The sequence below is a fragment of the Moschus berezovskii genome, chromosome 4 (assembly GCF_049115385.1).
Source record: "Moschus berezovskii isolate FMDL1 chromosome 4, NW_MosBer_1.0, whole genome shotgun sequence".
In the NCBI taxonomy this organism is placed as follows: Eukaryota; Metazoa; Chordata; class Mammalia; order Artiodactyla; family Moschidae; genus Moschus; species Moschus berezovskii.
This window is the reverse complement of record NC_142463.1, coordinates 63000280-63111364: the sequence shown is the minus strand read 5'-3', so window position 1 is coordinate 63111364 and position 111085 is coordinate 63000280. Positions and strand designations below refer to the sequence as shown.

The 111085-nt window shown below is 42.8% G+C and overlaps 1 protein-coding gene across 1 annotated transcript; it reads left to right on the top strand.

The window, feature by feature from the left end:
• The first annotated feature begins 26839 nt into the window (after positions 1 to 26839).
• Positions 26840 to 105881, top strand: LPAR3 (lysophosphatidic acid receptor 3). The gene is made up of 3 exons (XM_055402382.2): positions 26840 to 27183; positions 56040 to 56796; positions 104935 to 105881. Exons 2-3 carry the CDS (start codon positions 56061 to 56063, stop codon positions 105261 to 105263), a joined length of 1065 nt encoding a protein of 354 aa, XP_055258357.1. The 5' UTR covers positions 26840 to 27183; positions 56040 to 56060; the 3' UTR covers positions 105264 to 105881.
• Positions 105882 to 111085: the final 5204 nt, after the last annotated feature.

The following is a 111085-nucleotide window of genomic DNA, read 5'->3' as shown; positions in this document are numbered from 1 at the left end:
TTCCACTTGGAGAGTTCACTGTGAAAGTTAGGAGACTCATTCTTTCTGCCTCTTGGTTTCATTATGGGATCCCAATTCTAAAAGAACATACCTCCATGGCTTGCAGTGACTTCCTCAAAGCCTGATGTAACATTTTTAGGCCTATTTATTGACTTGGGCTGGTAAGAAAAGGTCATGGGTGACTTTCACTTCATTGAACTACTAATTTTTTTAAATGGACTGTTTCTTAACATCTACCTAGTGAAAAATTAAGATCACTTCTCTATCAACTTACTATCTGGTCTTCAAAAGGGATTGCTCACTTTCTTAAAAGCAGTGAAGGAGATAGAGGCAAATTAATAAATATTTATGATAATGACTTGAGATTAAGATCACTTCACGCATAGATTTAGTTCATACCTGAACTATCTTAGTGGTCAACTATTTTAAAGTTACTGGTGAAGAGCAAGATTTTAATTAAGCAGGACTTTCATTACAGGACTCTCCCTCATTGTCTCCCGCTCCTCCCCGTCAAGCCCCTCCCAGGATTTTTCTGGTCCCCGCACTTCCCTCTCCCTGCACCCATACTTTCATCATGTGTCCATACCACGTCTCGACAGCTAAAACCCCAGCTTACCCTGTACTTCGGTGCCTGGGCAAGTTACTTCCAGCTTCTAAGTGATGAAACCTCAACAAACTGTGGGATTGGCCTTTAAGTCAGGTAATTCATGCGAAGCCTGACATTGAACATTAAAACCTGAGCCATTCTTAGTTTTTATTTTCTGCCATGTTTGTATTAATAAGTAGGTACCATGGGCTCATGGGGGAGTGAAGATGTTAAGCCATTTAGTTTGCCAGGGTGCCTGTCCTCCTACTGTCTGAGTCTCCTTGGACAGGTCACACCAGCCTTGGTTTCTTCATCTGTAAAGTGGGGATTGCAGGGATTACAGTTCAGTTGCTCAGTCGTGTCCAACTCTTTGTGACCCCATGAATCACAGCATGCCAGGCGTTCCTGTCCATCACCAAACCCCGGAGTTCACTCAAACTCATGTCCATCAAGTCGGTGATGCCATCCAGCCATCTCATCATCTGTTGTCCCCTTCTCCTCCTGCCCCCAATCCCTCCCAGCATCAGAGTCTTTTCCAATGAGTCAACCCTTTGCATGAGGTGACCAAAGTATTGGAGTTTCAGCTTCAGCATCAGTCCTTCCAGTGAACACTCAGGACTGATCTCCCTTAGAATGGACTGGTTGGATCTCCTTGCAGTCCAAGGGACTCTCAAGAGTCTTCTCCAATACCACAGTTCAAAAGCATCAATTCTTCGGCGATCAGCTTTCTTCACAGTCCAACTCTCACATCCATATATGACCACTGGAAAAACCATAGCATTGACTAGACGGACCTTGGTTGGCAAAGTAATGTCTCTGATTTTTAATATGCTATCTAAGTTGGTCATAATTTTCCTTCGAAGGAGTAAGCGTCTTTTAATTTCATGGCTGCAGGCAGCATCTGCAGTGATTTTGGAGCAAAAAAATAAATAAAATCTGACACTGTTTCCCCATCTATTTCCCATGAAGTGATGGGACCAGATGCCATGCTTTTAGTTTTCTGAATGTTGAGCTTTAAGCCAACTTTTTCACTCTCCTCTTTCACTTTCATCAAGAGGCTTTTTAGTTCCTCTTCACTTTCTACCATAAGGGTGGTGTCATCTGCATATCTGAGGTTATTGATACTTCTCCCGGCAATCTTGATTCCAGCTTGTGCTTATTCCAGCCCAGCATTCCTCATGATGTACTCTGCATATAAGTTAAATAAGCAGGGTGACAGTATGCAACAAATGTAAAGTGAGTAGAACTGGGCATGACTTATAAGTGCTCAGCGAATATTAGATCTTCCAAAAGCTTTTCTTGCGTGGTCTATACATGTACAAATCTATCACCTGGGCAAGCCAGAAGGATCTTTACTTTGAAGAGAGCTCACCACACAGTTTTGGTGAACTTTGTTAGGCCTATAAGTGAGTAGATACCCACATCCATCTTTGTCCTGGAGGCAAAGATCAATTCAGTGTCTAAAGCTCAAGCAGTTGTGGAGGAGCCTGTGGACCTCACGAGCCTAAAGGTCCTGCCCTTGGGGCAAAGCTGTCAGTAGGATGGGTGGATAAAAGTCCCCGAGGTACACAAGTGTCACAAATCCTCAGTCCTTCACCCTGAGACCACCCCCCGGCCCCGCACCCGTCCTCAGCTAGGAGCCCACTGCCTTAACCAAATTTGTCAGAAGGTATGCAGTACACATCAGCTATTGCTGATCTGATGTAACAAATGTGAAAAGGCGAGAAAGGGTCTTCAGGAAAAGGTTTTCCTAAAAGGGTTTTAGGAAGGTTTTCCTTCCTTCAGCCCCTGCTGAAGGCTCACATTGTAACAATCATGGGAGGGGTGCCTGACCCACCCCTCACCCACTCCCAAGGAGGCCTCAGCTCAGCATCTCAGGTTGATGAGAAGCACAGTGACCCAATCTCTTGATTACTAGCCAGACACCCTGTGGTTCCTGAGGGCCTCCCTGTAAAAACAGCCCAGCACTGTCTCTGAGGTTCAGGGTCCCTGAAGTCATTGGGAAAGTATGTTCCCCAAGTGCCTACTATGGTCTTGGCCATGGATTGCTCCAGCCAATATAAAGAACTGTGATGCTTAGAGGTCCGATTCCAGCTATCTGAATCACTCAATGTGTGGTGGCCGCTTTTTCCAGCAACATTGGATAACTAGATTGCATTTTGTTACTCTCTAGTTCCACATTTATTTGCATGTAATTTGAGCAAATTTTATTTTTCTACCCCTGACTTGAAGTTTAAATATCTCAACCACAGTATTCCAGTGGTGTGGAATCTTTCTCTAACAAATATCTAGAATTTCACATATTTGTGGAACATGCAGGAAGTAGCTCTTGTGTGACAGGGTGATTGAGGACTTCAAAGACAAAATCCTGAGCACGGCTTCTGGATCTTAGGCACTCTAGGAAGGACAGTGAACAATGGCAATGAGAACTGGTACTAGACGAGCGCTGAACACTTCTGCCTCCTCCCCTATTTTTTTTTCTATCTGAGAGGTTCCGAGTCCTCAACACAGACAAAAGGCAGCTTCTTGGTTGTGTGATCTGTCATTTTTAGAGGACTTCACACTTGGTTTAATGTTCTTCCCTGATAGTCTTGAAATTCTCTATTTTTTTTTTTTTTTATGTACACCATATTAAAGTCTTTATTGAATTTTTTACAATATTGCTTCTGATTTATGTTTTAGTTTTTTGGCCACGAGCCATGTGGGATCTTAGCCCCCCAATCGGGGATTGAACCTGCACCCCCTGCATTGGATGGCAGTGTCTTAACCACTGAGCCACCGGGGAAGTCCCATTTCAATATTGTTTGAACATGGGGCCTCACAAGTGATGCAGCAAATCCTGCTGATTGGACTGGGTAACTCAGTGGCTAACAGTGATTAAAGCATAGCCTTTTAGGAAAAGGCTAGCATGGCAGTTTTTCTTCAAAACAATAGAAATTTAATGAAAGGAAAGAATAAAGCTGAATGGGAACTATTTTTTAATAGAATTTCAGATGCATCATTTTTTTCAGTCTCTGATTTTGAAAATAAGTGGCTATGGGGTGGCTTCTCATCTCATTTGTTTCACAGATTGAACTTCTGTTGTTGGTGATATTGGCTAATATCGTTTCCATGTCACACTGGCATTTTGGAGCTGCTGGACTTCTCACCTTGCCGCCTTTCTCTGCACACCCCCTTCTCCCCAGCAATGAAGAGTCTCATTTTCCAAATTTCCACTTCATGCTTTTCCCTTGACAGAGAATCGACTTAAGGTGGTTCTTCTAAACTCGAGCATGTTTCCCCCAGTTGCTATAGGACCTCCAACCTGGCTCAACAAAGTCCTCTGGGACCTGCTCCTCCTACTGGACAATCAAGCACTTTCTCCAAGCTCTTTGCAGCCATTTATGGTTACAATGAAAGACGGTCTTTGAATGGGAAGCTGTAGAATTGTTCAGCATGCTATGTATTGGAGAAAATAACATAATAGCACTGGGAAAACTTCAAGATAAACCAAATCTCAAAATAGACACTCAAGTTGTTAGGGAAAATAATACAACTCATGGCTGTTCTACCAGGGTGTTATTTACAGCAAATGAGCCTGCAAACCAATGGGTGAAATGATGGCCAGTGTTTTTCTTGCCATCTCTCTCTGCCAGAGAACCAGGGAGTGAATGAGAAAATAAATGGGCAAACACGAACATTTCCATACCAGCTGACGTAACAAGGACAGCAAAACTCTGATTTTCCAAAGACCCCTAGGATCTATCAGCTGTGGTGGATGGAAGAGACAATTTGTTACCATGATATGTTTCTTAGTTTCTAATGATACATAAATTATCCCATGAGCCATGATACATACGGTTTAGAGAGAATTTTAAATGAAAGCATTTTTTTTCCCTAGCAGCACTAATTGCCTCGCAGCAGTAAGTGACTCATCACCTGCTGCCTGTGGACTGTGGCCATTCCTGTCTCCTGGAGGTTGCGCCAATGTCCCCCAAGAGAAATGTTTGCTTTGACAAAATGAATTTACATCCTCACTTTGGAGCCTGCCAAGCCAGGTCTATGGAAGGAGAGAATTAACAGTGCCTTTCAGACTTATCTTTATGCGTTTGTGTCATCCTGCACGTGTTATTTATGAAACAGGACAGTGTGTGGGGTTGTCCTGATTGTGTTATCTATGAAACAGGACAGCGTGTTGGGTCATAGCTCTTGGCTACCTTTGGAGAAAAGTCAGGGAGCTGATATCAATGTTTAATCTCCAGCTTGGGGGGGTTTGAAAGGTAGACTTAGATAAGAAACTTGGACATTTCCTAATGACAGGTTAAGCAAGGCAAGTTGATAAGCACCATTAATTTGAAGAAACGTAGATAAATAACATGTGTCGATGAAAAACGGTGATGTTATTAGTGACTAGAATTCAATACATGCTTGTTGATTTCGAACACTGTGCTGGGAACTAAGGATGCAAGAATGAATGACATGATCCCTGCCCTCGTGAAGTGTGGTGTCCAGTGGGAGGAAGAATCATGTACCAAGATAATACAAGGTCACCCACAGTACTGAATGACAGTGGAATGGCAGTAGCTCCTGACTGCCTGGAGTGTAATTGGAGGCCTCTTAAGGAGACCTAGACAATGCTCGGACTGAGATTGAATAATATTTTTTATTTGACCGGATGGCCATGATGTGGGGTGGGGGTAGGGCTTTCTGGATAAAAGGAATGGCATGGCAATGGCTTAGACAGCTGAAAGAGAGCCCAGCCAGTTGGGGAAACTATGTTTTTGGGTGGTCAGAATATAGGTCATTGTTGGGGAAAATTTTAGAAGATGAGACTCAAGCAATAACAAAGGAAAGCTTTAGACCGGGGAGCTACATGACCGGAAAACGTAGAACTGGTAGAACTGGGAAGGATGGATTGGGCTGGTGTGAGATGAGCGAGGAAATCAGTTAAAAAGCTGCTACAATCATCCAAATTTTTAAAAAAGTGATGCTGTTATCCTGTAATTAAAACAATCACAATAAGAAGCCTGCTTGAAACTGTCTCTAAGGACTGTACCTCTCTCATATACATGATTTGTCTGCCTGCGTATGTATATTTTTTGCTTTCTTAAAAGATTTCTCTGCTAAATGCTGTGTCATTTCCCTGGGAGTTTATACTTTTAGACTCTGCATTTAGAGGGATGGTCTCTTTTCATAACTGCTATTATTGAGAAATATACTTACTGGGAGGAATGGGTTGAATGCATATATCTATCATATGCTATTTCTCCTTCCCACATATGTAAAAGAAGATTATCTATTAATAAGACTGTGTCTGCATCATCCCTCCCCACCTACTCTACATACACCACACACACATACACTCTGAAGCACCCTGACCTTGACCAGCCACAGTTTATGTCTGTCGAGGTTGTGAGACTTGTGGGTGTGTGACTTCTAACAAAGCCAGCCTGACATCCATAGTCTGAAGCTTATGGGGTTACACACAGATTTAATGAAGTTTCTATCTCCCTGCCCCTTACCCAGGACAACCATGAAGATTTGGGTGTGTGGTCACAAAGGTCAGAGCTGAGTGTGGCACCTGGGAAAGTCACAGGAAAGAGCTAGGAGGTCCTTGGGTCCATGGCTCCTTAGCCTGGGGCAGTTTGTGGAGCGGGCGTGCAGGGCGGTGCAGGGGAGGGGAGCTGATGGAGGGACTCTGAGGAGAAACTGTGGTGCTCACCCCCACTGCCTTGATTTGGAGTGACTCTGTAGTGAATGTGATCACGTTAGAAGAATGTTCTTGGGCCCAGGGAGCCCGAGACTAGGGGGAGTAAGGGGTGGAGGGAGTTGCGGGCAGAGCAGGGAGGGTGGCATGGCTTCCATCTCACAAATGAAGAAAACATAGCGTGTACCTGTGCCCGAGCGCACCATTGCCTTCCAGACCCTGCAGAGAAGGTCAGCAGTTTGTGCTGAGACCAGCCCCAGTCGTGCCTCCTTCACAGTGTAGAACTCACTTCCTGAGGACCAGAGGTGGAAGACTCAACACTTCCTTAATTTGTGGAGTGGATGAGGATGTTGGCGGGGTCAGAAGCCTATCAAGGGTTTCCTCACCTCTCAGAGTTGGAGGTCAGGGGAGCCACCCTGGGTGTTGGAGGCAAGACTCAAAAGCTCTACACTGACCACCCTGAGGGGCACAGTGGGCAGCCTGGCTCGGCCTTTGGGGGTCACCTCTTGGCGTGTTCAGAGTGCCAAATCATGGCCTTAAAGGTGCTGCACGACCAGCAAGACACTGTGGGGCAAGCCACCATGTCTACAACTGCTCCTGCACAGTGAGGCTCCCCAGCCTGAGGCTGATATCTGGGGAAAATGCATTGGTGTTTCCCTCCAGACTACCATGGAGACTGTTTGCTACATCTTTTCTCGAGGAAGTCACGTTTCTGGAACAGTATTTAAGGAACCAGAGTAATGCACCGAGGCAGGGATCGGCGGATCCGTGATCATTCTTCTACTGGACTGTTGGCTCCCTCGCATAAATGGCTCCAAGTCCATCTGGAAAAGCTGACCTCATGGGAAGAGATGACAGGCAGATGAGGGAAGTTTGGAGTGGGGCATGGTTGTGGCTATTGGGTGACGACCTGGCTCACCCTCTTTTCACTTTTCTCTGGGCTTAGGGAGGCACTAACTTTTAGCCCTTATGCAAAATATTGTGTCACAGTTTCTACATTTATCTGATTGAGACAAAAGAGCTGACATGTATTATTCTGCACTAAAAGTAAATCAACTAAATGGGAAAACCCCATAGATACATATTTCTATCCTATGGGCCTTTTCAAAGTGGGACAATTCAAGTGCACAGCAGGCAGCTCAGAGGGTAAGTTATTGAGATAGAAATGAGTATAAGTCAAATAAACTAGTCTCATCAACCAGCATCATTAGGAAGGTGCCTTAAAAAGATAACTATTCAGCACCTTGCAACCGTGTAGCCAAATAAATTCCAGATGGATTAAAGATTTAAGTGTGAAAAATGAAGACTGTAAAAGAACCTGAAAGAAATAGAGATGAATATTGATCTGATTCAAGAAGCAGAGAGGGGCTTTCTGAATTTAAAGCTGCAAATCAATCATACAAGAAAAATCAAGTAGATTTACTACACAAAAAGGAAAATTTGCAGAGAATTAAAAATGTAAACAAAAATTTCAGTGCCCTGGGGGAAAAGAATTGCAACATACTTGGTGAAGAACCATTATAAATTTCTGGAGGGTAAGCCCCAAAGAGAAGGAGTAAATTTTTTGCATTTCTGTATTTCATGGATAAGGAGCTTCCCACGTGGTTCAGTGGTAAAGAATCTGCCTGCCCCTGCAGGAGATACAGAAAATGCAGGTTCAGTCCCTGGGTTGGGAAGATACACTGGATTAGGAAATTGCAACCTACCTCAGTACTCTTGCCTGGGAAAATTCCGTGGACAGAGGACCCTGGCAGGTACAGTCCAGGGGTCACAAAGAATCAGACACAGCTGAGCAACTAAGCATTCCATGTATATAGCAAAGCTCCTGATGAGTAGCAAGCACACAAATAGTATATTTTTGAAAGGCTATATTAGGTTCAATGCCTAGTATGTACACATATTGTTGCTACTCATCCCAGCAAACTTATAGCTTTCATATCAGGATTTCCATTTTACTGAAGAGAAAACTGAGCACAGATCAGGTAACAGAGCCTTGTTTCACATACAAATCTTCTGATCCAAAGCCCTCGCCCACTTCCCTTTCTTCTGCCTACTTTCTAAATAATGCTTACTGAACAGAACTGAATGGCAGAAAAAAATGTTTAACCTCCTTAAAGAGAAATGTGACTTCTATTTTCAAACAACACCCTGTTAAACAACATTCCTCCAACTCACACAATACCAGTGCTTAGTGGAAACTAATCTTTTTTGTAGGGGAGTTGAAATCTCCATGGAAGCTCCCAGTTCTTACACTAAATTGCCAAGTGATTTAAAACAAGTTGTCAAGATGCTTGAAACCTCAGAATCATTATCTGTACTATGAGGATAATAAAGCTGAGAATACAGAGAGGTCAAGGAACTTGTTCAAGGTCACACAACAGTAACCACCAGTGCTAAGACTCGGACTCAGGCAGTCCATCTTTAGAGCTGGCTAGCGCACAAGGTTGATGTAATGTCTAGAAGATAATGGATGTAAGTCAGCTTTGAAAAGGATAAACTGGACACATTGGATGAAAAGAAATAAAAATTAAAGCTATAAACCTGTTTTTTTTCTTGTATGTGTATGTGCAAGAATTGTGAAAATAAGAGCTTGATAGGGACATCTTGGATGCCTGGGTGTGTCCTTTTGGACCGTATATCTATTTTAAAATTTTTTCAACTTAAAATGCACACAGGCAGAGTGATCATCCCCTCCCTCCCACCCTCTTTATGTCAACCAGCATGGGAGTACTGGTTAATGGGTGGAAGACAACATGCCCACACTTAGAAACATACTCAGCTAGCTCTTTAAAAAAAAAGAAAATGAAAATGAAACAGATAATGGCATCCACTGGGGTGGAGTTGCTGGCATGTGCAATACTGAATCACTAGACAGTTGTGATTGAAAAAAGATAGCCACCCTGTAAATCTCGACTCAGCACCTCTTTCATCTCACTGGCCAGAAGCCAGGAGAGTCAGTTTAAAACGTGTTTAATATCACTCATGTACTTTTCATGCCTCGGTGCAGTATTAGATCAATGGCAAATTCAGGGAGGAGATCCAACCAGTCCATCCTAAAGGAAATCAGTCCTGAATATTCACTGGACGGACTGATGCTGAAGCTGAAACTCCAATACTTTGGCCACCTTATGCAAAGAACTGACTCATTGGAAAAGACCCTGAAGCTGGGAAAAGATTGAAGGCGGGAGGAGAAGGGGATGACAGAGGATGAGATGGTTGGATGGCATCACCGACTCAATTGACATGAATTTGAGCAAACTCTGGGGGTTGGTGATGGACAGGGAGACCTGGGTGCTGCCCCCAGTCCAAGGGGTTGCAAAGAGTCAGACACGACTGAGCGACTGAACTGAACTGAACTCAAAGTCAGCAGTCGCACGTGCACCTCACTCAGCGTATATTTTGGAAAGCGCCCTTCATCTTCTCTCTCTCTCTCTCATTTATATAATTTATTTTTCTAAACCATTTGAGAGGTGGTTATATATATTATGCCCTTTTACACCTTAAAACTTCAGCATGTATTTCCTAAGATCAAGAATAGCCTCTTATACACAAGGATATGGGCCTCCCAAGTGGCTCAGTGGGTAAAGAATCTGCCTGCAATGCAGAAGATACAGGAGCTGTGTGTTTGATCCCTGGATTGGGAAGATCCCCTGGAGGAGGGCACGGCAACTCACTCCAGTATTCTTGCCTGGAGAATCCCATGGACAGAGGAACCTGGTGGGTACAGTCCATGGGGTTGCAAAGAGTTGGACACGACTGAAGCGACTGAGCATGTACGCACATGTACATGCAGGCACGTGTACACGATATATTGTACAACACCAGGAATATAGCCAATATTTTGAAAAACTATAAATGGAGTATAACTTTAAAAATCGGGTCACTATGTTGTACACCTGAATCTTATATGTATTGTACATCAACTATGCTTTTGTTGTCCTGTGTTACATATAGCCCCTTAATTTGGATTTGTTGATGTTTCCTCATGATTACATATAGGTTAAATACTTTAGGCAGGAATGCCACAAAGGCATTGCAGTTTCATCCTCAAGGTATCTATCTAGAGCTGCATGATACTGGTGTGCTCTCATGGATGATATCTATTTGGACCAGCCTGTCAAGATGTTGTCCTCTTTCTCCCTTGTCATAGTGGCCATAAAAAAACACAACTCAAATCTCCAGATGTGAGGAGCCTAACTGATGACTGTCCTCTCCGTTGTGCTCAGAATCCATTTGTGTGGAGACCCCACTGACTGCCCTGGCCACTGAGTGAATACAGCAACGATCACAAGGCAGGCCCATTTCTGCTAGATGGGCACCCCTCTGATAGTGTCCCATCAATCTGACTGAATTCCTCCTAGAACTGGGTTGCATCTAAGACTCTCCCACCTGACACTTTATCTTCTCCTCCTTCCTTCATGAGGTCAGACCAGCATTGTCTGACAGCTCTCCCTGCCTCCTCTGGCTCACTCCCATTTTCCCCTCACAGCCTCTCCCCCTCCCTACAAATTCTCTTGCATTTCCCATCTTGTCTTGGCGTCTGCCTCTTGAAGGGTCCAAACTACACAGTAATATGGAAAGAAGTGATTGAAAACAGGTAGTAAGGTGACGATTTGGGACTGGGTTAAGTCATCCCTGATGGGTGAAGAGGATATCATCCTGAGTGGCAGGTGGGGGACACATAGTCTCTGACACAAGGTGGTGGCCAGTTACCAAAGATTTCACTGTTGGTGACCTGGGGATGAGTCCTGGTGGTCATGAATGCCATTGCAGCTGAGATGATTCAGGATCCTTCAGGCATTTAGAAGATTAGGGGAGAAGGATGCTTATGAAGACAGATTGCTTCTAAGTTGACTGACTGTCTGCAAAGGGGTGAGAAAGTAAGGGCTGAGAAAAAGTAGTTAAAGGCCAAGTGTGAATCCGAGGTGTTGGTGGTAGCTTACAAAGAGGACCTGATCTTTTCAAGTGCAAGAGTAGATAGCTGAGGATTGAAGACCCTGTTTAGCAGACTTTCTTACCCTTATTCTAAGAAAGTGGAGGCTCAGAGAGATGGAGTGACTTGCCTTTATCCACCCAGCTCTCAACTTTTTGACAGGTCAGCATACCTTGTCTTTCTGCAGATCCATTTGTGTCAATCCATGGACTTTACAGAAAAAGAATTGGTTTTGGGGGGAACATTGCTGTATCATATGCACCACTGCATATTCCATCTCAGCCCTTCTTCACAATTTTGACTGTCCTTTTTTTTTCGTTTTTGTTTTCGCCAGACTCATGCTCTCCAGCTCAAGAATTTGGGGATACCTAAATAAGAGTGACCGGAGAAGGCAATGGCAAGCCACTCCAGTACTCTTGCCTAGAAAATCCCATGGATGGAGGAGCCTGGTAGGCTGCAGTCTGTGGGGTTGCTAAAGGTCAGACGCGACTGACTGACCTCACTTTCACTTTCACACATTGGAGAAGGAAATGGCAACCCACTCCAGTGTTCTTGCCTGGAGAATCCCAAGGACGGGGGAGCCTGGTGGGCTTCCGTCTATGGGGTCACACAGAGTCGGACATGACTGAAGTGACTTAGCAGCAGCAGTAGCAGCAAATAAGAGTGACATGATGGGTCAGATGTTTTAGTCATGTTCATAAGGGCTACAAAACCAACAACTAAGAATAAACACTTCTTTACACTAAACACTGAAACAAGTTTTCCTTCTCTTTGGTGTATGTATAACTCCAGTGTATGTGTTTCCAGGGAGAGAAAGGTGAATGGTGAGAATTATTTTACTGGGCCGTGATTTACTTACATTTTTGTAACTATATAAATGGGAGTAGTTTTACTCTTAAACATTAGTTAAAGCACAATAAAAAACAGTTGAGATTTTTACAGACATGTTCAAGAAATGGTGGATAAAGCTTTTTAATACTAACAACCCATCCTAGGACCATGGATTTATAATAATATCTTACAGTTCCATAGAACTAAACATTTATAAAGGGTTTTTACATACATTATTTACTTTCATTCTCACAACAATCTGGCACTAGATAGAGCAAGTTTTATTATCACTATTTTATATATGGAGAAATTATGTTCTTTCACAAACCAAAAAACTAAATAAAGTTTATTAAAATGTCCATACATTATAAGAAATGGATCTGAAACCTGGCATGAGAGGAACTCAGTTTCTGAAACTACCTACTGTTCTGCCTGGAAACTTTCATTTCTTTTATAATTTTTAATATTTAATATGTTAATATAATTGCTGATACACTAAAGTCAGTGTCCAGAAACCAGCAGAGAGCCCTCACTTAAATCTATATTTCCTTTTGCTGCTCTTTGCAATCAGGATTTAATAAATAAAACAGTACTAGCACTCAATGTGATTTGCTTTTTTTTTTGACATTGCTGAAAATTGTAAGCAGCTTAAAATCTTTTAGATTGTATGGTTTAATTTAAAAGGAGAGATAGAAGAACCAAACTTAGTAATTCTAGATTTGATTCATCTGGGAGATGGGATTCATTCCGTCGCTCAGTCGTGTCCGACTCTTTGCGACCCCATGGACTGTAGCCTACCAGGCTTCTCCGTCCGTGGGATTCTCCAGGCAAGAATACTGGAGTGGGTTACCGTTTCCTTCTCCAGGGGATCTTCCCGACCCAAGGATTGAACCCGGGTCTCCCGCATTGGAGGCAGATGCTTTAACCTCTGAGCCACCAGGGAAGCCCAAGGGAGATGGGATAGAAAGGGGTTATTATTTTTTTCCAGTAGGAATACTTCTCTAAAGTTTGCACAGAAAGTTAGGGAAAACCTCTTCATAGGCAAAACAGCCCCTGTTTTTTTAAGCAAAGTCTTTTCTTGGAGGATACATATGTGGTGATTCTCTTTATTTGAAATAACACTTCTTGCCTTCAGGTCTCTTGCTGGGTACTGATAGAGTTACACAGTCTTTCTTTCGGTTAATCTTTGCCTACCATATATTTCTTATCATTATGACTTAAATATCTCTCATTCAAATAGCATGTTGCTGGATTTGTTGGCTCATTCAAAGTATCTATATATAAACTGGATAGTTTATTTTGTTTATATTGCTGTTACATATTTGAACATATTTGTACAATCCTAAGGCTATGGTTTTTCCTGTGGTCATGTATGGATGTGAGAGTTGGACTGTGAAGAAAGCTGATTGCCGAAGAATTGATGCTTTTGAACTGTGGTGCTGGAGAAGACTCTTGAGAGTCCCTTGGACTGCAAGGAAATCCAACCAGTCCATTCTAAAGGAGATCAATCCTGGGTGTTCATTGGAAGGACTGATGCTAAAGCTGAAACTCCAATACTTTGGCCACCTCATGCGACGAGTTGACTCACTGGAAAAGAGTCTGATGCTGGGAGGGATTGGGGGTAGGAGGAGACAGGGACGACAGAGAATGAGATGGCTGGATGGCATCACCGACTCGATGGACATGAGTTTGAGTGAACTCCAGGAGTTGGTGACGGACAGGGAGGCCTGGCGTGCTGTGGTTCATGGGGTCGCAAAGAGTCAGACACGACTAAGCGACTGAACTGAATTTTTGTTTTTCATAAATTATGCTCTTTTTTCCTTGTTTTCTTTCCTTCTATTGGATTAATGGAGCTTTCCATTATTCCCTTCTATTCCTTTTCTTTTGGTATTTACTCTTAGCTTTTGAACCTTTTACCTGACTTACAACAGTCTCAAGTTAATCAAAATCTTGATGTGTCTCTTCAATAGTATAAGAACCTTGGATCTTTAGTTTCAGGTCACCTTCATTTTGCATTTACTGTTTGTCTTACATGATTTTCTTGTCTAGTAATTTATTTCCTTTTTCTACCTCCCTCCCCTCATTAATTATTATTTTTACTTATTGTCTGGTACAGACAATGTTTCCATAGTAAAAATGTTCTTTGCAAACTACTTCCTCTTTCTGGGTTTAATTTCCTTCTTCCTTGAGTAGCTCTTTAATTGAGTCTCAATCTTCATTTGAAAAACATTTTTATTTCATCCTCAGTTTTCAATATGTAACTCTTTACCTGGAAATTCAATTAAATGGTAGTGGTATTCCACTGTACTAGTCTCTTGTTATTGAGAACTGTTATCAGTCTAAGTAATCTGTCTTTTCTCAATGGTGGCTTTTAAGATTTACTCATCTTCACTACTTCAGGGTGTCTGTATGTTTGTGTGTGTTTACTTGTTTGAGGAAGCTGTGGTTCTTGAATCAAAAATGTATGTCTTTCTTCACCTGAAAAATACTGAATCATTAGTTTAAAAACAATAGTATTTCTTTCTGCCCATTCTCTCTTATCTGCCTTTCTGATTACAAACCTGTTGAACTTTCTCTTTTTGGTATCTCCTAATCTTTCTTTAGGGGCTTCCCTGGTGGCTCAGAGGTTAAAGCGTCTGCCTCCAATGCGGGAGACCCGGGTTCGATCCCTGGGTAGGGAAGATCCCCTGGAGAAGGAAACGGTAACCCACTCCAGTATTCTTGCCTGGAGAATCCCATGGACAGAGAAGCCTGGTACGCTACAGTCCACGGGGTCACAAAGAGTCGGACACGACTGAGCGACGGAACGGAACGGAATCTTTCTTTAAAGGCTCAGTGGTAAAGAATCCCCCTGCCAATGCAGGAGGGGTGATCCCCTGGAGAAGGAAATGTCAACCTACTCCAGTATTCTTGCCTGGGAAATCCCACGGATAGAGGAGCCTGACGGGCTACAGTCCATGGGGTTGCAGAGTCGGATACAACTTAGTGACTAAACAACAACGGTCTGTCGTTCATACTTTAATCCCTTTTATTTTTTCTGCTACAGTGGTAGCTCAGCTGGTGAAGAATCCACCTGCAATGCACAAGACCCCAGTTCGATTGCTGGGTTGGGAAGATCCCCTGGAGAAGGGACAGTTTACCCACTCCAGTATTCTTGGGCTTCCCAGAGGGCCTTCCCTGATAGCTCTCAGTTGGTCAAGAATCTGCCTGCAATGCAGGAGACCCCGATTTGATTCCTGGGTTGGGAAGATCTGCTGGAGAAGGGATAAGCTACCCACTCCAGTATTCTTGGGCTTCCCTTGTAGCTCAGCTGGTAAAGAATCTGACTACAATGCAGGAGATCTGGGTTGGGAAGATCCCCTGGAAAGGGAAAGGCTACCTACTTCAGTATTCTGGCCTGGAGAATTCTAAGGACTGTATATTCCATGGGGTCACAAAGAGTCACATACGACTGAGCTACTTTCACTTTGGTGGCTCAGATGGTAACGAATCCATCTGCAGTGTGGGAGACCTGGGTTCCACCCCTGCATTGGGAAGATCCCTTAGAGGAGGGCATGGCAACCCACTCCAGTATTCTTGCCTGGAGAATCTCCATGGATGGAGGAGCCTGATGGACCACAGTCCATGGCGTCACAAAGAGTCGGACATGACTGAGCACAGCACAGTATATAATGAATTTCTTTAGAAATATCTTTCAGTTCATTAATTCTCTTTTCAGTGGTTTTAAAATTTTTGTTCAAGTGGTTCATTGAGTTCTTTTTTTTCTATTGCAGGGACTCAGGTTTTCATTCCTAGAAGTTCTTTTTGGTTTTCTTTTTGTACTGATTTATTTTCCTTTTAAAGTGTCTTGCTTTATGTTCAACTTCTTGCATGAGCTGATCTCATAAGATGTAAACAAAATATAAATGTAACATTTCTCTTAATTCCCATTTAAACCTGATGCATGCTGACGCCCTTTCTCTGCCTTTGGGTGAAGTCATACACAAGTCTTATAAATATCCTAGTTATCATTAGATAATTAGGCATCCTGTGATTACTTTTAGACACAAAAATAATGATAAAAAGACAACCCAATTTTAAGATGAGTACAACACTTGAACAGAAATTTTAAGAATATAAATGAATGCTAATAAGCCCATGAAAAGATGATGAAAAGTCACCAGAGAAACATAAATTAAAACTGCCATGAGATGCCACTTCACATACTATAGTGACTAAAATTACGACAAAGAAAACCAAATATTGGCAAAAAGTGACCCAACTGAGAGTCTTACATATTGCCAAAAAGAGTATAAAATGGTACTGTCTTTTTAAAACCTATTTATTAATAGCTATTTCAGTTCAGTTCAGTCGCTCAGTTGTGTCCGACTCTTTGCGACCCCATGAATCACAGCACGCCAGGCCTCCTTGTCCATCACCAACTCCCGGAGTTCACTCAAACTCACATCCATCGAGTCAGTGATGCCATCCAGCCATCTCATTCTCTGTCGTCCACGTCTCCTCCTGCCCCCAACCCTTCCCAGCATCAGAGTCTTTTCCAGTGAGTCAACTTGTCGCATGAGGTGGCCAAAGTATTGGAGTTTCAGCTTTTTAATATGTATTTAAACATACATCTGTTCCATGACTCAGCAATTCTACTTGTGGTTCTTTACGCAAAAGAAATGAGAACATACCTCCATAAAAGTCTTGTACGGCAGTATTCAGAGCAGTCTTATTTACAGTAGCCCCAAATTAGAAATAGCACAAATGTCCATTAACAGGTGAATGGATACATTTTTTTGTATCTATACAGTGGAATGCTACTCAACAACAACAAAAGCAATGAACTGCTGATACAGCAACAACTGGGGTGAATGTCAAAAGTATTAAGCTGAGTGAGAGAAGCCAGATACAGTGTATGATTCTATTTATATGAAGTTCTAGAACAAAGAAAACTAAGACATAGTGATCAAAATCAGAATGTCAGGGATTCACTGGAAAAGGGCCTAAGAGAAGTTCTGCTCTTCTTTTTCTATCTTTTTTAGTTAGACGTTTAGGTCATTTTTGAACTTTTATTTCTTTCTAATATCGGTACGTAAAGCTAAATATTGTTTTGGCTGCAGCCCATAAATTTTGGTATGTAACGTTTCCATTATCATTCAGTTCAAAATATTTTCTAAATCCTCTTGTGATTTCTTCTTTGACCAATAGGCTATTTTCTGTATGTTGCTTAATTTACAGATACTTGGGGATTTTCTAGGTATCTTTTTGTTACTGGCTTCTAATTTATTACCATTTTGTCCAGAGCATGATCTCAGTCCTCTGAGATTCACTGAAATTTGTTTTATGATTTAGAAAATGGTCTAACTGTGATGGTTACATGTGCACTTAAAAATACATGCATTTTGTAGTTGGAGGGTATAATGTTTAATAAATGCCAACTGGGTCAGGTTGGTTGATCAGTCAGTTCAGTTCAGTCACAGTCGTGTCCGACTCTTTGTGACCCCATGAATCGCAGCATGCCAGGCCTCCCTGTCCATCACCAACACCCGAGTTTACCCAAACTCATGTCCATCGAGTTGGTGATGCCATCCAGCCATCTCATTCTCTGTCGTCCCCTTCTCCTCCTGCCCCCAATCCCTCCCAGCATCAGGATCTTTTCCAATGAGCCAACTCTTTGCATGAGGTGGTCAAAGTATTGGAGTTTCAGCTTTAGCATCAGTCCTTCCAATGAACACTCAGGTTGATAGTGTTGTTCAAATCATCTATAATCTAATTTTTTGTCTACCTAGTCTATAATTCGGAGAAGGCAATGGCAAGCCACTCCAGTACTCTTGCCTAGAAAATCCTATGGATGGAGGAGCCTGGTAGGCTGCAGTCCATGGGGTCGCTAAGGGTCAGACACGACCGAGCGACTTCACTTTCACTTTTCACTTTCACACATTGGAGAAGGAAATGGCAACCCACTCCAGTGTTCTTGCCTGGAGAATCCCAGGGACGGGGGAGCCTGGCGGGCTAGAGTCCATGGGGTCACACAGAGTCGGACACGACTGAAGTGACTTAGCAGTCTATAATTGGAGAAGGAAATGGCAACCCACTCCAGTGTTCTTGCCTGGAGAATCCCAGGGACAGGGGAGCCTGGTGGGCTTCCGTCTGTGGGGTTCCGTGCTTCCGTCTGGGGGGCATGACTGAAGTGACTTAGCAGTCTATAATTACAGAGAAACAGATGTTAAAATCTCCAACTATGAGTATGGATATATTTCTCCTTTCAGTTCTGTTAAATTTTATTTCATACATTTTGAAGTTCTATTATTTGATGAATAGATCCTTTTAACATCATGAAATAACCCTGCTTTATTTTTCTGGTAATAATCTCATCTTTAAAAAAATTAGTATACTATCTCTTGCTAATTTTCACTTCAATTTGAGATATGTACATTACTACATTTATAGTTGTAAAGACTGAGTGAGACTGGTCAAGTTTGTATAACTAGTGAACACTAAAAGTAAGGCATACTAAAGTTAGTTGAACATAGTAGAGCATACTAACGTTTTTGAGTCTGACAGCAAGTCTTCAAAGTTATAGCTACTTTAATTAATATACTCTCCTTTGATAAGGTTCTATAAAATGTCTTTTTAAAAATATTTTTGGCTTTCACGATATTTAGCTATTTAATATTTATTCCTACATACATGAATCATTATTCTTATTAATATTCATGCTTCTCTCATTGTTCTTTACCTCCACTGTATTCATTCCCACCACAATACAACATTATCAAAGTAAGCTAAGTCCCAGAAATTAAAAGGAAGCTGAGACCTGAGCGTCTTTTAAAAAATATATTCAATTATAGGAAAATAATTTATTATGACATTTTCTTGTCTGTTAGGAAAAAATATTTATTAATGATTGCAAGCGCAAGTTTAAAATTATGTGATGTGATTATTACAATGTGCTTCTTTCATAAAATCATAGAATCCTATTGTATTTTATATTATTTGTTTTAAAACTTCTCCACATAAAAAAAGAATGAAAATTTCTTTGATCGTCTATTTTGAATGAATCAATCCTCTGTTTTAAATGGACTAAAGGTTAATCACACAAATCACTTCTGAAGTCCATTCATATCTTAGTCTTTTGTGTTATTATTCAAATTATACAAAAACATTAAATATTAACCCAGCCAGTGGCTATGAAATCCAGTTGAAACAATCAGTCCTGGAGATAAGAATGTTAGGGTCATATTACAGCATTCTTTGCAAAACAAGGAAAAATATTTAGTGCATGGAATGCAGAAAATTCTAACAAGATTTATTTACAACTGTTTGCCTTTCCTTTTTCAGGTTTACTAGAATAAATATTTGTGCAGCTGAAAGCGTTGCTGGTAGCAGGTCCTTGATGGCTTCTCAGGGCAAATATGTAGTGGTAGCTTGAGTGTCAGGTTTGGGAATAGAAGCTGGCCTATTACATAAGGTGTTCTCATTGTCTATGCTTGGCTTCAGCTTTGCCTGCCTACACCCTTAGCACCTCACTGTGGCTGAATACATGCAACCTCCATGATGTACTCTTAAAGTTATCTTGGTGTCATTTGTACACATTTCTCAGAATGCAAACTTAGGCAGGCAAACATGTAACTATTTTTCTAAAAGTTTCTACCTGGAACCTCCTATTTCTATCACTGACAGGCAACTTCATCAGTCTTGGTCATTTGAAGTTTATACTTGGGTTTCTGCCCCTCCCATTTTCTCCCTACTGCAGCAAATAAGTCCTGAACAGACTGATTAGTGTCCAAGTGTTGGGGTAGAATGAGCGGGTGATGAACACATGGTGTACCTTCTCTCAAGAGGTAAGTCTTTGGATGCTGGCTCAGTTCCTGGTGTGCCCATGGCCAGGATTTCCCTTCACATACTTCTCCATACAGAACTGACTTCAATGTTGTTCTGTATCAGTCTGGACCCACAAAAAACTCTGACAGTGGGTTCAGTTCCTCCTATGTCTAGCTGTGCCATGTCACCAGTATTGCTGTTCTATTATCACCACAGCGTGGAGCACAGATGCAAGAGTGTTTCTTACCCAAGTCTCAGATAGACAGCAGGGCACAGTATATCTCTACTTGTATTAATGAGGGTAAACTCAGTTATGCTGTGGTGACAAATGCTCCCCAAATCTCAGTGGCTTAAAAAGACAAAGGTTTGTTTCTCATTTGTATGTCACTCCTGGGTCAGGCATGGTACTGCTGGTTCTTGCCCTCTTCACTCCTGGGTCCAGGTTGGTGGAACTGACTCTGTCTGGGACACTGCTGATAAGCAGGAAGAGAGAACAGGGTGAACTTTGTTCTGGCTAGTAGCACAGCTCACACTTTCTTGACCAAAGAAGTCAAATGGATAAGCAGAGAAGTATAATTATTCCCCAGGAAGGGGCAGCTTATGTTTTTAAATAATACAATCTACCACTCTAATCCTGGGTTCACAACCAAAGGGAAGGATCTATGTTTCTCTAATAATTTAGCCTGAGGAATGGTGAGAAGTCAGCACCTTCATGCTCAAGGATATCAGTGTTGCTTTTTCTCTTCTTAAGTTCTCCTCTGCAGTCAAGGAGGACCTTATCCAGTCTTCAGGAAGAAGGGTCTGGTTCTTCATCTGTTTTCTTTTAGTTTATTGTTTATGGGGAAATTTTTTTTATGTTCAGTTTCTTTCAGCATTTAGCCCTTTGAAGATTAAGAGCACCTAATTTTTGCAAATCACAAATCTGAGTCCAAGGGGCATCCTAGTTATTATGGTTTTATAATGTAGTTTCATATCTGCTAAACCAATCTGATTACATGGACCACAGCCTTGTTTAACTCAATGAAACTATGAGCCATTCATGTAGGGCCATCCAAGATGGATAGTTCATGGTGGAGAATTCTGACAAAACGTGGTCCACTGGAGAAGGGAACGGCAAACCACTTCAGTATTCTTGCCTTGAGAACTCCATGAATGGTATGAAAAGGCAAAAGGATAGGACACTGAAAGATGAACTTCCCAAGTCGGTAGGTGCCCAATATGCTACTGGGGATCAGTGGAGAAATAACTCCAGAAAGAATGAAGAGACTGAACCAAAGCAAAAACAACACCCAGTTGTGGATGTGACTGGTGATGGAAGTAAGTCTGATGCTGTAAAGAGCAATATTGCATAGGAACTTGAAATGTTAGGTCCATTAATCAAGGCAAATTGGAAGTGATCAAACAGGAGATGATAGGAGTGAACATCGACATTTTAGGAATCAGTGAACTAAAATGGACTGGAATGGGTGAATTAAACTCAGATGAACATTATATCTACTACTGTGGGTATGAATCCCTTAGAGGAAATGGAATAGCCATCACAGTCAACAAAAGAGTCTGAAAGGCAGTACTTGGATGCAATCTCACAAACGACAGAATGATCTCTGTTCATTTCCAAGGCAAACAATTCAATGCCACAGTAATCCAAGTTTATGCCCCAACCAGTAACGCTGAAGAAGCTGAAGTTGAACAAAGACCTACAAGACCTTTTAGAACTAACACCAAAAAAGATGTCCTTTTCATTATAGGGGACTGGAATACAAAAGTAGGAAGTCAAGAAATACCTGGAGTAACAGGCAAATTTGGCCTTGGAGTACAAAATGAAGCAGGTAAAAGGCTAACAGTTTTGCCAAGAGAACGCACTGGTCATAGCAAACACCCTCTTCCAACAAGACAAGAGAAGACTCTACACACGGACATCACCAGATGGTCAACGCCAAAATCAGATTGATTATATTCTTTGAAGCCGAAGATGGAGAAGCTCTATACAGTCAGCAAAAACGAGACTGGGAGCTGACTGTGGCACAGACCATGAACTCCTTACTGCCAAATTCAGACTTAAATTGAACAGAGTAGGGAAAACCGCTAGACCATTCAGGTATGACCTAAATCAAATCTCTTACAATTATACAGTGGAAGTGACAAATAGATTCCAGGGATTAGACCTGACAGAGTGCCTGAAGAACTATGAATGGAGGTTCGTGACATTGCATAGGAGGCAGGGATCAAGACCATCCCCAAGAAAAAGAAATGCAAAAAGGCAAAATGGTTGTCTGAGGAGGCCTTACAAATAGCTGTGAATAGAAGAGAAGCAAAAGGCAAAGAAGAAAAGGAAAGATATATCCTTATTTGAATGCAGAGTTCCAAAGAATAGCATGGAGAGATAAGAAAGCCTTCCTCAGCAATCAATGCAAAGAAATAGAGGAAAACAATATAATGGGAAAGTCTAGAGATCTCTTCAAGAAAATTAGAGATACCAAGGGAAGATTTCATGCAGAGATGGGCACAATAAAGGACAGAAGTGGTATGGACCTGACAGAAGCAGAAGATATTAAGAAAAGGTGGCAAGAATACACAGAAAAATTTCAAGACCCAGATAATCACAATGGTATGATCACTCACCTAGAGCCAGACATCCTGAAATGAGAAGTCAAGTGGGCCTTAGGAAGCATCACTATGAACAAAGCTAGTGGAGGTGATGGAATTCCATTTGAGCTATTTCAAATCCTAAAAGATGATGCTGTGAAAGTGCTCCACTCAATACACCAGCAATTGGAAAAGTCAGCAGTGACCACAGGACTGGAAAAGGTCAGTTTTCATTCCAATCCCAAAGAAAGGCAATGCCAAAGAATGCTCAAACTACCACACAATTGCACTCATCTCACATGCAAGTAAAGTAATGCTCAAAATTCTCCAAGTCAGGCTTCAACAGTACGTGAACTGTGAACTTCCAGATGTTCAAGTTGGGTTTAGAAAAGGCAGAGGAACCAGAGATCAAATTGCCAATATCTGCTGGATCATCCAAAAAGCAAGAGAGCTCCAGAAAAACATCTACTTCTGCTTTATTGACTATGCCAAAGCCTTTGACTGTGTGGATCACAATAAACTCTGAAAAATTCTGAAAGAGATGGGAATGCCAGACCACCTGACCTGCCTTCTGAGAAATCTATATGCAGGTCAGGAAGCAACAGTTAGAACTGGACATGGAACAACAGACTGGTTCCAAATAGGAAAAGGAGTACGTCAAGGCTGTATATTGTCACCCTGCTTATTTAACTTATATGCAGAGTACATCATGAGAAATGCTGGGCTGGATGAAGCATAAGCTGGAATCAAGATTGCCAGGAGAAATATCAATAACCTCAGATACACAGATAACACCACCCTTATGGGAGAAAGTGAAGAAGAACTAAAGAGCCTCTTGATGAAAGTGAAACAGGAGAGTGAAAAAGTTAGCTTAAAACTCAATATTCAGAAAACTAAGATCATGGCATCTGGTCCCATCACTTCATGGCAAATAGATGGGAAAACAATGGAAACAATGACAGACTTTATTTTGGGGGGTTCTGAAATCACTGCAGATGGTGACTGTAGCCATGAAATTAAAAGACACTTGCTCCTTGGAAGAAAAGTTATGACCAACCTAGACAGCATATTAAAAAGCAGAGATATTACTTTGCCAACAAAGTTTCATCTAATCAAAGCTATGGTTCTTCCAGTAGTCATGTATGGATGTGAGAGTTGGAATATAAAGAAAGCTGAGCACCGAAGAATTGATGCTTTTGGAACTGTGGTGTTGGAGAAGACCCTTGAGAGTCTTTTGGACTGCAAGGAGATCCAACTAGTCCATGCTAAAGGAAATCAGTCCTGAATATTCGTTGGAAGGACTGATGCTGAAGCTGATACTCCAATAATTTGGCCACCTGATGTGGAGAACTGACTCATTGGAAAAGACCCTAATGCTGGGAAAAATTGAAGGCGGGAGGATAAGGGGACGACAGAGGATGAGATGGCTGGATGGTCACCGACTCAATGCACATGAGTTTGAGTAAACTACAGGAGTTGGCGATGGACAAGGAGGCAAGGTGTGCTGCAGTCCATGGGGTTGCAAAGAGTTGGACGTGACTGAGCAACTGAACTGAACTGAAAGCAAGATCCCCATTATGATTTTCAAAACTGGTCACTTGGTACAAGGATAAAAATATGCAGAAGTAAGTAGTGATGGGATCAAAATCTAAGAAGTACTGATATTTTTGAATGATTCACACATGTCATATGAGATGGTTTACTCAATTTAAATGACATTTAAATTAATGTTGATTTTTGATGTTTTGGTATTTCGGACTATTCCTGTGATTTTCATTATGGCTTTCCACTTGAAGTTACATGCAGTTGAGAGAGACTCTACGTGGAAATCACCTTCCTTGTGCCATCTCTCTTTTCTTTTGGTTTCTTTAGAAATGATCTTTTCTTCAGGCTTTCCTCAGGAAAGCCTTTCCTTTCAGGTACCACTGACATCTCACTTTATAGCTGCCATTCCACTTCCTTATACCTTTCACCTGCTTTAAGCATCATAATTTCTAGTTAGGACAGATATGCAAAATTGAATGGTGATTCAGTTCAGATACTTCCCAAAGGTAAGAGAGACAAATCCATGAGCCCCTGCCCTATACTTGGAGGTTTAAGCTGAGCTGGGGGCAGAGGAACAGGAGCCTCTTTTCATAAGTCCTGAGAGGAAGAAGTCCTTCCTGTGTCCCGTTTTGCTTCTCATCATGGCAGCTGGCTGGCCTGGTTTTAGTTTTGTTTGCTTATTTATTTATTTTGCAGCATTTATTCCCTGCCAAATAATTGCTGGCTGACACAAGTTCTCCAAGGTCATAATTGTTCTTCCAGCCATCACTATGTCATTCTATCAAGCCTTGTAGAATCCATCCCCTACACTGGCCTGCCTTTCCCCTCATAGAAACAATGTTATAAATCTTTGGGTCTCCAGGAACATAAACTAGACCAGTTTGTATACAGGAAGCTGATCAGCAAATGTTTGTTGAAAAAGTTTTGAATGATTTTCCAGCCAGTGATCTTTAAGGCAAAGTATATCCTCAGGCTTTGTGTTTACCATTTTTTGCTGTTAATTTTAACTTGGTTTTACTGATTTTAAAAAAAAAAAAATTTTTTTTTTTTGGCAGAGAAGTGAGACACTGTAGGCCCTACAAGGATTTACAGAATCTAATGGATAATCCCTCCAGAAAACTAGAATTTAGAGCCACATTTGTCTCTTTACTTGCCCTTTGCATCCTGTCTCCTTTTTCCTGTTCCCACCTATAGGTCAATAAACTAGCTGTTCTTCCTGCCCCATCCCCTCTGCATATTTTTCTTGCATCACTTCCTTGTCTTCTGCTCAGGTTTATTAAAAACCATCTAGTTAGAATGTCTTTTTCCTTTTGCAACACAGTTCACCATCTTTCCTTCTCCTTTCTCCCTTTTAAGGATTCATACATCAAAGGTAATCACATCTGGCTCTACAAGATCCCTGTTCCACCTTGCATTGCTCCAGTTCAGGGAGTTCCCAAGTTACAACATAATGAGTTGCCAAAATCCCTTTGCTAATAAGTTGTTTCGAACTTGGAACAAATTTCCCAGCAAAAAGAAGGTTCTGAGTGGTGTTTACAGTTCCCAGTCCAGCCTACAAGTTACTCACTCAACACACTACAGAGTTAATGAGTCAAGCATTTGGTAAGTGCTGGTGGTTGAGAATTTTTGTGTTTACCACATTGCCCTTCAGCACTGTTATTTGAGTTGAGCTGTTCACTCCCCAGCCTCATTCTCATATATATCATCTTCAAGAGTTTTGCTTGTTCTGGTAAACATGATCTTTAGCACTAACTGCAAATTGTATCTCTCTATATACAATTCATCTGTGAGACACCACAGTCATCTTCTGCACACCCAGAAGAAGCAACAATATTTTGGGCACATGTTGATGAAAGTATAACTCAATCTCTATGAAAGTTTGAAGCACACTAGGCTGTCATGGCCTACAGGATGAGATCCATTGCATAAAGAATAAAACATTATTATTTTCAGAGGGAGCAGAATTTCTTTAATAGTAAGAGGGAAGTTATCATCCAGATTGTTTCCTGGGATATGATTCCTGCTGCTGCTAAGTCGCTTCAGTCGTGTCCGACTCTGTGCAACCCCATAGACGGCAGCCGACCAGGCTCCGCCGTCCCTGGGATTCTCCAGGCAAGAACCCTGGAGTGGGTTGCCACTTGATTCCTAGTTAGCATATAAAAGGCCCCAATATCAGCACGGAATGATGAATGAAAGAATGGATGAATGAATGGCAAAGGGTTACCGGAAGACATCTCCGCTTCTGACTGGGTTTCCCAAGGCTCTGAAACACGAGGAGGAAGGACCTCACTTTACCGAATTTCCCTCCTGTGTGGTCACCGGGAAAACGCGACTCTCTGCACGTCTGTGCCCTTTTTGTTTTGCAGACTTCAGAGAGAACAAAGTCTTCATGACAAACATTGTTTTACTTTGCACCTTCCTTCTTTACCAAAGGTGGGTCAATGGAGGCTTTATATTTCAGCTTTGAGAAACAGTATCCAAGACTCTTGACCCCAAGAGGCCCAGAATTCTCTTACCAGAACTTTAAATACATTTTGTCCCCTGTTGCAATAAACAGGTGCCCAGAAAAGGCCCCAAGTCAAATGTCTGTGAACACCCTTGGCCTCTGGGGGCTGCCTGCTCTCTTAAAGGGCTTTGGGATTCAAGTTTTAGAGCAAGCGGCCAGCTGCCTCCCACGTGGGCTGTACTTTCCTGAAGCCACTTGAAAGGAATCTTTCCCCGCAGAATGAGGAGAGGTACAGGGGGACAGTGCTTTAATACAGGGCTCCAAGGTATGGCTCTGTAGGGCCTGTGGGTGCTAGGGGTCCTTCAATGAGTGCCATCTCCTCCTGGAGGCCGGTCGCACTCCTGAGGACCAGTCCCAGGCAGAAGGGCATCTGCAGAAGAGCCTCGAGCGCCAATCCGTGCCTCGCCGGTGGGGGGCGCTCTCCCATGGGAACAGTCGGGCCGGGCGGAGCGGGGAGAGGCGGAGCAGGGCGGGACGCGGACCCTCCGCCCCCTGGGCGCCGCCCCTCGCTCTGCCAAACTTTGGGTTCCCAGCGGGGCTCAGCGGCCACCGGAGAGGAGGCGCGCCGCCGCCCGCCCGCCCGCCGCGTCCTCCGCCGCTGCTAGCGCCCGGCCCCCGGTCGCCCGTCGCGCTCGGCCCCGAGGGCATGCGGCAGCAGCAGCGGTCCCGGGTCCCGGGCTCGGCGGCGCGGGCGAGCGTGAGCGGTGAGTGGGGCGCGGGGTTCGGGGAGGGTTCCCGGAGCTGCAGCCGGCCGGGCCGCGTGGGGAGGTCGGGCGCATCTCTGCCGGGCCCGGTCCGCGGCTCTTTTGGGTTGCCTGGCGTCCAGCCCGGACTCCAGACCTACTCCACGTACCTTGGACAGACCTGTTCGGGAGACGTGGAGCACATCTTGCCCTTTCCGCCTTCCTCTTTTTTCCCGCTAGGAGTAAAAAGCCGTCGGGCTGCAGAACCCGCGTTGCGTCCGTCCCTGCTGTGAGCTGGCGGGCTGGGCGCAGGGGAGCGGAGAGCCGGGCGCAGGTTCCGCTCTGCCTTTGCACACACAGGTGCTTCTTTTCTAAACTCGATTTTGCAGCCGTCGATGGTGAACTGAGGTTCTCCCGTAGAGCCCACAGGTATAACATTTTCCAGCCATCAACTCCTCCGGGGCTGGCGGTGTGTTAGTTAGGGAACAGTTCGAACCATGCGAGGTATCCCAAGATTTGGGAAATGGTTATTATGAATTCACTAGTAACTCTGTCAGGGGCTGTGCTTTGAGAGTAAGCGAAGGGCCTGGCGGTCCCCCTCACCACCCGCAGACAGGAGTGCTTTGTTCTGTAGCAGTGTTACTTTATTGCTTTCCTTCAACAAGTTACAACTGCCTAAAATTGCTTAGACATTTCTCAAGCAAGTACTTTGAGGAGTGACTGTGAATATTGGAAACAGTTTAGTTTTATTAAGGGAATCATTAAAACTGCCCCCAAAACATGTAGGTCATTTTAAAACGGTATTTTCCACGAAATGTTACTTATTACTGACACTGTGGTGCATTTAGGCCCCTCACTTCTTTGCTGCCCTGGGTATTACCTGGCCTTGGGATATTATTTTATAAGTTAAGAGCTGCTTTTAGCTTCTCGCGGTTCCTACTTTTGTAAGTCAGAGAATAAAGTAAATGCCAGTCACAGGCGATCCCTCTTCACCAATCGGTTATTATTTCATGCGCTGCGCAGCATGTCATCAATGCATGAACTTTTGTATTGCTAAGGAGAGTTATTGGGTTTTCCAGTGAACTACTTATCAGGGGTTGCTAACCCTGCTTCCAATGAGGAATTGCATCCCATTTTGTGTGTTCTGATCCAGTGAATTTTCCTTTCTTTGAACAGAAGTGATACAGTTAGAAACACACCACCTCTGCTCTATTAACACCATGCTTGTCCAAACAAAGTGGGCTGTTTTAAAAAAGACCAGCAAGCAACCCCTGCCAGTGAGGTTTCTACACTTGTGATAAGCTTCTGGAGGTGTCTCTTGTACCATGCGACTGTATGTACCATGTAGTGATATTCAGTCATCTGGACAGAACATATTTATTGTTGTGTCAGTATAAGTACCAAGTGCATGCATGTGTGTGTATGCATGCTCAGTCATGTCCGACTTTGCAGCTCCATGGACTGTTGCCTGCCAGGTTCCTCTGTCTGTCCATGGGATTCTCCAGGCAAGAATACTGGGGTGGGTTGCCATTCTTCTCCAGGAGTTCCTCCCAACCCAGGGATCAAACCCATGTCTCTTACGTCTCCTGCATTGGCAGGTGGGTTCTTTACCACCAATGCTACCTGGGAAGTCCATATAAGTACCAAGTACCTAGAAAAACAGATTATTTGAACACATTTTTCAGGTTTTCTGTTTTTGTCTTTAGAATTCAAAACTTTGTAGCTTTAACTCTAAGTAACACGTTTCTTTTCTAAATCTTACAAATGCATAAAGAGTAGTTACCAGCCTCTTTATCTTATTAGGTCAGGTCTAGTTAAATATCTAGGTTTCCCTGGTGACTCAGTGGTAGAGTCCATCTGCCAACACAGGAGACTTGGGTTTGACCCCTGGGTCAGGAAGAATCCCTGGAGAAGGAAATGGCAACCCACTCCAGTATTCTTGCCTGGGAAATCCTATGGACAGAGGAGCCTGGCAGGCTACAGTCCATGGGGTCACAAAGAGTTGAACATGACTTAGTGACTAAAGAACAATTTACGTGTCTGGATGATTTACAAGATGTTTAATTGAGCAGATCTACGTGTTTTCTACAAATGAAGACTAAAATGAAAACATTTCAAAATGGGATAATTTTTCATTTATGTTCATCAGAACCTATTTGAAAATCTACATGCTAATCCTCTCTCATTTTTCCAAAATTCATAAACACAGAGGAACCCCTGCACACATAGCACCATAGCCAGTTAGCAATCAAGGCACACACCCTCAAAGTGGCGCACCCATGCCCGAGGCTGGCTGCCTCTCCCCCAGGTTTTCATTTTGGAGCAGAAATCCACCATAATCTAAGCCTAGCGTCTGATTTCTTCGGGCTGTGGCTGGGGGAATCATTGTAACTCGAATGGGAATTACTATAACTCAAATTACCCATTAGCCATTCTCTGTGGAGTATACATTAGTTCAAAATGCTTTCTGTACTGTGATTATACCCAGCAGAGTGGTTAAGTCTGATTGCAAGGTTCTAAACGGCAGAGCCCAGACCCAGGGCGTTATTACTGCGGCGTAAAGAGAAGAGCTGGGCTTTGCAGTCAGACCAGCCTTTGTTCCAGGCCAGGCTTTGTGATTATGAATACTTCCCTTCACCTCTCTAATTTCCTTGTCTGTAAAAATGAAGATTATATCCACCTCCCAAGATGAAAAGAGAAAGCACTTAGTGGGGTCTCCATGTACAGGAAGTACTCCTTAAATGTTGGCTGCCCCCTTTCCCTCCTAGATAAACCCTAAAGTATTGACATTTCTATAAACATGGTGCAAATGTACATTGTACTGGTGAGAGTGCAAAGAGAGATTCCCAAGTGCTGGGTGACTTAGGGATGTTCTTCTCACTTTTCTTACTCATTTTCCTGCTTCCTCGCCATGGCCCTTTTGCTCTTCCGTCCATCATTTCTCCTGAAGGTACTGAGCTGTCCCCTCTCTGACCTTTGTCCCTCATCCTGGATTCTTTGTGTATGTGGAGGAGTCCCCTGGAACTTAGTCCTGCCGTGGCTGGGAAAGGTGGAGGTGAGGGGTGCAGAGATGAGTGAAAGCCCCAAGAGTTTGTGCCCTTATAGTGCTGGAGGCTGTTTGGTGTACAGGGGTCTGGGTTCTAATCCTAGCCACACTTGAGTGAACTCTTATGACCTTGAATAAATTGCATATCATCTTTGAATCAGTTTTCTCATTTGCACAATGGGGATAACAATTCTTTTTCTAGCTACCCGCATTGGTTGTGTTGGGTCCCATTAAATCAGGTATGCAGAAGAGCTTTGTGCCCAGCCGGGGTCACATAAATGTTGGAATTAAAGAGGCAGGGCCTCCAGATGTGGGGCAGACAGGCTGTAGGGGTGGGAGGATCTCCACATGGGTGTTGGATGTGCTGAGTGAACTTGCTGCCTCCTCAAGGAGGAAATCCTGCAAAGACTGAGAGATTGCTCCGTGGGAAATGTGAGAGGAAGAGAAATTTCAGGACCAAGATTACCTAACATTGTGTGATCGAAGGCGCAGGGCAAAGGTCCAAAGAAGTTTTTATTCTGCCTTAGAATTACCTGTGCTGTCTGCTCATCTCAGTTCTTAGTATACAGAAACAGAGTTAACTAACCAGCCAGTGAGTCAGAGCAGAGTGGTACTGGCGATCATCAGACATTAAATTGGGGTGCCTATCCTGTCCCTGGGCTTCCCAGGTAGCACTAGTGGTGAAGGACTGGCTGGCCAGTGAAGGATACAGAAGAGATGTGGGTTGATCCCTGGGTCAGGAAGATTGTCTGGAGCGGGGCATGGCAACCCACTCCAGTGTTCTTGCCTGGAGAATCCCATGGACAGAGGAACCTAGCGGGCTATAGTCCATGGGGTCGCAGAGTTGGACACTACTGAAGCAACTTAACACGCATGCACGAGCCGTCCTCACTGGCCTGTGCCTACTTGGTAACTTGAGTCTCTAAGGCTTACTCTGCAAAGCACTAAACTGACTCAAGGCCTTCCCCCTCCTACCCTGAAGAATTAAGCTTGTTATTTAATTCAGCCTGAAAGGTGTGTGTTGCTCTCTGTCTGACTTGCCTGGTGAGCCAGGAGAACAGAGCCCAGTGAAAGGAAAGTCTCACCTCCTGGATTGTACCCCCTCTTCCCTCTCCAGGCTGATGTCTTCATCCTTATTGCTCTTCATCTCCTGGCCTGGCCTCTGTGGCCCTGACCCCTAGCCTCTTGTCCCATCTGCCTACTGCCTTGAACTCCTCGCTTGCCTGTTCCCCTCCCTGCTCCCATGGACCTTGCCTCCCATCCTCAGATGTGAATTATTCATACAGCCAAGTCTGGGCCAGACTGAGTGTCACTCTGGAAAGCAACCTGCCCCACCCCTTCCTAATGATGTTAGTCAGCCCCTGAAATTACTCATCAGACTATCCTGTGTCTTTGTTGTTCCTAGATGTTTGGCTGGAGGACCTACTGGCCCTGGTTGATTCCAGCCTTGTACAGCCTGCTCTGGTATCATCAGGGTGGCTTGGCAGGTGGCAGGGGTGGGTTGGAGGGCATTTTATCTCCTCCATAAGTGCCACTAGTTTGCCCAAAGGCTCTCCAAACAAATATGCAATCTGAATAAAAGCAGTGTGCTTGCTTTGTAAATGCACCTTTAAGGCAAGTCCCTTGGTCTCCCCTTTGAGTCATGCTGCCTCCAAACCCCTCCTTTTCAGAAAGGCTTGAGCTGTCCCCAGATGGACTCAGAGCGTATAAATCAAGGGTGGGCAGTAGAGTCCGTCACAGGCGTTCACTTCCCAAAGAGAGCTAGAATCCAATGTCAAGGCTCAGAGCCCTTGAGAGTAACTAGTTATTGAAGATCAAAGCAAGGCATCGGGTATAGAACATCCCTGAATGATTTGCCTCCTGCCCTGGTTGATTTCTAATAGGTTGATCCTTTGAATGGGAGCCCTTTCCCTGAACTAAACTGTCGCATGGGTCTGGCAAGGAGAAAATAAGTATAATCTTTTTCTATATCCCCTTGGCATTAGGATTAGTCAGGGTTCTCAAAAGAATGGAACCAATGGGATAGCTATTTATAAGAGGGTGTTTGTTTTAAGAATTGACTTAGGGTCACGGAGGCTGAGAAGTCACACAGTCTTGCCATCTGCAAGCTGAAGAACCAGCAAAGCAGGTAGTGTAATTCAGTCTGAGTCTGAAGGCCTGGGAATAGGAGCTCTGATGTCTGAGGACAGGAGGAGATGTTATCCCAGCTCAGACAACAGGGAATATTGGCTCTTCTGCCTCCTTTTTGCTCTATGCATTGTCTCGGCAGACTGGATGATACTCAACCATGTTGCTTGAGGATCATCTTCTTTACTCAGTCGACAGATCCAGATGCTAATCTCTTCTAGAACCACCCTCACGGCACACTTGGATAATGACTTACCAGCTACCTGGGCATCCCTTAACCCAGTCCAGTTGCACATAACATTCATCTTTGCACCACCAAAGCAGGAAGTTGCCATTGTTACAACAGTACCATCCAGTCCACAAAGCCTATCCGTGTTTCATCAAGAGTCCCCCAGATGTCTCTTTTTTTCCTGCCTGATCTGGGATTCGTGTTAAGTTTGTCACGCTGTTTTCTAGCATAGTGCCCTTTCCTAAAGCCCTCGCAGTTATATGGGTCTTGCATACAGTAGATGACTCTCAGCCTGGGTCTGGCAGTCGTTTCTTCAGAACCAGACTTGAGCATATATTCTTGGCAGGATACTCTGCTCTTCTCAGCACATCACATCAGAAGGTACACAATGTCAGCCTATCCACCACTGGAATTTTGGCCCTAATCACCTGATTATGTTGGTGTCTGCCACATCTCCCCACCTTCAATTCACCATTTTTCCCTTTAAAACGTATTGGTGTTTGTGGAGAGGTGTTCTGAGGTTATGCTAATAGCCTGTTGCTCTTTAAACTTCTACCTAAAGCCTTATTGGGATTCCCTGATAGCTCAGTTGGTAAAGAATCCACGTGCAATGCAGGAGACCCTGGTTCGATCCCTGGGTTGGGAAGATCCACTGGAGAAGGAATAGGCTACCCACTCCAGTATTCTTGGGCTTCCCTTGTGGCTCAGCTGGTAAAGAATCAGCCTGCAATGTGGGAGACCTGGGTTCAATCCCTGGATTGGGAAGATCCACTGGAGAAGGGAAAGGCTACCTACTGCAGTATTCTGGCTTGGAGAATTCCATGGACTGTATAGTCCATGGGGTCAACGAACAGTCAGACATGACTTTTTATTCCCTGCTGACTTCTGCCTGAATCAGCTACCTCTCTGAAGGTTGCCAAATGGTGATTCTTTAGTTCCATCACTCCCTTCACATTTGTTAGTTGGCATTCTATTATAAGGAAGAACTTTCTTTCTCCTTCATGCCTTTATTCATTATATTAGGACGTATTCGTGTATTCCTTTTGAATACAATTTGTCGAGATCTCTTACTATCATTATTTATTTTGATGCTCAAATTGTTCTCAGTTTGACTAGTTGAGAGTCCTTCTGAACTGGCTCCTTTGTCCTTTTGTCATCCTTATCATTCACTGAGCATTTTAAAGTTTTCTGTCACCACAAGATATCCCAGGCTTATCTTGTACTTTCCCTGACCTGGTTAGTCATCCCTTTTGGCAGAGAATGGTATTTAGAAAACAAGATATGGAAGGTTGGTGTGCCCGTTGTTACTGGGGTATTGCTGCTTTAGATCTCTCAGAGGACAAAAGTAGGAAATATATGTATATATACATATACATTTATATATTGTCTACATAAGGCCATATGTTATAAAATCATGAGTTCATACTAAAGCCTCCAATTCTAATCCAACACCCAAGGATCCTTCTAGTCTTACCTGTTTATATATTTCTATATATCATCTCTGGCAGTTAAAAACTTGACTCCCATTACCTTCAGTATTTTTACTTATTTGTTCAAAGTAGCTCATCTCTCAGCCACAAAGGCCATCCTGCTTCCCCTGCGTCCACCTCTCTCCCCACTGCTGCCTGTCTTTGACTGCCAGCCCTGTTAGCTCAGGCATGTGTGCAGCTTTATTATCAGCCTTCAATCCCTCCAGCTCACTATGTGGTTCCCCAACTATAGCCCATTCTTCCTTGCAACTCCCCAGATTCCCTTTCATCATACTGCATTCTCAGCCACCTGCTGGCCCCTCAGTTCTGGGGAGGGAAGAAAAGAGAAGGCAGAGGAAGAGAGAAGATGGGAATGATAGAAAGCAAAAAGAGAAATAGTATATACGTTTTTAAAAGTTTTTCTATGGGTTGATACTAGGTCATCACTAGCCTTTCTTAGTTAAGTTCTAGTCTAACTTCTGTAGTCAGATAGTTGATGCCTGTGGCCTCGTTCAGCTGGTAGACTCTGTTGAGTTGATGGGGAAGGTAAAATGTGTTAGGAGAAATTGTTTCTTAAATTATATCATTCAGCATGATAGAAGTAAACTGGGTTGCTTGCTCTTCTGAGTATTCTCTGAAGCAGGCAAACTAACTAATCATTGCTATTTTCTATCTTGTATTTAGAGTTTTAGCCAGTCATTTTCATTTGATTATGGATTTTCCCCATAAACTCTTGTCAAAACTTCTTTTTATTGACATTTACCACAATCATATTACTCCTAGAATCACTACATGTTTGCAAAAGGCATTGGTGTCATTATGGAGAACAAATCTGTATATTTTATTTCTTGTGGGGTTAGGGGATTAACTACTGAAAAAAAAAGGGGCTCCAGTGGTCAGTGTGGTGAAAAGAGCCCTGGGCTTGAAGGATGAGAGCTGGTCAGAGTGAATCAGTGTCTCCTAGTTTTAGTTTTCTCCTCTGTGAGATGGAGAAAGCTATACTGCCCATCTCACCATGGGATCAACTGGAAAAGAGACATGAATTCACCTCAAAAACTGTTCATTGGTCTTTTGATGAATATATTTTGATGGGTTGCTCCAAGATCCAGGTAGAGTATTCTAGAGGAAGTGTAGTAAAATTATTAGAAGATTAAACATCGGGTTTAATTCCATCGGGTGAAGATTAAACACCCGACTGGCTAAACTCCATTTATACTTTTTCTCTGGGGCTGCATGTTTCCAACGGGTAGTGAGAAATACCAGTTAGTGGCCCTGGACAGGGTGGTAGAGGGGAGACGTCTTGAGTTGCAATGCCAGTGACCCACCCAGCCTGAGGGAGGGATTTGCTCCTTTGATCTTCCCTCCCTGGTAGTCTCTCTTGGGAGCCCCTGCCCCCACCTGTTGGGAACAGACTTGCCCTGTTGCTTTACTGGACTTGTCTGACTCCTCTGGCCCTGGAAGTGGATTGAGAACGTTACACTGGCTGTTTCATTCCCTTTGTCCCAATAACCCAGTAGCCTGACAAGTTAGTCTTGTCTCACTTTCATAACAGAGAAAATTGAGGCTCAAAGAGGTTAAGTAACTGTCCTCATGTGTGCGTGCTCAGTCGTGTCCAACTCTCTGTGACCCCATGGAATGCAGCTCACCAGGCTCCTCGGTCCATGGAATTTCCCAGGCAAGAATACTGGAGTGGGTTGCCATTCCTTCTGCAGGGGATCTTCCTGACCCAGGGGTGGAAACCCAGGTCTAGCACCACCTGGGAAGCCCAACGTCCTTCGGCTCCACTGATAATAACAATACAACCTCAGTGTCAGAGACTATTCTGAATGCCTCATTAAATCTCCCAGTAGTCTTAGGAAGAGTGTACTGTTGTTATTCCCATTTTACAGATGATAAAATTAGGGCACAGAGAGGTTAAACCTGGTAAGCAAGGCTTTGGGTTTATCTGTTGGCTCAGTGGTAAAGAATCTGCCCACCAGTGCAGGAGACACAGGTTGGATCCCTGGTCCAGGAAGATCCCCTGGAAGGAAATGGCAACCCACTCCAGTATTCTTGCCTGGGAAATCCCATGGACAGAGGAGCCTGTCAGGCTATAGTCCGTGGGGTCACAAAGGGTCTGATACAGCTGAGCAACTAAACAACAACAACAAAAGCAAGGCTTTACACTCAGGCCAGTTATCATCAGAGGCCATGCTCATTTTGGTCTTTTGAGATCCAGTTTCCCCACCATTTGTTGAAGAGACTGTCTTTTCTCCATTGCATATTCTTGACACCCTTGCCAAAGATCAGTTGATCATATATACATGAATTTATCCCTAGGCTCTCTATTCTGTTCCAATGTCTATGTGTGTCGGTCACTCAATCGTGTCCGACTTTGTGACCCCATGGACTGTAGCACACCAGGATCCTCTGTGCATGGAATTCTCCAGGCAAGAATACTGCAGTGGGTAGCCACTGCTTTCTCTAGGGGATCTTCCTGACCAAAGGATCAAACCCAGGTCTCCCACATTGCAGGCAAATTTTTTACCATCTGAGCCACCAGTGAAGCCTCCATTTCCTATATGTCTGTCTTTATGCCATACTTTTTCTGATCACAATAACTTTGTATTGCTTTGTAGTATGTTATGTTTTGAAACTAGGAAATATGAGGCCTCCAGATTTGTTCTTTCTCAAGATTGTATTTACTATTTGGAATCCTTTGTGTTTTCACATGAATTGTAAGAATTTTTTCTATTTCTATATAAAAAAAGTGCCACTGAGATTTTGATAGCAATTGCTCTGAATTTGTTGTGTAGGCATCTTAACAATCAGTTCATTTAAGTTCAGTTCAGTTGCTCAGTTGTGTCCAGCTCTTTCCGATCCTGTGGACCTTAGCATGCCATGCCTCCCTGTCCATCACCAACTCCTGGAGTTTACTCAAACTCATGTCCATTGAGTCAGTGATGCCATACAACTATCTCATCCTCTGTCATCCCCTTCTCCTCCTGCCTTCAATATTTCCCAGCATCAGTCTTTTCCAATGAGTCGACTCTTTGCATCAGGTGGCCAAAGTATTGGAGCTTCAGCTTTAGCATCAGTCCTTCCAATGAATATTCAGGACTGATTTCCTTTAGGATGGACTGGTTGGATCTCCTTGCAGTCCAGGGGACTCTCAAGAGCCTTCTCCAACACCACAGTTCAAAAGCATCAATTCTTCGGCACTCAGCTTTCTCTGTAGTCCAACTCTCACATCCATACATGACTGCTGGAAAAACCATAGTTTTGACTAGACGGACTTTTGTTGGCAAAATAATGTCTCTGTTTTTTAATATGCCATCTAGGTTGGTCATAACTTTTCTTCCAAGGAGCAAGCGTCTTTTAATTTCATGGCTTCAGTCACCATCTACAGTGATTTTGGAGCCCAAGAAAATAAAGCCTCTCACTGTTTCCATCTTTTTCCCATTTTTTTGCCATGAAGTGATGGGACCAGATGCCATGATCTTAGTTTTCTGAATGTTGAGTTTTAAGCCAGCTTTTTCACTCTCCTCTTTCACTTTCATCAAGAGGCTCTTTAGTTCTTCACTTTGTGCCATAACATCTGAACAATATTAAGTTCTAATCCATGAGCACAGCATGTCTTTCCACTTACTTATGTCTTCTTCAGTTTCTTCCACCATTGTTTTATGGGTTTGAATATACAAATATTTTTCTTCCTTGGTTATATTAATTCTTAAGTATTTTATTCATTATAGTGCTATTGTGAATCAGATTGTTTTCTTAATTTCCTTTTCAGTTTGTTTGTTGTTAGTGTTTAGAAATGCAACTGATTTTTGTATGTTGATTTTGTGTCCTACAACTTTACTGAATTCATCCATTAGTTCTAACAGGTTTTTGTTTTTTTATGTGTGTGGAATCTTTAGGGTTTTCTACATATGAGACCATGTCATCTGCAGACAGATAAGTTTACGCCTTCCTTTCTGATGTGAATACCTTTTCTGTCCTCATCTTGTCTGATTCTGGCAAGAACTTGAGATACTGTGTTGAACAGAAGTGGCCAGAGTGAGTATACTTGCTTTGTCCCTCCTGATCTTAAAGGAAGAACTTTTAGTTTTTCACTGTTGAGTATGATGTTCACTGTCGGGGCCTTGCTCTTTAACCACTCTGCTCACCTGCTTTACTACTAGTACTTGAACCCAGAACCCAAAAACCCATGTTCTTCCACCACACCACGTTGCCTCTCCTCTGCTTCCTCACCCTCTTCTACCTGCCCCTTCCTGCTTCCCTGCTTTGTTTCAAGCAGCAGAAGAGGGAAGTGGCAGTGCCCGAAGCCTTATCACAGCAGTGCTGGGCCCATATTTTCAGGCAGGGGAAGAGTCTTTCCTGGACTGTAGGTGGTTTAGTGGAGGTATAGGATGCCTTTGTTATTGGTCCTTGTTAAATTGAAGTGTTAGAGCATGAACAGTGATTCCAGAATGCCAGTTGTATATTCCATTGAATTTGGGGGAAATTTTGAGTTAGCTGACTTTCTTGGGAAGTATTATCTGCCATTTATTGAGCACACCCTATGTGCTAAGCATCTTGCTAAGCGCTTTATAAACATTGCTTTCATTATCCTTTCAACAATCTATATAGTTGTTGTAGTTATTGTGCTGTAGTTACTGTTAGAGAGGAAGGAAATGCTCTGGCCAGATCAGCGATGTGCCCGGTTAGAGGTGTTGGTGACAGTGATGAGCCTACATCTGACCCAGGGCCAGCTGTCGCCAAAGCTTATGCTGCTTTCTTCCTGCTCCCCAGCCTGCTGTGTGTCACAGCCTGCCATACTTGCCTTGAAAGGGTTTAGATGACCAGAACTCCACAGGTCTGGTCTTCCCTTCTCTAAACCCTGTTTTAAGTACTCATGATAAAATGTCCATTTCATTGCTTATTCTGACCAACAAACATTCATTATACAATGGAGGAACAGAAGCAAGCAGAACACAACAAAATAAAGCTCCCATTCCGAAAAGTGGAAGACACCTAGCAGCCACAGGTGTGTAAAAATGATGAACCACTGCTGGGCAGGAATTATTAAGGTTTCCCTGCATCAGTCCCTGCTTCTGCTCTCTGGGAGAGTCTCCCTAGTGGCCTTGACTTTGACTCTGTCGCCTGGGAAGTTCTTCCTTGTCCATTACCCTCTATGGCCATATCTGAAATGGATGTTGGCAAGTGTGAGCTCCATGCCACGCTGTAGCTTCCATGGCAGTATGGTTCCTTAAAAAGTTTACAGTCTTCTGATCTGTTTGCTTCTTGTCACTTCCATACACCAGTTGCCATATCCAAGTTCTATTCTGGACCAAGTTCTTTAGCGTTCCTTATTTCCCAGCTTCTGTCTGGGCCCATCTCTCTCTCCTTCTCCTTAGTGGTCTCTTCTCTGACTTCCTCTAAAACACAGACTTGGGCAGGAGGGTGCATGCTTACTCTGATTTTTCCTATCAGCCTGACTTCTTTGTTCCAATGCCATGTTTCACTGAGAGGCCTTTGAGAAAGGCTGTGAGCAACGATACTATTTTCTAGTCTTTGCAGTTGTAGAAGCAGTTAACTTTTCTGATCCTCCAAGGCCTCCAGCTTCTAGGTACTGCCCATTTTTCTCCACTTTTGCTTACAAATGATCCTTGCCTGAGCTCATCTCTCTCTGGGAATGCCTTTCGAAAAGCTAGGCCTTCCCAGGCAACTCAGGGGTGAAGAATCTGCCTGCCAATGCAGGAGGCACAGGAGACGCTGGTTTGATCCCTGGGTCAGGAAGAACCTGGAGAAGGGCATGTCAATCCACTCCAGTATTCTTGCCAGGATAATCCCATGGACAGAGGATGCTGGTGATCTGCAGTCCGTAGGGTCACAAAGAGCCAGACGTGACTGAGTGCTCACACACACACACTCACACACACACACACACACTAAAAACTGTGAGGAGCAGCCAGTGCTTGCTCATAGTATGTTTCCTTCCAACACTTGCACCTAGACCTGCAGGCTTCTTTGGCAGAGAGGCTCCCAAATGCAGTGATTTGAAGGTGACAGAAATTTTTCTGTCTCTCTCTTGTTAATAATCCTGAGGTGAGTGGTTTGGATTTGAAGGTCTCCTTTTATTTTGTTTCTCCACCATACACCAGGGTAACATTTCTCAAACTCCCTTTGTTTCAAGATAGATTTCTTTACTGTGCTGAAGACCAGTATTTTGGTTTGGACTCCACAGATCATACATTTGTATTTCATAACAATGTCAAATTGTGACAGACATTTCTAAGTGTTTATTCATAATTTCTGTATTTTTATCTGTTTATTAATGGAAAGTTGTCCCTGGATGACTTTGAGTTGTGCTTCTAGGCCTCTGCCTTGGTCTGAATGTTGAGTGCCGGATCACAGGCCTCTCTGAGCTCCAGCATGCAGGAAGGTGAAAGAGCATGAAGGTGTCCGGGCTGTTCCAGGGCTAACCTGGGAGCTGTGCTCTTCATTAATGCTCACAATCCATTAGCAAGGAGTTAGCCACATGACCACCCTGGCTGTAAGGAGGCTGGGAAATGGAGTGTATTACTCTGTAAGAAAAGGAAGACATGAGCTAACAGTCTGTGCCATAGACCATAAAGCCAAGAATGACAAAAGAAATAATAATGAGAGAAGTCACAGGCAGCAGACGGTCATGGGCAAATGAGTTGGAAGAACTGTCCTGAGTCAGTGTCCTGTCACTCAGAACAGGACCTCTTGGAAGTGGAGTCTGGGGTTCTGCTGGTCCTTTTATGTAGCCTGAGGGCCAGAGGCTGGTAGTGTGTTGAGGTTAACAACGGGGGAGTTCGCGCAAGAAGAGGCCAAGAACCATTCTCAGGAGGAAATCCAGAAATGAGATACACAGATTTGGTGTTAGAATCCACAAGGCTGTATTCAAAGTGCCGGGGCAGAGGTGGATCTGATTGCCTGAGATGCTGCAGTGATCGGGACCAGTGGAGCAGCAGGAAAGGGGTTCTCCTAGTCTATCCTAAATCCAAGCAAAGCCCTGGAAGAGGGAAAAAAAAGATCCTGGCCAGTGTGAGCTGGGAGAAGTCTCTCCAATCCCAAACCTCTCTGCCAGCTTGCAAATTCTATGCTACAAACAACCAGTAAAAGCCAAGACCATCCTTGCTTTAGCCCCTGCGTTAAAACCTGGTGCTTAAGCCTCAAACTTTGTTCCTGTTCCAACAGCTGAACTGAAGGAGGTTTCATCCCATCCTGCACAGATGCTACCCTCATGGTGACTTTCTTGTTTATCTTGGAGGCAGCTTGGGAGCTTAGCATGAGAGAGAGAGGACATGAGCAGTGTCAGGGCTTGAGCTAGTTCTCGAGTCACCATATAGAGGAAATAACTTAAGCAATCATAGCTCTGCTGCAAGAAGGTTTAAATGGAAAAGAAGAGAGATCTGAGAGCCGAGTCTGGGAATATGTACACTCCAAGGCTGATGGAAGAAAGCATGACAGAAATATTGAGGACAGTGGAAGGAGAGCCAGGAAAGAGCAGAGTCACAGAGGCTTGGGAGCGGAGTTTCAAAAACAGAGTGACTCTCTGTCCATACACACAGTGAAACCAAAGAAAAAGAGAGACTGGAAATAAAGGATTTGTTATTGAATTGTCAGTAAAATTGAACATATTTTTATTATGTGCTGATTACAGGCAAGGTTCTGTGTTTGTGCTTCAGAGAACAGGGAGACAGAAGGATACCAGCTCTGCCCAACAGGTTTGGAAGTGAGGTGAAGACAAATAAATATTCAATATGGCATGTTGAATGCCATAGGAGAGGTACCAAGTATTTCATAGCCAAATTTCTTGAAAGAATAGCCTATGCTTTCTTTCTACTTCTATACCACCCAGGCATCATTCAATAAAGTGTGGTCAAGTTCTTGCCTCCTCTACTCCCAACCAGCAAACTAAAACTAACCAACACATGAACTAGACACGTGTTGTCCATGCCCGTGGACATGCCCCTGATGCCCATGTCCATTGGGCATCAGGTGCACAAATGTGAGGAAGAGACTGGTGGCCTTTCAGAAGCTTGCTGTCTGGTAGTGAAGGCTGACACTGAGACAGAGGCTGCTTCTACAGTGCAGTCACAGCGGAGTTCCCTCCAGTGGCTGAAAGAATCTGAATTTAGTAAATAAACAGTCACCTTAGGAGAATGAATGTATATATGTCTGAAAGTTCCAGGTGTATACATGTGTATAGGTTCCAGAGTTAAGGACCGCCTCTGATCTGCCCCAAGTGTGTTTGGATTCATTTTGGAAGAGTAGAGATGAGGAATGCTGGAATAAGATGAGATCAATGATGGAATGACCTGTATGCAGGTCAGGAAGCAACAGTCAGAACTGTACATGAAACAACAGACTGGTTCCAAATAGGAAAAGGAGTATGTCAAAGTTGTATATTGTCACCTTGCTTATTTAACTTATATGCAGAGCACATCATGAGGAACGCTGGGCTGGAAGAAGCACAAGCTGGAATCAAGATTGCTGGGAGAAATATCAATCACCTCAGATATGCAGATGACACCACCCTTATGGCAGAAAGTGAAGAGGAACTCAAAAGCCTCTTGATGAAAGTGAAAGAGGAGAGTGAAAAGGTTGGCTTGAAGCTCAACATTCAGAAAACAAAGATCATGGCATCTGGTCCCATCACTTCATGGGAAATAGATGGAAAAACAGTGGAAACAGTGTCAGACTTTATTTTTTGGGGCTCCAAAATCACTGCGGATGCTGATTGCAGCCATGAAATTAAAAGACGCTTACTCCATGGAAGGAAAGTTATGACCAACCTAGATAGCATATTAAAAAGCAGAGACATTACTTTACCAAGGAAGGTCCATCTAGTCAAGGCTATGGTTTTTCCCGTGGTCATGTATGGATGTGAGAGTTGGACTGTGAAGAAAGCTGATCGCCGAAGAATTGATGCTTTTGAACTGTGGTGCTGGAGAAGAGTCTTGAGAGTCCCTTGGACTGCAAGGAGATCCAACCAGTCCATTCTAAAGGAGATGAATCCTGGGTGTTCATTGGAAGGACTGATGCTTACGCTGAAACTCCAATACTTTGGCCACCTCATGTGACGAGTTGACTCACTGGAAAAGACTCTGATGCTGGGAGGGATTGGGGGTAGGAGGAGACGGGGACGACAGAGAATGAGATGGCTGGATGGCATCACCAACTCAATGGACATGAGTTTGAGTGAACTCCGGAAGTTGGTGATGGACAGGGAGGCCTGGCGTGCTGTGATTCATGGGGTCGCGGAGAGTTGGACACGACTGAGCAACTGAACTGAACTGAACTGATTGATGGAATGGAGATGTGCTGATTCTTGAGCCCCTCCCTCTCCCTCAGTGCCTTAAGCCCCCACGCTCTTTGTCTACTTAGGGACTAAGTCTGGTTCATGTCCGCAGGGCCTAAAAATCATCTGCCATGATAGCATCACCACCATTACAGTATCTCCAGCATTTTAGCCTCTCCACCAGCCTGCAGAGCTTCTGGGAGGGCAGCACTCATCCAGCAGCCCCCGTGACTGGCCCTGCGACAAGAAATACCACTGTGGAGGATGGATCAGTGGTGCCACCAAAAGGCAGCCCTTGTGGCAATGTCTGCCTGGCCTCCTTTCAGGTGGCAGTGCCCCCTTGGATCAGGTTGTCATTACCCTGCCCCCTCTGCCCCACCCTCTTCACAGCACCTTAAGGAAAAGTCTGCTGCTTCTTTCTCTCCACTTCTAGTTTCAGACCTGGCTAACCTGAGGCCCAAGTGAACACCTCAACCCATGTCATTTATTTCCATGGTATAAAAGACCAGGAACTCAGAGCTGGGACTGATGCTGGATTACACTGGAGGACATCCATGAGGTAGACTCCAGCATGCAGGGGTCTGTTGTGCAGTCATCTTTCTTGTATATAACCCCTGATCCAGATGCATGTGTGCTCAGTCGTGTCTGACTGTTTCCAACCCCATGGACTGTAGTCTGCCAGGCTCTTCTGTCCATGGGATTTCCCACGCAAGAATACTGGAGTGGGTTGCCGTTTCCTACTGCAGGGGATCTTCCTAACCCTGGGATTAAACCCATGTATCCTGCATCTCCTGCATTGGCAGGCAGATTCTTTACCCCTGAACCACTAGCGAAGCCTGCATATAACCCCTTCTGCTGCTGCTGCTGCTAAATCACTTCAATCGTGTCCGATTCTGTGTGACCCCGTAGACAGAAGCCCACCAGGCTCCCCCTTCCCTGGGATTCTCCAGGCAAGAACACTGGAGTGGGTTTCCATTTCCTTCTCCAATGTGTGAAAGTGAAAAGTGAAAGTGAAGTTGCTCAGTCGTGTCCGACCCTTAGCGACCCCACGGACTGCAGCCTACCAGACTTCTCTATCCATGGGATTTTCTAGGCAAGAGCACTGGAGTGGCTTGCCATTGCCTTCTCCGCATATAACCCCTAACTGTGGGCAAATCACTCATCGATTGAATCACTTAGTGTGTGTAGGGAAATTTGCTAGGGTTCTGGCGTGTCTAAGGGGACACAGGGAACATCTAAAGAATTGTAATACTGGCCCATGCCTCTGAGAATACTTTTTATTCCTCTTTCCTTCTCTGAGAGTTGCTACATTTATAGCTAGGAAATATTTTGTGTGCTTGATCGTACTAAAAGATTAAAGAAAATCTATAGCATATTAACACCTTTCAAATAACGCTGTTGTATTATAATGTACTTGAAGATGATAGCTGTTTCACTACGTGAGAGTTAATTTGGTATCTGGAGGAGGGGGATGATCACTTGGTAACTGGGAGAGGGCAGAGTTCGTGGAAATCAAGAGATGGTGCAATGACCCAGAGCTGGAAACAGCAAGGAGCTGTTAACACCCCTCAAGCTGAAAGCCAAGGAGAGGGGGAAGGGGAGGCTGCCAGTAAGGAGAGGCTGCCTGCCAGGTACTAACCCGGCCAACTCAGAGCAGTATGCCAGGGAGTGAGCAGGGGAGGTCAGTGTCTCAGCTCTGCCCCACCCCCTCCTCCTCATCTGTCACTGGACCTCTCGGGGTAGGAGCTGGAGGGCAAGGAAGCCAGTTGATGTGGTCCCAACCGGGAAAAGAGCAAGTGGAGAGGGTCAGAGAGGGAGCTGGATGGGCGGATGGTTGAAATCAGGCACAGCATTCTCTTGTCTTTTATATGCACTCCTGTGACCTGATTGCCTTCATACAGGTGTGCTGTTTGACTTCTCGACATGCATAGGGTGCTAGAGGGGGATGGAATGGGGATGGTTGTGAGACTCCTGCTTTAGTGACCAAACAGCGGTGCTGTCCTTTAGAGCTCTGAAGCTTTCACTAAAACAACCGTTTCCCTCTATATCCACATGCTTTCAAAGTGTGATTTTCCTTTCTGTATCAAATGTCAAGATTCAATCAGGCACTAACCTGGGCGGGCATGCTTTCCAGAAGCAAGGAGGAGTCACTGCCAGTCACTGTTCACCTGTTACTGGGAACAGCGGGGGACTATCTGGAACATGACATGTAGAGTAGTAGGAGATTCTTTAACATCCTGCTCTGTGCCAGAGGCAGGTTTAGTCACGAAATGGATCGAGCCAGGGAATGGATGCAGTATGTGGTTATGTTAAGACAAGCAGTTTGGACCAAAATTTTCTCTGTTGTGAATTTTATAACGAAAAGAAATCTGATTTTCTTCTGAGAAGTCATTGGCTGTAAGTAGGAACTTTGAAATTTCTCAAAATATATCTTCACAGAGTGACAAAGTTCTTTGTACAAGAAATATCTCTTTCAGGGATGAATGTCCACATTTTAAATTTTGGCATTCTCTCCCCCTTCAAACATGTGATTACATGATGATCTAAGGATCATTTGCTTCATAATAGAACATACGGAGTTATATGTAAATATTATTCATTTTAAGCATTCTGATTAGCATCTTTACTTTTAAGACAGCCAAAATGTATGTCATCTGTCCAGCCTAATGACTTAGATGAGATTAAAATTGTATACAATTGACAGAATAAACACAGTTAAAGATTTATATTACATTTGGATAAGCTGTCAGAGAGTTTGCTGACCCCATAGAATCCATGTCTCACCTCTTTTATTTGGTTTAGTTCGGTATGTTTTCAAGTTTCCTTTCCTGTTTAACCAAGAGATTTAAGACAGTCCTCAGTCAGTCATCAGTGACATCTGGGGAACAATACGTTTGACTCTAGTTGTTTATTAAACAAGTCCTTGGGTAGAAGCTGTGTGTTTACAGCCTGCACTTTCATAAATCCACCCACCTGATGGAGAGAGAAAGCAGTGATCGAATCAGCTGACATGCAACAGGCGGTCCTCCCTACCTACAGGGCTTAGAAATGAGCCCTGACACAGTAATCTGTTTATTCTGCTGAGCTCTCGCTGCAGTTTTCCCTGTGTGTTGTCACTCTAAGCTGAAGATGGCTTGAGGCACGGAAGTTTCTCATTTCCCAAGCGCACCTGGTTGTGCCTGCTCCTCCTGTGTGTCTGCTGTTTGGGGAGCACTGCTACCAGTAGTCTCTCGGTGACTGCGGGACCTGGATGCTATGTGGAGAACAGGGGGTCGAGATCAGAACAGCTTCATGTGCCTGTTTAGTTCAGTTCAGTTCAGTCGCTCAGTCGTGTCCGACTCTTTGCGACCCCATGAATCACAGGACGCCAGGCCTCCCTGTCCATCACCAACTCCTGGAGTTCATTCAAGCTCATGTCCATCGAGTTGGTGATGCCATCCAGCCATCTCATTCTCTGTCGTCCCCATCTCCTCCCACCCCCAATCCCTCCTAGCATCAGACTCTTTTCCAGTGAGTCAACTCATCACATGAGGTGGCCAAAGTATTGGAGTTTCAGCTTTAGCATCAGTCCTTCCAATGAACACTCAGGATCGATCTCTTTTAGAATGGACTGGTTGGATCTCCTTGCAGTCCAAGGGACTCTCAAGAGTCTTCTCCAGCACCACAGTTCAAAAGCATCAATTCTTCGGCGATCAGCTTTCTTCACAGTCCAACTCTCACATCCATACGTGACCACGGGAAAAACCATAGCCTTGACTAGACGGACCTTGGTTGGCAAAGTAATGTCTCTGCTTTTTAATATGCTATCTAGGCTGGTCATAACTTTCCTTCCAAGGAGTAAGCGTCTTTTAATTTCATGGCTGCAATTAGCATCTGCAGTGATTTTGGAGCCCAAAAAAATAAAGTCTGACACTGTCTCCACTGTTTTTCCATCTATTTCCCATGAAGTGATGGGACCAGATGCCATGATCTTTGTTTTCTGAATGTTGAGCTTCAAGCCAACCTTTTCACTCTCCTCTTTCACTTTCATCAAGAGGCCTTTGAGTTCCTCTTCACTTTCTGCCATAAGGGTAGTGTCATCTGCATATCTGAGGTGATTGATATTTCTCCCTGCAATCTTGATTCCAGCTTGTGCTTCTTCCAGCCCAGCGTTCCTCATGATGTGCTCTGCATATAAGTTAAATAAGCAGGGTGACAATATACAGCCTTGACGTACTCCTTTTCCTATTTGGAACCAGTCTGTTGTTCCATGTCCAGTTCTAACTGTTGCTTCCTGACCTGCATACAGGTTTCTCAAGAGGCAGGTCAGGTGGTCTGGTATTCCCATGTCTTTCAGAATGTTCCGCAGTTGATTGTGGTCCACACAGTTAAAGGCTTTGGCATAGTCAATGAAGCAGAAATAGATGTTTTTCTGGAACTCTCTTGCTTTCTCCATGATCCAGCGGATGTTGGCTATTTGATCTCTGGTTCCTCTGCCTTTTCTAAAACTTGTTTGAACATCTGAAAGTTCACGGTTCACATATTGCTGAAGCCTGGCTTGGAGAATTTTGAGCATGACTTTACTAGCATGTGAGATGAGTGCAATTGTGCGGTAGTTTGAGCATTCTTTGGCATTGCCTTTCTTTGGGATTGGAATGAAGACTGATCTGAGTTTACCATTTGTTCTTAAACAGAGTAATGAAATTTTTTAACAGAATTGAGTTTAATTTGCTTAAGAGAAATGGTCTAGTGTATTCGGAGAGGGTAGCAGATTTGTAGTAGCCCTACACTTAGCAAGCAGGTAGCCCTAATACAAATTTTGAGCTTTACCTGAGAATATCGAGGATCCCAGTCTTCTGTCATGGACGGTATCTGTTTAAGTTGAATCTCCAGTAGATGGTTGCTCCTCTGTGTTATTTTGCTACAGCAAAGAGTAAAATTACTGCTTATGAAGCCTGCAGGCTTTATTTATCTTGAAATTGCTCCAGTATAGTAGAGCTGACATCCTCTCCCCTCTCTTTTTAAAATCTATTTTAAATATTATTTGCTTATAGGACAGTTTCATATTTACAGAAAAATTGACCAGATAGTATAGAGAGTTCCCATGTTATACCCCTGCTCCTATTACTAACATCTCCCATTAATATGGTGCATTTGTTACACTTAATGAACTGATATGGAAACATTATTATTAGCTAAATATTTATTTATTTATTATCAGATATTAATAATATATAATTATAATAATTACATATATTGTGTACAATCATATATGTAATTACGTACTTAATATATTTAAATTTATAAATTATATATTTGTAAATATATAAATATAATGTTTATATTATAATTGTATATACTATATAATAATAAATATAATAATATTCATTCAAATATTCTCACATTTTACATAATATTCCTTTTCTGTTCAAGGATCTGAGATACACATTATATTTAGATGTCATGTCTCCTTAGCTGGAACAGTTTCTCAGATTTTCTTTGTTTTTGATGACTTTGATGATTTTTGAGAATGTCCTCCTGTTGAAATTTGTCTGAGGTTTTTCTCAGATCAGGCTGGGATTATGGGTTTTGTGGGGGTTCCTTGGTAGTTCAGCTGGCAAAGAATCTGCCTGCAAGGCAGGAGTCCCTGGTTCGATTCCTGGGTTGGGAAGATCCCCCAGAGAAGGGGTAAGCTACCCACTCCAGTATTCTTGGGCTTCCTTGGTGGCTTAGATGGTAAAGAATCTGCCTGCAACGTGGGAGACCTGGGTTTGATCCCTGGGTTGGAAAAATCCCCTGGAGAAAGGCATGGCAACCCATTCTAATATTCTGGCCTGGAGAATCCCCATGGTCAGAGGAGCCCGGCAGGCTACAGTCCTTGGGGTCGTAGAGTGGACATGACTGAGTGACTAAGCAGCAGCAGCAGCATGGTTTTCGGAAAGAAGATTACAGAGTAAAGTACCATTCTTAATGTATCTGATCAAGGTTACAGGCTAGCAATGTGACTGGTCACTGTTGTTGCTGACCTTGATTACCTGGCCGAAGTCATGTTTGTCAAGTTTCTGCACTGAAAAGAGGCCCACACCCTGTCTCACTTTCCTCTTTGGAAAGAAGTCACCATGCACAGTCCACATGTAAGGACTGGGAGAGATGTCCCCCTCCTTTAGAGGGGAACATCTACATAATTTATTTGGAATTCTTCTGCATGGGAGATTAATCTCTTCTTTTTCATTTATTATATTTTTCAGTCTTTTATTTCCATCAGTATAATTAATAGATTTTTTTTAATACGTTGGGTGATAGTCCAATCCTGCTTTACTTTGTTGCTCAGTTGGCCTGGCTTTGGCCATTGAGTTGCCTTTTTCTTTGGAAGTTGTGTTCAAAGAGGAGTCATAATTTCTGATGTCCATACAGACCGGGGAGAGGTCTTTACCATGGGACTATCCTTCAGACCACCCTGATTTGTCTGTTCTGGTGAAGATGCTGTTCCAATTTGAAAACACCACTCCTCACACCTCTCAGCTAGCAGGGCTGGGAGCCACGTCTACAGAGGAAAGTGAAAGAGTCCTGAGACCCTAGTTAGAGAGTATGCAGCAGTAGCAGCGGAAAGTAATAATGCTCAGTTTGGGTAAACAGGTAGGGTGCATGTGGGCATATGTGTGCTTCATTTAATTCTTCATTGAACTAGTGTCTGCTGAGTGCCTACTATGTGCTGGGCATTGTTCTACACGCTGGGGACATGCCACAATAGCACAAAGGCCCCAGCTTCCTAAGTGCATGGGGAGACAGACCATAACCTCAAGTAGACATTGTCGGGTGGTGAGAAATGCTGTAAAGAATAATAAAGCAGGGGACAGGGTGACGGTGCAGTTGGCAAGGGGTGGGGTGGGAGTTTGGAGAGGTGCTCTTTTACAAAGTGGCAAGGAAGGGACTCTCTGATGAAGTGATGTTAGGACAGGAATGAGATGGCAGAGTGAGCCCTGAGAATATCTAGGGGAAGAGGCTTCTAAGCAGAGGGGCAGCAGTTTAAGGGCCTTGAAATTCATGGCTGAAATGAACCTCAGGGATTCAAAATATCCCATGCTATCCCAATTTTGCCATTAACATGAATTAGTAAGAAGAATTCAGTGCACAAGTGTGGTTGATTGGCAGGAGTGGTCTCTTTTCTGGTTGTGAGTGTACCAACTAACCTGATCTCCAGCTCCCATCTGGCTGGGGTTTCCAGAGAGGAGAGGAGAGGAGAGGAGAGTTCTACACTTGTGGACCACAGGAAACGAAAATGTGCACAGCACCAACAGATCCTGTTTGGGAGGTGCCCTGTTTCATCCCAAGGGGAAAAAGAAAGTGTTGTTGAAAGCCAACTAAAAGGCCGGCAGCAACTTGTCTCCCAAGATGTAGTTTGAAATAAGCCGCTTGAGTGGTTTTCACATGTCTTAATTTTCATAATTGTTTCCACATTATGGGCTGGCTGGACAGTGTTTTAGAGAATCAAGTTTGGGAGAGTCTAAATGAAAGCTTTGCTCCTGAAGTTTTCATTTGGATTCCACATATAGACTTTCTAAACCATCATTTTCTGAAGTCTTAAATTACTGAAGTTTAAAGTTGTGGTAATACCTCCAGAGTTTAACATCTTTTGTTTCTGGGTCAAAACTATTCAAACCCTCTAAATCTTTAGTATAGGAAAAAAGAAATAAAGAAAGAAAAAGGAAAAAAAGTCCAATTTGAGATTTGGCAGAATTCAAGGTGAACACCATTAGTCTTAAAATTGTATTGTGTGGCCTGCTTACTATGAAATTGGAAAGCGTATTTTCAGAAAAAATTCCTTTTCCTATATTTCTCAGGGCTTTAAAAACAAAATAAAAAACCTAAAGGGTATTTCAGTCAGTTCAGTTCAGTTGCTCAGGGTATTTAGGCTGTCCCAATTTTTTTTTTAATATGCATATAACACAAGACGGTCTTTGAATGTGATTTGATGGGGTCATTCTATTTTGGTAATTCCATGGTTATTGTAAGTATGACTATAGTCCTTGGTCTGTCTGGTATTTCATTTGTCTGTGGAGAGAAAATGTAGTGTTGTAGAGAAGCTTGCAAGCCTGGAAGCACAGCTGCCTCAAGAGAAGCCAAGGTCTTCCACTTACTAGCTGTGTGACCTTAGGTGAGGATACTTCCGTTTCCTCACCTGCACAATGAATCATATAATAGTATCTGCATCACTGTGGTTAGGATTAAATGAGAAGACCTACATAAAATGCTTAGTCCAGCATCAGGCACAGAGTAATCACTCAAATATTAGCAATTAAAAATAGTAATAGTAAAGTCAAGATATTAAGTAACTAACCCAAGAACACATAGTTAATCAGTGAAATTCTCCAGTTGGCATAGTTAGTGGGTGATATATAAGTCATCAAAGGCATTTAACTGAACCTCTTCCTTTTAGTAGGGAAGAGATAGTGTTAAATGGAGATTTATTTGCCCGCTCCAAACATGCTGATGCTATAGATATGAGCATAAAAGGCAAGGTCCCTGGTCTCATAGAGCAGAGAGGTCTAGCAGAAGGGGATGGATAATAAAGACAAAACATGCACAAAAAGTATGTCATAACTGGTAGAGGAGCAAGGCTCTCTGATAGCAGGAACTGAGGGTTACTTTGGATTGGTTAGAGGGGGTATCTGTGGAGGGGATGTTTAGAATTTATAATAGAATCATATTTTGAGGTTTGAGAGAGATCAAGAAATGATAGGTTGATCATTTGTTATAAGCTCACTAAGTTTTTGGTAATTTCCAGCTAAGAGAATATGGTGATCTGTTGTTAACATGTATTGGGGACTGTCAACAAACTTGACAGCTTATGGCAGAGGGGAAAAAAAAATCAGAAGTACTAATTCACAAACTTCCATTATTCATTTCTGGGACTCTGGGGTGATTGTGTTGGGAATGTTTTATAAGAGAGTTAGAGAACCTCTTGATTTGGCCTCTTGATGGGACCTCTTGATTTGGCCAGTTGTCAGCATTATAAGGTTTTGTTGTTTCATGAAGTTTTAAGTGGAAAACCATTTTATTTTCGTTATCACTGGAAAACTCTAAAGTGTGCTGTGCTGATCAGAGTAATAATAATGAACATAAGTGAATCCTTGAGGTTCTTCCTTTGAGGATTAATTTTTATTTTTCAGTGTCATAGTTTTCAAAGAAAGGTATACTAAGTAGAATATGCTCTCCTAAAACAGAATTTGTAAACCAGCATTTAAGAGTCTATTTATTTATTACAAAAAATGTGGACTGTAAAAAAAACTGGAAAGAATTAAAAACTAAAACCCCACAATTCTACCATTTGTCGTTAACTATTTACACTTTGAGTTTTTTCCCTCTTCTTTTTTCTGTCTTTTAAAAGTAGTCAAGATGCACACACACACACATATTTGTGTGTGTTTATATGTGTATGTATATATATAAATATATGTGTATTTACATATATGTGTATACATACACATACTTTATTTTATTAAAGCAATGGCATATGCTTTTCTTCATATTAATGCAGCTTCATAGTAAACATGATTTTCAGTGGGTGCATAATATTCCATCTTGTGGAATCTTTTTCACTAATTCCCTATATTAACTTTTTAATATTCTCATTGTCTACTCCCAAAAGTAAAATTAGAGCCTGGGAGGTAGGAAACTGTGTGGTGGGAGTTCTGGTTAATCATGGTTTTCCTGTGGTTTTCAACTTTGTAAGACAAAACTACTTCTCATTCTCAGGACAGATTTTGCTAAAATGTGTCAATGAATGTGCCATTTTGGTTTTGATTAGGGAAAGTTGAATTTGAAGATTTTTAAAGTTTTTAAGAATCATTGAGGTTTTAGGACATGATGTAATTACAAATTCAACCAAGTTTATGACCACAATAAATGTTAAAAACCCCTTTTAAAGGAAATTAGGAAAAGTTAGCTTTCTGCTAGAATGTTAATTCCTACATCTTTCTGACATTAATCTTGATAAACTGATGAGTTAAAGATAATATAATTTTAGGATTTCCCAAGATGTTCAGTGGTAAAGAATTCACTTGCAATGCAAGAGACTCAGGTTCGATCCCTGAGTTGGGAAGATCCCCTGGAGAAGGAAATGGCAACCTGCGCCAGTATTCTTGCCTGGGAAATCCAATGGACAAGAGGAACCTGGTGGGCTACAATCCATGGGGGTCACAAAAAAGTCAGACATGACTTAGCAACTAAGCAGCAATAAATATAATTTTAAAATCAGAACTGTGTTTCTCTTAGCTATCTAGAACATATAGCAAAATAAAATATTTTTCGTGAAATATTTTTCATTAGTAGAAGGACACATACCAATTGCATACTAAAAAGACACATAATCATTAAAATTTCTCATGTAGTTTTTGGATTTTTTGTCCTGAATTTCAGTCTACTTTCAGTACTGTTGAAAGCTACATTTTCTCTTTGGATATTAAAATTTAATTTTACTAGATTAGGATCTTCCATTCAACTCTCATCTGCTGCTGGTGGGATTGAAATATCTGTCTCGAGGGCAGTTCGACAACATGTACAAGAAACCTTTAAATAAGTTTATATTTGCTACTTCATCAACTGAAATCTATGGATTAATCCTAAGGAGATAATTGGCCAAGTATGTAAAGATTAGTGCATAAGAATTAGTCTTTCTTGTCAAAGTAAAATATTAGAAACAACTTAAATATCCAACAGTTAGGGATTAGTTCAGTAAATTGTGGTATATTAATACTAGAATATTGTGAAAATTATCATATGGACACATAGTTTTAATTTGGGAAAATTATCATGATATAATGTACACATATTGACCTGTTTTATGAAGTTGTCTGATATTGGAAGTTAGTGGTTGGTGAATATCTTCCAAAGGGAACAGTTTTTATTTTGTCTTTAGTAAAAGGCACTTAGACACATTTGTATCTTGAGATCATTCCCATTTGTTTATCTGAAGCATATAACATGATATTTTACCTTTCATTATTTATGGCAGAGACACATATATCTAATTCTGTAAAAATATCATTATACCATTATAAATTAAAATGAAGACTATCTACAATAAATTTCTATTTTGTGCTACTTTAGACTAATATTATCCTGATTCTGGATGTGATATTGGGCTTTGCAAGAGCCTTTAGAATTTAGAAGAGCCTTAAAAGCTGGGGATTTCCACTAAATTTTCACTGTTAGAGCCACTTCATTCCCACCAGTGGACTGCTCAGCACATGTGTCTACCAGGTATCCACTTTTCCGGAAGAAATATTGATGCCTCATTTCTTGAGAGAGAGTCCTGGTCATTCTCTCCAGAAGATAGATTTCCTGGTCTTCAACTCCATTTTCCATTGATTGGACCCTTCATAGAAATGGCTGGATCACTCTGAGGCAAAACACCTGGTCTTCCCAACAAGCACAGACGCATGGGCATCATTTGAGCCCCTGCCCAGCCCCTCCTTGGTCAGAACCCCTCACTTTCAGACTGCAGGAGACCTCATCTTGAGATTAGTATCTTAATTGTCTGCCTGGTACCCCAGTGTGGGGTCTACTTTCAGACATGTGTCAGGACAACTTGTCCTTACTTGGCAAGTGCATTCTCATACCCTCGGACTCCAGATCCTAGTCTTACCAATGAAGGACTGGTCTTCTGCTGCTGCTAAGTCACTTCAGTCGTGTCCGACTCTGTGTGACCCCATAGATGGAAGCCCACCAGGCTCCCCCGTCCCTGGGATTCTCCAGGCAAGAACACTGGAGTGGGTTGCCATTTCCTTCTCCAATGTGTGAAAGTGAAAAGTGAAAGTGAAGTCGCTCAGTCATGTCCGACCCTTAGCGACCCCATGGACTGCAGCCTACCAGGCTCCTCCATCCATGGGATTTTCTAGGCAACAGTACTGGAGTGGCTTGCCATTGCCTTCTCCGGGTCTTCTGCTACCTGCTGTTAAACAGAGCCCAGGGAACGAAACTGACTTGAAGTGATTGAGGTGGATAATCAAATATGCAAATTCACATTGGTGCAGTTTGGCTTAGGAGAGTAAGAAAGAAGCGAACAAGAAGGTAAAAAAGGAGGATTGAGGACAAAGTCACCAGCCCCGTACCACCTGCTTAACCAGTGTTGTCGTAGCTTGAAACTAAAACATGGCAGAGGTGGATCAGAAGTCTTGGGAAAGCCATATGGTCATATGAAGAGTAACTCAACACCTGATATCTTAGCAAGAATGTGCCTGGCATTACCAACTTGCCCTTGATTAATGAACATAACCTATAAATAAGAAATGAGCTGGAAACCACCAGAAGTATTAACATGCTATGCTGTAACTGTTACCAGTATAGAGTGGATTATTGCAAGGTTCAGAATATTTGACCTAGTTTTGCCTCCTGATCATTCATACTTTCAGCCAGCCAGCCAACCAGTCAGTAAATATTGGTCTTGAGACAGCCAGGGCAGATGGGGCTATCATGATGAACAAAATAGATACAGACCCTCCCTCACTGAGCTTGCACCTAACCTGAGAAACAGACAACTGTGACTGATGTGAGATAAACGCTATAATAGGAGGTCAAGGTCCAGGGTCCTGGAGCAAAGGACATTTACACTGAGATCTGAAGGATTAACAGGAGTTGACTAGAATAAGGGGCTTAGCAATGGCAACTGGTGGTTTAGTGATTGATTTTTGCAAAGAGTGATGTTTGTTTCTTCTTTAAATTTCTTTCTAGGGTGTTCAGTTCTTCTCCACAATGAATGAGTGTTACTATGATAAGCGGATGGACTTTTTTTATAATAGGAGCAACACTGACACTGCTGATGAGTGGACAGGAACGAAGCTGTTAATTGTTTTGTGTGTTGGAACATTTTTCTGCCTGTTTATCTTTTTTTCTAATTCTCTAGTCATCGCAGCAGTGATCAAAAACAGAAAGTTTCATTTCCCCTTCTACTACCTGTTGGCTAACCTAGCTGCTGCAGACTTCTTTGCTGGAATTGCCTATGTGTACCTGATGTTTAACACTGGCCCAGTTTCAAAAACTCTGACGGTCAACCGGTGGTTTCTCCGCCAGGGACTTCTGGACGCTAGCTTAACAGCCTCCCTGACCAATTTGTTGGTTATTGCTGTGGAAAGGCACATGTCAATCATGAGGATGCGGGTCCACAGCAACTTGACCAAAAAGAGGGTGACGCTGCTCATCTTGTTCGTCTGGGCCATCGCCATCTTTATGGGGGCTGTCCCCACGCTGGGCTGGAATTGCCTCTGTGACATCTCTGCCTGCTCTTCCCTGGCCCCCATTTATAGCAGGAGTTACCTCATTTTCTGGACTGTGTCCAACCTCATGGCCTTCTTCATTATGGTCGTGGTATACCTGCGGATCTACATGTACGTAAAGAGGAAAACCAACGTCTTGTCTCCACATACGAGTGGGTCCATCAGCCGCCGGAGGACACCTATGAAGCTGATGAAGACGGTGATGACTGTCTTAGGTAAGAGGAACCAAGTCAGCCATTATTCCCCTTCATTCAGCAAGTATTTATTGAGTACCTGCTGTAAAGCAAGGGACTTACTAGGTAGTAGGAATGCAGGAGTGAATGTGAACAGACATAAACCCCCACCTGCCTGGAGCTTATACTCTGATAGGGGAAGACAATGTAAGTACTCTAATGGGATGAACAACATAATTTTATAGTAAATTTCATTATAAATTTTGTAAAATAAGATGTTGAGTCTAATGGGAAAAAATAGAGCAGAGAAGATAAGGAGTGTGCTAAATAGGTATAGTTTGCAATTTTAAAAAAGTGTTGTAAGGAACAGCTTCACCTAGAAGATGACTTTGTAGCTGAGATAGGAAAGTGGTGAGGGAGCAAATCCTGTGGGTATGGGGGGAATGGGTGTTCCAGGCAAAAGATGCAATGAGTTTTGGAGGCTGAACAGCAAGGAGGCCAGTATGGCTGGAGTGGAGTGAGCAAGCAGGGCAATGAGATCAGAGAGCTGAGGGGGTGGGGGTGGGGAAACTCGGATTCAATGGGGCTGTGCGGTTACCGTAAAGGCTTTGGCTTTTCTGAATGAGAGGAGAAGCCATTGGAAGGTTTTGAATGAGGGAGTGACATGATCTCACATTTTAGTGGCATCTCTCCGGCTGCTGTTTTGAGGAAATACTGTAGTGGGGCAAAGGCAAAAGCAGAGAATTTCTTAAGAGGGCATTTCAGTGCCCAAGAGAGATGGTAATGACTAGAACCAAAGAGCAGTCTAGAGGTGACGTGGCTGGTTTCTGAATTTTTTTAGATGATAGCATCAATAGGGTTTGCTGATGGGTAAGGTACAAAGGAAGATGGGAGGGCTAGGGGAAGGTGGAGATGGGGAAGACAGAAGAGGATATTTGGGGAGAAGGTGGGGAGTTTGGCTTTGGTCTGGCTAAGTTTAGAATTTTTTTTAGACATCTCAGGGAGTTATTGAATGAAACTTTCAGGATTTAGGGGTGGACTGGAGATCTGTATTTGAAAGTCACTGGGGGGAAAAGTCATATTTTAAACCAAAAAACTGGATGAGCCCACTGTGAAAGGGAGTATGGATGGAGGAAAGAAGAGGACCTCGGAATGAGCCCCAGGACATTCCAATGTAGGGAAGGGGAAAGGCAGGAACAGCCGGCATAAAACCAAGAAAAGGAGCAGCCAGAAAACCCAGGGGAATACAGTGGCCTGGAAACTATGAAAAAGAGTGTATAGGCAATGTTCATACTCCTGAGAGGTAGAGTCAAACAAGGTCTCACTGGGTTTAGCAGAGTGGTAGTTGTTTGGTGACCTTGATCCAAAGGAAATTAAGAAAAGGACAGAGGAGAACCTTTAAGACGATGGGTTTGAGCAGCTCTCAGGAGTTTTGCTTTCCACTGTGATTCTTGGACCAAGAAGACTCATTTGGGTTAAGAATTTTACCTTTGTTTTGTATTCTCTGTGGCAGGTAGCCAGTTGTGTGCCAATTCCAGTCCTGTGTCCAGGTAACAGGTAGACTTTGTGATGGGTGGACAAACAAAGACTTTTATGGTTTTTCAGGCCTTGACTTCTACGTTAGAGAGGCCATTTCTCACCCTGTGTGGTGGCTGCAGCTGTGGGGACCATTGTTGAGAGAGATTCAGGAGTATAGTCCTTTTAATTCCCCATGTGAAGGAACTATAAAGTGAATTCTTGGGGAGCAATTCATAATGGAAGATGCCGGGGATATGTGGTCTGGAATGGGAACCATCAGGATATCAGTAGGTCCTGAAACTGCTAGTGTGGTTTGGAGGTCAGCAGACACGTACTATGATTGTTAAAATAATTTCAAACAGGATTTATTTTAGATAACAGATATTTATATAGGGTTTAATATGTGTCAAGCATTGTCCTAAGGGTTTTATAAATATTAGCTTATTTAATCCCCTTGGCAACCCTGTGAGGTCAGCTACTGTTATCCCTATATCCGATGAAGAGTGGAGAGTTTAAGCAGTAAGGCCAAGGTCATTCATTGTTAATGGTGGAACCAACACTGATCAGCTGGCCGTTGAAGTCCACATGTTTATTACCACATTCTGTAACTTGTTTTGCTTTATTTGGACTTTTTACTGGCTTCTTCTTTGTTCTGTCTTCAAGTTTGAACACCTCATTCTCCTTGTAGCGCCTTGACAAGAATGTAGACAACAGTAAGAAAAGGTGGAGTTATATTGATCCATTTTTCCACTCTTGAGCTAAAGCTATTGATGTTTTGGTCTTTATTCCTAGTGTCAATAAACTCTACTTTTCCTGCTTGCAAGCAGAACTGTTTGCTTTGCTGTTGTTCAGCTGCTCAGTCGTGTCTGACTCTTTGCAACTCTATGGACTACAGCACGCCAGGCTACCCTCTCCTTTACCATCTCCTGGAGCCTGCTCAAACTCATGTCCATTGAGTCAGTGATGCCACCCAAAAACATCATCATGTGTCATCCCCTTCTCTAGCCAACAATCTTTCCCAGCCTCATGGTCTTTTCCATTGAGTTGGCTCTTCGCATTAGGTGGCCAGAGTATTAGCACTTCAGCTTCAGCATCAGTCCTTCCAATGAATACTCAGGGTTGATTTCCTTTAGAATTGACTGGTTTGATCTCCTTGCTGTCCAAAGAACTCTCAAGAGCCTTCTCCAACACCGCAGTTTGAAAGAATCAATTCTTTGATGCTCAGCCTTCTTTATGGTCCAACACTCACATCCATACAGACAAGAAAAACCATTGCTTTGACTATACAAACCTTTGTCGGTTAACTAATGTCTCTGTTTTTTAATAAACTATCTAAGTTTATCATAGCTTTACTTCCAAGGAGTAAGTGCCTTTTAATTTCATGGCTGCAGTCACTGTCTGCAGTGATTTTGGAGGCCAAGAAAATAAAGTCTGTCACAGTTTCCATTGTTTCCCCATCTATTTGTCATGAAGAGATGAGACCGGATGCTATGGTCTTAGTTTTTTTGAATGTTGAAGTTTAAGCCAGCCTTTTCACTCTCCTCTTTTATCTTCATCAAGAGTCTCTTTCCTCTTCAGTTTCTGCTGTGACGGTGGTGTCATCTGCATATCTGTGGTTATTGTTATTTCTCCTGGAAATCTTGATTCCAGCTTGTGCATCATCCAGTGTGGCATTTCACATGATGTACTCTGCATATAAGTTAAATAAGCAGGGTGATAAGATACAGCCTTGATGTACTCCTTTTCCAGTTTGGAACCAGTCCACTTTTCCATGTCTGTTTCTCACTGTTGCTTCTTCAACTGTGTACAGTTTACTCAGGAGGCATGTAAGGTAGTCTGGTATTCCCATCTCTTTAAGAATTTTCCAGAATTTTTTGTGATCCACACAGTCAAAGGCTTTAGCATAGTCAGTGAAGCAGAAATAGTTTTTCTGGAATTCTCTTGCTTTTTCTGTGATCCAATGGATGTTGGCAATTTGATCTCTGATTCCCCTGCCTTTTCTAAATTCAGCTTGTACATCTGAAAGTTTTCAGTTCATATACTGTTGAAGCTTAGCTTGGAGAATTTTTAGCATGACCTTGTTAACATGTGAAATGAGTGCAATTGGACAGTAGTTTAAGCATTCTTTGGCATTGCCTTTCATTGGGATTGGAATAAAAACTGACCTTTTCCAGTCCTATGGCCACTGCTGAGTTTTCCACATTTGCTGGCATATTGAGCGCAGCATTTAGGATTTGAAAGAGTTCAACTGGAATTCCATCACCTCCACTAGCTTTGTTTGTAGTGATGCCTCCTAAGGCCCACTTGACTTCACACTCCAGGATGTCTGGCTCTAGGTGAGTGATCAAACCATCATGGTTATCTGGGTCATTAAGATCTCTTTTGTATAGTTCTTTTGTGTATTCTTGCCACCTTTTCTTAATATCTTCTGCTTCTGTTAGGTCCATACCGTTTCTGTCCTTTATTGTGCCCATGTTTGCATGAAACATTCCCTTGGTATATCTAATTTTCTTGAAGAGATCTCTACTCATTCCAATTCTATTGTTTTCCTCTGTTTCTTCCATTGTTCACTTAGAAAGTTTTTCTCATCTCTCCCTGCTGTTCCTTGGAACTCTGCATTCAAATGGGTTTATCTTTCCTTTTCTCCTTTGGTTTTCACTTCTTTTCTCTCAGCTATTTGTAAGGTTTCCTCAGACAACCATTTTCCTTTTTTGTTTCTTTTTGGGGGGGATGATTTTGATCACTGCCTTCTGTACAATGTTTGAACCTCTGTCCTTAGTTCTTCAGGCACTCTGTCAATCAGATCTAATCCTTTGAATCTATTTGTCACTTCCACTATATAATCAATGGATTTGATATAGGTCACACCTGAATGGCCTAGTCGTTTTTCCTACTTTTTTCAATTTAAGTCTGGATTTTGCAATGAGGAGTTTATGATCTGAGCCATAGTCAACTCCCAGTCATGTTTTTGCTGACTGTATAGAGCATCTTCATCTTTGGCTTCAAGGAATATGTCAGTCTAATTTCGGTGTTGACCATCTCATGATGTCCATGTGTAGAGCTGTCTCTTGTGTTTTTAGAAGAGGGTGTTTACTATGACCAATGTGTTCTCTTGGCAAAACTCTGTTAGCCTTTGACCTGCTTCATTTTGTACTCCAAGGCCAAACTTCCCTGTCACTCCTGGTATCCCTTGACTTCCTACTTTTGCATTCCAGTCCCCTATGATGAAAAGGACATCTTTTTTTGGTGTTAGAAGATCTTGTAGGTCTTCATAGACCCGTTTGACTTCAGCTTCTGTGGCATTAGTGGGTGGGGTATAGATTTGGATTACTGTGATATTGAAGGTTTGCCTTAGCAATGAACCGAGATCATTCTGTCATTTTTGAGATTGCATCCATGTACTGCACTTTGGACTCTTTTGTTGACCCATGAGGGCTACTCCATTTTTTCTAAGGGATTCTTGCCCATTGTAGTAGGTATAACGGTCATATGATTAAATTCACCCCTTCCCATCCATTTTAGTTCACTGATTCCTAAAATGTTGATGTTTGACCACTTGCTGTCTCCTGTTTGACCACTTCCAATTTACCTTGATTCAGGTAAATTGACCTGGACCTAACTTTTCAGGTTCCTATGCAATATTGTTCTTTACAGCATCGAACTTTACTTTCACCACCAGACACATCCACAATTGGGCTTTATTTCCACTTTGGCTCAGCCTCTTCATTCCTTCCAGAGCTATTTCTCCGCTCTTTCTTCAGTAGCATGTTGGGCATTTGCTTGGTTATGTACTTTCAGAAACTACTTGCCTGATTGAAGAGAAAACTTTTTCAGCATGTTCTATATTTTACACAGCATGAGATGGAAAAGAACTCTGTCATCGTGTTCTGAACTAGAATAAGACTCTTTGTGAGATGGTCATCATGGTCACTAGCTTCAGTGTCATATGTAACTTTGTCTGGAACATATAACAAGTTTTCTTGGAAGGGTTAAAAATAAAGTTGTATAGTTTGGGCAGGTGTGGTGTTGGATAGGGGCCAAACCAGAAGAAACAGTGAAATTTCCAGGCAGGATAGGAGAAGTCATGACATCAAGATGAAACAGCATTGAGGAATTGGTTAACGGCAGGAAAATAGGTTGGTGTGGAGGACCTGGGGAAGTTCCTCAGTGGTGAGACTGGGGCATCTGGTGGAAGACGGGAAGTGTGGGGACAGAGGAAACGAAACTGAAGAGCTCGGTGGTATGAGATTTTTAGGCTTACAGCTCCTGACTTCTTTGGATAACAGGTTTAGGTTTTTAGCCCCACTTCTATGATTTTCTACAGAAATGATGTGAAGCTCACCTTTTCCTGGTTAAATTTCCTTATCAGAGGTTCAATAGGTAACCTTTAAATTCTTTTCAAGTTCTGAAATTCACTAGTCTACCATGACAATAAATAACCAAAGCCTACACAACGTTCATGGATTCACTGAGTATCAAAGCACAAAGTCTCCTTCCATGAGAGCATCTTCTATGGTGTTCCTTAGGAAGGAAGCCCCTCAGTTGCTCTGTCTGATGCATGTAAGAATTCAGTTGCCTAATACAGGTATCTGTCATATGATAGTATATATATTAGAAAAATCAAAGGACTGGCACCTACTACCACTATAGTCACTGGTTCTGAGTATGTTGAAATTAACAGCTTAATACTTGTTTCTTTAATGATTACTTGATTTAAATAAATTCATGATAAAATACTAAATCCTCATGTTTGCTCCTTGATGTGTATTTTGTAGAAAATCTTAATTTAAAATTAAAGTTTCTTGTAAATATAAATTCTTTTAAGTATTAGAAAGTTAATAAATACATATCAACTGTCTGTTAAATAGCATCTAAGAGGTCAAAGGCTGTATGAATTCAGTGAGCTTATCTCATTTCAAAGAAGGAAGAAGGGATAACAGGGCCCATAGAATTTGGGGAAGGCTTCTTAGGGATCTGGAATGGTGGGTGGGATTTGTATTGGCAGGAGGGAAGGAATTCTAAGTAGGAGAAACAGTGTAATCAGAAGTGTGATGGTAGAAACGTCTCAAGCTTGTGCAGTAGCACACGGAATACCCTGTGAAACAAGGCACAAGGGGAAGTGATTATGAATAAAACTTTAGTTGGCTATTCTCTTTGGAAGGAAAAGGGTAGATCCAGATGACCTTTGTGTTTCTTTCCAGGTTTAGGATTTTGGTTGAACACAAAAAGCATACAGAACTGGATGGGGAGCACTCTTTAGGCTTGAGGCAATAGAGGATGGTAGCGACGATGGCAGTATGAATTTTAAGTCTGTGCGTGACTGGAAAGGCATCTAGGCAGTGTGTTCCTATTTCAGCTACCCTGAGGCAGAATGCTGCTCACATCTGGGTTATGATGTGTGATGATCCCTTTACATGAAAGAAGTTGCTTGTTGAATGTTCTCATTGAAAACACATTGGAGACATACGATCCTGCTTTCCACAGGGCACGAAGGCCCTGCCTAAGAGAGACTCCTGTGTTTTGAAATCTCACTGGTCAGCCAGCCAATGGCAACCAAACACACAAAATGCCCTGTGTGGAAACCTCTAACGTATTGTCATCAGCAGCACCCTATGCGAACTGTGCACCCAGGGATGTCTTGTTTCCCAGGAAATGGCCTGGACTTTCTCTTATTTTGCAATATCTGGAAATGCAAAAGAAAAGAAAGATTCAAAGGATTTGTGAACCATTCTTTTGAAATTTTTCATAAGCCTTCCTGTCTCTTAGGATGCTGTTTTCAAGTTGCAAGTGTGACCTACTAGCAAGTAATGAAATCAATTAGGAAATTGTAACTGACACTTTTTTTAATGACATATAGTAGAATAGAAGAGGAAGTATCAGAGTGAATTACATATAGTAGATATAAGAGTATTATTTCATAGTGTGTATGTGTGTGTGTGTGAGAGAGGGAGAGACTGGTTTATGGTATAATTTTTTTTTTTTTTTTACTATGGGTTATGGAGAAGAATGGGCTTCCCAGGTGATGCTAGTGATAAAGAACCCACCTGGCAGTGCATGAGATGCTAGATATGCAGAGACGTGGTTTCAATCCCAGGGTCAGAAAGATCCCCTGGAGGAGGGCATGGTGACCCACTCCAGTTTGTGCCTGGAGAATCCCATGGATAGAGGAGCCTGGTGGCCTACAGTCCATAGGGTCACAAATAGTCAGACACGACTGAAGCAACTTAGCACACAGGCATGCATGCACGCATGGAGAAGAACATTTGAAAAGCCATGGTCATAGGGTCAAGGTTATTTTTTGGCCAATACAGACTGAGGTTTTTAAACATATGAGCAGCATTAAGTTAAGGGACTTTTCAGTTTGTGGTCATTGAAACAAAGAGCTGAAAGTTTTTCTTATTTCTGCCTCCCACCTCTCCATTTAGATCAATGCTGAATCCTCCTTACCTTCTCTCAGTGGGGAGGGAAGGGTGGCAAAGTGGTAGTAAGAGAAGAAGCGGTACCTCGAGTTCTCACGCTAGGAAATGGGTGAAAAGTTAGTGCCATATGGACCTTGCTAGTGTACTATAGTAATCATACACAGCATTTCTGCGACACAGTGTCTTTTTCAGTGTTTTAATTGTTCTTGTTTGGACTTGTGGAAATTCTGTAGGGTAAGTGGGGAAGATACAATTATCCTTGTTCCTGCCACTCCCCTAATTGCTCCCTGTTGCTCTGTTATAAGTCAGTATTGATTTCCTCAGTTGGCATCACTGAGCCTTTGCTCAGACTGGAACACCTTTCTTCTTGTTCTTCCTGGGAAGCTCCTATTCAGTTTGTAAGGCTCAACCCAAGGGCCTCTCTTCTCCGAGTCTTACCCTGCCTAGATACATCTGGCTTCTATCTCCTTTGGGCCACTCTCTGACTTATCTACACCTCAATCAGCCCACTTCATTTGTTTACATGCCTTTAGTTTGAACTAGGGTGTCCACTTTTGGAAGTTGGGACCTGTACCTTGTTTGTCTGCCTTTGCATATCTAACATGTAGCATGCTGTCTAGAATACATGTGCTGAGGTTACAAGAGAAGGAATAAGTGAGGAAACTGAGGTTTAGAGAAGTGGCTTTTCAAAAGCTAGAACTAAAAAGTAGAACCCAGGTTTCTTCACCTGCAGCCTGACCTTCAGCAGGCTCTGACTGTGACTTGCCTATAAGGTAAGCGATGGCAGGGGAGTGGGTGGGTGGGTGTCCCCTGTCATACTGTGGGAGACTGAGGTCTCAGAAGGGCCAGAGACAGTGGTCTCTTGGGAAGAAGAAAACAAATGAATGTTTTTTGAGTGCTTACTCTGAGGTCTGCATCTTACACGCTTTTAGGATTTTATTTCACTTAACCCTCATGAAGACTCTCTGCCAATCTGTTTTATAGATGAGGAAACTCAGATGGACTTAAGTTTCTTGCCCACGGGCCCATACTGGTAAAAATAACAGTAGTTAATACTCGCTGTGTGCTATACATGGTTCTGAGACACATTTTACTTAATTTAATCTTGACAACCCTGTGAGGGAGGTTCTGTTATTATAACCAGGAAGCTAAGGCCCTGAGAGGTTCAGTGTCTTGCCTGAGATTAGTATTAATAACAGAGCTGACATTAAAATCTGAGCAGATTGGCTCTAAGGCCCAGTTTTTCAAGGTTAGTTAGCAGCCTCTGGTAAGTAGTAGGGCTAGAATAGCATTGATGCATGTAATGAATTGGCTTCCCTGGTGGCTCAGATGGTAAGGAATCTGCCTGCAGTGCAGGAGACACAGGTTCAATCCCTGGGTTGGGAAGATCCCCTGGAGAAGAGAACGGCAACCCACTCCAGTATTCTTGCCTGGAAAATCCCATGGAGAGGAGCCTGGCGGGCTACAGTCCATGGGATCACAAAAAGTCGGACACAACTGAGCATCTAACACTGCTAAGGTTTATACTTTGTATCTCCCTTCACTTCTAGTTCAGTTTATCTCAGTAAAGGTCCTTGATATCTGACGTTTACCTTGCTCTTTGTCTTAAAGATTCTACAGCATGGGGGCAGTGATGACACCATCTCCCAGGGAATGACAGCACCACACTCTTCAGACTTGATGTTCTTTAAAGTCAATGGCAAGAGTAGGGGCTTTGAAATAGGGAGGGAACCAGATTTAAAACATGGCTTTGCTGCTTCCAAACTGCGTGACCTTGAGCAATTCACCTGACCTCTCTGTGCCTTAGTTTCCCCATCTGTAAAACAGAGATAATATCAGGGCATGCCAAGGTTTTGAGGATGCAGTGCGACAGTGCACATAAACTGCCTATAGTAGTGCTTGACACATGGAAAGTATTAAACAACTTACATAGTTAAGTACTAAGAAGGGTAAGTTGCTCTGAAGAGCTCTGCCCTGCATTCAAGCCCTTTTATCCCCAGTAATGTTGCAGGTACTGTGGAAATGGGGACTGGAGGCCCACTGTTGGCACCATCATGATGGCAGATTTTGTAACATGGGCAAGTAGCCAGAAAGAAGCTAACTGGGTGTGCTTTGCAGAGGCTGCCTGACAGCAGACACATGACGGCAGTTCAGTTCCTGGAGACCCATGGCCACCACGGCCATGAAAGACTCTGCGCTTGCACCGCTAGTCCCTATAAACCACCTTCTGCCGCCCCGTCAGCCCTAGTAAAATCCTGTCAATGGTGCCTATCTCTAACAAATGATCTTTGCATTAATAATTCATTTTGCTTTTGCATCATTTATGAATCAGACATGCTAAGTGAGACCCTATCAAGTGTTAGCTTAAGAGGAATCCTGTAATATACTACCAACATCTTATGTGTGGATCTGTAAGATATTTCTCATAAGAAACTGTCCTCATCTTCTATTGAATTTTACCAGGATTCCTAGTTAGCCACGTACTATTACCACCTTTACTAGGATTGGGAGATTTGCCCTTTGAAAAGAATTGGGAACACACACAGACATATACACACACACACACATGCACAGAAATCAGAACTCAAGAGAAACTAGCTATGGGTCCCCAGGAAATGTGAAATGTTTCTTTCTAGCTTTTGTGACCTTGTAGTGGCTTCTGCATCATAAAAGCCCGCTTTCAGTGTTTGCTGCCTTGCATGCCTTCATAATCAAATATCTGTTTAAAAAAAAAAAAGTTAAAGCTTTGCCTTAAGAAATGCTGAGTGAAATGATCAGATTTTTGGCACTCAAGAGTTCTCTTGTTGCTGTGCAGTTGTTTCAGAATGACTAATGCTTTTCAGAGTCAAGCCATCCAGGCACCAGTACTCAGTACATTTTGTCCAGGGGTGTTTGTACTTTTGTCTTGGAAACAGCTAATTAAAGGAGCACCTTTGTGGCAGATGGTTCTCCCATGGGCTTGTCACTGCAGCAGGGGCCTTCAGGAGAGGGGCCTGGTTTCCAGGCCTGCTGTAAATGAATGAGGGTAAAAATGCAGTCGTTTCCCAAATGCTGCCCCAGCAACACAGTGTCACAGACCCTTCCCTTCTGAGGGGAAATGTGTAGATTGAGAAAACCTCAGCATCTGGATTTAGCTCTAAATTTTAAAAAAAGCATCATTGTTTGCCACTGTATCCCACCTTTTCAAATTGTCTGCACTTCTTAATACTTCCTCTTATCCTACATTTTTAGGAGTCTGTCTCTCCCCTTCTGCCTCTGCTGTATATATCCTTTGTTTTATCATCTCTGGCTCTTAGTTCTTTTTTTTTTTTCCTGCTTTCATGTTTTAGATACCTTCCTTTGCAAGTCAGTTCAAAAGTCGTTTTTCCAAATCTTTGTCCTTATTTCCGGTGTAATCACGTCTCTGCCCTCTTCCCACTTCTGTTTCTTCCATGTGCCCCTTGAGTTCTGTTCATCTAAATTCATCTAGCTTCTTTCATTTCCCTATCACACTCCCTCCTTCAGAACTGTTTTTTCTGGTTTTTCATCTTTGCAGAAACCTGAAACCTTTCCCTTCAGCTGGAACCATGATTGAATATTTCCTGAGTATAAGGTACAAGAACACTTCTCAAATTCTGCCTCTGCTTTCCCCCCCAACTTTATTAAGGAATAATTGTTAAATAGAATTGTATGTGTGTAGAGTACACAGCATGGCAATTTGATAGATGTATACCTTGTGGAATTGATGACTGAGATCAAGATATGAACACCTTCATCACTTCATATAGTTAACTCTGTTCCCTTTTTTTGTGGTGAGAACAAAAAGATACACGCTCAGAAACTTTCAAGTAAACAGTTGTCAACTCCAGTCATCATACTGTGTATTAGATCCTCAGAACTGACACTTGCTCTAACTGGAAATTTGTGCCCTTTGATCTACATCTCCCATTCCTCCTCCCCTCCCTCTGGCAACCACCATTCTGTTTTCTCTGTGAAGTTGGCCTTTTTATTTTTTAAGAGTTCACATATACATGGTGTGTGCAGCATTTGTTTTTCTCTGTCTGGCTTATTTCATTTAGCAGGGAAGTCTCATTACTCAGTTGCATCCCACTCTCCTGCCAGCACCTAGCCTCCTGAAAGGTTTAGTTCCAGAACTCAGTGATGCCCTCTCTTAGGGCCTTGGCATCTGCCAGAGGAGAATGTGCTTATTTCCTGTCATACCAGCTGAGTAGCTTAACACCTGGAATAGCATGGTATATGTTGATCCATGGTAGAATTTATATCAAATCTGTGTTAACCATGTTTGTACTTTTAAAATTTCCACTGGCTCCAAGTGGGGAAAGGAGGGGAGTGGGATAAATTGGGAGATTGGGATTGACATATATATTTATATACACACACACACTTTTTGTTATGTATTCAGATATTACCTTTTATTTTTGGGGGAATTATAGTTGCTTTCCATATATACACTAATGATACTATGTATAAAATAAATAATTAATAAGAAGCTAGTGTATAGCACAGGGAACTCAGTGCTCTGTGGTGACCTAAATGGGAAAGAAATCCAAAAAGAGGGGATATATGTAAACCTATAGTTAATTCACTTTGCGGTGCAGTAGAAACTAGCACAACTTTGTAAAGCAACTAGATTCCAATAAAAATTAATTTAAAAAATAAAATTTCCACTGGGGACTGCACTCAGTGTGTAACTGAAGCACACATTTTATGGGATGGAATTGGGAACAAAGGGTGTTTGCTGGAATCACAGCCTCTCATAGACCTGGGGGTCAGCATGGAAGCTGGGATAAAGGGACACCAGGCAATGCTGGCGGGGAGGGGACACCACATGGGCAGCCCTCCTCCTGCTCTGATTGTCCCTCTAGTCCAGGTACCCTCTCTCCTTCCCTCTCCACCAGGTTGATACCATAGCTCTGCAGAGTGTGAGAAAGAAAGATCCCATTACCTAGGAAAATCAATATCGGTTAAGAGATTTATTCTGGTTCATCTTGTAAATCATCACTAGTGGGGGCCAGAGCTTTGGGTTTCCTAGTCCCTGCTGCTTCTTGCAGGTCTCACTTCTTGCCTTGGTGAAATACACCTGTCCTTGGGTGCTTGCAGGGCAGTGATGAACAATAAGAGTTGTTTATTTCCATCGAGTCAGAGAGTTTACATAAACAGTAAAACAGATAAAACAGTGGGCCTGTTTTATCCTTTATGTTTTCTTAACAAGAAGAAATTTCTGCTTTTTATACTTCCCCATCATAAATGTCTGTTGAGTACCTTCTTGATTTTAGATGGTATACTAACTGTAAGACATGACTTCTGTTCTGAAGGCTACAAATCTGTGCTGCTCTAATGTTTTATGGTTGTCGGGGCATGGCCATGGTTTGAGACAATGGTTGGGTGGTGTGTGAGATCGATTGTGTGAGTGACTTATAGGGAATCCTACTTACAGGCTTATCTGAGGAAATAAGCTTATTAAAAAAGATAACTAAAGGAACAAAGAAATATACACAAGAGCAAGCAAAGGGTCCAGGCAAAAAGTACTGTGGGTTTGGATGCTCTGTGGAGTCCTCCTTGAAGAGAGAGGGGAGATGAGGGGGTCTGTGTGATGCATGGAGAGGAGAGGGCAAGGCCTTACTGATAGGGGGAAAGGTAGGGTGGGAGGCCGGCATATAGACATCTAGAGAGACATGCCAGGATCAAGAGGGGAGGACAAGGATAGGGCAGGGGGGTCTCTGAACTAAGGGCTTTTCATGGTGATGACAGTTTGGTTTGAGAAGTGACTGGACTAGAGATTGAAAAGTCTTGAATCCTAAGATTGTGTGGACTTTATTGTCAAATGTCTACAGAGACCGAGTAGAACACCTTGGAGTGTGAATTGGGCCTGGGGTGAGAATCAGGCCCCAGGGAGGGGTGGCACCTGTGGCTAACCTGACAGTTCAACTTTTGTTAAAAGCCCCCATGCACGCCAAGGCAAATAGGTCTGTGGCCAGTCTTCAGCCCATAACTAAGCTGCCTCACCTGGCGATGGAGAGCTCCTGTAGGATCTTGGGGGTACTGATGGCTTGAGAAGAAGATGGGAACTGCAAGATGGGCTGGAGAGGGAGAGATCCCTTAGGGGACTGCTGGTATTGGCCCAGGACTCTGTGGGCAGTAGATAGCTCAGATACCAGAGAGAGACAGAGCTAGCTGGCTTGTCCTGGGTGCTGCAGGAAAGCACGTCTGTCTCCAGCAGTCCCAGTCTACACAGGGAGTCAAGAGCAGCCAGGGAGGCCCGGGGGGCTGCAGGGGAGCAGAAGAGAAGCAGGCCAGTGGAGTATGAGCTGGTGGAAATCTGGCAGGAGATGGAGCTGGAATAAGCAGGTGACCAAGGTCGGAGAGACCTGGAGGCAGGAAGCAGGGATCTATCATGGGGACCAGGATTTTGGGGCGGGGGCTGGTGAGAACAAGATTGGACCTACTCAAAGTTTTCCCACTTTCCTTTAGGCTTTGAGCTTTTCCCTTTTCCCCTCCCAGCTGACCTCTCCTTCCTTCTAACCAAGAAGACTTAAGTTACCTGGCATGAATTCCCCTAATTTCTTTCCCTTCACCAGCTTAGCCAACTGGAGAGGCCCCCACCCGTTGCCTTCTGGCTTTTCTGTGACGATGATTTCTCGTCTCCCCGGCGGCCTCATCCTTATTCTTGCTCTCAGGTGGTCTATCTTTGGCCATTAAAAAATATAACCCTTGATCTTAACCTCCCTTTTCTAACTACTGCTTTATCTCCTACCATATATTATAGTTTTCTTAATACCTCAGACCGTGCTACCCTTGCCATTCTACTGAGACTGCACTGATGAAGCCACCATCACCATTTTGTTGCTTAACATTGCATCTGTCTGGATTCCTTTTTCCCAGTCTTCTCTGCCCCAGGCCTTCCTCCATACCACCAGCTGGGGCATCTTCCTAAAAAGCACAGTTAACTCTGTCCATGCTTTTCTCATTCCTCCTACGTGCTAGATAAAACTCAGATTCCTTTGCTGGAATTGCAAGGCTCCTTTCACCTCTCCGTTCCCAGTCTTCTTTCCCAAATGCCTCCTGCCCCCATCCCAGTCCCTGCTTCTGTGTGTCAGGCCTTGCACTGTCACCTTGCAGGAATGCGGGGATGGTTTAATGCTCCTTGTGGTAATTCTTAAAAGGGCAAACTCCTCTCCATCTTTCAAGATCTTTCCCTGTGATATTTTCTGACTCTCAGGCAGAGTTAATTATCCAGTGCTTCTATAGCACACTGTTTATATGCATAAAAGCATTTAGCCCATTTTATTGTAATTCATTTGCAAAATTTCTATATCTCTTACTAGATTGAGAACTTGTCAAGGACAGGAAAAACAAAGAATATCTTCATTCTGCACAGATGTTTTCAAAATGAACTAACAAACGTATTTCCTGGATGGGTCACTGGGAGGCAGCTACGCTAGCCTCTATCCTTGTCCTTGTCATAACCACAGGGATGGTCCTTCTGCCACTCAGGATCCTTCTTACTAACTCTAGGCTATCATAATCTGATTGCTTTCTGGAATGCGGGCCCCCTATGTCCAGCTTTTCACCAGTGGCCTTCTTTTTATGAGCTGGGGAAGTTTTGAAGAGGGTAGAAAGTAAAGCTGGGATGGGAACTGACTTGTGTGAGGAGTGACCCTAATCTCCTTCAAAGGATATTTCTTTGGGAGGCATGGGACTAAAGGTTGAGGGAGCTCCAGAGAATACCTGGAGTTTTATTATGTTGCTTGGGAAGCAGTTATATCAGGGCTGCTGACAGGACCAGCTGCATAATTTGTGGACCTCTTTTAAAAGAAAGCAGGAAAGGGGCAGGATTGAGAGTTTGGAGTTAACAGATGCAGACTATTGTGTACAGACTGGATAAACAACAAGGTCCTACTATATAGCCTCTGTGTGTTTGTGTGTGTGTGTACGCGCACACGTGCACGCGCATGCTCAGTGGCTTAGTCGTGTCTGACTCTCTGCAATCCCATGAACTGTAGCCCAGCAGGCTCCTCTGTCCATGGAATTTTCCAGGCAAGAATACTGGAGCAGGTTGCCATTTCCTACTCCAGGGAATCTTTCTGACCCAGGAATCAAACCCATGTCTCTTGTGTCTCCTGCATTGGCAGGCAGATTCTTTACTACTGTGCCACCTGAGAAGCCCCACTGTATAGCATAGGGAACTATATTCCATATCCTGTGATAAGCCATAATGGAAAAGAACATAAAGAAGAATGTATATATACATATATAAAACTTAATCACTTTGCTATACAGCAGATTTAACACAACACTATACACTGCGAATCAACTATACTTCAATAAAATTTTTTTTCTTTTTTTAAAATTTTTTTTATTGGAGGCTAATTACTTTACAATATTATATTGGTTGGTTTTGCCATACATTGACATGAATCCGCCCCGGGTGTATATGAGTTCCCCCTTCTGAACCCCCCTCCCACCTCCCTCCTCCCTTTATCCTCCCTCTGGGTCATCCCCGCACACCAGCACCGAGCATCCTGTATCATGCATCGACCCTGAACTGGCGATTCGTTTCACATATGATAATATACATGTTTCAATGCCATTCTCCCAAACCATCCCACCCTCACCCTCTCCCACAGAGTCCCAAAGACTGATCTATACATCTGTGTCTCTTTTGCTGTCTCGTGTACAGGGTTATCATTTGCATCTTTCTAAATTCCATATATATGCGTTAGTATACTATATTGGTGTTTTTCTTTCTGGCTTACTTCACTCTGTATAATAGGCTCCAGTTTCATCCACCTCATTAGAACTGATTCAAATGCATTCTTTTTAATGGCTGAGTAATACTCCATTGTGTATATTTACCAAAGCTTTCTTATCCAATAAAATTTTTTTAATTACAGGGGAAAAAAGTACCACCAAAGGTAGTAAGATATAAAGCTCTTTCCTTTCTTCTGCACATCTCCTCTGCTCACACTCATATTCATTGTCCTGTCAAACTTCACTTACAAAAAGTTAAGTTCAAAGATACACTTAGGATTTCAAGCAGAGCTGTAAGCCAAGCACAGGACCCTTGTGTGAGTGACTTGTGACTGCACAGTCTCCACGCCCACAAGGTTGGCCCTGGCTGCTCAGTTTGACCCCTTGGCCTTAAATCACTCAGAACCCAGCTGCTGTGATGCAGGGCCCTTTGAATGACTTAAGTCTCACTGAATTTGTGCCGTCAGTTTTATGAGGACCAGCTATGTGCGTTGTCTCATGATCGGTCTCCTCGACTGCGGGAGGTGTTTTCTTAGAGGCTTCTTCCTTGTCTTCTCCAGGGCCTGTGCCTGTTTCCAGGGTGAGTCTCCTTTATCACCAATTTTGAGTACTGGTGGGAGGTGGTGTGGGGCTATGTGGCTGAGACAGACAGGCTCCATCTCAGAGCTCATGTGTTGCTGGGGTTTCAGAACTGGATTCACCGATGAGTCAGGGAACAGCTTGTTCCTGCTCTGTATCTGCTCTGAGCTGCCTCTCTAGGTTCAGGACAAGGCTTATGAGATAAGGGTTGTATCCAGAACAGTCCCCCTCATGACTGGGTCACCATGAGAACACTGCAGATGGGCCTTGTACAAAAGGTCAGGATTTTGCACGCGACTTGAACAATCCCTCCCTTGGGAGGTCCGTGTTTTCCTCCTGAGGACACATTCCAAGCTTCTCAATCCTGGGGCTGCTCATCACTAGGTCTGTCATTCTGTGGACAACTCTGGGCTGGAAGGCCAAGATCAAGCAGGGCTGGATTCATCTGAGCCCTGTCTCATCGTCCTGTAAATTGATGCCTTCTTGCTGTGTCTTCATATGGCCTTTTTTCTATCCACCACATAGCAGATTTTTGAATGTCATCTTGGAGTGGAGTTCAGTGCTCTCACCAGGTCTGGGGAGTCTAAGGATATCGAGGTCTCACAGCAGGCCTGAGTGGTGCTGGGTGCTCCATTGGATCTCTCTGCAGCTTAGAAGCTAAAGTGGTGTCTCTTTGGTAGCACGGATCTTCAGAAGGACATAGAGGTGGTCCTACAAGAGGGGAATGTTAATTTCTAGGGTGATAACTGAACTCTCTTCATTGACTTGGAGGGGAAATATTGTTCCCCTGCTTTAAGGCAATTCACAGTTCAGGGCCTGGAGGATCTTTAGGTGTCCTGATTCTTCCTTGGGGCCTCTATATAATAAGGGGCCGTATAGACCCTTCTGACACAGGGAGTCTCTCCAAATGTGGTCCCCAGGGGCAAGGCCAAGAACCAGCCCCTGGATTCTGGATTTCTGCCATTTGGTAGAGACATTGGCTGGCCTGGGGGCCCTTCAGGGAAGTCTGGACTTTCTTAAGTTGAGGGCTTTCATGGATTCCCTCAAACTCAGGGATGAGATAACACAGACAACTTCACTCCTGGGTGGGAGAGTCAGGCCTAGGTCTGCCCCCATGGAAAACTGATGCTTGGGTTCAGCTTGGGGGGCCTCAGCGATTGTAGACTGGAGGAGCCGTGGCCTTTGGATCTGGCCAAGAAGAATGGGGATCTCTAAACTGTGGAGTTCTCTGGCACCTGGCTCTGCAGCTTCTCTGCACCCCCCAGGGCTAGGCTCTGGCAATGTGGAATCAGGGCAGCCGTAAGAGGCGTCAGGGCCTCAGGAGAGAGTGCCATCTTGAGTTATTAAGAGACTGGTTTAAATTGGCACTGGTAGGCAGATTCTGGTGGCTCAGACAGTAAAGAATCTGCCTGCAATTCAGGAGACCCAGATTAGATCCCTGGGTTGGGAAGATCCCCTGCAGAAGGGAATGGCAACCCACTCCAGTATTCTTGCTTGGAAAATTCCATGGACAGAGGAGCTTAGCAGGCTATAGTCCATGGGGTTGCAAAGAGTCAGATGTGACTGAGAGACTAACTTAAACTAGGCACTGGTCTTCCAGAGAACACAGCCGAGCCAGGGTTCATTAGCTGGAGGCAGCCTTGGACAATGAAAAAGAGAGTGGACTAGGGTCCAAGGGCTCTATAGGAGATGCCATATTCTCTTAAGGTCCCTTGGAGGCTTACTGGAGGACACTAATGCCTGTCCCACATTTGTCAATCAGGGGCATTGGATGACATGACCCTTCCTATGCTGAGCAAGAAAGATCAGATGCAAAGCTCACTGCACCTGTGGGAGATGAAGTTCTCTAGCAGCTCTGGTCTCCTCTGGAGTTTCCTAGGGAGCTCTCTGGACATTCCCTTGACATGGGAAATGGATGCCTGGAGATCTGGTAGGACAAATGGCTCTCTGGAGTCTGGTGTCCACCTACGTGGAGCTTTTCCCACACATCTAGACCAGGATCCGGTCACAGAGTGATGGCAGGACCCCCTGTGGGGTTAAGGAAGTAGTAGAGATGGGGGCTGGCCACATTCAGGTGCAGAACGCTGTTCCCTTCAAGCTGCCACTGCCGGTCTCTGCTGCAGTTGAAGGCTGGGTCAGCTGAGAGGAGGGGGCCGGGTTGTGGGACCGCTGTGCAGGGAAGGAGCTGGCTCCAGGCAGGCTCACAAATGCCTGTGCCTGCTGTCAGAGGTGGTACTGAAGGAGTGCCACAAACAGATCAATGTAAGTGGTGGGTCCTCATTGACAACAGGGGCCCGAGATTAGTGCCCAGGAGCCTCCAAGGAAGGGCTGGGATCCAGGCAGAAAAGCTGGGACAACAGATGCCACTTCTTGCAACAGCCCAGTGCAGGCAGCCCCCTTGGGAGTGGCAGTTGGAAATGAGGGTCAGGGAAAGCTGGCTGTGGGTACTGGGAACTGGTCATCAACCTGGGCCAGGCTGGGATCAAAAGGGGTGGATGAACTGTCTGCAGGACTGGAAGGTCCCTGAGAGACTGACAGTCTCTGAGAGTCCCAGAGACAGGTCTCTGAGAGTCGAGGAGAAGCCCAGCCTCAGTGGACCTTGAGTATCAGGTTGCCATGGAGACCTTATTAGTGGGGCTGGAATATAAGGCAGACACCAGGGTTAAAGCAGAACTGAGGCTTCCAGCTCCTCAGATTCCTCCCGATCAGAGATGGGCTCTAAGTGGCTCCAAGTGCTTGGTTTGGAGGCTTGAGAAAGGAGGGGCGCAGACAGTTCATTATAGAGTGTGGTTTCAGTGGGGTGTGGTGATGCTTTGTGTCAAGGTCGCCCGGGTGTTTTGCACATGCTCAGAGATCTCCTTCCCCTCCTGCACACGCATACCAGTTTCTACTTCAGCGCTCTGCTGGCACAGCCCTGATGTGCATATTTTGAAAAAACTACCAAGGTGTTCTGAATGCCCTCATTCCATGCATACACGCTGCAGAAGCAAGAGTTCCTGTGATGGCACTGAGAAAAGAAAAGGAAAGATAGAATTAAGACATTAAAATGATAGATGCCTCAGAAGGTGGAGACATATCAGACATGAGGGGAGCAGCCAAAGGATGACTCCAGCTTCCAAATTTTAATTTTGGGTGACTGACAGAACAAAGAAGATGGTGGTTTAGAAATGGAAAAGTTCAGTGAAATAGAATCAAACTCAAATCTTTGATATTCCTAGAAAACATAAAATAGCATTTCATTTAAGGCCTTTGGAAAATACCTGCTTCCCAACTCCAATCTCTAGGAGAATAACCTACAGGCTAGATCCTCACAACTTCCAGGTAGCCCAGATGCTGTATCATTTGCTCTGATAGACCTACCTATTTAATACATTTCTTCTCTTCTGCCTCTCTGTTATAGAGACTTAACACATTTTTCATCAATGTCTTATTCTTTTCGTTATAGGAATAAACTATTTTGGTAGGTTGAAATTAGCCAGTGTGAATTTGTATCAGATCTCATTTGCTCTGACACAAATAATCCCTTGGTGGGTAATGAAAACAATTTAGGGGTATGGTTTGAAGGAGAAAACAATATTACTCAAACTATTGACACCAGGGGACTTCTCGCTGACCTCTCAAGATGCCCTGCAGACTGTGCTTGCAGTATTACTGCACTCTTGAGGAAACATGGAGTGGAAGCTTGCCCCAAAATATTTTAGAGAATGCTTCATGTGGGAAAGTCGTAAAGGCAGAGAAGGGGAGAAGGGACTTCTAAAATTAACCTGATGACAAGGTTGACTCGTTTTGAGAAACATGTCTCCGACACCAGTCTGTCTGAATTGGGCACAGGAGCCCGTTGCTATAGCATCTTGAAGATAAAAATTGCATAGGTTTCTGCATTATTGTGTTTTAAGATTCTCTAATAGGACTGGAACTTTCAAGGAAATGCAAATTAGGCCTAGCATTTCTAGCCTTAATTCTGAGTGTCGGGTGAAGCCCTTTGAGGCAGAGACTGGTTTGTCTTTCTATTGTACTGTGAACTACACACAGGAATTGAATTATCCAAGCAAGGACATCTTTAAGAAGACAACCTTTTCGTACCTTGAAGTATAGATGACACCCCCAAGGAAGAGAGAATAATCATTATTATTTAAAATTAATGTCTGCTGTTTCAGTTATATAACTGGGACATCTTTAAAATGCCTGTTTTAACATAGAGGAAAATTTATCTGGGAAGTTATTTTTAGTCTTTTATGATCAATAAAGGGCTTCCCAGGTGATGCTAGTGGTAAAGAACCCACCTGCTAATGCAGGAAACATAAGAGACATGGGTTCAATCCCTGGGCCGGGAAGATCCCCTGGAGGCGGGCATGGAAACACACTCCGGTATTCTTGCCTGAAGAATCCCATGGACAGAGGAGCCTGGTAGACTACAGTCCATAGTGTCGCAAAGAGTTGGACCCTACTGAAGCGACTGAACACTCACGATGATCAATAAACATGCTATCTCAAATTTGGTTTTTAGATCCGTAGTGCTGGGAAATTGATAGAACTTTGTAATGTTGATTAAAACTTGCTTGAAACTGAAAGAATTGGAACATACCCAACTTATCTGGAAATGTGCCTTCTTATTTGAAGTCATGTCAACAGTGAGAAGTTCCAGGGTTATGGCTACTTGAAACAAATAGGACATGTCATGCCCTCATTTGTACACCCTGCTTGTATATAATGGTAGCTGTGCCCCAATGAACAAAACTTCCTTCATGAACTTCCCAGTGGCTAAAACATCCACCCCTTCACAGATCACAGCCTTATGGTGGCAAAGGGTCTTGCATAACTCAGTGATGCTATTAATATGAGCCATGCTGTGCAGGGCCACCCAGGATGGACAGGTTATAGTGGAGAGTTCAAACCAGTCAATCGTAAAGGGAGTCAACCTTGAATATTCATTGGAAGGACTGATGCTGAAGCTGAAGCTCCAGTACTTTGGCCACCTGATGTGAAGAGCTGACTCATTGGAAAAGACCCTGATGCTGGGAAAGATCAAGGGCAGAGGAGAAGGGGGTAACAGAGGATGAGATGGTTGGATGGCATCACCGACTCAATGGACATGAATTTGAGCAAACTCCTGGAGATGGTGAAGGACAGGGAAGCCTGGTGTGCTGCAGTGTGTACAGTTGCAGTCAGACACGACTTTAACAACTAAGCAATGACGACAGAGTATCCCTTTCTGCACTTTGGTGGAATTCAGTTCAGTTCAGTTCAGTTCAGTCGCTCAGTCGTGTCCGACTCTCCACGACCCCATGAATCACAGCACTCCAGGCCTCCCTGTCCATCACCAACTCCCGGAGTTCACTCAAACTCATGTCCACAGAGTCGGTGATGCCATCCAGCCATCTCATTCTCCGTCGTCCCCTTCTCCTCCCGCCCCCAACCTTTCCCAGCATCAGAGTCTTTTCCAGTGAGTCAACTTGTCGCATGAGGTGGCCAAAGTATTGCAGTTTCAGCTTTAGCATCAGTCCCTCCAATGAACATCCAGGATTGATCTTCTTTAGAATGGACTGGTTGGATCTCCTTGCAGTATAAGGGACTCTCAAGAGTCTTCTCCAACACCACAGTTCAAAAGCATCAATTCTTCGGCGATCAGCCTTCTTCACAGTCCAACTCTCACATCCATACATGACCACGGGAAAAACCATTGCCTTGACTAGACGGACCTTGGTTGGCAAAGTAATGTCTCTGCTTTTTAATATACTATCAAGGTTGGTCATAACTTTCCTTCCAAGGAGCAAGCGTCTTTTAATTTCATGGCTGCAATCAGCATCTGCAGTGATTTTGGCCCCTCTTTTTTCTAAGTCTCAGTTTTCCTCTCAGTAAATGCATGTTTGTCTTATCAAAGCGTACATTTTTCTCTTCTTAAGTAAAATCCTGAATATTTATTCTGAAGTTTTCCTAAACTGTTCTGGTTTTAAGTGCATTTATTTGAGCATAATTAAACCAAAGAGTCAGACACGACTGAGCAACTGAACTGAACTGAACTGAAAAAGATTAATTGGCCTTGGTAAAGATGGACCAACACGCTTTGCAGGAAAAGAAATGTACAGGTGTTTTTTTTTTTTTTTTTTTTGCTACAGTCAAATTTTGTTTTACAGTTCCTAAGGTGCTTATTACTGCTCCTGACTATACCCAATCCCTTACATCTTAGAGGATTTCATAGTTTCCTGAGTCTGTTCACCTCCCTTTTCTCTGGGTAATGTATGGAATGAAATGGGAGTTTAACGTCAAAGCATTTGATTCTAGTTCTGCTATCTAAGAGAGAAATTTAATTTCTCTCTGCCCAAATTCCCTCACCTGTAAAAATCATAACACACATCCTTTCTAGAGTCTATTCTTAGGAATAAATGAAATACAATTATAACAAGAAACTTAAGCAATATACATAATGGCTTCTTGGAATTTAAAGTGTTTTTAAAAGTCATCCCATGAATTTGATTTAGCTACCCAATAACCCTGAGCAGTAGACAGGACAAGAATTCCTGGCCTCATTTTATGAGTCAGGAATAAATAAAACCTAGAGTTGATAGAATTTGTTAATCTGAATGTCACGACGAGAGCCCAAAATGTAGATAATTTTATAAATATTAAAGTTCTCTGGCTCCAGAAGTTAAATGATGTTTAAAACCTTTATTGTTGTTTATTATTATGAACATGGCATTTGCTTGTTGCTAAAAATGTACACGTGACAGAAATGTATTATTTAGAAAGTGGAAGTCCCCCTCAGCCCTCTCTTCAGAGCCATCAGCACCACTGTTCACAGTTTCATGTGTCATCTTGGAGACATTTTCCCTGCAAATAAAATGTGTGATACACACACATAGTGATGACTTTTGAACAGAGAGGTAGTCTTAATACTCGTAATAGTTCTCTAGCTTGCTTTGTTCCCTTGACCATAATATCTTGGATTTTTTGTCATGTCAGTATCAACATATATATCTAATTTTCTTCAGTGACTGCATATGATTATATTGTATTCCACACTGAATTATTGATATTGTATGGATTATTTGGGCTTCCTAGGTGGCTCAGTGGTAAAGTATCCACCTGCCAATACAGGAGATGCAGGAGACGTGCGTTTGAAACCTGGCTTGGGAAGATCCCCTGGAGGAGGAAATGGCAATCCACTCCAATATTCTTGCTTGGAGAATCCCATGGACAGAGGAGCCTGGAGGGCTACAGTCCATCGGATTACACAGAGTTGGACACAACTGAGCATGCATACACCAATGCGTTACTTCTGATTTTTCGCCATCATCAATAACGCTGCCGTGAGCATCCTTGTATATACATCTCCGGGGATTTGTGGGACTATTTTGGGTACTATATTATTTGAGAATTAGTAGATCAAGAAAATGCCTGTCTAAAATTTTGCTAGGTATTTCTAAACTGTCCTCCAGCTGATTTTTTCAAACCCCTTTCCTACAAGTGTGCAGTATTCTTTCTGCTCATGCTTTCCATCAATACCAGGTTTATATAATTCACATACCTTTAAATGAAGTGTTTCTGCTTTAGCACGAGATGTGCAAAAGGGTGAGAGCTATCCATCTCCCGACTCCTGTCAGCAAACCAAGGGCAAAAAGCATAGAGGAGTAAATCAGAGCTGACAGGGAGTTAGAAATGAGAGATCTGGCTCTGTTCCTATTCATTCATTCTTTCTTAGCATTCACTGAGGGCCCATATGGGCCAGGCCCAACTTCGGCCCCAGGAATAGAGTAATACAAAGGAAAAGTCCCTGCCTTCGTGAGCTTACATTCTAGTGGGCGTGAACCTTAAATAAATTATAATATCATCTCAAGTAGTGTGATGTTCTTTGATGGAAACATAAAGCAGAGGAAGAGATAAAGTGTGTGGCAGGGCAGAGGCGGGAGGAGAGGGGGTGGTCCTGGAATTTTCTCTGCAGACTTGATGCCTGAGTAGAACCCCAGATGCAGTGAGGGCAGAGCCCAGTGCTGTTCAGAGAGGGTCCCCCCAGAGCTGGCAGGAGCAAGAGCAAAAGCCTGAGAAAGGAGCAGTTTGGCGGGTTCCAAAAGTACCCCCAAGGCGTCACTGACTTTTGATGTGTCTGAAGAGTATAATGGGGCTACTTCCTTTCTTTATAGAAGGCCGAATGCAGGTGAGTGAACTTGGAAATGAATTAAGTGGTGCTCTTAGGGTAAACCAGGACTTTTAACCACTGAACTCCCTCAGCTAGCCCCAGCCAGGGTCCAGCAGAGGTGGCGTTCCCACCTTGGTTCTCTCACTGGCAGTAGAACCCCCTGCAGAGAAACGTGAAAGTGTAAAACCATACCCAGCACCCCTCCAGCCTGCAGCTTAGACCAGCATACTCTTGTGACGGACATGGCCTTCCCCTGCTTCTTTGCTTCATAAGAATGCAGTTCTTTATTGAAGCGTTTTAAAAACCACCAGAGAGAAGTCACAATTGAAAACCAAGTTTGTTTGGAAGGTGCCCACAGAAAGCAGCTTCCACTCTCCAGATCTGGGAAGTTACTCCTGTGTCCAAAGATGGAGCACCTGTCCCCTTATCTCTGACTTGGGGACTCAGGCAGAGGCTGAGGGCAGTAGCCAGGAGATTGAAGGGTAGCTGAGTGGAGCTTGAAAGAGGACGCACTGAAAGCAAAAAGGCAGCTTTAAATGTGAGGATGAAGGTAGGAGTTAGAATTTTCTGTGGAAAATTCCATAGAGCCTCCATAGGCATTGAACTTCTGGCTCATCCCAGAAACACCCAGACAAACACCCCAGGCCTGAGTTCCTTTTAATGATGTGAAGAGTGAGACAGGAGTTTACTTTCTCTTCAGCGCTTGGTCCCCTCCTTGTAGAGCTCATCTTTTAAGGAAAGGATGAAATTGCCTGACTATAAGGATTATAGAGGCCAAAGCATTGCGTACTGCGTGGTTTATGCTGCTTGCACACCAGCTCCTTCATGTCCCAACATGTGGCGAGTCATTTTTTTTTTTTTCTCCAAGAGTCTTATGTAAGAAGGCTCAAACAAGAAAAACCTCCCTGTGAACCAAACAGTACCCCTGGAAGACTTTGATACTCATGCCAAGTGTGATATTGAACTTGAAATTCAAACATAGGACTGTTATTATCTTTTGTTTCTGAAAGGAGCTCTTAAGTCTACCCCCTTTACCTACATAAGGAAGAAATGTACCTACTTAGAAGTGCTTTAACAGATGATTTTTTTTAGGTGACAAGTTTATAAGAGTGCTATGAATAAACCGATGGATGAGGCTCAAAATCTGTACACTCTGCATTTTATCAAAATGAAAACTAATCTATTTAAGTGCACCTCTTTAATACACCTCTTCAAATCTCTGACTTATAAAGCTAAGGGAAATGGAAGGAAAATAATTTCTAAAAGCTTATTTACATCATTAAAGCCACTTGTGTGGCAATACATTATGTTCTATGCCAGCCCTTCCCTCCAGACTCTTTGGGAACTTTTTGGCTTTTGACCAGTGAATGACTTTACTTCTTTTTGTCTGAGACTAAAATTATAGCAGATGATTGATCTGATTGCAGTGGTTATGACACATCTGGAAGAAACTGTATATTTCAGTTTCTGAAATATATGGAAATCTATGCTTACATTTAGAGTTCCATTCACTTATTAACTATACTCTTAATTGCAAAAACAGGACCAACCACATCTGTCAGCTTAAGTGAAAAAGTTGAAAAGCCAAGAGTGTATAGATCACCAGACCTAAGGAGTGGCCTGGAAGCAGGGCATGGAAAGTCCTGTGTTCTCCAAGAAATTCTATTCCCTTTTCATCTGAGTTTCTCCTATGTGCTTATTTTCTTCTTATCTCCCTCTGCAAACTGCTTTTTATTAGCTTGCCAGGCTTCTCTGTCCATGGAATTTTCCAGGCATGAATACTGGAGTAGGTAGCCATTTCCTTCTCCAGGGGATCTTCTCAACCCAGGGATTGAACTGGGGTCTCTCACGTTGCAGGCAGATTCTTTACCATCTGAGCCACCATGAAAGGGAAGCCCTTTTATTTTCCAGCTACTTTTATCTAGATTGTGCAAAATGTGCAGCCAGTAGCTCCTGTGTGTGTGTATCAAGGTCTCTCTCTCCCATTTACATATTCTCTGGGATGAGTCTTACCTGGCCCAGCCTGAAATCAGACCAAACCTTAGAACATTCACATGTGGCCAGAAGCTGGGGTCTGAGGATGGGATTCGGACTGGTCCAGTGTGGGTTAGGTGTTTCAGAGGAACCAGTTTTGGTTAGGAGCAGTATCAGGTGTGCCAGGAGCCTTACCTGTGTAACCACGTGGAGTGTCTGTATGTGTGAGGGAGAGAGACAGACAGAGAGACAGAAGGATAAGGGATGTGGTACTTGACTTCTACAAAGCTAAGACACAGAGAGATTAATTGAGGGGGATGCAATCGCCCGAGAAGAGGGAATCTTTGACCTGTAGGTGTCCGTTTTAACCTCCAAACATGATGCCCTACACACTGCATAATTTACAAGTACAGTGGTGGGTATTGACAAATGACAGAGGAGCCCCTGAGAATTTCCTAGGATCTCACGGGGGGCCTCATCTACTTATCTTTCCCACTAAAGAACAAATTCCACTTCAGAGAAATCTAAAAACTCTCCAGATTTTTAGTTGGGGTTTTGTTGTTTTAAAATTTTTTATTAAATTCATGAATAAAACAAATATTATTTGTCATAAGGGACCGTTAGTTGTCCTTCCAAACTTCTCAAGCAAATAAAGAATTTCATGATTATGCTACAGTTTAAGGAGGATTTAATCTCCATCACAGAAATGGGAAATGGAGTTTCAGGAATTCATTTTTGACCTGGGATCCAGAAAAGAATAGACAGCCACAGCACCTCAATGAATACTGTTTTATTTTCTTTGCCAAGCATTGCCAAAGAATGGATCATTGTTGAAAACTGAAGGATAATGTTTATAGTAAAAGTTCTGGTCGCTGTTTCTTCACAGGGAAATTCCTGTGAGCATTTAAATGGGTCACAGACGAGAGGACCGAGGCTTTGGACTGCTTGGCAGAGGTTCTACTCTGAATGAAACTTTCCTATATTTCTATGTCTCTTTTGGTGAAAACCAGCCATTGTTTTCAGCAAATAGGGTCTCCATTCCAGTATTCTCTAAACAGAGAGTGTTCCTAACAAGGGATGCAATACTCAGTGACTCCACAAAATCCTGGCAGTGTCTGTTTGTTCGGTTATATCCTTTCTAAATTATTGCTTTAATAAGGCATCTGCTGTGTTTTTTAGAGCACACAACTAAATCCCTGTCAAGGTCTGAGGATGCAAGTTTTTTCACTGTCAGTGAATAAATTGTTCAGGGAATTTTTCGCCATAAATTTTTCCCCATCGAATGGAACTTCTTTGGTCCTAACACTTCTCACAAATCTGAGCTTGTCCTATTAGTTAGTCTTAGGAAACATTTCTTGATAGCTCTCTTATTTAATTTGGTCTTTATATAGGGCTTCTCAGGTGATGCATTGGTAAAGAATATGCCTGCCAATGCAGGAGATGCTAAAGACATGGGTTCATTCCCTGGGTTGGGAAGATCCCACTGGCAACCCACTCCAGTATTCTAACATGGAGAATCCACCTAGAAAAGCCGAATGACAGAGGATCCTGATGGGCTACAGTCCTTGGGGTTGCAAAGGGTTGAACAATACTAAACACAGCACAGGAGCATGTGGGAGTTTATTCTTTATGTGAGAAAGGGGTGTGCTCTGAAACTTCCAGGCCTTTTCCTCTTTAGAGTTGGTTAGAGCTGACTCATTCATCTGCTGTTTTTGTTAGTTTGTTGTTTTAGTTGTTCTTTAAAAAAATCTGCTGACAGGATAATTTGTAAGGAATCCATCCTTAAGCTGTTTCTTTGATGCTTTGTAACAAGTATTTGGGCAATGGTGTTTAATTCTAGGACCAGCAGATGTTTGAGGATTGTCACTTTATCTTAGTTTCTCTTGCCTGTAAAATTGAACTAATGATATTCATTCCATTTTACAAGTGCTTTTAATTTCTTTGTTAATGGAAATGCTAATAATAGCAAACACTTCTATAGTCCTTATTTGTGCCAGGAATTCATCTAAGCATGCACAGATAGCAACTTATTTAGCTCTTACATGAAATATGTATTATAATTATCCCCATTCTAGGCAGAGAGGTAAATTCCTCATGGTTACACAGTCATGGGAAGATCTGAGATCTGCATGCAGAAAGCTCCTAGAATGTGCTGTGTGCCATCTGTTGCTTCAGTCGTGCCTGACTCTTTGTGACTCCATGGACTGTAGCCCACCAGGCTCCTCTGTCCATGGGATTCATCAGGCAAGAATACTGGAATGGGTTGCCATGCCCTCCTCCAGGGGATCTTCCCAACCCAGGGATCAAACCCTCGTCTCTTAAGTCTCCTGCATTGGCAGGCAGATTCTTTACCACTAGCACCACCTGGGAAGCCCAAGAATGTGCTGCTAACCTTTATACCATTTGCCACCCTTTCAACTGTATTGCCAAGCATTGCTGTCACTGCCATCAGTTATTAATTTACAGACATTTATTGAGCTTCATCTCAGAGATCACCAAAAATCAGACATGTATTTTCCCTTCAGGACTGCACTCTGTGCAGAAGATCGGGAAAATAGATAACTGTAAGTTTTATGATAAACGCAGGAGCCTCTGGGAGGACTTTAGAAGTGGCACATAATCCAGTTTTGAGAGATCATGTGAGCTCATCTATAAAAGAGGAACATGATAATTCCTTCATAGAGAGTTGATGAGGGGATTCAGTGACTGGATACATAAGTGGTTCTGTGATAAGGTTGCTAGAAGAGTAGCTAAGAGAATGCTGTAGACAGTACGTAATGGGGATGTCAGGAAGACCTTTGATAATTGGACATTGTATTCTGATCATCAAGAGGAACTGTGAGCAGGGTTATAGACTAGTCAGGAGATTCACCAGTAACTGAACATTTCACCTGAGCCTTGGTGATTAGGTACAGGCTTGATGTCAACCTAGCAAGGATCTCAGGACTGCCAGAGGACTCAGTGCTTGGTCTGTATTTCCCCAGCAAAGTAGCAACGACTTAGCTGAGCATCTTTAAACCTGGAGAGCAGGGTCAGCAGCAAGATTGGCTAACGCATCATGTCTAACTCAGTGCTGAGCAGTGATCTGGATACTTTATGTATGATCAGTCATGTAGCCCTTACAGCAACCCCAGGAGGTGGGCATCCTTGTTATCTCCATGTTACAGGTCAGGTATAACTGAGGTATAGGTAGGTTAAACAGGTTAAATAAAAACAGCCCAGTTCAGTTAAGTTCAGTCCAGTCGCTCAGTCGTGTCCAGCTCTTTGCGACCCCATGAATCACAGCACGCCAGGCCTCCCTGTCCATCACCAACTCCCGGAGTTCACTCAAACTCATGTCCATCGAGTCGGTGATGCCATCCAGCCATCTCATTCTCTGTCGTCCCCTTCTCCTCCCACCCCCAATCCCTCCCAGCATCAGAGTCTTTTCCAGTGAGTCAACTCGTCGCATGAGGTGGCCAAAGTATTGCAGTTTCAGCTTTAGCATCAGTCCTTCCAATGAACACTCAGGATTGATCTCCTTTAGAATGGACTGGTTGGATCTCCTTGCAGTCCAATGGACTCTCAAGAGTCTTCTCCAGCACCACAGTTCAAACGCATCAATTCTTCGGCGATCAGCTTTCTTCACAGTCCAACTCTCACATCCATACATGACCACGAGAGAAACCATAGCCTTGACTAGATGGACCTTTGTTGGCAAAGTAATGTCTCTGCTTTTTAATGTGCTATCTAGGTTGGTCATAACTTTCCTTCCAAGGAGTAAGCGTCTTTTAATTTCCTGGCTGCAATCAGCATCTGCAGTGATTTTGGAGCCCAAAAAAATAAAGTCTGACACTGTTTCCACTGTTTCCCCATCTATTTCCCATGAAGTGATGGGACCAGATGCCATGATCTTCGTTTTCTGAATGTTGAGCTTCAAGCCAACCTTTTCACTCTCCTCTTTCACTTTCATCAAGAGGCCTTTGAGTTCCTCTTCACTTTCTGCCATAAGGGTGGTGTCATCTGCATATCTGAGATTATTGATATTTCTCCCGGCAATCTTGATTCCAGCTTGTGCTTCTTCCAGCCCAGCATTCCTCATGATGTACTCTGCATATAAGTTAAATAAGCAGGGTGACAATATACAGCCTTGACGTACTCCTTTTCCTATTTGGAACCAGTCTGTTGTTCCATGTCCAGTTCTAACTGTTGCTTCCTGACCTGCATACAGGTTTCTCAAGAGGCAGGTCAGGTGGTCTGGTATTCCCATCTCTTTCAGAATGTTCCACAGTTTATTGTGATCCATACAGTCAAAAGCTTTGGCATAGTCAATGAAGCAGAAATAGATGTTTTTCTGGAACTCTCTTGCTTTCTCCATGATCCAGCGGATGTTGGCAATTTGATCTCTGATTCCTCTGCCTTTTCTAAAACCTGCTTGAAAGGGTACCCCAAAGCAAGTGTAGATTAGGGGTTTGAACCCAGTAGTTTGGCCTAGTAGACAGGCTATTATAATTCCATGCCATGTTGCTCCTCTGACCAATGCTGTTGTGTTAATAGGTTTTTCAAATATCAAATCACAAAAGTCTTTTCCTGGAGAAAGAATAAGAGATGCTGATCATGATGATGACTTTGTGCTCCATGCTGTACTGAAGAAACCTAAGTCTGTTCTCACAACTGGGCCTCACCAACCCCACAAGGGCAATTTTATCGTCTGTTTTGCAGATGAGAAAACAAGGTTTAGCAAGTTTAAGAAAATTACTCAAGTTTACCTAACTAGTAAATCCTTCAGTATATGAATATCGTTAGGTAAAAAGATCAAATTAGTCATTGCACCCAGTAATAAACACACATTTGTTTCAGGAAAATGTTGGGTCGGCCAAAAAAGTTCATTTGGGTTTTTCCATATCTTCCAGAAAAACCCAAACAAACTTTTGGCCAACCCAATAAAAAGTTATATGTTGAAAGAGGAAGTGTTTAATATTTTCCAGTTGGAGAAGGAAATGGCAACCCACTCCAGTGTTCTTGCCTGGAGAATCCCAGGGACGGGGGAGCCTGGTGGGCTTCTGTCTGTGGGGTCACACAGAGTCGGACACGACTGAAGTGACTTAGCAGCAGCAGCAGCAGTGGGTGGGGACTAAAGGATAAAAAGATAAACTTTCTGTTATTTGAGTATCACGATGTCTTTAGTTCCACAGTTTGAATGGGACAGTATCTCAGACTTTATTTGCCCTTTATTGAACTTAGGGTCTTTAATGTACCCAATATCCTGTACCAGGGTAAATAGTCTCTAGTTCAAAGACAGACTCCTTAAACTTTGAATGACCTTTCTCAGCATCCATATCTATGTGATTTGGATGTTTCTTCTTCCCTGATTAACAATTTACAAATTATTTATTGTTGTTTATATATTTGACTTACTAATCTTATTTGATTACTAGAATAGTAAAGGTAATGTTTTGAACAGAGGGTTCTTTCAAACTATGATGTAATGTGACTTAAGTGTTTCAGTTCAGTTCAGTCACTCAGTCGTGTCCGACTCTTTGCAACCCCATGAATCACAGCATGCCAGGCCTCCCTGTCCATCACCAACTCCCAGAGTTCACTCAAACTCATGTCCATCGAGTCGGTGATGCCATCCAGCCATCTCATTCTCTGTCATCCCCTTCTCCTCCCGCCCCCAATCCTTCTCAGAGTCTTTTCCAGTGAGTCAGCTCGTCACATGAGGTGGCCAAAGTATTGGAGTTTCAGATTCAGCATCAGTCCTTCCAATGAACACCCAGGATTGATCTCCTTTAGAATGGACTGGTTGCATCTCCTTGCAGTCCACAGGACTCTCAAGAGTCTTCTCCAGCACCACAGTTCAAAAGCATCGATTCTTCGGTGATCAGCTTCTTCACAGTCCAACTCTCACATCCATACATGACCACTGGAAAAACCATAGCCTTGACTAGATGGACCTTTGTTGGCAAAATATAGCTTCCCTGGTGGCTCAGACGCTAAAGAATCCACCTGCAACAGGAGAACTGGTTGGGAAGATCCCCTGGAGGAGGGTATGGCAACCCACTCCAGTATTCTTGCCTGGAGAATCCCCATGGACAGAGGAGCATGACAGGCTACAGTCCATGGGGTTGCAAAGAGTTGGACATGACTGAGCAACTAAGCACACAACCCAAATGTGGAAACACATGGGCTGTAAAATAAGCCTCAGACTCCTCTGTTCTAGATTATAATAAATCATCTCAAATGAGAAGAGGAGTCCTTGGCCTCCCAGGTACCTATGATAACATGGTTTATAACATAGGAGAAGAATGCACTGGGAGCTCTACCATTTTGCTGCTATTATTGCACCAAGGGACAGTGCCTCATCTCAAAAGTATTTGGTATATTTGCATATCATGTGTGTGGTCAGTGGGTTAGGAGCAGTTCAGCTTTCCTTTCCCGCTTCCTTGAAAACTGAGTAACTACTAAACATCCAGCCCCCACCCCCGTTAGGTGTCAGGAATCCAAGGTGAATATGGCATCCTCCCTGCCCTTCAGGTGCTCTCAATCCAGCTGGCCAGATGAAGGGGTAATCCACTAACAGTGTCTGATTCGATGATACATATGTGGAGAGCCTATGGAAACATGGGATGGGGATCATTTGACCCAGCCTGGGAGGAGTGTCTGGGGAGAGCTGCACACAGGAGGAAAAAAAGGAACCAGCTTCAAAAGAGTACAAAGAGCCCAAGGCTGTAAAGTTAACACACAGAAGAATGTGAATGAAGCATGGAGCCAAAACTGGTTTCCCTCCTTCCCGCCTCCCTCTGGCCTACCCTCTGTCTGGATTGTGTGTGTGTGTGTTTGTAACTAACTAGAATGCCATCATATTTACTTGGATTGAGGAAATAAAACTACCAAGACGTTTGGATACTCAATACCTGGTAAATCCAGTTACCATCAGAGGCTGCTTTTTGCACAGAATCAGAACAGCCATGAAAAAGGCTGACATTGACCAAGAACTTTCTCCCTTGAAATTGTATATAGTCATTCCAGACATCCCTGGCTCTGATGACATTCTTCTGAGATGTTATTGCCTTTAGTCAGATTTCAGGAAAGGTATTGCAGGTCTGGGGACTATAATATCTCTTTAGGACTTAACTAAAAGGACAACCTCTTTCCTCCTGTTTCCAGGTTCTTACAGAATGTTTTATTGGCATCTCCTTGTACTTCTTGTAGTATCCATTGTTTTCTTCACTCTTATCCGTTACGTGTATTTTATTTATGTCATCCAACCTTAATTTGCTTTCTTCTCCTTTCATCCTCACTGTATAGTTAACTACATACTCCCTCATATTCTTTCTGTCAGGCTTTGGAAGTTTGTTCAGTGCAAACTAAGAACATATTTCCAAATTATGTTTTTTTTTTCTCTTTTTCTGATTACATAGTATGTTCACTAGGGTATTAACCAGATTGTGCTTTACCAGTAATTGTATTTTTCTTAAATATGAACCTGACTGAAAATGGCTTTTATTAAGTTCTTGTAAACCTATACAGTTCACCGTTATCAAACTATGTATTGCAGGAGTCTACAGATTATATTCGAATTGAAGATTCTTCCTTTCCTGTGGGAAGATACCTAAGTGGGATGTAAGCAGATTTGGTCATCAAACTTTAAGACCTTGCTTTGTCCAGCACTTTGTACATTTACCCTGAGCATGAGACTCCCTTGGGACATTGGTTAAACATTCAGATTCTGTCCAATTGGGATGATTTGCAGTTAGTAAATGAGTTAACCAACCAGTCAACAAATAAACAAGATAATTGCAAAGAGTGACACAAGGAAATCCAATGGAATAATATTTGAGGAAATGACTGGGCTGGGTGCTGCTTTATATGGCACAAAGGAAGAGCTCTCCAAAGGGTACACTTGGAGCTGAACTCTGAGAAGGAGCCAGTGAAATCAGGAGCTGGGAAAGAGCTTGTATGTCTCACTTTATTTACCTGTGTCCTGGGTGGTTAGCACTATTGTTGGCGTCTCTTGTGGCTCAGTGAATTTTTGTTAGATAATGCATACAGTCCTGAGATAGCAGTGCTTATCTCAGATTCTGAACAATGGAATCAAATAAATGCTGTTTAAGTCTGAAGTAAGCCAGAAAGAAGAACATCAATACTGTATATTAACGCATATATATGGAATTTAGAAAAATGGTAACCTGAACCCTGTATAAGAGACTGCAAAAGAGACATAGGCATTTAGAACAGTCTTTGGGACTCTGTGGGAGAGGGTGAAGGTGGAATGATTGGGGAGAATGGAATTGTAGCATGTATATTATCATAAGTGACCAGTCCAGGTTCGACGCATAAATTTTCCTCTGTTCAAAAAAAAAAAAAAAAAAGTCTGCAGGGGTCTCTAAGTCAGGTTTAGAGCATTTAGAACTTGAATGTTTAACAAATGTCCCAAGGGAGTCTCATGCTCAGGGTAAATGTGCAAAGTGCTGGACAAACCCAGGTCTTAAAGTTTGATGACCAAATCTGCTTACATCCCACTTAGGAATCTTCCCACAGAAAAGGAAAAATCTTCAATTTGAATATACTGTGTAGTCTCCTGTGATATGTAATTTGATAATGGTAAACTATATAGGCTTATAGGAACTTAATGTGGGGTTGTTATCACAAGTAGGATACAAGTAAAATTCCTGAAGAAATAGAGAAAATGAAGAAAAGTGGATAAAGGAGAGCATCTGGGATGAATAGGACATGGTTGGGGGTGGGGAGAAAGAGGGTGGCAGTAGAGCAGCTAAGGAGTTGAGGGGGAAAAAAAAACTAGAAAAGAAGACCATCTTTACACCCCTGGCATCACTGTACTGCTGTCCACCAGGGAAGCCCCTAAAGAAAATTAGAAAAGAAGGCCATGTTTGTACCTCTGGCATCACTATACTGATAGTTAATAAGTTGATCAGTAATTATTGCCATCTTCTTGGGATTTGAGCGCATGCTGTGACTCCCATAGCATTGCTTTCTATTTTGCAAAGTAAACTAAAAAAAAACATCTTTGGAAAACAAAGATGGTGTCACATTTTGGTGGTGGTTTAGTCACTAAAGAAAATTATGGTAAATACCAATTCCAGCTAGCTTAGGACTGGTTAGATATGATCAGAAGTAGTGGGTAGAAAATATTTTGACAGAATCTGAATGGCACTCAAATTCATACATCTGCCAAGTTAAAACTATAGATGTTTGTCACTTGGATTTATTTTTACCCATTTGGTCGCAGAAAGCATAACAAATGCAAAATGAGTTATTGGAGAAGCTGGCTATTTAAGAACCAGCAGGGTGTATTTACAGCAGACTCTCTCCACATCGGTGTGTGGAGAAGGCAGCTGTAGGTAAAGTCCAGGATTATCCAATAAAAGAGCCAGAAGGAAATGTCCAGGTCATTCTAGTCCAATTCCTTTAATATACAGAGGAAGAACCTGGGGGGAGAGACATCAATGACCTTTTTCAAAGCATACTCTAGGCCGGGGCCTGGATTTGAATCAAGATCCCTTACTTCTTCATTTAACAAGCTTCTGTTAAGTACCTATTGTGTGTACCATGCATGGCCAAGCACTGGGTATCACAAGCTGAAGAAGATACAAACAGGATCTCCCCTGAGGATGTCATTCTAGCAGGGCAGCCAAAATAGGACAGAGTGTAATAAAGTGTGTGTGTGTGTGCGCGCACACACAGGTGTGAGTGTACAATAGCAACTGAAGCTCTCTACCAGATGTGTTTATAAACTGAGAAAGCACAGCAGGGGAAGCATCTGACCCCATCTGGGCAGTCAGAATGAGCATTTTTGGAGTTTTCTGCGTTAGACACTCTCCGCCCATTATCTCATTAAATCTCACAAAAATCCTGTCCGGTCAGTATCTTTCATGCTCATTCCATAGCTAAGAAGTGCAGAGAGGCTCAGGAAAATGAACTGATGTCCCTGTGGGCATAAACAAGGATTTCAGCTCTGGGACTACCTGATCTTAAGCCCTTTTTACTGTAATAGGGATAAGTAGACTCATCTCAGGAGAAGGAAATGGCAATCCACTCCAGTGTTCTTGCCTGGAGAATCCCAGGGACAAGGGAGCCTGGTGGGCTGCTGTCTATGGGGTCGCACAGAGTCAGACACGACTGAAGCGACTTAGCAGCGGCAGCAGCAGCAGACTCATCTCAAGGGCAAATTCCAGCTGATTGCTAGAGGCTGAGCACTGTGCTGTCAAAGAGTCCAGGCAGTATCTAGGTTCAGAAGCACATGCTGTGATAGGTTAATGATGGTGGCCATTGGGCTTCCCAGATAGCGCTAGTGGTAAAGAACCCACCTGCCAGAAGACATAAGAAATGTGAGTTTGATCCCTGGGTTGTGAAGATCCCCTGGAAGAGGCCATGGAAACCCACTCCAGTGTTCTTTCCTAGAGGATTCCATGGACAGAGGAGCTTGGCGGGCTACAGTCCATAGGGTTGCAAGGAGTCTGGACATGACTGAAGTGACTTAGCACCCATGGGTGTAGAATGGAAAGGGTAGTCCTGAGTCAGGACTTTGTACTTCCTGAGCTATATACTGTGCTGTCACTGTTCCAGGCCCAACTCCGAGTCACATCTTCCAGCTCCTAACATGTCCTGTTCCCTTCCTCTGAGCTCAGGATAGTATTTTGTGCCATTGAGGTGTCTAGAATCTTGTCTCCTAATCAGGTCAGCTCCCTTGTACAGTGTCCCATGTTGTGTGTGTGTGTGTGTGTGTGTGTGTGTATGCACTCAGTCATGGCCAACTCTTTGCGACCCCATGGACTGTAGCCCACCAGGCTCCTTTGTCCATGTAATTTTCCAGGCAAGAATACTGGAGTGGGTTGCCATTTACTCCTCCAGGGAATCTTCTCAAACCAGGGATCAAACTTGTGTCTATTGTATCTCCTGCATTGGCAGTAACTCTTTTCAAAATTTTCAGCCCCATCAAAGATATCCCTTTTGCAATGTCCCACAACCTTGCTGTGTGCTAATGGCAGCTTTTGTGTTATATAAATTATTACATGCCTACAGTTTTATATGTTCATATGTATAGGTGTAATGGCAGGCCTTCCTAATTCAAAGGCGTGACTCCAGCAGAAAGAAGTTCAGATCCTGGGGCAGGCTAGCTGGGTTGTGTCAGGGTTTAAGATTACGCCAGGCAAACAGCTGCTGTCAGTGCACACAGTTGACCTCACACCTTTTCTTAGATGCTGGAGAGCCCTTGTTATAGTAGTTACAGAGGTGCTGAGGTATGCAGGCCCCTGCATATGATGCTTAAAGAGGAATCTGGAGGTGGAGATGGTGTTCTCTTACTGTTGCAGTTTATAATTTCCAGCTGTCTCTCTGAGTTAGACACTAGAATTAGGTTTAGGCTGTGGTTCTAGCTGGTATGCCTCTGCTTTAAATTTCATCTCCTAACCCCTTGGCACCAAAGAATTTCAATTTTCCAAAGCTGGCCACAAATTTGAAACAAGTGTCTAAAACCAGTTGTTAGAGTCAAAAGACCCAGCAGTAGTAACAATCGTGTTAAATGAATCATTTGTGGAATGCTTAACTGCTCATCATCTGTTTGAAGTATCTCAGTGCTTTCTTGTTTTCTGCAGTAAAAATAAGTCAGGTTTACTAAAGGTATATATTTTCATTCCTTTCACATATGTGACAATCTATTTTCTGAATTATTGGAAATCTAAAACACTGTGGGTAAACGAGTATAAATTTGAATACAAACCACATCTGGAGGTGTTACTTTAAAATTATTAAATAAATTCCTTGGTATCATAAGAGCATTTTCACTTGAATATTCCATTAACATGTAACTTACGCATTGTGATACTTCTAACCAAGAACATCTATTGATTCAAATTTTTTTTACTTTTAAAATTCTTTTCAAATAAGAAGAGAGCTCCCTGTGGATGAGGCTCCCAACCTGATTTTTATGTAAAGTTGTAATTTTCTATTTTAGTAAATCAGACAGTCCTGTGGCTTAGTAGGTTAGCATTATTGCTAGTACCCTACTGTTTTTTTCCTGGACTAAAAACAAAGAATAACAGAGTGAACATATCTAAAATATATCCTCTTATTTGATGAAATGAGTAGCCCATGTGCCAAAGTGAAACTATTCTGTGTGAGTGATTTATTGTTATGGATGTTTTATTTGTGTGCCACTCACATGTGAAGGTTTCTTTTTAATTGTATGTGTCAAGTTTTAAACAGATGAAAATAAGGCTAACTAGACAGAATAGAGGAGAAGGCAATGGCACCCCACTCCAGTACTCTTGCCTGGAAAATCCCATGGATGGAGGAGCCCAGTAGGCTGCAGTCCATGGGGTCGCTGAGGGTCGGACACGACAGCGACTTCACTTTCACTTTTCATTTTCACTTGTCACTTTCATGCATTGGAGAAGGAAATGGCAACCCACTCCAGTGTTCTTGCCTGGAGAATCCCAGGGATGGAGGAGCCTGGTAGGCTGCTGTCTATGGGGTCGCACAGAGTCGGACACAACTGAAGTGACTTAGCAGCAGCAGACAGAATAGAAAACTATGAGTACTAAAGAACAGGATTAAGAAAAAAACTTGAGGGAAGTCTGAATCCTCTACATATCTTGTCTGTCACCCAGACCCCAAGAACTATCTTAAATACATTCCAGTGAGGGGCCTTTCTCCCAGATGGACTGGTATTCTTCTTTCCTATAATGTGTATCTCTTCTTTCCTGTAATGCAGCGATAAGGTATTAACCAGAGTATTGTTTGAGATATTTTGAAACCTTCCAAATAAGGTAGGTGGTGGTTGTAGATTATTTCAAGATAATATTGACTAGAGAATTAGAAAGATCTTTGATTTCACTTGCCGCCAATATTTTCAGTTGTAATTTTATTTTCAAAAGTGTTAAACATTCCTTAATTTGATGTTTCTGATTACCTTAAATTGAAGTCATTAGATATCATTTCAGTATTCAATTGAATATTCTAGTATCTGATTCATTATACTTTAGAAAGTTACATGAAACTCATGATACTAGTTTCTTAGTATAGCACTGAAACTAGTTGAATTACTGGAGGAAGGCTCATTTGTAGTCTAATTGGACTGTTAGTGAGTCTCTTATTAAACAGGTACTGAAAGAAAAGAAAACATCATTAAAATAAAAAAATAATTGCAGGAGCTTCCATGGTGATCCAGTGATTAGGAATCCTCCTTCCAGTGCAGGGTATATAGGTTTGATCCCTGGTTGGGGAACTAACGTCTCACATGTCAGCAAGGTAAGCCTGCAAACTGATGAAGACCCAGCGCAGCCATAAAAAAATAAACAAATGCTTCTTATCAACATAACTGACCTGTCATGTGGCACTAGAAGGACATTATATTCATTGTCCAAATGTAATCACCTGGAAGCCATTCACTCTTAGTAGCTGGCACATGGCATGCAGTTGCCTAGTATTTATTAATGAAAGTACAGCTTCAATTCCACACTGCTGATGACTCCCAAGTCAACATTAAAATTGGGAGCACTCATTATTCTGACCCATGTTTCTGGCTGCTTTCTCCTCTTCTATACCTGTAGGAGCCACAGATAGTCCAAGTTCCCAATGCCCAAAACTGAACCACCATCTCTTCCTTCTAAACCTGTCCTTCCTCTCTCTCCTACTTGGTTATCAGGATCACATGCTGCCCAAGCACCCTGGATTCTTTCCTTTCCCTCACTTCCTAGATCTAGTTATTTATACATCAAATCTTACAGGTTTTTCTTCTTACCACCTCCTAACCTGGTTACATCTCTCCATTTCATCACCAATGTTTTTTCAAATCCTTAAACTTTTCACCTGAATTTCAGCTGGTCTTCAGGGGTGTCTCTCTGCCAAATCAGTGGTTCTTTCACTTTACAATACTAAAGCATTTCCCAGGGAGCTGTTTAAAACTGGAAATGCCCAGATCATACCTTCATCAGGTTCTCATTTGGTAGGTATGGGCAGGACCCAGAAATATGAATTTAAGCCAGCAGCCCAGGTGATTCTGATGCGTACCACCATTCCACCACTCAGATACAGCTTTCCTCTAAAATATAAGATTTATGCACACTACTGATTAAAAATATTCAAAGAACTACCATTCTACAGCAGTGGTTTTCAAACTGTGGTCATTGAGGTTCCCAGGGGATCCTCAAGGGTTCCTCAATGTGTGTATGTGTAAGGCATAGTGGTGCGGGGCACATTGTACGGTGAAGGGTAAATTCTCTATGAAGATCCTTATTCAACTACCCCCACCCCATCTTTTTCTTTAGTCACAGCAGCTCTCATTTTGAAGTTTAACAAGAGATTTCCTTTAGGAAGTAACCCTCTACATTTTAAAAAAATAATGAGGTAGATTTCAATTAAAAAAAAAATCAGGACCTCACACTGAGAAATAATGTACATTCTCTATCATGACCCAAAACATACAAATATTTTTCTGTGTAACTGAAACAAGTTTCATGAAACATACCCTTACTATATTTGAAATGTCCTGATGTTTTTCTGTTCTATTTTATTTTTTAGAAAATTGCTGCTTTCAGCCTATTAAATGATTTCACAAGCCACTGATGAGTTTCAACTGAGCCAGAAAAACCTCAGCTCTAACCTTTCTCAATAGGTTTTCTTTATGAACCGTGGAACATAGAAATATTTTCTTAATCCTCCCATGATGGTCTATGACTCATACCATTCTAGGTGCTTGGTAGAGAGGTTAATTCAGTGTTAATACAGTGCATACCTGAGGCATTCAGACTTAATTCTCCTGATGAACTCCTGATTGAAAAATACTTATGGGACGTGATTTACGCAATAAATCCAAACTCTTGAGAACTTCCCACAGGGCGCTTCCAGGTCTTACCCAAGTTCATCTGTCAGACTTCATCTTACTTCCCTAGTCACCTTCCTGGGTTAGAACCATCCAAACCTGTTTGGAATTCCCCAAGTGTATCACGCTATTCCTCACCCCCGCACAGTCATTCTTGACCTTCAGTACTCTGCTCAGCTGAGTGTCATTTCACCTGATACCTTCCTTGACAGTAGTCAGAACCATCCCATCCTGGTTCCCTGCCTTCAGTGCCGGAGGGGCAGGGCATTATACTGCTTGCCTCAGAAATGCTAGCACTTATTCATTACCCGGCCCTGTGGTTGTTAATAACCTTCAATTACATTCAGTGGACATGTCTTCTCTGCTACTTGAGTGTGGGGCTCTATCCTTCATTCTGAGGACACAGACAGATACGAGACACAGCCTGCATGCCTAGTGAGTTTATAATGGGCCTGAGCAATGGGATCTGTGTATTAGAAACTACTGCGGCGTAGCACAGTGCTCAAGAATTTGCATGGAAGACTCAGGCTGGGGTTCACATTCTGACTGTTCTATTCATTGGCTTCTGACTAAACCGTTGAGCCATTCTGAAGTTCAGATTCATCAAGTATGAGACTGAAAATAAGAGCAGCAACCTCACAGGGCCATGAGATTGAAGCAATGGGTGTATATCAAGCTCTAAGCACACTGCCTAGCCCAGAGGTCTTGGGAGATATTGGAGTGTAACTGAGCAGGTGATATGCCCAGTGCCACGTGGATGTTGTAGGTGGGAAGTGTCACAGGAACTGAGAGAAGAGAATGGTCACTGTGGGTTGGACAAATGGGAGAGGTCCAGTGGAGGAGGCAGAATAGGCGCTAAGCTTGGAATGAAAAGTAGACCTTAGATTAGGAGCCAGGAAGGCATTCTTGGCAGGGTGAACCAGAGAGCTAAGGCCAGCGGAAGACGGTGTATGCCTTGCCTGTAGACTAGTTTCCCTGATTGTGTTTATACATTTCATTTATGCATAAGATCTGTTCAAACATTTTTCCAAATAGAAGCTGAAGATATTGATCTAAAGGTGATTTTTTGTTTTAAGGAATTCTGCCCCCTTTCTCTTTTGGCCAAATCTATAAAAAGTCTACAATTTTGCTGACAAGGTCAGCTTGATGAAACCATACTGGTCAGCATTCAGAAGTGATTTGTGAAACTGGTCATGCATTGTAATCACCCCGGAAGCTTTTTCTACAGATTTCCCCATCTGACCACAGAGAGTCGGGCCGTTGGGTCTGATATAGAACCAGAGGATATGCATTTGTAAAAAGCTCCCTTGGGAATTTGATGGACAACCAGCTTTGGGAATTGCTATCTTGGAGAATTTGTCTTAATCAGTTTTTAGCCATACTGTCTGATAATGGTGTCTGGGAAACCAACAAGTCAAATTTCTTTGGATTGCGTGGGGAGTTGAAACTCATAGTTTGTAGATAGCAGTTTTCTACTTGGAAAACAGTTCTGAAGCCACTTAACCCTCTCTCTCTCATTTGGGGAAAATCCCTTCCCTTTGCACATCTCAGGACGATCTGGGCAAAGAAAATACTCAGGCCAAGGGAGGCTCTCTGTCTGCTGGACAACAAATTCCTCTCCAAAATAGCTTTATTTTCTTTAAAAAAAATTTATGTTCAAATTCTGTTTTTTGATACTTTTCCATTTGGTTCAGGGTGACCTTCAAGGTAAGTTGTGCTTCTTTTTATGTAATGACCCTTCAGGTATTTGGGGACAGTTAACATAATCTTGTTTTCCTTTGCCTTTTCTTCTCCAAGAAAAATGTACCTGATTTCTTCCATTTCCCAGATAGATACCTTTAGATCTGCTGCTATTTGTTAATGCCTAATTTAGGGGGAAAAAATCCGGGCTTGACATATGTCTCTTGGTAAGTCTTGCTTATTCCTAGCTGTTTGTTCTGAGCATTGAGTTTAAGTACTCAAAAAACACTCATCCTAGTTTTTTCTTCAAGAATTTATTGGAAATTCGTAAGGGGCTGACTGATATATATTTGCTAGGACACACCATCTGGCCCTCTTTTAAGAACTGGGACAGTTGCCCATTTGTATGTTTCTGACATCTCCCACATTCTTCAAGAATTCTCCAAGAGGACAGATTCCCAAGGCCAGAACCATTCCTGGCATTTTCTTCTCCTTTTAAATATTTTTGGGGGACCTCATATCTGCTGCTGCTGACACACAGTAAAAAAACCCCTAGCAAATGAACTGTTAAGATAAGCTGTGCCTCCACTCTGTGGTGTGTTTAGAAGGAGAGCCTGGCCGCTGGGTGGAGGAGTCACGGAGCTGCGGTTTCCCAGGGTCCCTGCTTGGAGTGTAATCGTCACCTCAGATGGCACCACTGAAGCACCATCTCTGGTTCAGCAGCCCAGTGTGTTTGGGCTGTTCTGTCAGAGCCTTGCCTTTTGTTGTTCTTGGAAATAGTGTAGTATAAAGGTCAGCAGATTTTTTTTTTTTTTTTGCTTTTCATACCCCAATGGCCAGCCTATATTTTTGCTGAAATTCTTTCTCCTTTCCCCTCTCCCCTTCCCCTTCTTTCTTTCCTTCTTCATCTTTCTTCCTTTCTTAGCCAGAAAATCTTTCTGTTAGCAAACCAAAGAATGACGTAGTTGTGACATATGCAGCTTTAGAGTTAGATATGACACTCTAAGAACAGGACTTTAAAGGCCAAAAGTACTCTCTCCCCTTCCCCATCACTTACTTTAGAAATAAGATCCTTTGCACTCACTTCTGAGCCTAGCACGTGAGCAGGAGCACAGGCTCTGGGGCCAGGGTGCCTGAGTTCAAATCCTGGCCCTTCCACTTATCAGCTGCATGGCTTTGAGCAGATTACCAACTTATCCATGGTTCATTTTTCTCAGATTTAAAATGAGGGTACTGTGATTCAGACGGTAAAGAATCCGCCTGCAACGAGGGAGACCTGGATTGGATCCCTGGCTTGGGAAGATGCCCTGGAGGAGGGCATGGCAACCCACTCTCGTATTCTTGTCTGGAGAATCCCCATGGACAGAGGACCCTGGTGGGCTACAGCCCACGTGGTCCCAAGGAGTCGGACACGACTGAGTGACTAAGCACAGCACACAGCACTGTGTGTGTATGTGTGTGTATATATATAAAATAGTACCTATTTCCAAGGGTTGCTATGAGGATTAAATGGTTAATTCATATAAAATGGTTACAACAGTGCCCGGTATATAATCGTTGCCCAAAGAAAAGTTTAAAGTTTGACAAGGGGCTTCTCTGGTTGCTAAGTGGTAAAGAATCTGCCTATCAATGCAGGAGACACAAGCTCAATTGCTGATCCAGGAAGATCCTACACGCTGTGGAGCAACTAAACCCATGTGCCACAACCACTGAGTCTGTGCTCTAGAGCCCAGGAGCCAAAACTGCAGAAGCCCTTTTGTCCTAGAGCCTGTACTGCACAAGAGAAGCCGCCCCAATGAGAAACCCAAGCACCCCAACTAGAGAGTAGCCCCTACTCACTGCAACTAGAATAAAGCCCTCACAGCAACAAACATCTAGCACGGTCAAAAATAAAAAATAAGTAAATATTAAAAAAAACTTTGATATGTATATTTAACTAAGTATGAAGTTTACCAATATTTCCTCCTCCTACCCATTAACACAAAACCCTTGGAAACTCCCTCTGGACTTTCTTTGGAATTCTGCAGTTTCACACAGAAAGGACACGTCAAATCAAAGTTGGTAGCTACACTTTTGATGTCTGCTTTCTTTAGTTCTTCCCTGTTGAGAACACAGTAATCCTGTCTCAGAAACAGCAGAGAGAGCAGAAGTGTTATTGTTCTAGGAAATACAGACTATTGGAGCTAGACAGGGGCTTTTTCAAACTTTCTGACTAATCCCAACAGTCAGAAATATCTTACTTTATGTCCAATGCATGCATAAATGTAGTATATAAAACTGAAACAAAAATTGCATGAAACAGTATTTCCCTTGGTCTGTGTAATATACTTTGAGCTGTTTCATTCCATTGCATTTTATTCTTTCATTAAAAAAAAAAACCTTTTCCAAACTCATTGATTGCATACCCACTAAGGTGCCCTAGCTCACAGATTGAAAAATCCACAACTTGCCACAGATCCTCAATTTACAGTTTCGGAAGATGAAGCTCAGACTGATAACATGGATCTCCCAGAGTTGTATAGTAAGTGAGGAATTTGGACCCAAATCTCTGATCTTTTAACTCCAAGGTCACTTCTTTCTTCATATATGTCAGCCAACCCCCAAATAATGGAGGATGGAGAGAAAAGGGAATCACTGGAGAGGTGTAGTTATGAAATGGGAAGTGAACCCCCCGAGAACTCTGGCACATCTTTTGTCAGATGTCTCTGACAAAGCATCTCATGATAACCACTGCTTAGTGAACCCAGTGCAGTGTTAGACTCCACTTTTCATTACCTCTGACCTTCCCAATTACCTTGTAAGTCAAGATCATTATTGTTATTAAATGAGGGAATGAAGAAGGCTCAGAGAGGTGATTTGACTTATTAGTAGCTCGTAAGGTGAGGAGCTGGGCCTAGCTGTCTGACCCCCAAACTCATGGAGTTTCATGGCCTCGCACTGCCTCTTTATAATTCTTGACTAGACTTGCTTTTCATTATATCTCTCAGAACAAAGATAAAGCACTAAGAGGAATACTGTCCAGGTCTGAATCTAACCAAGAGGAGTAACTAGTTAGTTCACAGACTTGCTTGTTCATTCTCTCTCCCCCATTAGCTCCCAGAGCGCATGGTCCTCACCTCATTCACCTTCTGGCATAGTTCTTGGCACATTGAAAGCTCACAGTGACTATTTGTTGAATGCATAAGTAAGGGCATTAAGAAATGATAAGGACTTTTGGAAAAATAAATCATACCCCAAGATGGAGGCAGGTCCCATATTGGCCAAGTGCGCAGCCTATGAAGGAAGATTGCCTAGGTTCAAAATTCAGTGTCAATTACAAGCTGTTTTCTCATAAGCACGTTACTGAATTTCTCTGTACCTCAGTTTCCTGACGATGATAATGATGTGTGCTTTCATAGTGTGGTTCTATGAGTTAATAAAGGGAAGCATTCATGTGTTAGCTGTCATTGTTATTTGATGTTATGCTGACTAAGTAGGGAAATAATGAACCTGTGTCTCATATCTCAGGAAGAATATATCAGAAAGTTCTGAAGTAAGCTAAATTGGTCAGATGGATAGAGATTCAGAAGAGACCCTCCTTCATGTGCAGTTGGTGCTAAAATTATGCTAAATAAATGTGTTAATAAAAGCACATCTCTCTCTCATCATGAAAGAGAAAGACTTATTTCTGACAAAAATATCTATCTCAACTTAGAGCAGTTAATTAAGCAGATGGCCTGTGAATGTCAAAAAGAATTTCGTGCCTACTCAGCTTAAACGTGATTTTGTTAAGAATATAGTTTTTGAGCAAGTGACTTGATTAAAAGACTAGGAGATACCTATGTATGCGGTGTGTCTTATTTAGGACAGCACTTGGAAAGTCTTGAGTTGAACAGCAGAGCGCAGGGTTCCCCACATACACTATGTGTGTGAGGCTTCCCCCACATAGACTCTATAATTGGGCCTCAATTTTCTCACCTGCAGAATGTGGATAATGACTGCACAACCTTCTAGTGTGATTTGGAGAACACATGGAAATAAGGTCTGTGTTGTGCTCAATATGTAAGAGATAAGTGTAAGCCTCTAATTAAGGTACCTGTAAGCAGATGAGAAGGTGAAATGGCATGTGGTTTATAGTCTGTTTGCTTCTAACAAGCCCAGGTCTCAAATGCTTAGAGGAAGTCTGGAAATTTGCTTTGCAGTTGTCAAGACAAATCCTCAAAGCCCTTTGATGCCACTGATGGAAGACTGGGCGAGAAGAAACCTAAATAATTAACCTGACGTCTGAGTGCCTGTTGCTTCCTCTCTCTCTCTCCCTCCAGGGGCCTTCGTCGTGTGCTGGACGCCCGGCCTGGTGGTTCTGCTGCTCGACGGCCTGAACTGCACGCGGTGCAACGTGCAGCACGTGAAAAGGTGGTTCCTGCTGCTGGCGCTGCTCAACTCCGTCATGAACCCCATCATCTACTCCTACAAGGATGAGGACATGTACAGCACCATGAAGAGGATGCTCTGCTGTTTCTCGCAAGAGAAGAACCCGGAGAGGCGGCCCTCCCGCCTCCCCTCCATGGTCCTCAGCCAGAGCGACACGGGGGGCAGCCAGTATATGGAGGACAACAACCGAGGCCCCGTCTGCAACAAGAGCAGCTCGTAGGCTGCTACGCCCCTCTGCCCACCCCGGCCTCCTAGGGGACAAGAGACGTGCAGAATGGTTACCTGTCTCCAACAATTCCCGCGTACAGTGTTATTTGAGCTCTGAATGAATCATTGGGAAGTTTGTTTTAAAAATTGTTTTACGTCAAGTAAAAGCACGGGCAGAAGAGAGAGGACGCGTCCATTTAGAGAGAATGCACAGAAAAGAGGGACGGCAGCACAATGGATTCCCTCCTGAGGCCCCGTGACCCCCCCGGAGCACCGCCCACCAGGCCGTGCTTTGTGGTCTCTGCTGCCATCTTGTAGGCATTCTCTCTTGTTTTCAAAGGATGTTGTTAAAGGGCTTAGGCCAAAATAAATAAAAACGTTACTTGAGCCACTATATGTAGCTGCTTGGAAAGCATATGAAGTTCTTTCTGCATGCATTTGAAATTTTTAAAAATGCTTCAGCAGTGATATTTTTCTCTTCAAACAAACCATGGCCAGTAGCTAGGTGTTCAATGGAATCTCAAAGTAGCACGTCAATCAGGGCTCCAGATTAATTAACTTGATCTTTAACTGAAAGGACAGTCTGAGGATAAAAGATTTACATTAATAACAAAAAAGGTAAACATTAAAAGCTCTACTTGCAGCGAAAAAAGAGGCCTTGATGTCGTCCTCTCAGTGTGCACGCTTGTGTATGCACACCTGCATATTGACACACTTAAAATTTGTATTGAAAGACATCACAGATAGTGATGGTGAAATAAATTCACTGGCCACCTAGACTTTTCAGTCTAGGACTAATAGTTGTAGAAATGACCTCTTATTCATTTGAAAACAGATCAGCTGGGTGAAAAGTATTTTAGCATGTGGGCTGAGTTCCTTGCATGTAGGATCGAATATGAACTCCAGTTCCAATTCAGTCGCTCAGTCGTGTCTGACTCTTTGTGACCCCCATGAACTGCAGCACGCCAGGCCTCCCTGTCCATCACCAATTCCCGGAGTTCATGCAAACTCATGTCCATTGAGTCAGTGATGCCATCTAACCATCTCATCTTCAGTCGTCCCCTTCTCCTCCTGCCCTCAATCTTTCCCAGCATCAGGATCTTTTCAAATGAATCAGCTCTTCACATCAGGCGGCCAAAGTATTGGAGTTTCAGCTTCAGCATCAGTCCTTCCAATGAATATTCAGGACTGATTTCCTTTAGGATGGACTGGTCGGATTTCCTTGCAGTCCAAGGGACTTTCAAGAGTCTTCTCCAACACCACAGTTCACAAGCATCAATTCTTCAGTGCTCAGAAGTTGAGTCTTTCTATCAAGTTCCCTCCATACCCTGGTAACTTGTCAGATATAGAGTAATTTTCACATCTCATATTTTACCTACAATTATTGATATATTTCCAGTACTTGTTTTACTTATGGACTGCATTTTGATCTGGGTTCTATTTAAAAATCTTCTCCTTCCAAGACCTAAGTAACATGAAAGGCAAGTCAGTAAGAAAAACTTTTTGCACGTAGGCTACTGGCCAGAGTTTTCTATGTAAAGCATGTAGATTATATTCTGATTTTAATATAAGAATAACTTCAAAGCAGATATTATAATATTTATGTAGTTTGCAAAAGAAGTTTACATTTTTTTTTGCTATTGTGATATAACATTTTTGTGCAAGAACTACTTATAATAAAAGGATTTGAGAAATCATGCTTTTAGATATAATGACCTAAAATAAAGAGTAGTATGATTTGAAGTTATAGATTTCACAAACTGTGTAGTAAGTGGATCTATCTGAAGCTTATACCAAAGCTACCTATAAAATAAAAAAGAATCTGTTTTCTCTTGTTGGAAGTGTATTATTACTTTGTGTATCTTCTAAGTAAAAATATAGTTTGTGGTAACTGTAGCTCTCATTTCTATTACAGAAGAAAAATCAGATTTGCTTTGAAGTACATACTCTCAGTGTTTTATGTAAGCATTTTGAATCTATAGCTGGGAAAGGGGTGGAGAATTGAAATTGAAAACCAGTCCCTGAATAGCTACTAAGGGACCTTTAAAGGTTTTATTTTGAGGAAAGCACCATTTTTAGTACCCTTTAGCAGAGTGTCATGTTCAGAATGGTGTCTGGAGGGGATCCAAGTGTGGAAACTCAGGGTGGAAATAGATAGCTTTTGTTTTTATGCACACACATATCTCAGCGCTGGTCCAAGAGTAGAGGAGTCATGTGTATTTGCAGATGTCAAGTGCCAGCCATCTCAGGGCTCACCAGGAACACAGCAAAGCCATCTCTTAGTTGGAAAAATATAAAGAAAGGATGCTCCTATTCAAATTCTAGGACCCCCAAGTTTATCTGCAAGTCATTGAGATGATAGTTCTAAAAATCTGTCCTAACCTTTTCAGACAGACCCTTGACTCAAAGCAGGGGCTACACCCAAGCCAAACAAGATTCATTTTCTCCTTAGATTTGTAGCACTGCCCGAGGTGTTCTGCTAAATATGTATTGATGAGAGAATTTAGTTCTTCATGAAGACTGTCTCTTGGAAAGAAAGAAGTTTTTTGGAAATAAATTTAAATTTCTTGGTGAAAATTTTTTTAAGTGAGTGATAGACTTGTGTAAGCCTCGAACAAAACTCTAATTTCCTTCACAGTCAGCACTTTGATGCTTTTTATAAATATTTGCAATCAAAGTTTGGAAACCTCAATGCCTCTGCTTCACTGACACCCTGAGCCCATGTTTGGATGACCCAGGATCAGGGACTGGGGGAGCTCAGCAGCAGCAGCAGCAGGCAGGAGGCGGGGAGGGTACAAGAGAAGTGTGGGGGGTACAGCTCTTCATCTGCTGGGGCTGCCCCACATAGATGACAAGGCATGCAGTGCCCTGTGTTCCTGGACTAATTGCAGGAGATTAAGAGTATTTTGTTTTTATTAGTTCATTGATCCTCTAATCATTCTGTAAGTGGGAGCGGAGGCAATCAGAATGCTTGGCCCTCTTTTAACTGATTGACTAGGCATAATGCAGGCAAGTCCTGTGATGACAATCATGAAAATTGACTTAGATACAGATTCAAGCCCTGTTAGAACCTGGAGTGAAAATAACCAAAGTGTTATTCTACACAATGGTGCAGCTCACTGCATACTAACAAGAATTTAAAACACACACATATCTGACTTATGGGATGCTTACCAGAGAATTCTATGCCTTTGGTGGGTCGCTAAATGTGAGATTAAATTGGAAACTCCAAGGGCTCCTTTTAACATTGCACATTGTCTTTCAGGCATAGGGGTTGGGGTTAGGATCACTTAAAGGCATGAAGGAGCTTCAGGAAAAGCTGCATTTTGTGAGGAATGTTCCCCTGAACACATCACATAATTTAAGATACTCATCATGTAAGACTAGTTTTCACAGAGGAATAACATTAGGATTGTAGGGATTTTTATTTGGTCTTAATGCTATACTTATTTTCACATCATTTTCTCCAACGTCTTAGAGTGTGCTCTCTCCTAAATTAACAGATGGTCAAGTGTTTAAAGATTCAGAGTATTTTGTCACATTAATTTCTGAGCTAAAGGTTTATGGTGCAATCTCTAGTACAATGATCACTAAAATCACGTGGGGAGATTCCGGTACACGTGAATAAGAGGGCAGGTCACATTATGCTATATATATAATGCCCCACCTCTGCATGTCAATCCACGAACATGGTTTGCAATTTACTGGATTTTGGAATTTACTGTTCTTGCCAGCTTTTTAGAGAGCTGCTATTTTATACAGCAAACTTTATAAAATTTTTTCTAGATTACAAACTTCAAGTTTACATAATTCAAATTTCCATAAACTTCATCTGTATTGTGTTTATTACTGAGATTAACACCTACACATTCTATATTAGTCACAAGATTATATTGAAGAAAAACGAGGATGGTTCCCACCACAAGTCCATGTTACATCTTTGTGCGTATTCAAAAATGCTATCCCTTCTTCAAGACACTTCACTTGCATCTATTGGAAATCATCTGATATATTAATTTTGTTAGAAGTTTACCACTACTTGTCAGACAACTATACTAACACATAAGCATATTCACAGTATGATTGGCACACTTAGGGGGGTTGTTCATTTCACCACTCACACAAATGTTATGATAGCCATCTTAAAGAAATCACTAGGCTGAAATTCAGAATACCAAGATTCTGAGTTCTGTTCTGTCCTAAACTATCTTTGAAATTCCAGATATGATCACTGATCTAAATAACAGACTTAAATGATCTGTGAGAATGTTTCCAACTCCAAAATTCTGTCATCCTATACATCACCTCCCAGATATGAATCATAAAAAGAACCCCAAGCCTTGGAGTCTTTGGATTTTATTCCTTGCATTAGGAATTTCAACTGAAAGGAGCTAATTCATTGCAGTGGTTCTGAAGATTTAGTGTATATAAAGATCACCTAGGGAGACCATTTGAAATCTAGGAGGCAGGTGTGAAATGTGTAACTGTAAACCCATCATCAACACAGGGAAGAAGGAATTTCTGGAATAGAATGGAACCGCTAATCAAAATGGAGAACCTAAAAGATTTGAGGATCTGCTTATGGGTGCTAAAGCGAACTTAAATTTAAATTGTGTGAATTGTTGTTTACTCCATCCAGGCAAAAAGAAACTCACACACCTATTTTTACATTGCATTTAACCAACATCTTTGAACATTTCCTAGGTACTAGGGAACAAACAAGCAGAAAATCCCTGCCCTTAAAAGAATGGACAAAATCATACATGCAAGTAATTGGACGGAAATAAAGAGAAAGGAAGTGGAAAATATTAAGGATGGACTACGGCAAGGTAGCTGTCCACCTGGTATCACTTGGAGCATTGTTTGATATTGGTATATTTTTTAGATTGAGTTTCTGTAATAAAATTATTGATACAGAATTCTCCAAAAGGAGGGGAAGAAAAAGAAATCACAAAAGGGGCTACTTTGGCGGTTAAAATCAGTTTACATACAATTAATGGGTTGGGGGTCTGGTACTGATCTTCTAAACTAGACGTCTTTAAGAGGACACTTGACTACATATTTATATAAATTAGGAGACTGGAGATTTCAGTCAGTCTTCCCATTGAAAAACAGAAACCACTCTGGACACTTGAAGCAGGAAGGCATTTAAAATACGTAATTAGATGCTGATAAGAGAGTTGGAAAAGCTAGAGGAGCAGAGGTGAAGGAAACCCATTGTTAGCTTGCAGGTTTGTGGCTAACCTTGGAGGAATTCTGACCACACAGCTCATGAAATTGTGGAAGCCACCCAGAGAGGCAGGTGATTCGTGGAGGGATACACATGCAAAATTGCGGTGGAGGGGCCACCACAAAATCTCACAGCTATTGCTGGGAAGAATATGGCCTCTGCCTGTCTTTTCCCTGCCTTCTCACTGGTATGTGGCACTTGCAGAATCTAAACTGGGGGATTTGCTGGCTTCGTATTCTGGGGAATATAATTCCCAGGCTTCCAACTTTTCAGATTCAGGGGTGAGCACAGAAAGGATCAGCAAGCCAGCGGACTGCTGACAGACAATACAGCAGGTGGAAAAAGAAAATAGGACGGGGGCAGGGTCTTCTTGGCTTCTGAGACTCTGCCTTTCTGAGATATGGGCCCCATTAACTTTTCTTGACTGTGGATAGAAGACAATATAGAGCGAGTGGAGTGTGAAAGTCCCTCAGTCGTGTCCAGCTCTTTGTCGACCCCGTGGACTATACAGTCCATGGAATTCTCTAGGCCAGAATACTGGAGTGGATAGCCTTTCCCTTCTCCAGGGAATCTTCCCAACCCAGGGATTGAACCCAGGTCTCCTG

What these genes read in the sequence shown, in the direction of transcription:
- LPAR3 (XM_055402382.2), top strand. Translation starts at nt 56,061, where the DNA reads ATGAATGAGTGTTACTATGATAAGCGGATGGACTTTTTTTATAATAGG. An exon ending in GACGGTGATGACTGTCTTAG is followed by an intron (nt 56,797 to 104,934) that starts GTAAGAGGAACC and finishes CTCTCCCTCCAG; the next exon opens with GGGCCTTCGTCGTGTGCTGG.